General features: G+C 43.3%; 4 protein-coding genes across 11 annotated transcripts; 3 read left to right on the forward strand and 1 right to left on the reverse strand.

Moving 5' to 3' along the window:
* Positions 1-51,086: 51,086 nt before the first annotated feature.
* Positions 51,087-69,251, forward strand: CIBAR1 (CBY1 interacting BAR domain containing 1). Its single transcript, XM_081116600.1, is given in 9 exon segments — positions 51,087-51,236; positions 51,500-51,734; positions 53,855-53,923; positions 54,886-54,999; positions 55,002-55,028; positions 59,019-59,123; positions 62,694-62,807; positions 66,613-66,732; positions 68,406-69,251. Coding segments are annotated over 9 exon segments (888 nt in total). The 5' UTR covers positions 51,087-51,210; the 3' UTR covers positions 68,484-69,251.
* Positions 69,252-70,777: 1,526 nt separating this feature from the next.
* On the reverse strand, positions 70,778-79,877 carry RBM12B (RNA binding motif protein 12B). 3 transcript variants are annotated; one of them, XM_081116598.1, is made up of 3 exons: positions 79,789-79,877; positions 76,328-76,375; positions 70,778-75,724 (listed from the first exon to the last, which is right to left on the reverse strand). In XM_081116598.1, the coding sequence occupies exon 3, from the start codon at positions 75,694-75,696 to the stop codon at positions 72,868-72,870; it is 2,829 nt and encodes a 942-aa protein (XP_080972724.1). In that variant the 5' UTR covers positions 75,697-75,724; positions 76,328-76,375; positions 79,789-79,877; the 3' UTR covers positions 70,778-72,867. The 3 variants fall into 3 exon arrangements, with proteins under 3 accessions (XP_080972724.1, XP_080972723.1, XP_080972725.1); XM_081116597.1 differs by lacking the exon at positions 79,789-79,877 and adding an exon at positions 79,407-79,497 and having other exon boundaries at positions 70,784-75,724; XM_081116599.1 differs by lacking the exon at positions 79,789-79,877 and adding an exon at positions 78,728-79,489 and having other exon boundaries at positions 70,784-75,724.
* Positions 79,878-80,203: 326 nt separating this feature from the next.
* TMEM67 (transmembrane protein 67) lies at positions 80,204-112,615 on the forward strand. 4 transcript variants are annotated; one of them, XM_081116445.1, is made up of 28 exons: positions 80,204-80,224; positions 83,817-83,905; positions 85,497-85,590; positions 86,992-87,091; positions 88,111-88,180; positions 88,273-88,347; positions 89,093-89,155; positions 89,439-89,590; positions 89,707-89,815; positions 90,506-90,592; positions 90,904-90,969; positions 92,675-92,831; positions 93,410-93,533; positions 94,002-94,107; positions 97,015-97,071; positions 98,334-98,432; positions 100,550-100,648; positions 100,903-100,989; positions 101,348-101,447; positions 101,534-101,673; positions 103,195-103,335; positions 104,875-104,955; positions 105,415-105,531; positions 108,517-108,633; positions 108,738-108,842; positions 109,377-109,479; positions 110,816-110,958; positions 111,361-112,615. In XM_081116445.1, the coding sequence occupies exons 2-28, from the start codon at positions 83,849-83,851 to the stop codon at positions 111,439-111,441; spliced, it is 2,730 nt and encodes a 909-aa protein (XP_080972571.1). In that variant the 5' UTR covers positions 80,204-80,224; positions 83,817-83,848; the 3' UTR covers positions 111,442-112,615. The 4 variants fall into 4 exon arrangements, with proteins under 4 accessions (XP_080972571.1, XP_080972568.1, XP_080972569.1 ...); XM_081116442.1 differs by lacking the exon at positions 80,204-80,224 and adding an exon at positions 82,011-82,251; XM_081116444.1 differs by lacking the exon at positions 80,204-80,224 and adding an exon at positions 82,342-82,406.
* Positions 112,616-131,032: 18,417 nt separating this feature from the next.
* PDP1 (pyruvate dehydrogenase phosphatase catalytic subunit 1) lies at positions 131,033-140,459 on the forward strand. Of its 3 annotated transcripts, XM_081116867.1 has the most exons (3): positions 131,033-131,149; positions 131,861-131,895; positions 135,671-140,459. In XM_081116867.1, exons 2-3 carry the CDS (start codon positions 131,865-131,867, stop codon positions 137,329-137,331), a joined length of 1,692 nt encoding a protein of 563 aa, XP_080972993.1. In that variant the 5' UTR covers positions 131,033-131,149; positions 131,861-131,864; the 3' UTR covers positions 137,332-140,459. The 3 variants fall into 3 exon arrangements, with proteins under 3 accessions (XP_080972993.1, XP_080972994.1, XP_080972992.1); XM_081116868.1 differs by lacking the exon at positions 131,861-131,895; XM_081116866.1 differs by lacking the exon at positions 131,033-131,149 and having other exon boundaries at positions 131,817-131,895.
* Positions 140,460-144,179: the final 3,720 nt, after the last annotated feature.

Below are 144,179 nucleotides of genomic sequence, written 5' to 3' on the forward strand. Positions count from 1 at the left end.
CTAAAATCATAACATTTGTATGAGTAACTAAAGGCTTTTGAAGAAGTATACACACACCTGTCACATCTGTGTGCGCGTGTGTGTGTCCTATCAGTGTTCTCCCAGGAATGCTAAGGAGGATAACATTATTAGAACTTGCATCAAGCATCTGTACACTAAAACAAGACCGCCCTGAGACAGCTGGCCCTCTGTACAGCGCAGAGTGGGCAGGCTCCATCGCCCAGGGCCCATCGTCTCTCACACCCTATCCGTTAGCAGTGCTGTATCACAATCTGCTGCCATTCGGCAGGCAATATATCGGGAATTATTTCACACTTCACAGGCAATACTGTTCTTTGTTAATTCATTAAACTCTACATTCAGAGATACCAGGTTACATTGCCAGCCTACTGGGGGCTTTTTGGTTCCTGTTTCTTTATATTTCACATCCCAAAATCTATATTCCCAATCAGTCATATAGATTATCAGATGTGTTGTCCTAGTCACAGGATCATTTAAGAAGATTAATAAGAATTATCATAACTTTGTGTTAGGGCACTTGTTCTAGGTGCCAGGTATGAGTTGAGGTTGGGCAGACTCATAATGAACACAAGATACTAAATCATAAAACATAAGCAAAATATAAGATTTGGCCAGTGATAACAGAGAAATGAAACAGACATTACAGGACTAATGGTCAGTGATCAAAGCAGATGCTCAAGTGCTGAGTTTGGAATCAATGACATCACTGGTCTCCGTCTGTTGTTCCCTCAGCCTTCAGGACAGCCGTGCCGTAGCTCCTGGAACATGTGCTCCTCTTCCACCACCTACACTGCCTTTCTCCAGACCCCTAAGAAGGTTTTTCCTCAGCGCTGCAAGGGAAAGGAAGAATCCTAAGAATCTGATGAAATAAGAAATGTACGGGACCTGGGAAACTGTGAGCAAGGGAATAGATCATTTAAACTATTAGAAATCTCTATTTTCAAACAATTTTTAACACGAAAAGCTACCTTTAGGTGAATTAGGGAAACCAGTCATTCTGATCCCTCCTACTTTGTTCTTCTTTCTCAAGATTGCTGCAGCTATTTGGGATCTTTTTTGGTCCCATATAAATTTTTGGAGTATTTGTTCTAGATCTGTGAAATATGCTGTTGGTACTTTCATAGGGATGGCATTGAATCTATAGATTGCTTTGGGTAGTGTGGACATTATAATGATGTTAGTTCCCCTCTCCATGAACATGGTATATGCTTCCACTTGTTTGTATCGTCCCCTATTTCTTTTCTCAATGTCCTGTAGTTTTCTGAGTACAGGTCTTTTACCTCCTTGGTTAAGTTTATTCCTAGGTATAGGTATCTTAATTTTTTTGTTGCAGTGGTTAAGGGGATTGTTTTTTGTGTTGTTTTTTTGTTTTTTAGTTTCTCTTTCTGAGAGTTCATTATTGTTGTATAAAAATGCCATCAATTTCTGGGTGTTAACTTTGTATCCTGCTACTTTGCCAAATTCATTTATTAACTCTAGCAGTTTTTTGGTGGGGTCAATATCCTGTCATCTGCGAATAATGACAGTTTCACTTCCTCCTTGCAATTTGGATGCCTTTTATGTTTTCTTCTTGTCTGATCACTATGGCTAGGACTTCCAGTACTATGTTGAATACGAGTGGTGAAAGCAGACATCCCTGTCTTGTTCCTGTTCTTAAGGGAAACGCTTTTAGTTTTTGCCCATTGAGTATGATGTCAGCTGTAGGTTTGTCACATATGGCCTTTAGTATGTTGAAGTATGTTCCCTCTGTTCCCACTTTCATTCTAATTGCAAGTACTTTTAAAGAGAAAGCTTTCTGCATCCATGTAATTGACTACCAACTTTTCTAGCTACAGTCCCATCACAGGCCAACAGAACCTAGGGGAATTTTTCAAATACATAGACAAGGTCCTTTGGCCTCTCAGCCTCTTGCTGATGAAGACTGAAGCATTCCTCCCTCCATTCTTCCTTCCTTCCTTTCTCACTTTTCTCTTCCTCTTACCCAGTTTTCTATAGTGTATGATTTTAAGGACTAGAACCATTATACCAAATTTAGAAGAAATAAAATAAAATATGGTTTGGTACCTAAAAAGTCTCTCAAATGAAGCAGTGCTGCCTTAGATTCATCTCCCACATTGTTTTCAAGTAGCCAGCCTCTCTATTATAGATCCTTGGGAAAGCCAATAAGATTTGCTGATAGGGAATCATATAAATCTAAGCTTAGCATTGATTGGAATCTGCATTCTAGCATTTCTCATTTAAAGAGTGTCTTAAATATGCATACCTGGGCCTTCCCCACCCTCCTGTCAATCAGCAGTCAGACAAATCTTCTAGCCTCAGACTACCTAATAAAATAAGTTCCTTCTAAAATAAAGTAACTCTTCTATAATTTCCTCGGGCACATTTATTGTTATCCTCACCCCCATCAACAGAATTATCATCACCAACATCTCCATATGTCCATATCCCTAGCGACAAGTGATGCAGAGAGCTGAGAGAAGAAAACTGGATAAAAATTGCCAATCCTGAGTTTTAGTTCACTATTCAGCGTCCTGATACTATAGGAGTCATTTAAACACTCTGAGCCTTGTTTTCACATTTCTAAGATGGATAAGCTCTCTTGTCTCCCTTCTAGATCATTTTCTTTAACTTTTACTCTAATTTAAACCATTATCCTTGGGCAAAACCTACACAGTTGGACAGAGCTGGTCATGGAAAAATTTATCCAAACACTAACTCTAAAAGGATAAAGGAATGTTGCTACTCTTGCATTAAAGATAAAGAAACTGGAGGGTTTGGTGTTGTTTTTTAAAGGGGAGTGTTAAAATAGTTAAATTACTTGCCCGAGGTAAGTTTATGAGTGGTGGGGTCAATAAAAAAATTCTGATATTGTTGAACAGAGCCTATGGAGTCAGATCTGGATTTTAATTTTGGTTCTACAACTTACTGGGTGACCTCAGGCAAGTCGCATAAGCTCTCTGAGCATTGATTTTCTCATTAAAACAAATGGGAATAACATATCACCTATATCTCAGGATTGTTATGACTGAACACATGTGAAAAATACCTAGTGAGTCCTTGACACATAGTAGGAGTGCAGAAAGTGTTAGTTTCTTTTCTTAGCTACACGATGCTGCCCACGGTGTGCCAGAGGGAAGGTTAAGTGTTTGGTCTAACACTGAGTAGTTGTCAGCAGCCATTGTTGTGGTGTCTGGTTGACAGGGATTTAATCTCTGTGTCCTGCTGCCCTCTTCTGGATATCAAACATTAGATCTGCTTGTGAATTCAGCTTATTGGTCCTTTCTAATTGAACAAGTTCTGGACGTGACTCAATAACGCCTACTCCACAGGCCCAATGGAAGCAATTCCTGGATACAGCAAGTGTGTATTTCCACAGAACCAGGAGCTAGAAATGACAAAGCGATTACCTATTACTACACTTGGTAGGTTTAAGCCACGATGAAGCAGCTCAAAGTACAGTTCCTTTAACTGTGCTTTCATGTGTGTGCCAGGTAGTCTAACCCTGTTTGAGAGTTCCAAGTAGTCACAAACACTGACCAAACTGTGGATAAGCAGATATGAGTAACCCCAAAAACACTTGGAGGTAGACTTGGAAGGGAATCCTAACGTGTCTGAGGTTACTCACGCCTCCTAGACTATGTGTTCAAGCCATTTGGTTTTAGAGCATATTTTTCTCGAAGCTTTTAAACTTTTAATTGTATTTATTCACAGAAGTATAAACCATCTGTTTCTAATTCATCTATATTTTTTGTAACAAACTGCTGTTTTATACCAACCTGATGTCCAAAAAGGCAAAGACACTCAAGTGTTCAGATATTTAGAAGTTTTTCTTAGGTAAACATGGTAAAATGTATCAAACAAATTACAAAATATGTGAGGTCCTGGGCATATCAAAGGATAATTTACAGAGATCTGAAATATCAGGGAAAAACAATTATTTCAGGCAAATAGTGAAATTCACATTTCAACCTAAAAATGAACTGAAAAGAAATTATCTAATTATCTGTTATCTGATCTTTTACCAAAGGTATAAGTATATGGATGACCCCAATTTTATTTTTGAGAAAAACATAGAAACAACTAGAATGATCTTCTAGCTGTAATTATTGTTATAAATATGCCTCTGGAACTCACACGTGGCTGTATGGTCCTTAGTTTTATTTGAGAACATTCTTGGCTTGTTTTCTATTTAACAGCAAGGCAGGCAGAGAGCATAGTAAATGAAGAGCTATTTCTAGCCAGGTTCTCAGCGAGATTTACTTTTCAGTAAAGAAAATACCCCTGGGAATAAACTGCTCATCCTTGGAGATATTATTACTACAGTTTCTATTAGATCTGTCAATTCAGGAAAAGAAACAATTTTTTAATATGTATTTATTGATTTCAGAGAGAGGAAGGGAGAAAGGGAGAGAGAGATAGAAACATCAATGATGAGAGAGAGTCATTGATGGGCTGCCTCCTGCACGCCCCCGACTGGGGATTAAGCCCGCAACCCGGGCCTGTGCCCTGACCCGGGAATAGATCCTAGGTCCAGGATGTTCAACTGCTGAACCACACCAGCCGGCAGGAAAAGAAACGATTTGCTAAGTGTCCTGTTTCCCTGGAAATTGATGCTTATGGGAACTGCTCCGAGCACGTTGCCCTTTCCCTCCTAGATCAAATATAGATTCTAAGCCTCCTCTGCAGAGCCCCCACCAGCCCGGGTTCTCTGTCAGGGTTTCCCTCACCGGCTATTTTGAGCCAGAACTCGCCCGTGCCTACTGGTACTTTGGTCAGCAAGGTGTTTAAAATTACTTAAATTAACGCAAGTGCAGGCACGAGTTAGCTCACGACCAGTCAGCAACGTTCCAACACGGAAACACGTGCGTTTACTCGTGACCGGCCAGCAAGGTGTTACTAATGTCCCAGGATGACTCAAGGGGAGAGGGGCCACCACCCCCTCCCTACACTGGGCGCTTCCACGTAAGCATTTGGACCCAACAGACACCCTCTGTGCACTGACTTATCCACTATCTCCCTCCTCACATAAAAAAGTTTAAGTCTGAGCTATGACTTATCTAGTTCTATTGTAAAGTTAGGCAAGCACTTTTGAGGAATAATTAGTACTATAGAGAGAAAAAAACAAAAACACTCACAGTATGTTAAGTAAAAGGGTCAGAAACTCATACACACAGTGTGATTTCAGTCCTGGGAGCAGAGTTGTTAGACGGGCCAGGTACAGAAACCTGGGTATGGAGACTCACCAGGGCAGGAAGCCCCAGGGCCTAGCTGGGGGGAAACTGGGAAAACAAGAAGCTTGTCCCCAGGGTAACCTGTCCTCCCCTGGCTTATCTCTGGTCATGCGGTTTAGACCCCTGAGCGTTTCCTCCCTACAGATAACATCTAGGCCTCAGCTGTATTTCAGCGGCAGGCCCAGAAAAGCAGCAAAACCAGACCAGTGGCACCTGGCTGCCTCAGACCAGCTGCCTTGACTAAGGAGCCCCTGTCCTGGCACCGGCCAGTCAGCGGAGACCAGGACCCTGAAAGGGCACCTGGAGAGCTGACGCCTCTCCTATTGAGACCCTCCCCTGAGACTTTCACCTGCAAGAAAGAGAGAAATACGCTCAGGACCAAAAAGGCTGGTGCTCACACTCTCCCCGCCAGGCGAGCGTATCAGTGCTAACCCCTTCCTCCCTCCTGGGGCCCCCAAGAGACTCGAAACCAAGTGAGCAATGGACAGCGGCAGCTCGTCCTGGGCTTGTCCCTGAGCCTGTCCCCTTCTCTCTCCGACTTCTCGGGGAGCCAGAGCAGCCCAGCCTGGACTCCCCTGTTGCCTCTTCTCTGATCTTCTTGTCTCACTGTCCCAATGGACCCAGTACCTTCGGCTCAGTGCTGTGGGGCCCTTCCCTTTGGGTATCCCACCCCTTTTTGACAAACCTAATTGGTCTTTGTCCACCGCCTGAGATGGCTATTTAGCTGCCTTCCCACCACCTACCTTCACCTTTCAAGAGTTACCTTTGTTGATCAATTTTTAAGGTGGTTTAGGTTTTACCTCTATTATCCTGTCTTTTCAAAGGCTCAATTATTTAAGAATAAAAGACATTATGTTCTTCGTTTCCTTTCCAAGGATCATCCAAACCCTTCAAGCTGATCTCCCCTTGTGTAGCTTCCCCTAGTTCTGATTCTCCTGAACCCGCATCCTATCCTGAATTCACCTAAAAACAGCCTCTGACAAGAGCCACTGTAAGTGACACACTGTGACTCCAAAGGCTGCCAGACTCGTCCGGACGTGAGGCCTTGGAAGAGAGAGAGGCCCTTAGTCGCTTTGTCCTTGCCGGTGACTGGCTTTATTGTTCAGCCAAGTTACCTAATCATTAACACGGGTCAACCAATTAGGCTGACATCAGTGTCACCTGGCGCTTGCCTGAGTCCTAGCTTTTCTGTTCAGTGCAAATTAAAGCCTACTAATTAAATAAATTTGAATGCCAATAGATAAAGCACAGCAAGAATTGATTCAAAAAAGTGCCGCGTTCAGTGGGTGTTAATGTGTCCTTCCTAAATTGATACTGTGGACAAAAAGGAGCCTCGGGCTAACCCAACTAGCTCAGGGGAGGCCTGCGTGGCCTCGCAAACTCGGAGGCCTAGAGTAACCGCGAAGGATGGTCCGAAATGAACACTTTCTACACCAACAGTCTAGGTGGTGAGGAGTCGGGTCCTAAGGTTCGTCTTCACCGTAACTGAGCCTGCGTGTTCCTTTCTGCATCTAGGACAACACCTGATTAACGTGCCTTTGCAAAAACAAAACACAGGCACCCTCTGCAGAGACCACAAAATCCCCCCCGTGTTCATCGTTGACTTAACTTCCTGCACCCACCCCAGTAAGAGAAGTTGTGTGTCCATCACTTTACTTTCTGTCCGACCCCCGAGGCTTCCCGCTGTGCTTTCTCCGCCGCCCTCGTCGACCACCCACGGATTTCACACAACCCACTTAGGACATCTCCTCTGACTTTGCATAAAACGGGGTGCAAACCTGCCCTCCTCCGGTACAGCCTCCGTCCGTTGAGATCTGCTTCCCAGGTTGTGGCGACAGTTTGGCTCCAATAAACTCACAAAAATTCACGGGTCTGAATGTTTCTTACGTTGACAAGAGGAGCTCAGAAGGAAGGGGAGGGCGTCGGTTAGAACGTGCAGAGCCGAGGAGGCCTCTCGGTGAGACCCCGGGAGCAGCACCAGGAGCCCGCCTTCGGTTTCCCCTCCGGGCCCTGCTCGGGGCCTCGGGCGAGGCAGGCGAGGGCAGGGAAGGGTTAGGTGGCAGAAGTGGAGCCCCAGGCCTCCCTGGGGCCACCTTCCCAGACCCTCAAGGGCCCTCAGGCGGCTCCGACGAAGCCTGGTGGCTTCGGGGGCCGCGGAGGCTGTCAAAACTAACCTGCGAAGGGGGGTCTGGGCCAAGCACCCCATCGCCCCATCTGGGGTGTTCCCCATTTGGGGAACACGGGGCCCTCATTCTTAAGCGGAGAGGTGCCTGCTGTGTGGCTGGCCGGCGGCGAGGGGGTGGCGCTGGGCACCTGAGGCGGGGGCACCTGACTGAAAGCGAGGCCCCATCTGCGGGGCTGCGACGATCGTGCTGTTTGGAGGCAGAGGTTTGCCCGGAGCAGCTGCTCTCTCTCCCAGTGACCTCTTAGCATCTCTGCGCCTGCCTTCTGACAGATGCGTCACCCCAGTAATTCCAAAGCCCCCGAGTAAATAACCAGTTGCGAGCGAGGACGGCCCAGAGGGATGACAGAGCGGCCGCCCGCTGCGAGGGAGCCGGGGACCTTGTCGGGAACGCATTCCAGCCTTGATCTGCGACTCGGTGGCTTTGCCACCCGCACACCAGTCGCTCTGAGGAGGTGGGGGGGACGCCAGCGCTCCGCGGTGGCTCTGCCCGGGAAGACTCGCATTAGCTGGGTGCGGGTGGCAGGCGGCCTCGGGTTCTCAAAACGGGGCCAATGGAAACCCACCTGCCCAAGCCTTCCCTCAGGACCCCCCACACACAATTCCCCTCCTTTGCCTTACAACTTTCCTGGGATGTTTTCTTTTTGCTCCTGTGTCTCACTTTGGCTCCCAGTCATGACGTACCACCAGGCGTTTCTCCTTGGCCCTTGGCCGTGAGGACGCCTTGTCTGTAGAGCGGCATCTTCGTGTGACATAAGCCGGCCTTCGCCTTCCCCGGGCCGGCAGCGCTCTCTGAACACGGCGAGTGCCCCAGGCGGCGATTTTCCACGCTGCACGCGGACTCTCCGGCGGGGCTTGTACGAGACGCTGCCCCCAGGCCTGGCCCTGAGATGCTGACGTGTTGGTTTGTTGTTTTAAAGTTTCCGTATAGTTACAACCTGCTCAGCCCAGAATCCCTAAATAATGCAAAGTAATTATTAGTACCTCTTACATTTCGGTTGTGTGTCAACCTTGGTACCCTGTGGACTATGGTCTCTAGAACTCTCCAGCTGACCATGAACTTGTTAAGAATAGAGGTCCTGTAGCAAGGTCCCCACCTATCGCGACGTCTGCCACCAGGCAGGCCTTGCACATGTATGTAAGGTCGCTGCTTCCCTGTCTGTTTCTGTCCCTCCTGTCCCACCAGCCTGGCTGGGAAAACTTCCACATCTCAACCTGGATGAGACCAAAGCAAGAGTGTTGTTGTTAAAACTATGTTTTTAATAATAAAACAAAAAATGGGTAAGCCGACTGCTTCATGAGGATGATGAAAGAAAGCGGGACAAGTCGTCTCTGGTTTGCTCCCGTCTTTCCTCCAGGAAGGAGAGGCATTCGGGCGGCAGCGAAGGACACAGATCGTAGGAGAGGCGGTGAGGGCAAGTCCAGGGGCTTTAAAGTGTGTCCAAGTCCAGATGCACTGCATCTAAGACAATTAAAACAATTTACAGCTGTTACCGCAGCTGCTCGGGTCCTGGGGGGAAATCGGTGGCAATGGGAAAATTGCCAAAGGATCAGAGCTTAAGAAATGCCTCAGATTTCAAAAGGGGGGGTTTTGTAGCCTAAAGTGAGATGAGTTGGACTTTCATGCCCAGCAGCACTTCAAGGCGTGTTCTTAGATAACTTGTATGCACTCGGTAAGGAAAGGGGATCGGCAGAGGCCAGCAGGAAGTCCCCAGAAACTATTCAGGCGCAAACTACATGGTCATTACGTGAGAAGGGGAGTCGATGGAAAGAACGTCGCGTGCAGGGTTCGTTCAAACACAGTCAGAATTGGTTCCAGAAAATTCCTGAGTCTCCCTCCTCCATTCGGAACACCAGGTAAGCCCCAGGGGGTAAAATGCCCAACACAACAGCCGTTTCCAGCCTAACGGGAGAGAGGGAAAGAAAACGGGGTGAGTCTTCACGGGGCTAAACGCGGGTGCAATGGCAAGGAAGGTGCTAGATAAGAAAACTCGGTTAGAGAGACTGGCGTTTCGGTGAGGGTGGGAAGGACAAGAGAAGTAAGTCGGGTCGTCTTTAAAGAGCTGGGGGTGAGGGACCAAGAATGGGCCCGAGGAAGAAAACCAACGGCGAGGGGCTTCAAGTTCCTGGAGAGCGCGACGGCTTAGGAGCTGGAACGGAGCTCAAAGTGGCGGTGACAACGGACTCGTGAGCGAGGCCGGGAGGCCGGCAGCAGTGAGGCCTGAGCCTGCTGGGGGTTTGGGCCTGATTCTGCGAGTGCGGGGAACCTTTGCGAGACTTTAAGCCACAAAATGCACGTTGATTTCACTAAGACATTTGACAGTCTCCCGAAATATTGTGTGTACAGTGGGGAGCTATGGGCTGGGTAGTAATGAAGTAGGTACATTAGTAACTATCTGGGAAATTGTCCTATAAAATGTCGATGCACCAAGAGGTCACCGGTTCCATTCCGCTCAGGGCACACGCCCGGGTTGCTGGCTCGATCCCCAGTCGGGGGCGTGCAGGAGGCAACCGATATTTCAATCTGTCTCTCCCTCTCCCTTCCTTTCTCTCTAAAAATCAATAAAAACATATTTTTAGAAAACTTCTTCTAATGCTTCTGTAAACACAGGTGTGAATTTATTGTCAGAAGCACTCTCCTTCCTTTGACGAGTGAGGCTAAAGGCTTCACTGGAAAGGTCAGCATCTTTTCTCTGCTGTCCTCGGAGGCTGCCATCATGAAAACGAAGCCCGACGAAGGAAATCCCAGCCCGAGACTCATATGCCAGCGTGTCGCGCACTCGGCATGAGCACCAGCGCCAGCCGCGTAGCCCACGCCTGGGCCAGGCCGGCGCAGACTTTAGAAAAAACAGAAATAGTTATTCTGACAAACCAGCATGATTGGTTGGCATGCAGTGAATCTGCTTGAAATCCTAACAACTTCCCTGCATAAAGCATGTTATGTGGGTGGATATTCCAGATGAAATTGTATAACAGCACACTTGTAATTACATTTTCTATTTTCATTCTTCCACAAGAAACACTCTTGGCCTCCTCTGTGTGGGAACTGCAGTGCATCTGTCTCCATTAGTGCTTTCACACTGGTTTTATAAAGTCATATCGCAAACTGTGGGTCAGTGATCACCGAGTCGTGTAACCTATCGAGACAATACCCAGATGCACTGTTTGACATTAATTTTGCGGGGATGCAATCTACTGGTATAAACAACTCTGCCATGCCTACAATTCTTCATAAGCGAAGGCCACTTACAACCCAGGGGCGGGGCGGGGGAGCCACATCCAGGGTTCTGCTATCGAATACTCAACGTCCCAACGCCTGATAAGACAATATATCAGTAAAAGCTGACAGGGTACCTCCATTTGATAATTCATCACCTCCTCAGCTTGACCTGCTAATTATGTCTCCAAATTCAGAGTTTAAGAACCAAAAAGGACTTTGTCTTTTAGCCCAGTCCCCTGATTTTTGCCAAGGACACTCAAGTACTTAGTACATTATTGAAGGGCAGCCAGCTGTGTGGTGATAATATCTAGAACTAAAGTTTTGCTGAACATAAATTCAGTAAATACCAAGTTCAATTATTTTTTAATTTTATGTATTGTCTATTTCCATGCAATGTTTCTGACGTAATCACAGTACAATTTTTACAAAACGGACCAAAAGACTAGCCTGCTCTTTGGAGAAAACGTGGGGAGCAGCGTTCTGTCTTTTCTACTCCCCGACGATCTCCAGAGTATCCTTTGAAAAGTCGGTAGCACCTGCCCCTCCCGTGCGCCCGCAGGAAGGACGCAGCGCCTCCGAGGGAGCCCTTCTGCCGTGGACTCTACTGCGCTCCACTTCTTCTAGTAGAGAAAATGGTTAAAAATAATGCGGGTCGTGTGCCATTTATCACTCTTTCGTCAGCCTTTGACTTCATAAACAGAAACCATTTATGAGCCAAGTTGCTTGATCTCAATATTGATCCCTGCCTTTTAATGGTCCTTCAGCGCCTTTACTGTAATATCAAAAAGGGATCAAAATGGATGGAAAATGGGCTCTTAACAGAGCAGGTTACAGCCCCAAATGGTACAAATGTCCTATCCCACCTACTCTCTAATTGTAACCCCAAACCATTTGATACATTTTTGATAACCTGAATACATAAACTCCTGCCTTCCACCCTTTCGCAGCTGATGACATAATCCTATTATCATTCCGAGAGTGGCCTCTAGGAGCCACTCAGCGTCTTGGGCAATTACTACCAGGAGGGACAGCTCAATATCAATTAGACCAACGAGGATTACTGCTTTTTGGCAAACACTCTTCAGCATTTTGATAGCAAATACAGAACGACCCTATAAAAAGATTAACTCATTTCATTATTTAATGGCATGTTTTGCAACTAACTCGTCCAGACGGGCTCATTGGAATGCAGGCCAACACAAAATTATTCTACAAATTCTATGCTAGAGATAAACTCCTAAGGAGGTCAGTTTTCAAGCCTCCTGTCAGGACCTACTATCAAAATTGGAGATTGGCACCAAGGCCGGACGCTGAAGATGCTGGTGAGGGAACCATTTATTGCCCCACCCAGATCCCACCGTTGCGGAGCACCCCTTCTCTAGCTCCTGTGCGCTCACTCCCAACACTCAGCACTGACGTGTGTTCAGTCCTCACGGTATTAGTCTTTGCCCCACATGGGCAGAGAACCAGAAGGGCCTAGAAGTTTACATCCCAGCTCCCACCCAGAGAGCCAATGTCAATCAATTTGAATACTTGGTGCAAAGGTATAAAGGCCCAACTCTTCTGCCTCGGGTAGGAAAATTCTTAGGTATAAGTCACACTGAAATATAAGCTGTCTTGGGGATCAGGCAAAGCTACCCGATTAGTCAGGGTCCCGTGGACCCAGGAGTAGATGAATGAATGAGAGGAGCAGCCGCTCTTTCATCGATGATAATGGTGACACTGACGGTGCTTGGAGGCTTAAGGATTATTTACTTGTTTCTCAGGCACATCTCGTCCATCTTTCTGTACCTACTGATCCCTTTTTGATATTACTGTAAAGGCGCCGAAGGACCATTAAAAGGCAGGGATCGATATTGAGATCTGAAGAAAGACCAGGAGTAAAACGGCACAACACCTCCCTCCGTCTCATAAAAGGACCGCTTGTTAGGCACATGCAGTTAACAATAGCACTTCAACGTATTTGACACTTAAAGATTGTTGGTCACACAATTTTAATTTTTCTGTTATTACAGGGACTTTAAAAGTAGATTAAGTACATTGCAATTACCCCGGCCTAGTGCCCTTGATGTTGTTTGTATCACTAGAAAACCCCAGAATATTGAAAGATTTTGACCCATGTTGTATCAGATTCCAGGCAATTCCGCGGCAACAATAAATTAAAGACACCAAAAACGGGATGGAATTTTCTTGCTGGTGAGGGGGAGGAAAGGGACTTCTTTTTTCCTGTTTCTATTAAATTTTTAAAAATTAATAAAAACCTATTAATATAAAGGGACACATTTCAGTGCAAACACTGCGGGCGGTGCAGAGCGAGGGGTTCGCACTGTACCAGAGCCCCGTGTTCACAGATGGAGCCCCTCATCTGCCTCGTGAACGTTGGGAGCGGCGCATGCGGCCTCCGCCCGGTGGGTGAACACTCGGTAAACACTGTAACTGAGGCCTCTGAGCGCACGTGATCCCCGGGCCTGGGGTGGCGACGCTTGCGGCCTCACTGTACCCAGAGTGGAGATTTGTCACTGAATTCATGCATCCCCACAACCGGGGCACATTCTCGGCGGTGGTTCTCAGCCCAGGGTTAGTCGTTCGCTTTCATTTCTCCTCCATTTTTTTTCTTTTTTGTTTTAATTTCGAGAAAAACTAATGAGTTTCCAGAAGCAGGGTGAGTGCTTTAGGGCTGAATGTGATTTAAAAGCAGCAGTAAAAGAAAAGACGGGGAAGGTAGCTGGTTAATTGACCTTTTATTGTGCCTTCTGGTTCATTTAGAAATGGAAATTAAATTAACATGATAATTCAGTCCTACTGTGTTAAGGCTGCTATAAGCCCATTAAATTTTATGGCCATTGATTTAGCACTTTTTTCTATTAACTGGGTTTAATTTTCAAAAATTGTCATGCAGGTTCTGAGAAGTGGCTCATCCGCGCGGGTTCTTTACGTTACTAATGGGTAGCCTTTTAGCACTCAATTATTCAGGCGTGGAGGGCCCAACTGCCCTCCGACGCCTGGGCTAATTTAGAAACGAAACCATTTGAAAGTCTTTATGAGAAGCAAGGAGAGTTCAGGGATGGGGAAAAGTCAGTGAAACTTCCCAGGGCATGTGTCAACTTTCTTAAAGATTGTGCCCTAACACTAAGCCTGACAAGAGGAGGTATTTCGGACGTGGTGTGCGCGTGAGATCAGGAGAGCCATGGGGAAACTCTGTCGGTGCTTCTCTTTTTACACCTTCTTGGGAACATGAAAAAATTTAAAAATGTAACCATTCTTTATAGTTCAGGTTTCCAAACATCTTTTCGGCTCCTAATTTGGATTGTAACCAGTCAAAATTTTTATTTTTGAACTAGTAAAAGGTATCTTTAAAAGCTATTGTGTTGATTCTCTAGAAGATGGGGTCCCACAGTCTGTAGTTTTTCACACAGCTGTGAGCACGTATTTAATTGCAAACTCATTAAAGTTTTCTTTTAAAACCAATTGACATGAGATCTGAGAGTTTCGAAAAATTCTCTAATTTAACTTCGTACTATTTCTGAAATGTAGGAACCTGACAGTGTTACCTTTTTGATCCTTACCACGAAAGAAAGAGGGGTTCATGATGGGCCCGCAGACCACCCCGGCTAGAAAATGTGTTTTTATGTGTGATTCCGATAATCTTACTTAATAATTGGCAATCGTAATGGAAGACCCTTGGAGCATCTGACGACGTTGCTATCAGAAAATGGCATATAAATGCTTGGTTTTCTCTGGGCAAAGTAAACCAGGTGGTTCTTTCTCCAAACACTGTTTCCTCAGCTGTTTCCACTCCAAGGCAAAGTTTCCAGTTTCACGTATCTCCTAGTTTATTGAAGTCAGATGTGATCATAGGAATGGTAGCCTCCGGGAAGAAGCACACAGAGAAAAGACAGAATGGACAGCGAAAGACGGACAACGAAAGCGTGTGGGGGCGGAGGGCGGAGGGCTGAGGGCCGCTCGCTGACCAAGCCTGCGGCCGGCACGGGACCTGGAAGACCTGCAGCTTCTCACGTCCAGTGAAGCATCTTTGTATCTTGTGTAGATACAAACCGAACAGTGGCCAACACTTAACCGAGCAGCACTTAACTATACAGCACTGACTTCTGTAGGCTGGGAAGAAAGGGCAGAAGGCACCCTGAGGGTGGAGGGGGCGTCAGGGTGGGAAGAGGCGGGCAGTGGGCAGCGGGCAGTGGGCGTCGGGCCCCGAGAGCAGCCGTGAGCTGCGGGTGTCAGGAGGCCGGTGCTTGGAGGAGCTGCACGCAGTTCAGCAGGACGACCTGGGGGTACCGTCCGAGGAAGGAAGGGGCAAGGGCGGGCCAGAGGGACACAGAGAGGCTCGGGTTTGAGTTGTAGCCGAAAGATAATGAAGGGCTACAGAAAACGGTTACGTTCTGACAATTTTTTTCTATCAACGAGTATAAATGATACACATTTTTAAATGTCACACACACACACACCCTCTGCACCCCTCTACCTGCAGCTCACTCAGCCACATGCTCTTTCCCAAGTTCAGTCTCGACTGGCTCTCGGCTCAGAGTTCAAGCTGATGGCCCAGGACTCGGGCAGGGATCAAGGCAAACACGGCCCCGGGGGTAGCAGATAAACTGTTCATGGACGGCAGAGCCGATGTTCCTTTCTGCACATCTGATCAGCACAGATTAACCTTTGGATCAGCCCCCACTTTAAATCCCCAGTAACAATCTCTGTGCCAGTGTCCCTTAGACTGAGACAGGTACTCACCACTGTCTCTCTCCCATGGAAAAGGTTCACGACGTAAGGGCATGAACAACATGCTGGTTCGTGAAGTTCAATGAGAATCTACTAACAAGACTTGTGGCATCTGAGGACCAATTTTTCAAAAATGTAGATCTGGTTCAATCCAGCAAATGCCCATTAAGTCCCTACCCTGTGAAAGCTACTAACTGTTCTCGAGGCTCTAGGGGTACACGCTGAATTCCCCGCGCAAAAGCTAATTTCCTCAATCACGCGATGAGGGGTTCTTTTTATATCAAAGTTGGCAGGAAATAGAGGGCTAAAATTGTTTCAAACTGTTGTTGGCAGGAAGCTTCTGTCTGTGTTAATTACACTCTGTGTTTGATGCCACCACTCAGTCAACAGTCAACGCTTTGCGGCCTTTCTGTGACTAAATACCAAATTACTGTGTGCAGTTCTTCGGGTTTCCGAGTATATCTGATTCATATCATTCCCCTATCTGACGATCTAATAGTTTGGAGGTTTTTCCAACTCTCCTTTTGATAAACAACTAATTGATGAAAATCTTGGGTACAGATTCAGACGCTGATGAGGAAGGAAGGGCTTAGAAATTTAGAATCCTTTAGAAATACGGATTGCACCCTGGCCAGTTTGCTCAGTGGTTGGAGCATCAGCCTGCAGACTGAAGGGTCCCGGGTTTGATCCCAGTCAAGGGCGTGGACCTCAGCTGCGGGCTTGGTTGGGACGCGTGCAGGAGACAACCGATCTATGTGCCTCTCTCACGTCAATGTTTCTCTCTCCACTCTCTCTGAAAAGCGATGGAAAAAATATCCTCGGGTGAGGGTTTAAAAAAAAAAAAAAAAAGTGCACCATATTTTCGTATCATCAAGCCATCCATGATTATATAACACACGAGACGCCATCCAAAAAATGCAACGTAATGCGGGTATACGTGCCTAGACGTTCTTACCTCTGCACATATTTAGTGTGAGGGTTAGCAAGTGAGCTGGTAAAAATAATTCAAGGGAAAGACTAGAGTAAATAGAAGACACACATTTTGTATTAGTCTTAGGTTCGGTTTTCAGTTCTCAAAATACATGACATAATAGGTATTTTAACATGAGAGCACTTACCCCTAGGCTGCTGATGGTCAGAGGTGTGCAGGAGCCAGCCTGCCCCAGCTGGCAGGAGCCAATTTTATGCACCTTTTCTCGGCTTCACATTCAGCAACTTGCCCTGGGTACTTGAGTTTGCTTATGGTAGAAGCAGCTACACCACAGAAACTGGCAACTCTTACACCTCAGGGATGCACAGGGGTTTTTTCAGAATGGTTGATCGGTAAACACTTTCCAGAATACAAGTGTGTATATGTGAACACCCACACTATAATATATATATACACACACACATATAATATATAACATATATAATATATATACACACACATATATAATATATATTATATATATACACACACATATATATAGTCTTAGGCAATAGAAGTCTAGACCAAAATATAAGGTAGGGGTTGTACTTTTTTGGTGCCATCACATTGGACATTGGCCAGCTTTTCTCAGCAGTTGTAACAGGTACACACATAGATGGTAAATAGATGATAGACAGTGAGGGGTGCGAATGACTAAATAATAAATTATTACTATAAAGGAAAATAAGGAAATTAAAATAAAACGGCATAATTGTTAATAAATGTAGAAAAGTTGTCATGGTTTTACTGAAGAGAGAAATTTTAAAGCATTTCATAACCTTATTAGAGCAGGACGGTCATTTAGTTCACGTGCAATCTAATCGCCCATTTCACCTCTGAAAGGACTGGAGCCGGGACATTGAGCGTCTTGGCCGTAGTTATAAAACTCCGCCAGAATGAGACTCGTCTTCTCACTCCAGATTTCAGTGGGTCCTTGAGACCTACTGTGTTCCCTTCTGGGGTATCTCAACAGACTGAAATTGCGAAAAACAGGCATCAGCTTTTCCAGCAAATGTTTTTCATTATTAAAACAAAACGCTGGTTTTAAGAGAGTAAGCAGAAATCTACCACAGACGTGCCTCTACACGGACCCCTTGCAGGCCCTCCTGAGCCTAACCGGACTCGCCAGTATCTTCTCGATGGAAAGGTCAGACCTCACCTGAGCTAAGACACCGCCTCATCTGTTTCTTTGGTCAGAACCTTGTTAGCTCTGCCTCACCGAGATCTATTGTTACTGTCAACGAGGACTGTGGCGTGGAGCTCCCGTCGATTCTGCCGGGACCCCGTGCCAGCCGTGGCCGCCATCGGTAGACCGCTCCACCAATTCCCAAGTGACCCAACCTCAGCCACCCCCAAGCCCCTGCCTCCCTCGGCGGACACGTGTCTGACTGAAGGAGGGAGTGTGTCCCAGCAAGACACCCACCCTCCCCTTGGATCCTGGATCACAGTCGCCTCCAGCATCCTGTCCTGCCTATTGGCCACCACAGGAGACGACAAACTTCAGCTGCACTCCCACCGAACGCCACGTGTGGACCCGATGCTACTAAAGGCCCTGGTGCCGACTGAGTGCTTGTATGACAGGCCTGGCTGGCTCTGCTATTTGCCCAGGAGCCGTGCCCCTGAGCCTGCCCGGGGTCCTGACATCGCCCCCTGGCCGAGCACTCTGTGCAGCCTTCCTCCTCTCTCGTCGGGTCATTTCCCACGTGGCCTTTCCTGCAGGTCAGCCCCTCGGTATGCCAGCCGGGAAAATGGAAGTGGAAGCACGGCTTCAAATTAAAAGGGAAACGAAGAGAAGAGAGAGACTTCCCTTCGCCCTGAACGAGGCCCGGGTTTCTCGGCCCGTCACCACCCTCCCAGACCCTGCACACTCTTCAGGAGCTGTCCCTATTTTTGCCAACTGTGACAGAGAGAAGCGGAGAGGGAAGGGGAGGGGGAGGGACATCCAACGCATTAGATGGACTTGGCTACGCTGACGTCACTGCTCACTAAGAAAGCAGGCAGCCGACTTCTCGCTCTCATTGGAGAAAATCAATCTGCTCAGGGCCCAGCCAAATAATGTGCCGCAAATGATCAATGTCCGCGCGGGGAGATGGCTGATCCTTTATTTCTCACACCCGCTCATGCATAATGCATGAACCCAGGACGTCCTCGGCCTGCCGCAGGGCCCAGCAGTGACGGGCCGCGCACCACACGGAACACTCGTCCTGCGTTCCTGGTGACAGTCTCTAGATCCCTGAGCGGCGGGAGCCAGGAGGCCCTCAGAACTCCAGAGCCGCCGGTAGCGGAGGGATGGGGTTTGAATTCCTTCCAGGCCTTTGACAGACACACGCATGGCTCGGGGAAAGGCTCAGAGAGACTTCAGGCCTCAGTGTCCCCTAATGCAAAACAGAACTGGCAATACTGGCTTTTTTCAGAATATCACATATAATGTTAGAAAAATGGGAATCTTTTTGCAGAACCAAAAATGAGGGAGATGCCTAAAGATGAAAACAAACTGCTTATTCTTCACAGTAATGAGAACCGAGGCGATCATCGGTGGCTTTGGAGGAAGCTGGCTCCTCAAATGCTATATCTTACGTCGAGGTTATTTTGCCTCTATTTTTCTAGACTCGTTAAATAATGACGGTGATGGTGTATGGTACTAGTATTTCTCACTTGTTACTGTGTGTTAAAGTGTAAATATAATGGGAGAGACTTTTTTTCTTGTTATAATGGCAAATTCACCCAAAGGCCCTATTGCAGTGAGCCCATCTAAAAACACACGACAGACACACTCACACATCTAGGAAATCCTGAGTCCTTGGGACATGAGTAATCTGACCAACCTGGTGACCCAATTCACAGTGGAAGGCAGAGGGGTAAACCGCAGAGAAAAAACGGTGACCCTTCTCCCTTGTCATGTTTCATTCTAAATAAATGCCCTTGGCAGCACCTACGCAGTATCACACCCAGCGGACGCCTAATAAATACCGAGTGCCTCTGATAACGGCGACATAACACAAAGGCACTGCAATGGATAGTGGGCGATACAAATACATATAGGAAATGGTTTAGTAGTGGTTGTGTCTTTCAACAGCAGTTCAGAACAATAAAGCCTGCTATTACCTTGTAGACAGGGAGCATTAGATGTGAAAACCAAACTCCCTTGTCCTGTGTCACCCAAGGAAAACGGAACCAGGATGAGAGCACAAGCTTCCTTTCCGTAGCATAAAAGAAGTCACTGCTCGTTTGGGGGCTTTACTCAAGAATCCACATCCTCTGAATTTGGAAACGAGATAAACAACCACCCATCGAACAATTGTTAACACTTGGTATAAATTCTTTGGTCTATTTTATGTGAAGATTATGCTTTAGATTATCATCACCATCAAATACATATATTTTATATATGTGTGTGCATCTATATGTATATTCTCAAAACTGGATTTATATTATATGTAGTGTTTATAACCTGCTTTTTTTTTTTTTATTGAACACACTTGAATATTTGAATTAAAATGGTACCATGTTTTAGATCTATCATCACTATCCAAAGTAGTATTAGGTACCAATATTCATAGCATATAAAGTTAAAAAAACACCTTGCTATAGGATCAAGCAATTTCCTGACATATAAGATATGTATACCTAATCCTAGCTTTTCAATATCCTGTGGTGTGTCACGAATTGTCGGGGGGAAACGTAAGTTGCAAAAACTTCCGTTCCCTCACCTATAAGCTGCCATAAGAAACTGCAGGCTTCTTATACTGCATAACCCAATACTCAAATTAGTTATACAAGCAAGAATGTCAGTTAAAAGGGGAGTCCTAAATGATACACCTTAAATATTTTAGTCACTTAAAACATATAAATGAATATTTATCAAGGTTATGAAATAGTAACAAGGCCTTTTTTTCCTTGACTGCATAAGCCATACCCATAATATACCTATAACTTCCAGCTTTACTTTCTATAAGACAAACAGAACATACAGATACTTGTAAAACAGTCTATGTGCAAAATTCTAGATATTTTCCCCCACACTAAATTGAATAGTAATGTGTTTAGTGAATCTCAGTTGAGAGTTAACCCATGACCGAGAGGTCACCATTCTGTTCCCTGTCAGGGCACATGCCCAGGTTTCGGGCTCGATCCCCAATGGGGGGCTTGCAGGAGGCAGCCAATCGATGTTTTTCTCTCACATCAATGTTTCTCCCTCTTTCTTCCTCTCTCGAAAATCAACAAAAACACTTTTTTAAAAAGTTGATGCTGATATCTTTCGCAAGTAATGGATGTTGAAATGATTGTAGATGATCCCAGACAAGGGATCGAGCCCTCAACCCAGTGATATGCTCCGACCAGGAATCCAACCGGCAACCTTTTGGTGCAGGGGATGGCGCCCAACCAACTGAGCCACACCGGCCAGGGCAAATAACTTATTTTTTAAAAGTCTATGGACACTCTCCCCCTCAAAAAAATCATTATACTAGTATATACACAATTTTAGCAATCTCATGGATTCCAAAGCCCATTCATGGATCTCTTAAAGGGTATGTGCCCCCCTGACCAGACGCCCTGCTCTAAAAATTGGATGCCTGCACCAGTGGAGAAAGTGGGGTTGAGGGACTTATTGAAATATATTCTGTAATCACTCTGGGCTGTATTTGCTATGACCCTCAGCCACCCTCAAATGATAAATACTCATTTCTTTGTTTCTTTGGAAGTGACTAGATGTGGAACTCTGAATTGCAACTTTAGGAACCGCACCAAGGGTGATCATAGCAAACGGGAAGGAATAAATTAACATACAAATAACTTATTACTGCGAGTACTTAGAACAACATGAGGAAGTAGAATGGTTCTTCTAGCGTTTGTTTACTGGCCATTTTCCTGGCAATATGCTGGCGCTGGAAATAAGGCAGTGAAAACAGGCTTGCTTCCTACCTAGAAACTATGCGGGCCTACAGGCACAGGAATGTTTTCAGCCTGCTTCATGCAAAACGTCTCATCTTGTTGAAAAATCTCCAGTATATGAACAACACGTATAAAGGATATAGAAGAATTGTGGAATCAAAGTGAAAATATTTTATATCAGTCCCTAAAGAAATATGAAGAAATGCCTAGTATATGCAGACAGATTGAGAGAGAGAGAGAACTGGGTATTAAGCAGCTATGCTCACCGGGAACCCTTTCAGACAATGGTTTCGACCTTTTGACTCAAAGGACTCAAACATGGCAGAAAAAGAAAACTGATGCAATAATCCAGACAAATGACATCTTGATTTGGGGAGAGTTGTTTTTTTACCAAATGGAAGGCTTGATAGAAAACTGCAATAGCACATTAGCAAGAATAGGACTGATAGAAAGACACATGAAATAGTAAATGTTGAAGTTTAGAAGCATCACGCACAGAACACGTGTGACTAATCACACACATCCTGCAGCCAGACCTCCTGGGCTGGAATCCCATAGCTACCCCTTAATAGCTCTGGGATGGAGTTGCCTGACTCCCTGGGCCTCAGTTTCCTTATCTGTAGAATTGGGTGCATGATAGAGTTGTAATGAGGACCGAATGCATTAGAATGCCATACACGTGTTTGTCAAATACACTTTTCAGCAAACATTTAGTGAACTGAAACCAAATGTTATGAGTGTTCAGAGGGGAAAAAAATTCCTGGGAGAGGAATTATTCAAACAGGTAGGAACCTACCAGGTGGTGACATTGATACCGTTGTAATTTAACCTGGTTATTAGTAAGAGGAAAGGAGCAAAGGGAAGGCCAAATACAGGCAGCCATGTGTGCGGCTTGCCAGGAAGCGGCAGTTCAGACGCGTGCCCAGGAAGGCCTGGGTGAAACGGGGAAGGCCCTTGCCCGCCAGTCACGCCTGGGGACAGGTCATTGGCCGGGACAGGCATGGCCCCTGCAAGCACCAGAGGATTTAATATTTCACCTCCTGAACAAAGGAGGCCTTGCTTGCTCGAGCGTGGCCCCAGCCGTGGCTCGCCTGCACGCCTGCACTGGCCGCATGGCCTGGCCGCCAGGAACATGTTCGACAGGTGTCTGCAGAGTCTGAGGGCGGAAAGGGGCCGGAGAATGGAATTCAGAAGCTTTGTGGGAGCCTTGTAATGATCAGTGAAGTCACCGAAGCGAATAATCGATAAGATTATTTATCATTATTAACTGCACGGGGTGTGCTGAGATGGAGTCACGGTGGTCTGAAGGGCCCACGCAGCAGTGTCAAGGGGCCTGCGAATGGCAGAGCCGCTGCTCCCCTGAAGCAGTGTCTCAGCGGCGAGACCCGTGCCCCGGCTGTGGGCCCCGCAGCAAGCAGGTGAACGGCCTTCAGTGTCACTTCCCCCGCTCGGAAGGGAGGGCTGCCCCCACCCGCAGATACCGGCGGGCAGGTGCTGGTGCTGATCTGGGCATCAAGGCTGCCCCGCGAAACAAGATCCCAAAGCACCGCGCCTGCATAAATCTTACACTTTTACAAATCGCTGCCACTATGGCAACCATGCAGTGAAAATTAGTGTCTTAGGATGTGACTGGATCTTTCTAGATAGCTGAACTCTAGACTCGGACCCCTCAGCATTTATATCTGTCCATGTACCCTTATCCCGGGGGGCTTGGCTTCCTAGGTTGCTCGAGTGGCAGCCAGTAGGTGCCCTGTGTGGCTGACGCTGGAAAATATAGTTTAATTGTAACCCAGAGTCGCAAAATCCTTCTGCAGCCTCTGTTGCTATGTTGTCAACACCCGACCACAGATTCAACATTAATTTTTCCATTTCTCATCAACAGCAGTTTTCTAGAGCCGACAAATATATTCTACCATACAATTTTATGCTTTGTAAAAGGTGACCTATACCTTCTTTTCAAATGCAGTTTCTTTAATGAAAATATTGTAATGTCAGTCCATGCAAAGCAAATGCATATTAATATGCGTTTACATCTGTCTCATATTAATATTCATGCCTGAATCCACATCCCTACACAAAGCCAATTTTCTGACCATCTGTGTGATGGCTGGTGGATGCAATGAATAAATTTTATTTGTGAGGGGAGTGATAAATCATGTATCTTCAGTTTTTTACCGACAATCTTTCCTCTTAGGTGCAAAAATGTTTTCATCGTGGTTTGGAATATTTAAGTAAATGAAAAGGGTTAACCCTTGAATATTCCTACATGCTGGCAGTTTTATAAAGGCCACAAAAATGCAATCTCAACACCTCTAATCAAAAACAGGGAGAAGGAGCCATAGGTTTTTTGGTTAGGTTTAACATCTGCTTCCTATGTGAGTTCCAGTCTTTAATAATACTCTTTTGTGTTATTTAAAATGTACTCTGTTTTTGAAAAGTTTCTCAGAGGAAGACAAGGCCTCTGCAAAAAGAGTGTGTTTCTGAAGAAAGTCCTTCCAACCACCAAGTATCTTAAAAGTCGCATGAAGTGTGCCCAGCTGGTGTGGCTCAGTGGTTGACCATCAGCTCATGAACTAAGAGGTCACCGGTTAGATTCCCGGTCAGGGCACATGCCCAGGTTGTGGGCTTGATCTCCAGTTGGGGGCGTGCAGGAAGCAGCCGATCAATGACTCTCTCATCATTGATGTTTCTCTCTCCCTCTCCCTTCCTCTCTCTGAAATCAATAAAAAAAATTTTTTTAAGATGTTTAAAAAAGTCACATGAAGTGTAAGCATATATAATGGAAAGACTACAGAGAAAGCTTAATATTTATACATTGATCTCGGTCCTTTCCATTTTACTCAAGTGAAATACCAAGATTTTGGCGATAACAATTTGTTTGTAAATTTGGTGATCTGTTGGGGGATGTTGAATCCAAATCTTAGAAACAATTACCTTTTAGGATAGGAGGCAAATGCCATTCATTAAACTGACAAACAACCCAAACAGGGTTGAATTGGAAAGCAATCCTATCATGGTGGGAGAGCCTGGAAATATCATACACTAAAGAAAGAAGTTTGATCTGGCGGCCTGAGTACAAAAACCTTGTCAGGTTAAGGTGGTTTCCTCGCCTCTTTCCAGGGATGCTTCCTCTGAATTCTAGGTCATCGGTCCACTAGATTGAATCCAAATCCAAAGTTTCTGATTTGATTTCCCTTCTCTGAGTTAGACAGGGCTCTTCAGAGGTCCCCAAGAATGTCACATAGAGCACAAACTGTAACTTCCAGGTCAAAGCAGGAATAAATTGAAACTTGGTGTTTTCACGGGCTGCCAAACATTTCTATTTCTGTTTTAATGACACTGAACAGAGTGGCAAGGTCAAACGGGACCCCTCCGAGCTATCAATCTACTGGACATACAGCCCCAGTTAGCAAATGGACATTTCAACAATAAATGGAGCAGTCAGAGAAATTTTGTCTCAAGTAAGCAAGTTACCGAGTAGGCACCTGCTACTGGCGAGGCACACCGCGCCAAGACGGAGGTGAAGATGCCCTGCCCTCCCAAAGCTTGCCGCCTAGCTGGTCATGAAGGCAGGTCCACCAGAAGGTTCTCAACGATTAAGTTAGAGTATGATCCGTAAGACTGAGCTTAGCACGTTGCCTGGCAGACAGGTGCCAAATATTTGGGAGTGATTAATATTATTTATAAGGCAGACAATGTAGTAACATTAAATGTGTGTTGGAAATAGGGTCATCAAAGTAGGAAAGAAGGGAAGCCTTTTTTCTCAAGTCTCCTGTCTTATTTCTGAGGTCATTCTTTTGAATTGGAAGGCTTTTTGACTGGGCAACTTAGGTTTGAAAAAATTCAAGATTTCCAGTCGTGCACCCCTCACATCTCTGTTTGAGTTGTTATATGATAAACATTATTACTTTTTGCAGAAATTTGGGGCAAAAGGGTAAGAAGGCCTGAAAATCCAGGTTGACCCAAAAACACACTATTAGAACAATGACCCAGGCTAGAGGTCAACTAGCCCTTTAAGGCCCGGCTGTCCAAAAAACAGGCATTGCAGGCCAGCCGTTAATGGGTTACCAGTGTGTCCAAATAGTGAATGTAGCTGGAGGGCTAGTCAGCACCTTCTCTTTAGGACTCTTGCGGTTGTGTTGTCAGGTCTAGAATCCCCCCTACCACCTCCGTGTTACTCCCCACCCCCCATCAGTGAATGCCTTTGCTCCTTGCTGAAGTTAAAGGACACTTAGGTTCTGCTCTATCACATCAGATCACAGCATTTTTATTTCAACTGAGTGGGTTAAGTAATAAGTTCAGATAATTATGCTCAGCCCTTATAGCAACATTAGAGTCACTTATTAATGCAGGGACATTAACCTGCTCTGTTATAAATACAGGATAATTACCCGGATAATGTGTGAAGCTCTTTCTAAACCTCTCTTCTTTATTGAGTCCAACATAAGAACTAACATGGGCCCATGTGGATAAGGTCAGCTATGAAACAAGCAGACGCTGATTGACAAGTGGGTGTGGTTTCCAGAATCGATCAGTCCATAAGGACCTGAGGCCTTCTTCTGTGACAAGGACTACGTATTGGGGGCACAGGGGCAAAAATAGTAAGAATCATGGGCATGTGCCCCAAAGGGTTTCTAATCCAGCAGGGGAAGGAAGGCTATACTCTGAGTCAGTGAGGGGATCTTTGGAAGTGGGGCCCTCCAAGGTGGAGTTGCTTGGACATGTCAACCACATACTGGAGGAAGGCGCGTACAGAGGCAATAGTTCATATCTCTGATTTGTATATTTTTAGGGTTGGGAGTTCTTTTTAAAAATAAAGGGTTCCATCGCATGTAGGGTAGGTGATTGTGGGGGCAATCCTTTGGAGAAACAAGAAAAGCAGCGAGAAAGGCAAATCTTTGACGAGCTGAGCTTTGACACCATCCGAGAAAGAGAGTCAGAGTGATAGGTCTAAGAACCACGCTAAGAAATCTAGAATATTTCTCACCCTTTAAACATCCTGTGTTGTTTTTTTAAGCTTCTTTTTTTTCCTCCGTGGCGATTCTCACTGTGTGTGTTGAGGGAGGAAAGCTCCTTCCAGGAGAGTGGAGCTGGTGGGCTGTGAGTGAAAGGAGTTGCGACGGTTAGCGTTTGGCTGTTGACTGTGCTGACTGTAAGGAAGTTCCTCTGTCCCCCCCAAAGCTCAGCCTTACACCTTTGTGCAGTGGTGATCGGTGGGAGAGGGCAAAGGAAAAAGCAGACACGTCTGACGCTGGTGTGGATGTGGGCTGGGGAGAAGAGAGACCGAAGGAGTGAAAGACACAGCGGGGTAGAGAGAGCTCAGAAAGCAGACACCCAAAGCAAGGGGAGACTTGGGAAATAGAGAGCATGTGTCCTAACCAGCTGATAAGTCTGCATTTTTAGCTTACAGCCTAATTTTCCTCTCCATCAACAGAGACCCATGTTTGAAAATGTATGAGCAGTTATTGCTGTTATGAGAATGACTATTATTATTATTACCCTAATTTTATAGTGTATATTTTCTTTAAGAGCTGAAAAGACTTAAGAAATACTGTATCACTAATCCTTACAATATCACTGTGAAATAGGTAGGTGGCAAATATAAACACATATCAATATTACACTAAATCATACTTAAGTACATGGTGTGCAATCCTGAGCAATCTACTGAAAGCAGTATCCTTTGCTTTGGTGAAGTAGCTTATGTTTGTATCTCACATTAAGTCTCTGAGGGTAGAGCTTGGTGAGCTCTTATGTTTTTCTCCATCTCTCATCTAGATAATGTTTTTGTATTTATATGAAAAAATATTTAGGTGTACTTTTTAAAAATTCTAGGCCTGAAAGAGATTTTTATAAACACAACCTCGGCAATGCCCATATATAAGGAAAACCAAGAAACTTAGAATTACCAAATGGAATTAAAATTAGCCCTGGTGGGATGGCTCAGTTGGATGGAGCATAGTCCTGTACACCGAAAGGTTGCGGGTTTGATCCCCTGTTGACGTGTGTCCTGGAGGCAACAGACTGATGTTTCTCTCTCACATCGATGTTTCTCTCTCGCCCGCTCTCTTTATGCACAGGAAAGGCAAAACAATTTATTTTTCAATAAACGACCCTACGCTACAGTAACCACTTGATCGATGTGTTTTATTGTGGTTCTGCCAACTTTTTCTACCAGTGGCGTCTCTTTATCCCCTTTGTGTATCTTTGGCTTTAGACGTAGGTAAAAAATATTTCTCTTGGTTTCTCCCTAAGTTACATCAAGCTAGTAGAAAGGGAACTACCTTAGCTTGCTTTCTTCTGGTCCATCAGATTAAAAGAAAACATTGAATTACCATCACACACACACACAGCATAAAGTAAAAATGATGGTAATTAACACCCTCTTCCTAAAGCTACATATATGTCTCCTTGCCTGGCTGACCCAAGCAAAGAGGTTTGGAGAAATGAGCTGAAAGAAAGTGAAACCAACTGTGTTTTTAAAAGATTCTTGGCAGTCTTCAGGTTTTGCCTTGTTTGCAACCAATTAGGCCAACGCCGATATCCTTTAACCACTGATTTTACTGAAGCATTTACAACGGTTAACATAACTGCACCGGCAAGATTTCCTACAGGTGCCACCTCTGCTGCTTCCCCAGCCTGAGATAAATTCTCAGCTGACCTAGTCTCTGGAAGCCCTGGGTAGGTTAGCCACTGGCTTTAATGGCACGGTCTACACCTACCTCACTGCAAGGCGCAGACAGGATGTGCACCGTCAGGATTACAAGCTTGTCTAGTTATGAAGACGTGTGGGCCTAGTTATGTTCTCAGAGATCCCACATAAATAATCCTTGGCCGTGGAAGAGGCCATTGAATCATCTCTTATGTTTTACCCCCCTCGGAACTTTATGGCAAGCCCATCTTTGCCTCTCTTGCTCTCGCTGCATCTCGTAAGCCTCGAACGGTGCCTCGCCCATAAACAGCGCTCAACAGATATTTACTGACGAAATGAATGACCGTGTGGATAAGTGAACAAACTATACCAAGAGCTAGAAGATCAAAATACCCTTGGATGCAGATGCAAAATATAAAATGCTGCCGTTTTATTTTTCTGTGGAATTAGCCCTTCAATACATTGTTCCTTGTTTGTTTGGCTCTCCAAAAGGGTCAAGAGAAAAGGTTTCCTTCCCTTACCAATAAAATAAAATTATTCACCACCTGAGCCCTGTAAATATTCAGGAGCTTTCTTTCCAGCTTTTAGTTAGTGTTATGAGGCAGCGTTTCCCGATGGAGGTGCTCCTGGCATCTGTATACTGTTCCATGCACTGCAGGACACTTAGCATCGCTCCTGTCCCCCATGAAATGCCAGAGGCTCTGCCCAGTCGATGTGACCTCCCAAAACATCCCCACGTGCAGCTCAACCCTCTCCAGAAGAACCTATTCTAAATTTTTACTGGATGGGAGCTATAGCCAAGGCTTCCTCGTTTCCTTAAGGACAAAGCTCAAACTTGCAATCAAACCGGATCGAGTCCCCAGAGCACCCACGTGTGCCCCCAGCACGGCAGCCTCGGGGCAGCGGGGTTTCTTTCCACGGTGGCCGGCTTCTCCCAGAGTGAGCATCGCAGGAGAGCAGAGGGGACAGTGAATCGCGTGGCATCTCTCACCGCCTCCTGTGGCTCAGCAGCCGCAGGCCTGCCCAGGGCCGAAGGGAAGGAACCTGCGCCTGCCTCTTAATGGAAGGAGCGTCATAGGAGTTGAGCATAGTTTTCAGCTGACACATGTCCTGTTTCGATCCTTAATGTGCACCCACAAACTGTCTTTTTCTCTAGACGTCCTTTACAACTCTAAGGTTTTGACAAGGGCCAGAGCGAGGCTATAGGTAACCGGGTTCTTGAAACCCAGTGATGCCTGTAACTGCTTAGAGAATATTCCGCTTTGTAAAGTTGGTTCCTAAAGCCTTCCCTTCAGAAGGAATTTGTTCACTTTGTCCTTAAATTCATCGCCACAGCCCATCCTCTCTTTGGACCTCTTCAAAAAGGTCTAAAAACACTAATTAATAAGGTTTTATTCATCTTTTAGGTTCACATAAAAAATGATTAAAATCCTTGAGGTACACAGATTATAATTATGCCTTTTTTCCCTTGATAGTTCCTATAAAGTATTCAGTCTTAAAATATTGTGATGCAAAGTGAGAAGAGATTTAGGATGCATTTTCATCCTAATCCGTGAGTCACACACACAGTCCCCTTGGCTGGTATCTCCCTTGTTTGTACATTTGAACATGTTTTATTAATGTCCCCATATACAATTGTACACCCATGTCCCACGATCCATTCAAACGCCTAAACATAAACACACACATAATTTTATACTCCTTGGGATTACATACAAATTAGATGTGTCAGATTTTTGTGTATTTTGATGATATGACACTAAAAACGTTGAGTCCATACTTTCGGAATTTAAGCATAGTAATCACTTTGTCACAGTAAAATGCGCAGATGCAGGGGGATAGCAGCAGCCTGTGTGGTCGCTCTAGCAATGTGTGTACTTTCCCCTAGAGCATCTTCATTTTTTTTCCTTCCATGTAAAATTGATTCTGGCAGTGGAGGGGGGCAGAATTCAAATCCATATTGGAGTTTTTAAGAAATCACACTAATACGAGCCATCTTATCACATTAGTAATTATACGCAGACCGTTGTTGTTGGACCTGTGAAATTGCCACCCGGCTCAGTGGCTGTAGAACTCAATCAGGGCGCTGCTGCTAACATCGCCTTGCAAGCCCAACCGCACAGGAATAACCTTCCCGTGCCACTCCTGCGATTTGATATTCCTACCTGTTCTAAATTACCATTGCGTTTTAAAGAACATTACCTATTTGCTTCGAATACACAATGTATTTCCTTCTAATTACATTCTGATCACATTTTGCAGAGGAAAATACATCTGGCCCATCAATGGCATAAAATGGGTATTTCCTCAGGGGTGTGTAAAGTGTGTATAAATTCCGGCTCCTGCCTGAGGTTTGCAGAGATGCTCATGCGCGGGTCACTTGTGCGCTCATTTCTCTTTGTGGTCAGGGAGCAATCCTTGCAAGCTCTGTGCGGTGTAACGAGACCATGGGCAGTTTGTTTTACATGCATAAAGATCTAACTCTTTTGCAAGCAGTCCCTCTGCCCCTGAACATTAGGTTCCTGCGTGGCTTTAATGTACCAGCCTCCCATCTACATTTATTTGGGGGAGAAAAAAAATAAAAAGCAGCGTTTCCTTTCGTTTATTCGGACTAAAAGAAAAAGCTCCTGTTTACGCATACAGTTGTCTGCTACACGGATGATATTAAATAAATACATTAGTTGCAGCTCTCATTTTTAATGGCTTGATTTTTTCCCTTTGATTGCCTTAACCAATAAAAGTGTAGCCTGTAGAAAAGCACCCTTCTGGGTAATCCATTGTCTCATTTTAACTCGCTTTCCTCCGGCAATTCCCCCTGCAGCCATCTCCACAGCCAGCCATTAGCTGTGCACATCTGCCCGCAGTAATGACCACTCCTGTCTACATACCTGACTGCCATCCAATTTGGGCCTTGCCCATAGGACACTAACGCAGTGTCTCGGGAGCCAGCTAAATTTTATACTGTTGGAGCACTACAGTTGCTTCACGTGGTCTTTGGAAGTGAATTAAGAGCATCTGAGCTTGAAGATAAGCCAAGCGCTCGTGCCTGGGGCCTCCTCTCACCCACGTCCAGTCTCATGTGTGTTCTGATAGGATGCACGTCACCTCGTGGCCCTCAAAACTTTATTCGGTTGTGGCCAAAATAAAAGACTGTTGGTCCAGCCCCTTTCTCTACACAAGCACGAAATATGAATGTGTTAAGCGTGATCACAAGCATATATTTTGTATCAATAAATCAACCATATATTAAAATTTGTTCTATCTGAATTATTTCCTTTGGTCTGTTTTCTTCTGTGAACATATCCCAATTTAAAGAGTTAATTTATTTAAAACAAGAGAAATATTAATTTCAAAGTTCTTATAAAATGCGTCTACCCCCTTGTCTCCAGACCCCGACACCCTGGTCCATCCTACTGGATTGTCAGGGCCTAGAGGGCAGGAGCCACAGGAGGACACTGTATTCTGTGCCAAAGTGGAGGGGTCATCTTAAGAACACCCTAGGATCAATCGTGTTCCTTTTCTAGAGCGTTTTTCCTCCATTTTTAATACATCAGTCTGCGGCGGATTTTTTTTTTTTTTTTAGTAGCCATAAAAAAGGAACTCAGCCACCAAACACCTGAATTTTCTCATGTAGTTTCTGAAAGGACCTCACCACCCGCAGGGACCTCGGGGCCCTTCCCGTTGTTGACACTCACACCCGCCTACCTTGGAAAACGCCTTTCGATCTTCAAGCGTCTGGCTTCCACCCAGCAGCATTTGCCCATTTTACAAATATATTCCAGCTTCCTCCCCAGGCGGGGCTCCTTGACTTGGCAAATTCATGAACAGCTTTTAGAGAGTCCCATCCCCCTCGCTGAAGCCCCTTCTCCCAGTGTCCCCTTCCTGTGGGTCAGGCCTAGTGGCGAGTCCCACTGTCTGTCCTGGGCTTGCAGACCAGCCCTGGAGGTTCTGTGCTGGTCCAAGGCAGCCCTGCATTGCTGGTTAGGCTTCGCTGTCACCTCCCTTGCTGTCAGCTGTCATTTCACTCTTTCATCAGTGTGACTTGGACTTGCAACCTCCTCTGCCCTCTTCTAGTTTGCTGCTGCTTAGCTGCTCTGGGATGGGAAGGAAAAAAGACAACTGACAATGTTGAGACTGGAATACTAACCGGGAATCGAGAACAGACGTGCTAAGGAGCCCGGCTCTCACGCAGGGACAGGGTCTCCTGCATCCTGTTTCCTTGGGCCTTTTCTAGTTGCTCTTTCAGATCATAGCTGTGTCCCCGACGGACTCTACGTACGAGACATATCACCGCGCACATCTGGACTTCTCTTAAAGCAAAATAAACAACGGCCTTCCTTTTGGCTCTCGCATCATAATCAAGCTACAGTAAAAGAAACATTTCATAGCCCCCTAAGAACTGGATAGAGGAGAGTTGTTTGAACATATAAAGTATTTTTTATCATGTTTTAGCAAAGTGGGTTCCTAAAGTTAGTAGAAATTGTCACAGCTAATATACTTGGGTTTCTCGTCCTTCCCTTTCCACATTGTGCAAGAGAAACCCATCCACAGATCCATGACCACCTTCCAGGCGACCCCAACTTGGTGCAGTAGAGGAGAGCCGAGGAGGCGAGTGCCCACCTAGCCGATGCCAAGGAAGCGAGTGCCCACCTAGCTGATCCCAAGGAAGTGAGTGCCCACCTAGCTGATGCCAAGGAAGTGAGTGCCCACCTAGCTGATGCCAAGGAAGCAAGTGCCCACCTAGCTGATCCCGAGGAAGTGAGTGCCCACCTAGCTGATGCCAAGGAAGCGATTGCCCACCTAGCTGATCCCGAGGAAGCTGTCTCCCTCCCTCCCTCCCTCCCTTCCCCTCTCTCTGAAAAGCAATGGAAACTATATCCTCAGGTGCGGATTCTAGGAAAATGTGACAGAACCTACAACGCTGGGTGTATACATCTCCTAGGACACCCTGCATGTCTGAGCAGAACCTGAACGTAAGCCAGCACCACGCCCTAGAGCCTGTCGATTGCCTGCACCATTTGGTGACAAGTAGGCCCTGGGCACACGGATCCTGTCATTCCTCATCTGTAGAATGGGAAGAAGAACAGCACCCACCTCAGGGCTGCTGGGGGGTAAAGGAGGCGCGTAGAATACACAGCAAATCCCGGGCTATAAATGTCACCCATTAAGTTTCAAGAAGACGAGAGTATGGGGGCCGCAGGACACTCTGAGCTCGTGTCGTCCCCCCCGCCACCCAGGACCTGTTGAGAAACCAAAAGCAAGTGAACAGACGCTTAAAATACCAAATGTCTTACTACCTGTTTAACGAATGCAATTAAAATGAAAATCCAAGGACTTTTCCCTTCAATGTGACAGGCTCTAGGGAAACTCTTAAAATAGAAAATACGAAGCAAATCCTCATAAAGGTTCTATGAGAAAAAATAAAAAACTGAAGGGAAAGTTGGAGGTTGGAGGAAAAAATAACCCTGAGGGAACAACAGTGAGATTTTAGAAAGGCTGTAAGTTAGGAGAAAGGCTATTTGGAAAATCGTGTTTACTTCTTCACACAACAGCTACTGAGGACCCACTCTGGGTCTCGAGCGCTGGGCGAGGAGCCCTTATAGAGCCGTCGGACAGAGGGAGACGTCCTGCGACAGGTGAGGCGCCTGGCTCTGCGGCCTGAGAAGATAAACACAGGACAAGTGGCGACTAGAAAGGGAGACCGAGCTGTGCCCCTGCCCTGGGGCAGCCGCGGGCTGACATCTGGAGCAGGCCGCTCCTCTCTGCTCCTCGGTTCTGCCGTCCACACAAGAAGGTTCTGGGGCTGCGCGATCTGCCCAAGAATCCTACAAATATCATAAGCAGAAGGTCACCCTAGTTCTTCTCATTCGCACACCCCGAAATGCTTATCAGTGCCACCTTCAGAAATCATGCAGGATCCAGGGCCTGGCCTCCTCTCCACCTCCACCCCTGGCTGCTCCTGCGCGAGTCCACGCCGCCTCCTGCTGGGTCAAGGCTCCGGCTCCGGCTCCGGCAGGCCTGTTTCTATAAGCCGGTGCCAAGGGCAGTGGCGGGAGCCTGTTCCCTGGGAGCGGGCACCCCTCCGCTCAGGCCGCGCAGGGCTCGGCACTGCCCCTGGGCTCGCGGAGCAGTGCATGGTCCCCCATCTCACCTCCTGCTCTGCCCACGCCTTGCCCCCTCTCAGCCACACTGTCCTGCCTGCGATTCCTCCAGCACTCAGCGTGGTCTGCGGCCCAGCAGTTCTCTCTGCCAGAAAGGCTCTTGCCCGGGTTCCACTATGCCGGTGTCCTTAGCTCCTTCAAGGCTTTGCTCACATTTTACCTTCTTGGTGAGTCCTATCCTGACCACCCTTGGAAACCCTACAACCTCCCCCTCCATTCCCGATCCCCCCCTCCCCGATTACCTGATAGTTTACTTATTTACTTTGTGGGTTGTTGACTGTCTCTCTCCTGCCCTCTGGAGCGTAAGATTCAAAGGGGCAGGGATCTTTCTCAGCTTTACTTACCATTAGCCACTGTGTCTTAATACAGTACCTAGTACATACAGGCACCTAATAAATATTTGTTGAGTGAACAAATACATCATTCTAAAGATGGCACAAAAGCAAATAAATCACAGGATCTACTGGTAAGGCCTCTGGTCCCTCCTTTCACTCAGCCGACTGTGCAGTTTGGTAGGTGGCAGAGGGGAGAAGGCTGGGCGCTCACACAGCCAGTTGACCTGTTTTATCTGTTGACTTCTACACGTGTCTTTTATTTTAAAAGGGATCTGTGGGCTTTAAAAGTTTGAAAACCACTGAACTCAATCTATGTGTTCACAAAACTATCGTCTTCTTTCCTTGAATCCTAACACTCTAAAATCGAGTTTAGCAAGCGCTGCTCTAAAGACAAAAGCTAGTAAAATTGCACCCTGAGTCGCTCCAAAAGACATCCTTGCAGGGCTCACCCCCACTGCAGGAAACGGAGAGGACTCGCTGCTTCTCAAAGAAAGGACAACTGAAAAATCAATTTTTACCTTTAGTCCATTGCACTTGCCCAAAAATATAAGAAAGAAATTGATTCAAAGGGACTCAGAATCTAATGGAACTTTTAAGTGCTTCACTTACTGCAAAAGCTTGAGGATGAGATGGAAAGGTGCAGGGTACATGCAGGATCTCAGAGATTGGATCGGAAACTGGTGGGACCATGGAGCAGAGCGTGATTTCACTCCAGACACCAGGGCCGCTGCGCCTGGCCTGGCCCGGACCCTCCCTTAAGTCCCAGCATGGAAGCACATGTTTTCCAACACACAGACATCAGTAAGTCCGGCCAAGGGTCATCTCCAGGCCATTCATTAAACTCTGTGTACAGGCATGCACACGACTTCATCACACATGGCATACGGAGCCATAAACACTACATGGAAGCAGCCACTATAAATTATAAGCATATAATTCCCTTGAGTTTCATAAACCATAAAAATGGAGCTCAAGTGGTTTGTGTAGTCATTTGAATCCCAGAAGGAAATACAGCACCGCGATTCCAAAGTTGCTTATTGTTTATTTTTATATAATGGATGGATCCTACTTCTCAATTCACACATGCCCTCCTCCCACCGGGGCCATCCATCCTGTCCTGCCTCTCCCTGGCAGCCGAACCCCACCAGCCTGGCTCCCTCCCCAAACTCTCCCCTCTTCCCAGAAAAGGCCCCTCCGTGGCAGCGGCCTGATGGGAGTGTGGGGTTGCATCTCATCTCATTAACAAATTTTAATAATTCACGAGAATAGCGGAGCTCTTGTGAATAATCAATGGCTTTTCCCCCCATGGGATGCAGCATATGTGGCACTGAATTCCATGTATTATGACATAGTTATAGATTACAGAAATGCAAAAGAAAAACAACAGTTATTGAGCACTAATTTCTAAACGTGTGGTTTTAAATGATTTCTTCCCATTCCCCTGTCCTCAAACTTCTCAAGTCTCCACTCAAAACTATTGTGTTCGCTCCTTGAATCTTCTAGTACATTCATCTGCTTATTGACCTGACAACAAGAAATCAAATATTTATTGATCACTGACACTACATGCTTGGAAATGTCCAGTAATTAGAAGGATGCTTTCTTCTCTCAAGAATGTGTAATCTGGTTAAAAATAAATAAATATAAAATACAATACAATACAATACACTGCAGTGGAGAGAGCATGGAAATTGGAGTCGGGTAAACCAGGGTTGCTCTCGAACTCTGCTGCCTCCACACTGTGTGATACTAAGTGTGTCCCTTAATTTATCAGGACAATGTTCTCATCTGAATAAATAAAGATGATAATATCTGCCTTTCTGAGTTGCTGTGAGAGTTCATAATAAATACCTCTTATTTTCCATACGCCCTTGGGTAAGTTACATACCTGCTCAGTGCCTTCATTGTCCCATCTGTAAAGTACATATAAGTGCCCTGCTTATGAGGTTATTCTGAGGATTAAATGTGTTGCTACAGCCCAGCCAGGGTGGCTCAGTGATTGAGCATCGACCCACGAACCAAGAGGTCACCGGTTCAATCAGGGCACATGCCCGGGCTCTAGGCTCGATCCCCAGTAGGGGGCGTGCAGGAGGCAGCCAATTGATGTTTCCATCGCGCTATCCCTCTCCCTTCCCCTCTCTCTAAAATCAATAAAAACATATTTTTAAAAAATGTGTTGGTACCTGGAGAGCATGCAGAAGAGTGCTTGGGACAGTGCTCAATAACTGTTCACGGCTATGGCTGTTGCTACATGAAGACCCATTCTATACCACTTTCATGGGTGTCCAGATTGTTACAAAATAATATCAGCAACAAATGAGACGACAAACCATTTCATATCAAAGTGTGTAACACAGGGTAAAATAACCTTTTAAAAGTAGAGAAGCACCATTGAGAAAGGGAGCACAAGGACTGAAACGGGTATTTGTAGACCCACGTGCATAGCAGCAGCATTCACTGGAGCTGTGACCCAAGCTAAGGTTTTCAGCCCAGCCTACGCCTAGGTCAATGCCAGTGGCTAACGATGGAAATCACGGTTTCCACACGGGGTCTATTTTCTTCCGAAAGTTTGTTCTTGTGTTTTGAAAAGTCAGATAACCATTGACTGTAGTGCCTAAAAGCATCAAAAGAACAATAAATTTAAATAAATAAACATTCTCTAAAAATAAAGCATCAAAAAGATTGAATGAAGTAAATGTTATAAGAGGCCATAGAGGAAAAAGTGATTTCTTTGTCCAGAAAATGCGACATAGTTGGAAAACGGCTTGTTATATTTAATGCCCTTTACGTATGCTCTATAGGACCAACCCACCTTTTCCTTGTGGGGTTCCTGGGGTGGGGGAAATACTTTCATCCGAGCTGCCCAGCCCCTGCCCAACCTTCCCCCTTCCCCCACACCCTATACAACATCTGTCAACTTGCCAGTGAAGGGAACCAGAGGCCCAATGCCCATCTGGCTTGAATGTACACCCCTACTGTGCACCTGGTCTGACGTGTCCCCTCTGGTAGGAGCCCAGGGCATGTACACAAACTGCTGGTCTTCCTTCCAATCCAACTTCCCACCACTCTGAACAGCCTTAAACCAGGATGCTGGTGGGACAGTAAACAGAGGCACCTCCCTGGTGGCCCAGAGGAGTCCTCAGTGCCATGATTCCTGACTGGACCTCTGAATCCACAGCTGTTCCAGCCTCCGATAACCTCGGGAGCTGAAAGCTACCTTGCAACCTGCCTCGCTCCTCCAGGCTGTTGCCAGGCTTAAGAATCAGGCAGTAGACAGATGGAAGTAAAGGGAATAAAACAAACAGAAGGGAAAGGACCTGAACAAAATAGGACAGGACAGGACAGGATAGGACATTATAGGACAGGATGGGATGGGACAGGGTAGGATAGAATATGACAGGATAAACCCTTCATTCTTCCATGGGACACAAGCCTCTCTGGTTAAGTAGAGGTAAAATCTGTTAAAACAGTGCCTCATAATTGCACCACATAGACTCGGTTTTTTACTTGTCACTCGGCATGGATACCTTCAGCCTGACATGACATGTGACTTGAGAGTAGGTAAAAGGCTACACACTTCTCCCTAAGATAAATATTGTGAAAATAGGTAGCTGTGGACGCAAAGAAAATGTCATTTTCTCCCTTTAAAAGAGAGAAAGAGAAACAAAGAAACGTTACCAGAGTCCTCAGTGACCAACACATATCAAATTATATAGGATGGGGTAATATGATTGCCCATCACAAATCAGCCGGCAGATGTGCCCCCGCATTGTGGGCGAAAGCAAGTGATGGAGACGCCCTGCTGGAGGCCCTACGGAGAGAGAATTACAATCAGCAAGCCTCGCTCCGCCGGGATGTGTTACTGCGGCAAAATTAAACACAGAGGCACAGCCTGCCCGAGGCCTCGAAAGCAGCAGCCGTTGCCCTCACCTGCCAAACACAGATCACTGGAAGAGGGAGTGTGGTTTTTAAAAACTGGGACTGAGCACAGCGTGTGACGTGGTCTGATTTGTTTATACACAGCACTGGATCATTGACTCAGCTCGTCTTTGCTTTCTTTCTCCTGGCGGCCTTGGCCCGCGGTGGCCTTTTCCCTTGGTGATGTTGTCCCCTTGATCTTGACTTTCAACCATGAGCTTCCAATCATAAGATTGAAAGTCAGGGACTTAGAAATTATTTCCTCCAAAGAACACTTTACATAAAACCTGTGTGTGTGCCCAGCTGGTGTTGCTCGGTGGTCACGGTTCGATTCCAGGTCAGGGCGCATGCCGGGGTTGTGGGCTCGATCCCCAGTAGGGGGCGTGCAGGAGGCAGCTGATGGATGTTTCTGTCTCTCCCTCTCCCTTCCTCTCTCTCTAAGATCAATAAAGACATTTAAAAGTGTGGTAAACAATTGTATAGACCTCAATAAAATACGCGCATCATCAAAAACTGTCTTGTAACTCTTGAATACAACTAACTAGAATCTTAGCTTTAGAACTATAGATCCAACCACTAGCTAACCTGGTAGGTTCTGGCAAATAACTGTTACGTGTCTGAAAATGTCAGTCAAACTCATTTTTTACACCGTGCGGATTAGCGATTTTCAGACGGTGTCCCCAGAGCCACTGGGCTCCAGAGGACAAGCCGAGAGCGGCTCCCACACCCCAGGCCCGGCTGCCTCTGCTGAGCCGTCGGCCCTGTTCCACCCCCACTGCTCACCTGTCACCACCAGACGCAGGCTACTGTCCTCTCGCCCAGACCGGAGCAGGAGCCTCTTTCCAGCCCTGCCTGCTCCCTCTCCTGCCCACCTCCCAGGGTCTTCGCGCAGCAGGCCTGTTTCTAAAACACAGGCTACTTCGGATTTCTCCCCTGCCTACCCTTTAATGGTTTTGCATTTCATTTCAAAGAAAACCCATGCTCCTTGCCTCACCTTAAAAACTGCAGAGCCCGGCTTGCACCGTCCCTCCTCCCAGGCGCACCCTCTGCTCCCTTGCTCACCAAGTCCCAGCTGCACGGGAAAACAGTAGGTGCCTTTCTGGTTCTTTCTTGACAATACCAAGTTCCTTCGCGCCTCGGGGAATGCAGACTTCGAGGCCCTGGCGTATTCTGTTCCCTCTGCTTGGACTGTCCCCCCGCTTCTTCGCATGGCGGACCCCTCACGCGGCCTCCACGCCCTCTGCTCGGCGACACTGTCCCTGAGGGCCCTGTGCAGGTGCCCGGCTCAGCGTGGCGCGCTCTGGGCCCGGCTCGTTCCTTCCCCAGCAGCCGTCACCATGCTCGTTCCTTCCCCAGCAGCCGGCCCGTTCCCTTCCTCCTAATCAGATTATTCATTCCATCCACTAATTTACTGTCTCCCCAACTGGGCTGAATTCCGTGGGCGCTGGACGTTCTCGCCCGTTTCCAGGCTCACTGTGGCCTGCGCCCTGCCTTCTTTACCATCAGCTCCCCATCGAAATGATAATGTAATTGTCTGGCAGCTAAATGAAGTGGGGGGGGGGGATGAGGGCCTAAGGAACGAGCCAGCCCATTTGTATAAGCGACGGAAAGGGGAGCACATGCCATCGGTAGGCTTGGTCCTGTCACGACGGCCTGAGTGTGACCTCAGGCGAGCTCTGCACAACCTGACCTGCTTCCTTACACGCCCTTTCCTCCAGGTCCTGGCCAGGGAAGGGGCGAGGGGGAGAACTAGAGGCAGGCTTGGACCCGGTCCTCCCCACCCAACGGGCCTTGCCTCCCGCTTGCCGGGGCAGAGTAAGGGAGGTGCCGGTGCTCCTGGGCTCCCCGCACAGCAGCAGCCTCTCCTCATTGGCCCCCGGCCCTCCCCGTGCGTGGCTCAGGCAGCAAAGTCCGCACGTCCTCCCCAGTTCCCTGAGGTTCCCTGGAGCACCCGGCACATCTGGAGCACCCTGAAGTCACACGTCTGGATGCTGCAGAGGTGTCTCCCTATGTCACCTCCCTGCTCCGCAGGGGGAAACGTTATCTTTGGTGCAAATCACGTTCTCATTTATCCCAGGTCAAAGGAAGTTCACTCTCCCCATTGTTCAGTTTTCCTGAGTCAAATTCTTAAATGTTGTCTCACTTTAAAATAAACTACTTTAAAATGTACTGTTTTATATAGATATATAGCTGAAAGCAAAGGCATGAGATCGAGTCTAATTTATAAGAGTGAATATATACATGAAAATTAAGCCTTATTTTAAATTGTAACTCATCACGCAATGTCAATGATTTCTACCCAACCATTAATCACATGATTTATCAATACATTTACCATTTTTTTCAAATTCAAAAAGACTGTTCATTCAAATCTGCCTTTATACTGAGATCACCTACCAGAAAGTTTTAACTCGGTACTGAAAAGAGAAAAGAAATTGATTTACTGTAAAAGTCCTAGAAGCCAGTGATTTAACAGCTTTCACAAATGATGTTCATTTTAAAGCGAAATGTCTAAGTTCAGAGTTTTCAGACAAAATTATAAAGCACTCTGTCACCTCTAATTACTAGCCAAATTATAAAGTAATGCTCACACCATTTGGAAGAAATCCATGTTTTTCCATTTCTGTGAATGATGGGGAGATTTATAATAGATTAAAAGATTCATCAAAAATTGGCTGATAGCTTTTCCTCAACAATAGCCACACTACTGAAGGATGTTCTAATACATTCAATATTTTAAAATATTGTTGTGTTGAAGACCAACCAATAAGGAAACGACTGAAAATGGATACAAAGTTTCTTTTAGAAGTGATGAAAAATATTCTAAAGTTAGATTGTGGTGGAGGTTACACGACTCTGTAAATAAATTAAAATTCATTGGTTTGTACACTTAAAACAGGTGCACCTTATGGTACATAAATTATATCTCAATGAAGCTGTTTTTTAAAGCCAATAAGTAGAGGCTGTGCTTCAGTCACACACCAGTTCTCTCTCTCCCTGGAAAGGGGAGAGGTCTCCAAATGAACAACCGGCTTGTGAAGGTCGCCTGGAGGAGCCATCAGAGCCCTGAAGGAGACAAAAAATGCCATCGGCAACCACAGCGAAGCTTGGCGGGTGACTTGAAAAAGACAATCAACGTTCTCAACCTGGGGAGTCTGAAATACTCAGGGATGGAGCCGTGGTCACAGTGAGAACACAAGGAAAGGCACAGGGCGCACATTCCAAGTCCCCGCGAGGAGCGACGCCTGGCAAGGACGGGCCCGTGGGCGCTTTTGGGGAAGCTGGGGGGCCCCTGGGAGCCGCTCCGTGGCTTTGAGTGGAGAATATGAACTTGAGCAGGTGAAGCGAAGCCGGGCAGTGATGGCAGGAACAGGGGCCAAGACGGGGGACCATGGGGGAAAGTGGTAGAGAGGGAAGGAGGGGTGGTGTCCCGGGAACGTGCTGGCATCGTGGGGAGACTATAAGGAGGTGGTGTCCCGGGAACGTGCTGGCATCGTGGGGAGACTATAAGGAGGTGGTGTCCCGGGAACGTGCTGGCATCGTGGGGAGACTATAAGGAGCACACCAGTTGGGTCAGATTTTTTAAAAATCTAACAGCAAATTCTGTACTTGCTCTTACCAGCAATAGAGTTCTGGGGAAGATGGGGGGGGGGATTAAAAAGCAATGTTGAAAATAGACTAATTTAAATTTTGACCCATCAAGTCAGACGGGAAGAGGAGAGTAAAAGCATTTCTTTAATAACCCTAAAAAGGAATTGTTTCAGAGGGAGAACTCAGTGACCACAAGGGTTTAGGGAAGGAACGAAGGAGAGAGAAGATTCCAACAGCCACTGTTTTTTTAACCTGAAGGAAGAGACATAAATCTGGGGATTAAAAATACGGCAGTTTAGAAGAGAGAAAGATTGGTGTATGTCTGGGATATTGAACTTGAACACGGAACGTCTGAGGGAAACTGCTTTATCAAGTCACCTGGTTATGAGAAACATGAAGGCGAAGCGAGAAAGAAAAGATTTCCTGCGTGATCTCACTCTCAGGTATAAAGTAACGGGGCTGGGCCCCACAAAATTCTCTCTGCGTCTTCAGAACTTCAGAATTTAAAGATATTTGGTTTCCTCGAGTATATTCAGTTATGAAAGAAAGTATGAATTAACAAGAATTCCGATGTCTTGAAAATATAATTCAACAGCTATATATTATTGCTAGTTGGAGCAATTTTCCAAGGCATGCACTGTGCTTGTTTTATAAGAACATCTGCTTCGTGTGTTTTTCTTCTAGAAAATTAATAATTTTGGCAACGTGTGCGTGATGTTCTTTCTAACATGCATTGTAGACAATATTGTTGCAACTGCTGCTTTGTTTACTCTGGCTCTCGAAGGTGGTTTCTCACCTACTAAGCTTGAATTTTAAATTGTGGGTTTGGCTGTGGTGGTTGCCAGACGGCAATATTGCAGAGTTAGGATAAAGTTAAGAAATTTTTCTTGTCATTTTGGATTTTTAATTTTATTCAGAAGAAAAAAAACACACCTACATAATCTCTGAATTGCAGGCATGTGAGGTCTAGACTAATGTTTTCCTTCAGGTGAATGGGTTTTGCTCCTCCGAGAGATCTGCGGGGCACGTGCTGTTGAAGCAGCTCATTCCCAGACCCATCGAGGCACAGGGGTGCTGTGTTCATGTGCGGCATTCGGGCAATTGAAGGACAGGAGGGCAACAGTGCAATGACTGGACCCAATGTTGGGAGAAACATCAGGTCTTTTTTAGATTTTCATCTGTTCAAAATCACCAGATTTCAGAGTATATGGGAGATCTTTAAGTGTTTTTAATGCTAATCACAGAGCTCATCAAAAATTAAGCTTAGCTCCTAAAATACGTTTAGATTACCCTCCTAAACAATAGCATCAGGAATTATTTTTTTAACTAAAAAGAGATTTTCCAGAAAAGCTAATATACTCAGGATTTTGTGAAAACCTATGAGGTTTAAAGACTTTTTCAGGGAAGTTAAAAACCCTCTTTATTTTAGTTTATACCTTCAGGTTTTGGGTTTTATGTAGCATTTGGTTAAATACTACGGGGGAAAAAAGAAGAGAGAACTTTTAAGACATACATTCAATGAAATGATGGAACTGTATGCTGTGAACATCGGCCACTAGAGATGCAAACATTATTAACGCATTAATGATAAGATAAAGTTCTTCAGATTCTACATAATTTTGTTTTTCATGAAAACTCTTAAAACACTTCCCATGAAGGCATCTTTGAAATTCTTACAAAAGGTAGGCAGATCTTTCCCGTGGCAACGGGCTCTGCTTGTCTACCGTGGAGATGTATACACCTGCCCCATAACACTCCCTTTGGCTTATCCGCACAGCATCAGGGAGAAAACGGAAAACTGTTTCCAGAAAACTGATTCTCAGCTGCATTCTTTAAGACTAAAGAATGTCTTTTGGCCCTGGCCCGTGTGGCTCAGTTGGTTGAGTGCCATCCCATGCACCAGAAGGTGGCTCGCTGGACGATATTGTCAATTATACAAAAATTTTTTTTTTTAATTCTTTACCAAAAGGCGCCATCTCCATACCTCAGGGGTGTGACGTGATTGAACCACGTTCTCTAAGGCAGGGAGCAGGCTTTGCTCACCCGCCGGCATCTCCATGAGAAAATAACCCTCCTGCAGAAGTGTCTAAAGCGGGGAAGCACTGTTTGCGTATTTTACATAAATGTGTGAAATTACTGCCTAGAAGAGATGATTGCAAACAAATGAAAATCAGACCTTTCTAACTCCAAGGCGGTTCAACACAGAACTTGCCCTGGAAGGCCTGGGGACACAGGTGACCACCAGGAAGACCTTTTCAGCAGCTGAGCAGCGCCACCTACTGCCTGGAGCCGGCAGGGGCCTTCTTGCAGGCCAGGTGCAGGGCCCTGGGGAGGGCACGGCTGCTGTCGCAGGTGCCGCTGATCCTGGGAGCCAGCGGGAGCCTTGGCCGGTGACAGGCTGACTTTCCTGCAGAGGGCCAGGAGGGGCAGAGGGGAGAGCAGAAGGAGGCGGCTTCCTTGGCATGTGGGCCAACCCCGTAGCAATATCCGGCCAACAGGAGCCTTTATGCAACTTTCTGCCTTAACGATGCTACTTATTATAAAATGGAACGTCATAGAGTGTCGGGACATAATCTTTATTTTTATTGTAAACCAAGTAGCTTCGGGTGACCTGGGTGTTTACCTTTATGGTAAAGTTTCTAACTGGTAAATCTGATTAATCGATGTTTTAAAGAAGATTTATTATGTCCTGTAACCCTCATTCACCATCAGCTAGGCAATGCTTCTGCCAGTCAGCTACCATCCGAATCAGAAAAGTCCCATCTTTTAATATGTACTTTATTTGCCAGACTAAAGTTCCAAAAATACCTTTTTCTTTTAGTGAGATGTTTTATATATTCACCTTTTATTTATTTATTTTCAGGAACACCTGGGGAGGAAATCTCCAATGTTAAAATTTTTTTTTTTTTAATTACCAACCATCATTGTAATTCTTCTATAAAGAAGACAGTGTTTTCCAAATTCATTCTAGGTATCGGAGCTGACGTGTTGAACTTTACCTGAGAAAACAGTGGCAGGCTGAAGGAATTGTCTCATCCTGTTGGGTCTGGAAAACGGCTTGCTTACTACAGAGAACCGCCCTTCTCCTGCGCACTGGGGAAACTCGTGAACGCTTCTCTTGCTTACCTGTGACAGGGCCAGCCTTTGCCTCAAAAATGACTAGCTGAGCCCCGTGTCCCTTTGTTCAATCAGAACAAAATGCTCGTTACCCAAACTTTGGTTAAGCTTATCTCCTTTCTTTAGGTCCCTGAACTGGAGCCTCTTCTCGGCCTGAAACAGCCTACAGACCCTACTTATGGATCCCCCCTGGAATACAGGCTGGTGTCAGAGTAAAACATTCTCTAATCTACTGCTTTGTAAACCATCCTTTCTCTCATCCCACCTCCCCACACCCAGGTCTTGCCAGCCTTGCTCACTCCTCCTGTAAAAGAAATGCCCTTCTTGCCTAACTCTTGACATCTCTGTACATCTCGCTGTCAGTGGTCTCCCTAATGCAATGGCCCCTTACAACACTGCAATAGTCTTTTTCCCACCTGGCAATAATCCTTTCAAATAAAGTCTCTCCTTACTAAGTCTGCACTTGTTTTTTGTTTGACAAAACCAAAATTCTAATTAAAACTGGAGTCAATCGACTAAATAAAACAGATCAGGATTATAAGATAAAGTCGTCTTGCTCTAGAAGCAAAACCATATAATGAGTATCCATATTTTCCACTCCTAGATCACATTTCAAAACTGTTCAAGGGCCATGCTTTCTGGAAAATACTTGCATTCAAATGAATAGTGATTTTTTTTTCTTTAACCATTTCTAGTAAAAGTCCCAGTATTTTCCAGATTTCATCCTGGACTATCAAGTTTCCCAAATTTGCCCAGATCCAAGCTTACCTTCAGTGAGTGAAAGGACTGCTTATTTACAATTAGCTCATTAAATCTTCTTGCAACCCACTATTTTACAGTAGGGCGAGAAATCTAAATATCTTTATTCAGAACTCCTGTCGATATGCTCAGCACTCACTTGTTTATCAAAATAGAAACTTTATCTAATTTTTCAAGGACAAAATCACTCATCATAAGGCCCAGTGCTCCCTCAAATCCTCAGGACATTCCTATGGTCAGAACTGACCGATACCATATGCCATATTATGTAAACAAATAGGTACCAATGGGCTCGACTGTATAAACCACAGGGGGAAGCAAATATGAGCCGAGCAGATGTCTTAGAGGCATAATCACTCTGACGATCCAGAAGACAAAGGCCTATGTTCCCCTTTTGGCTGTGTAAATAAATAGGTTGGAAACCTTCATATGCACACTCTTTATTAAATATATATATAGTAAACATTCATGAAGCAATTAGTTGGCTTTTCCTAAACTTAACAGATCCAGGTAAAAGTGAGTTAATTTAGCTAGCCTGCCCTTTTACACATGTTGGAAAGAATCATTTCCCTTGACATTAGTTGTAGGCTCAGATCCAATGCCTATATAACCCGTTCATTTCCATGTTTATTTAATGCTGATAGTTATGTATTTCTTTATTTGTTAACTATGTATTGGACACCTACTATGTGCTAAGCACTTGGGCTACAGTTCTGAACAAAATAGACAAAAATCTCTGTCCTCGTGGAACTTGTAATTTAGACAGAAAATGAACCAGATAAATGAATAAAATATATAGGATGCTGTGGAATTTGTAATTCACAGAAAACTAAACAAATAAGTCAAAATGTAGAATGCTAAATGCACTGAAAATAAAAGAATAAAGCAGGAAAGGGAACTACAAAGATGCTGTGAGACAGAAGGACTTTAGGCACTGACAAGTGGTTTTTGAGTCAAGACTTTAAAGAAGCGAAGGAGCTAATCCTGCAGGTATCTGGGAAGAACACTGGCAGGAAGGGAACAGCACGTGCGAAGGCCTAGGGGCAGGAGCACCAAGCGCTCAGCCCTGCAGAGGCGTCAAGATAACTCAAAGAGCTGGAAACCTAGTGAGAAAGCCTAGAATACAATGGACTGAGACTGGGATCAAGTAGACTTGATGCCTAAGTCTTGATGAGAGGTGGATGAGAGATACCTGCGCGATTCCGTAGCTGTTCAGATTCTAGTGTAATATAGTTAAAGCTCAACAGGCAGGGCGAGGGGGGTTGGAGTGTGTGTGTGTGTGTGGCAGGTGGGGGGTCCATGGACAAGCTCCAATCTGAGAAGAGTTGGTGCAAAGCACATAGGCCAATAAAGCAGCACCCATGGTGCCAACTAGAGTTAGGACCAAAAAATAAATATTAAATATTATGTAGATCAATATCATGTAAATTTATACAATATTTATGCTATATGGAAATTATGTTTGGACATATACTAAATCTATCACACTTCCCTGTGCATAGGACTTTTCCTCAAGTAAGTTCTTCATATGCATATATGACTAGGGCCCTCCTTATATGTATTATTTGAGACAAGGAACTGGGAAGTTCTTGGTCAAATATAAAGCCCTTTCAGTGGAGATGAGAAGAGGGTAGGAAATGGCATCCAGCTCCTAATTTAGAACCCAGAAGAGTCCAGATGATTATTTTCTATCGCCTTAGCAAAAGACAACCACTTAGCAAATACCATGAAATTTATACTTTTCTCAGGCTCCCTGCCCTCCAAATGCAGGCCTTTGACTTGACCATGATCGCGCCTTCTTACTGCTGGAGTCTATGTCCTGGCTCCCTCAGCAGGTGACCTTGCTGCGGGATCTCTCTCCCTCCCCGGCCCCAGCCCCAGCCCCACTTACGCTCCGGTGAGGACTGAAAGTAACCCCAAGTCTTCATTTACAGTATCTAGCAAATATACTCTTTCACAACTCAGGAAACCTCAACTAATACTTACGTTGGTGGTCATTTTCCACTCCTTTCTCCCTTCCTTTTTGAATCTTTAAAAAATATTTTATATACATGAATTTTAAATTCCATTTCTAGTTAAGAATGTGTAAGCATAAATACCCATTTTATTCCATTCTCTACTTTTGAAAACTGCAAATAAAACATTTGTAAAGAATACACACATTCTGGCATCTTAAAATATAAAGTCAAAGTGGAAAAATATTTGGGATGCTATTTCGATCAATTCAGATCATGATGATGGCATTCTTTCTGTAAATTTATGAAAGTAATAATTTAAATGTTACTTTTAGCATAACAGTAATTTTAATCTAAAATAAAGAAAAGCCCTGGGACGAGTGCCATTTGCTTATTTGGGACCTTATTAACTACAATTAAAGTTTAAAAAGCAATAGTTTGCTGCCCCCTGGCTGTATAGGGATTTCTTGTGTTTCAATAAAACTACTGTTATTAAAAGAATTAATGTATATTGAAAAAGTGAGGTGGAGAATTTAGGAAATGCATTGCCTTCTATAGATGCCAGGGTACTAACTAATACTGGTAAAAAACATGGGCTTTTAGATCAGACTGCCTGGGTTCAAATTCCAGCTTTGCTGACCTTACTGTAGCTCCTGAATCTCTTATTTCCTAATTCGCATTAATAAAATCATAGAATAATAACGCCTGCCTTAGCTGGGTAGTATGAGAATTAAATGAGCTCATAAAGTGCTGCAGCTGTTGAGCTCAAGTGTTAGCTATCAGTTGGTGCCATACTTAAAAACACAAAAATTTTATTTTTATAAAATTGTCTTCATGCCTACTACAAATACTATAAATGTGTGTGTATGCTCTACCTCTACCTATTAGTAGACAGATCAGAAGAGGCCGATTAAGCTAGAAAAACATTCGTCTAATATTAACATAACATTTTATCATATAGCATTGGCATTTTTTATTATACTCAAGTTTTAATGAAACTTCTAACAATGAATACGTATCATTTTTTTTTCTAAAAGTCAAAAAGCTCTGCTTTCCTTTTTTCCCCTATTTTACTCAGATCCCCTTAGTTTTGACCTGTGTCTACTTCATGGTCCGGGACTCCATCGGGCAGGATACCCACCACATTACATTCAGTTGTCCTGTTTCCTTAAGCTCCTCTTGCCTGTGACAGTTTCTTAGGCTTTCCTTATTTTTGATGACTTTTGACAGTTTTGAGGAGTACTGGTCAGGTATTTAGTCAGATGTTCCTGTCCTGGGATTTACCTAATGTGTTTCTATTCATTATACTGGGCTTACGGATCCTGAAGAGGAAGACCCTGGGTGTAAGGTACCATTTTCACTGCATCACACAAAGGGTACCCAGTAGCAACATGACTTATCGCTGAATATTGACCGCAATCGCCTGGCCGAGGTGGCCTCTGGGATGCTTCTCCGCTGGACAGCTGCTCTTTTTCGCCCTTTCTTTGGAAGGAAGTCAGGAGTGCTGCCCACACTTAGGGAGTGAATAGCTGTGCTCCACCCCCTTTGAAGGCAGAGTATCTGCATAAATTATTTGGAATTCTCTGCACGGGAGATTTACCTCTCTTTATGTATTCATTCATTCACTTATCTCAGCATGGCCTCGGGGATATTTATTTTTTACTTTGGGCTATAATCCAATACTACTTTTTCTGGCTCAAATTGTTCCAGCTTTGGCCATTGGGAGCTCTGTCAGTTGGCCCTGTGTCTCTTTGACATACTCCCTTCAGCGTGGGGTCTCATTTGTTTGTTTTTGTTCATGTCAATTTTTGAAAGCAATATGCAGAAAATTAGTGTATTAATGAGACAGAGGCCAGTAGTGCTTAGTACAGGACCAAGCACAAGACTTTAATTCTAAGTAAAGTTGCTGATATAACTTAGCTAACAGTGTTAACTCAACAACAATATTATTTTAAAGTTCTACCTTATTTTTTGAATTTTTAAGATTAGAAAACACCGACAGACCTATGGTATTAACAGGAGCTAACTTCTGCGGAGCACTGCGTTAGGCACCGTGGCAAACGCGTTCCCAGCCCGCCACTAGAGGGCGCCCCGGGGCTCCTCGAGCGCCGGCGCTGAAGAGCGAAAACCGAGCAAAGCCAAATAAACAGAAACGAAACCTTTGCTGGAAACAGGCTTTATTTCTGTTAAGACAATTTGCTACTTAACGTGGAACAGCTGCATTTGAAGGTTTTATATATATATATGTATAAATTTTTTTAGGAACACTCAATACAAATAAATACAGTCTATCATGGTTCTTCATTCCCAAAATGAGACAAACGGGGAGGAGAGGAGAAAACTGAGATTGACAAAATAACAACATAAACAAAATAATTTAAATACCCCATTACCGCCAATAAGACTGAGCAAAATTTCAAAAAAAAAAAAAAAAAATGATCCAGTCGTGTCTTACAGCTTTCTGCTTCCACCTTTCCCGGGGCACCAATAGGTCGTGGGTTCGATTCCCAGCCGGGCGCACACCCAGGTTACAGGTCCCACGGGGGGGGGGGGACACTTAGAGGAGGCAGACGATCTCTGCCACACCGACGTCCCTCCCTCTCTGTCTCTCTGAAAATCAGTTTCTTTAAAATATATATATATCCTCAGGCGAGGGTTTTAAAAGCTGCATTTCCTCCGCCTCCAGGGGCTCAGCACAGTATCGGCAGAACACTCCGCAGAGGCGATGCGGGACTTGTCAGGGCGCCTTCTTGAGGAAGACAAAGGTTGAGCAGTGCGACTGACGGTGCGCACTTGGGGAAGCAGCTCGGCCGGGGCCGCGGGGGCCGAAGGTGGAGAAGAGCCTCGGGTCCGGCGTGTACTGAGCTTGGCTGGGTCACGGTCCCGTCTCCTGGGGGTGGAGGGGGCGTCTCGGTGTCTCTGAACTGCTCCCCGGGCCCAGCACCATTTTCCACGGAACAGGAGCGCGGTGAACACTCGCCGAATGAGTGAGATCAGAGAGCAGGCGGGAGGCAGCGCTCCTCCCGAGGCGGGCCCGCGAGTGCCCACGGAGCGCGGAGGCCGAGCCGGCCTGGAGACCCCCGCGAGGGCCGAGGCGGGCCGGCCCGGGTCCCGTTTCGCGCTCCTGTCCGCGGGCTCCGGCGTTTCCTCCTCGGCTCCCTGTCGGGCCGCAGTGACCGGAGGCCGGCGCGGGGCCCGCCCAGCCCCCCGGACGGACTCCCTGGCCGCGCTCCCGGCAGCCCCGGCGTCGGCCTCGGAGACGCGCGCCGCGTTGCCGTGGAAACGCCGTGATGACGCGCTACGCCGGGGGCGGGCTCTGCGGTCGGGGACGCGCGCCGCGTTGCCGTAGAAACGCCGGGATGCGCGCGAGGCGGGCTCTCGGGCTCCGGCGCGGCCTCCCGCGCACGCCCGGGCCCTTCGCGTCCGCGTCGTTGGGCCCGGGCCCGGGGTCTCGGCGGAGCGCGCGGCAGGATGCTGAGGCGCAGCTTGGAAAACCGGTAACAGCCCCGGGCCCCCGCCGCCCCGGGGGGTGGGGGGCCACTCGCGGAGGCCCTGCCCGTGGGGCCTCTGCGCCGAATTCGATCCCGGGCCGGCGGCCGGGCCTCCGCGCGGCGCTGCGGGGCCTACCCGCCCGGGCGGCGGGCCGGGCCTCTCCCCGCGCCGGCGGGACGTGGAGGCCGGGCCGCGGGGGCCGGGGCCGGGCGGGGGTCCCCGGGGCGTGCGCCCCCTGAGGGTGGCTCGCCCGCCCGCCCGCCCGCAGGGACGCGCAGACCCGGCAGCTGCAGGACGCCGTGGCCAACGTGGAGAAGCACTTCGGGGAGCTCTGCCAGATCTTCGCCGCCTACGTGCGGAAGACGGCGCGGCTGCGCGACAAGGCGGACCTGCTGGTGAACGAGGTCAACGTCTACGCCGCCACCGAGACCCCGCACCTCAGGCAGGGCCTCAAGAACTTCGCCGACGAGTTCGCCAAACTTCAGGACTATCGGCAGGCGGAGGTGGGGAGCGCGCGGGGCGGGGCGGGGCGGGCACCCGCTCCCGGTGGGCACCCGCTCCCGGTGGGCACCCCGCTCCCGGTGGGCACCCGCTCCCGGTGGGCACCCCGCTCCCGGTGGGCACCCGCTCCCGGTGGGCACCCGCTCCCGGTGGGCACCCCGCTCCCGGTGGGCACCCGCTCCCGGTGGGCACCCGCTCCCGGTGGGCACCCGCTCCCGGTGGGCACCCCGCTCCCGGTGGGCACCCGCTCCCGGTGGGCACCCGCTCCCGGTGGGCACCCCGCTCCCGGTGGGCACCCGCTCCCGGTGGGCACCCCGCTCCCGGTGGGCACCCGCTCCCGGTGGGCACCCGCTCCCGGTGGGCACCCCGCTCCCGGTGGGCACCCACTCCCGGTGGGCCGCGCCCCGCGGGCCCGTGGGAGGGAAGCGCCTGCGGTTTTACCCTTTTCAGACCGAGCTTCAGGGCGTCAATTCCTGACTTTCCCCGTCTCCTCTTCCAACTTTGGGCCACGGGGGGCTACTTCCCGGGGCCTTACACGCAGCGCCCGGGGGGGGGGGGGGGGGGGACTTGGTGGGGTGCAGCCGTCTTCGTTCCGAAAGACCATTTTTTCCCCTTAATGCCTTGTAGACACTTTCGCTTATGTTTGTTGAGGTTTCAAGACCCAGGTTAACTTGTCAGAAATTGCCTCATTAGAGCTGCGTTGCTTCTTTGGGCACTTTTCTCATCAGTGCTTTTGGCCTTCTTTTTTCCCTAAAACCTAAAACAGAAATTTCAATTATTTACAAAAAGCAAAAAAAAAAAAAAAAAAGATAATGCTTTTTGAACCTCTCTAATTGCTTTTCATGCAGGAATTTGAGTAGTTACGTTTGGGTGTGCTTTTTGGAAAACGGTTTTGTACATATTTCTCCCGAACTAAACAAGCAGCTCTCAGTTATGTGTAACTGGTGACTTCCCACTCCAGAAATAAGTTACACGCACCGATAACCCTGAAGTCCCACGTCAGCCGGCCCCTTCGACGTCCCTTCGTAGAAAACCTTTATGCCATTTACCAAATAGCAGCGTGAGCTGGTGGGCGTGCGCTCCCTGTATTCCCTTGCTTACCACGCGGGGAGCAGAGGGGCTCGGACCCCCTCGCACCGGGTGGCTCAGGACGCGTGGATGAACCCGCCTGAGTGCTCCTCGTTCTGATTTTATTTAAATGCTCAATGAGAACTTGATTTTGTTTTCATAAAATCTTTTAAAATGAAACATTCAGATACATTTTATTTATAGAAGCTAAAGAAAAATCAATATGGAATGCACTCACTGGTTATCTAAACATGTATCATCAAAAGAAAAAAGCCCTTTTCCTGCTACAAAGATAATACATGCTCTTAAACAGTTAAATACATGTCATCTTGTATTACCTATCCTGAAAAAGAAAATTTTAATGCCCAAGAGTTAAAGAATTACCCAATATGTGATAAAAATTGCAATGTTTAAGAACTGTTTACCACATAGTCTGACAGCTCAGGAACACTTGAGACATTTTATCTTCTTCTCTGAGCTTTGATAATTCATGAATGGCTTCCCAGAAAAAAACTGCAGCTAATACAGCGGTCTCTAAGCTTTCTTGATTTTTGAGGATTGTATGGCTCTAAATGTTTCCAATATGCTGCATCCTTCAGCTTTGCTTTTCTTACCTACATTTTGGAGAATATATAGAGTATCCAACACTGTGCTAAACACACTCAAACTGATTAACTGTATTAAAAATTTGAGATGTCTTAAAACTTACCCAAAAGCTACTTACTTTAAGGTACAAAAGTGATACAGAGATGGTGGTATGGCAAGGATGAGCTCCTTGGAAAACTGAGACGTTTTCTTGTCATATTGCACACCAGGTGCTTTTTGGCTTTGTTACTATACAGCTTAACAGTTTTTAATGTGTTTAAGTTTAGATTCCAAGTCTTATCAATTCTGGTGATTACTGAAGATAAGTTGAACTATGACATTTTAATTTGAAATTTTTTTTAATTAGTCTGTGTGGTAATTATTTTTAGGTTAAACACAGCTTTTATTTCAGAATTGAAATTTTGATCTATGTTTCTTTTCAGTTATATTTTATAATAATTTTTAATAGGTTGAAAGACTTGAAGCCAAAGTAGTTGAACCATTGAAAGCTTATGGAACTATTGTAAAAATGAAACGAGTAAGTAAATTCATTATTTTTCTACTATTATTAGGTATTCTAGCAAAGAGTATAAGGTTTCCAATAATTGTTCTTTTAATAAAAAGTACAAAGTAGTGTTAGATATTTTAACATACTCTGAAGAGTCATTTTTTAGATCTTTGAGAATAAAGAGAGATTTTTAGTGAGCTGACTAAGTATACTACTGTAGCAACATAAAGCAACATTTTGTTTATTATGGACACATAATATTTATAATCATGAAGAATATATGAACAGAAATTATTTTACTAATTACATTTGAGTTTATACTTTTTAGAGCAGGTAATAAATGTAGACTGAGTGTGACAAAGTCTGTCTTTTAATTGAGGTATAAGTGACTTTACATTAGTTTCAAGTGTACAGCATAATGATTTTATAATTGTCTATATTGTGAAATAGTCACCACAATAAGTCTAGTTAACATCTGTCACTAAAATTACAATTTGTGTGTGTGTGTGAATAGAGCTTTAAGATCTGCTCTAGGCAGCTTTCAAATATGCAATACAGTGCTATTAACTGTAGTCACCATACCGTGTTACACCCTCAAAGTTCTATTTTTAAAATAAACTTCATTGAGGTGTAATTTACATGTAATAAAATTCTCCCATTTTAATCATTGAATTTTGACAAATGTATATATACATGTAACTACCACCATCAAAATTATATATATATATAAATACATATGTATGTTGATATGTGTTTACGTGGTTGTAGTTTTGCATTGAAATTACCTTGTCTTTGTTATTATTTTGAGGGGACATTAAAGAAACGCATGTGTGCACTGTCACATGCAAAGACGCACACTAATTATACAGTAATAATTCCTGTGGTCATGAGATGCCTGGATCAAACCAGATCATTCTCTTGTTCTTAAATCAGAATGTGTGCATTTATCTCTAAAATCACAGATTATTATTAACAAAAATGTCTATTTGCAGGACGACCTCAAGGCAACATTAACAGCCAGGAATCGAGAAGCTAAACAGTTAACTCAGTTAGAAAGAACTCGGCAGCGAAACCCATCTGACCGACATGTTATTGTATCCTTTGAATCTTGATCTTTAAAAACACATTTTGTAAGGTATGCAGTACAAAAGCAAATGTGTGTGGAAATTATGCATTTCAACTTCTAAATGTGCTGAGAATTTGAACATAATGGTTGAAAAAATAGGCATTTATGGATTTTCACTGTAGAAATTAGATAATTTTAAAGAGAATACACTACCTAATCCAGTCCCCTTGTACTGTTTTTCACAATAGATACTCAAAAAAGAAACACTCAGAAGTGTAGATGTTTTTATAAAGAGTAAGTTCAGGGTTCTGAGATTTTTTTTTGTAGGAAAATGACTAAGTGTTAATTATAAAATTAAAGACCTATGATTAATTATAATTTAGCAATGCCATCTTCCCTGTTTTTAAGAAAAGGAAAATCTTTTTTTCGCCAATGCAATTCCCTTTATCTTAAAAAAACAAAACAAAACCACTATATGAAACCAAAATTATGACTTCCAGTCAAAACCCTGAGGCGATTCAGAGTACACTTGATGTCCCCAGCTGGGCACAGACTGATCTGGACAGGAGTGTCCACTGTAGCCAAGTTCTTCTGTTAAGAATGTTTCTTAAACTGGATTGTGTGCCTTGTTCGTGACTAAACCGAAGAACAGAAAATAGTGCCTAGCGAACTGCCAGCATCTGGGATAGGTGCAATTGTATAGAAAGTACTAACTTATCCCACTGCCTTTTTCCCATTTCTTATGTCTCCTTCCTGCTTCCTTAAGGTTTTTACTGCCCAGCTCAGCCAGAAACCACATGAGGAGTGGCTCTTTGGGGGCACTTGAGGTTCCAGACACCTCCATTCCTGAGGGGAAGCCCTTGAGCAGTGATTTGGGGCTACGCCAATTGCCTGGTCCTCCTTCCTTTGGACCAAAGGTACATATGCCCAACCTTGTAATAAACAAAAACGGGCAGCCACAGGGCTGGGACTACCCGTTGGAGGCTGGGACAGGAACATCTAGACAGTACTGGAGGCTTCAGATCTACAAACTAGAGATGAGAGTCTGGGTTTTAAGTCAGTCAGAAAAACCAGAGAATGCTGGAAAATTTATGGCTGACCAGTAGGGACCAAGGCAGAGGCCAGGGGATGTCACTAGTTTTTAAGAATTAAGCCAGAGGTCAAAATTTTGCTGTTTTGTTTTGACTAAATAAGGCATAAAAAAAGTCACATCTGGAATCCTGAGTGGTTGGCAAGGTTGAGTGAGGGCTGTTAGTACTGACAACACAAATGAACCTATTCCTAAACACAGATGTTACTGATGTAGATGCTGTTCTTTGAACACTGCTATGGAGGAAGTACTCTTGGACCGTAGATGAAGCAGGTCTGCAGATTCACATGGGCAGAAAAATGTGGCAACTGAATAGCTTATTGCTGTAGGTGAATTGCTGTGCTCACTGGGAAAGAGCTGTGAATCCAGGGTATTTTGACAACCCCAGGCAAGAACATAAAGGACAATCTACATACAAATGTTTGATATAAGTATAAATGTAAATATATTCAATCATAGCACCATAGACAGTTATTCAGGATGGGCCCTTAAAATTCATCCGACTATTCAAAAGAAGCACATGAAAGTTCAGTATATAAAATAAAACGGAGGCCTGGCCGGCATGGCCCAGGGGTTGTGCTTCGACCTACGATCCAGGAGGTCTCGGTTTGATTCCTGGTCAGGGCACATGCCCCCATTTTGGGCTCCATCCCCAGTAGGGGGCATGCAGGAGGCAGCCAATCAATGATTCATCATTGATGTTTCTCTCTCTCCCCCTTCCCCTTCCTCTCTCTGAAATCAATAAAAAAAAAAAAAAAAAATTTAAAAAAACATGGAGTTGTTCTGGTACAAGAGGCTAAGGTGAAGAAGACTCCCCGGGCTCCGCCTGCTCACGCCCCAAGGCCCGGGTGGCTTCTGGACAAGCTGCCTGGAACTCAATCTGAAAAACCCCAATCTGGCTCACCCCTTTATAAGCCATTTTGCACTCGTACTTTCAGTAAATATACTGGTATTCATAAAGTCATAACATATTTTAATCAAAACCATTTCCTACTCAAATGGTATATTTTAGGATTTTGAAGAATTCTCAACAAAAGGAAGAACAGAAATCTATATCCTCTGTGATAAAAATAGCTGTGTGACTCTGGGCAAGATGCCATGCTGGATTCCAGGGATTTGAGACTAAGAAGTGAATAGTTGCTAGAGGGTGGTAGGTGCAGACACTGATGTCCCAGCTATAGCTTCTGCTTCCCAGTTCCTTGTTTAGCCAAATTTATCTACCCTTCCAGAATTTAAAATGAAACTATCAGCAAATGGGAAGGGGAAAGATGTGAATCAAAAGAAAGTATTCACAAGTAAGGAACTGAAGAAAAGAAAAAAAAAAGATTTGATGAAACACTCATTAGTAAAAGGTTAACATGCATCGAATAACTGGAAGAAATTTTTTCATACTAATGAACCTTCAAAGGAGCTCTATTTTACTTTTGAATTTCCTATGATGAAGTTACATTTTTTTAAATCCCAAATCCAGTAACATAGAGAATTGTTTTTGATTACTAGCTATGATTAAAGTTAAGTTTGTATGGTTTTAAAAAACTTAACACTGTATATGGCAAGATACACGCACGAATACAGAGGTACAAATGAATGTATTTTTAAATGCTTAGTATCTTGAAATTGTGTTTAACCTAATCATGAGAGTATATAATTGATAGTTATAATTAATGTATAATCTAATTGTAAGAGTACATAATTCTTTAAGACTATATGGTTTTAAATTATTGAAAAAGAAATTGTTCCCTTTGAAATGTATTTTTTCCTTTATGAAAAACTTCAGTCACAGGTGGGTAATAAAGTGGTGTGTCGAGATGGATCCTTAGAGTAAACCATTTTCCTTATTTCAATATATACATTTTTTTGGAAAAGAAAGCAAGAGCTAACTGTCAGAATGTTATGTGTGAAAAATGGTGACAGATGCAAATTTTTCCCATGGATTAACTATTAAATGATGATATGTGATACTTTTGAGCAAATATAATACTAGCATAGGAAATAAAACTTTATTAGAAAGAACTGAATCAGAAAATTGGTCTTTTAATATATCTATGTTACTGTTTAACAAAAACATCTTAAATATTTTTGGATAACTATTGTCCTAAAGGAAGAGTTGCTTTTTTAAGAGAAACACATGAGATTGGAAATATTCTGCACTTTACAGAACTGTAGCCACAAGCTGTATATACATGGCTATTGAGCTCTTGAAATGTGACTAGAGTAACTGAGAAACCAGATTTTAAGTTTTCATTTAATTAAGTGTAAATAGTGGCATGTGGCTAGTGCCACCACTGACTGGATGGTGTGAACACTTACTAGCATATGTGAAGTAAAGCATTAGACTTGTCTGATTTCTTAGTTACTGATATATATAGTATTTCTTGTAGTAAGCATTAATTAAATAGTAACAGTGTGATATGTTGGCCTATAAGAACATACAAATAGAAACTCAATGCTGAAATAAATATAAGTAGTATATGTTCTGATTAGAATATTACAGAATTAGAAACATTTAATGTATTAGAAGAACTAGAAATTTGAAAATACTTCAGTCAGAGGCCCTTTGTTTTTCGGGAGACAGGGTTAAAGGGGAGAGAAATGATGAGAACAAAAGTATTACGATAAATGGCACAGAAGTGAAATGGGTGAAAACAGTAGAAAAATACAGACAGTTGTTTTATAGTAAATCATCCAAGGGTGATATAGAGAAAAAATGATTTTTGTAGAAAGGGAGGAGTTTTGTTTTCATTTGTTTGAGATCATGAATCATGTCACTTAATAGATTTAACTTTCTTTATTCTGCATGTGCTTATATAGATCATTTTATTTTGTGTGGCAAAAAATATTAGATATTTACATTGTTAAGCAAAAAAAAAAAAAAGGCAACACTGCAATGGTAGCGTTTACAAATAGACTCAAGTGAATGGATTCTGACTTAGTGTTTTTCATATCTTTTGGGGGCAATACCTTTGTAGGCAGAAACCGAATTACAGAGAGCTACAATGGATGCTACCCGAACAACTCGTCAGCTAGAGGAAACTATTGACAATTTTGAAAAGCAGAAAATAAAGGATATAAAGGTAATAAAGTAACTATTAAGGTTCAAAACATGTTTTCTAGCCTTTATGTTTTATTTAAATTTATGAAAAATTTAAATTACTGATTATTTTTTACTTTTTAATTATAGTTGGCATTCAGTGGCATTTTATATTAGTTTCAGGTATACAGCATAGTGGTTAGACATTTATACAACTTACAAAGTGATCCCCCCCCATATGTCTTCCACCTGGCATCAGGTATTGTTATTACAATATTATTGACTGCATTTCCTAAGTTTAAACTCCCATGACTTTTGTAATTACCAATTTGTACTTCTTAAACCGTCACCTTTTTTACCCAGTCCTCACCGTGTGGGATTGCAAGTTGGTGCAGCCACTATGGAAAACATTATAGAGGTTCCTCAAAAAATTAAAAATAAAACTACCTCAGCCCTAAGTAACCACCTCTACTCTCATGTCTCTATGAATGTGGCTATTCTGGACATTTCATATGAAGGGAACCCTAAAATGCATGATTTTTGTAACTGGTTTCCTTCACTTAGCATAATGCTCTCAAGGCCCGTCCGTATTTGGAGCGTGTGTCGGTACTTCATGCCTTTTCACAGCTGAACGTTCCATTGTATGGACACTGCCACGTTTTCCTTCTTCATCAGAGGATGGACATTTGGGTTGTCTCTACCTGTTGGCTATTATGGTAAATGATATTCATGTACAAGCTTTTGCATGGACATGTATTTTCATTTCCCTTAGGTACATACCTAGTTGAATTGCTGGCTATATGGTAAACTCTTTCATCATGTGAAAACTGCCGGACTGTCTTCCCGAGTAACTGCACCACAGCTGTGAGGGTCCCAGCTCTGCACCCTCACTGATATTTACTGTTCATCCATTTTCATGTTAAGTCACCCAGGCGGGAAGTAGCAATTCGCTGTAGTTTTGATTTACGTTTCCCTGCTGAGGTTTATTGGCCATTTATCTTCCTTGAAGAGATGTCTGTTCAGACTCCTCACCCACATTTTAGTTGGGTTGTCTTCATATTATGTCGAGTTGTGAAAGTACTTTGTATATTCAGATTCAAGTCCCTTATCAGATGTATGATTTGCATTATTTCCTCCCATTCTGTGGGTTCTTTTCACTCTCTTCATGGTGTTCCTTGAAGCATAATTTATTTTTATCAGTTTTATTTCTACATCATTGCAATAGGATTTATACACTAATGTTTTAACTTAATGTGAATTAAGAGAGTAGTATCTCTAAACAGATCAAAGTAGAATTCTACTAGCAAAAGGCAGCTCAGAACTTCATTCCTCACTGGAGGCTATTTTATTTCATCAGGCGCTTTTATAGAGTAAGACAAATGCCTCTTCTCTCCCCATGTAAGGAGAGGCAGACCTTGGAGATGCAGTGGGCTCTTTGCCGACCACCACAGTGCAGCCAGTGTCACAGCAAAGCCACTCGCCCTTACTTTGATTTCCCAGCGCATATAAGTTATGTTTATACTATATTGTATTCTAGTGTACAAGAGTATTGTCTTAAAAAACCCCACAATGTACATACTTTAATTAAACAATATTTTATTGCTAAAAAATGCTGATCATCACCTGAACCCTGGTGGAGGGTCTTACCTTCAGTTGTAAAAAAATACAGTATCTGTGAAGCACAGTAAAGCAAAGTGCAGTGAAACATGTTGTGCCTGTAAGCGGGTCCATGTCAGCAAGCTGATGGGCTTTGAATCCTCTGTGCAGGGAAAGCGAGAACAGAGTCTGCCCCTAACCTGTGTCCTTCACCTCCCTCTCCTCCCGTAGACACGTCTCACGGCTTATTCTGCAATTCTCGTTTTAAGCCTAAATAATTAAAAAACAAATTTCTGTTCTAGCCTTGAGTAAAAATAAAGTCAAACTATGTCTATATTATCTTTATATAGTTCTTTATTTACTAATTGTAGAGAGAATCTTTAAATTTAAGATTCAGAAGGAAAGATGTAAGCCTGTGCTTGTTTTTATCACCTAAAGCAAGCTCAGACCAAGAACAAGTAGCATCCTAATGCTTTGGCTTTTCACTGACTCCTGGCCCTGCAGTTTTCCCACTAGGAGTTCCCATGCTCCTAAAGGGCCCCTGGCTCCCTTCTAGCTAGACAGCTATCTAGGAAGACTGACAACTAAAAGAGTCCCAGCCCTAGTCAAAAGCCACTTCACCTCTAATTTATTCCTGGATAACTCAGGGATTCTTGATGTGAAATCCAAAATTGTGTCTTGGTATAATACAGTTTATTGTCAGTTGCCAGTCCAGTGTGCCAGAGCCCTCGGTGACCTATATGAACTGATAGTAAGGGTCATTGTTAAAGTTATGTGTCTTATCCCAGAGCCCAGTCTTTGCAGCCAGACCCCACATATGTGCTTGGCAGCTCAGAAGGGATACTTTCAACTCCAGATGTTTCCACTGAGTAGTGATAGAAGCCTGTTAGTACTCCCTTAAATATTTTCCTAGTCTTTAAGGAAAAAATGGAGATGGCGAAAAAAAAATCATAGGACACTGAGGAATATCTGTGACTGTCTTCCAAACTGCAGGAACACTCCTTCTCTGAGGGGAACAGGAGAGCGGGAGTGAAGGGAAGTAGGTATCCAACTTACTTTCTAGCCTAACCCATCTCTTCTGTCTTTACCCTTTAAGTACAGTGCTTGAGTATTTCCTACCTTCTTCTTACCCTGCCCACTTATCCCTACATTAATGCTGTGATTTTTCATTTGATAAGGGGCAAGATAATTAAAAATGGTATGATCCTTTTTTATATTGAACTTGTCTGGTTTGTATCCTTTCTCTGCCTATGGATTATCTCACCTCTGTTCAGATCAGCGTGTGCATCTTCATGCTCTTTGCTCGTGACCTTCCGTGTCATAGTTGTCATGTTCATAGAGGTTACCCGCACATTTTTCTGTAAAGGAAATTATTGTTTCCAGCAAGAACAACACAGTGCGATGAGCCAGAGCTGCAACTTCCGAAGAATCGCATTGAAGCATCAACGTTCCATCCGAGCAACACTGGACGAGTCCTGTGTTTGTGAGCTGGGAAGCTGCATGGGAGTGTGTTGCTCTCAGCGGTGGCAGGAATAGCACTGCTACCAAGTAATTCCTTTGTGGTTAGAGAATATAAGTGACGTGTAGTCAAAACTATGATGGGATATAATTCCTGTCCAAAAAAACATTCTTTTGTTTAAACATCAGTTGTAGTTGCTAACATATCAGCTTCAGAACTGAACTGCTTTATCTAATACTTCTAGGCATGTGGTTACAGTACATAATGGTATACATTTAAGTAAGAACTTTTTTTATCACAAATGTCAATTACCAAGGTATAAATAGAACTGTGACAAAAAATAAGAGGGGTCAGCAAATGGTGAAATAAGAAATATTTTGCATAATTTGAAAGTTTTGCTGCAAAAGATCTTGCAGCTATTTTTTATTTGCCCTGTAGAAAAAAAAGATACCTCTGTAGTTCATAAAATGGCAAGATTATATAGGGTAAGGAGTAGCTTTACTACATTCACAATGCAATTTTTATGATTGTTTAAATTCAAATCTTTGTGTCTTTTAGACTATATTTTCAGAATTTATCACTATTGAAATGCTATTTCATGGCAAAGCTTTAGAGGTCTTCACTGCTGCCTACCAAAACATACAAAAGATTGACGAAGAAGAAGACTTAGAGGTAGGACTGTGTCTGTCTAAGCTTAATTCTTCTATTAATATAGAAATGTTTAAGAAAGCATTAGTTTATTTGGGTAAAAAATATCTTAAATTAGGATACTACAATGGTTAATTTGTTATTGTGTGCAGTCCCAAATAGCTGAACTCATATGATTTCCTTTTTATTTGTTTTTAACTTTTCAAATTAACCATGGTAAAGTTCCAATAAGATATAATCTAAGTGAAGCCATTACGTGAAATAATGTATCGTTTAGACTGGTAACATAAGTCACTTAAGTGTGCTAAAAATAAAAACATTCATTGATTTGAGGAACATCCGATTGTTCACACCATGCACAGTACCCAAAGCTTTACGTGCATTTTCTCACTCGCCCCTCAGTCCTGAGGTAGGTGGTGTTATTAGAAAGACGTGAATCAGAAAATTGGTCTGTTTATTGAGCTGCTGTTATATGCCAGGCATAATTTTAAGTGCTGAGGATTTAGCATTATAAGATGGAAATGGTCCAACTTGTCAAAGCAGAAACTTAAAAACCTACCATGGAGTTCAGACAATAAAAAAATATACTGCGTAACTATTTAAGTTTTATAATGTGACCAGTCTCAGAGAGAAAATACACAATGTGCTGTGAGTGTAATGTGATGGAGGATTCTAAATAGTCTGAAGTATCAAAAGAATGATTTCATTAGAAGCTTGAGGGATGAGTAGGAGAATGCCTGGCAACAACTTTCAGGCAGAGGGTAGAGAGAGATATACAAAAGTTCTGAGGCATAATGAATTATACGTGAAAACTATTACTATTATGCCAAACAGGAATTGAGGAAAAGAGAAGAAAGCCTGGGAGAGTTGCAGGGCCAGGGGAAGTAAACATATCAAACAGGTACCAAGAAGAGAAAGAATCCTTTAAATGCAAGGTTTCTTGGGAACATGGAGAGGAAATATACAGAGAGGGACAGAGAAATCACTTGATATTTTCCTTAGGTAGTCTGTGCTTTATGAGAACTACCAAGGCTTATTCTAGCAGCACCGAATTTTTCTCAGGCATCTAGGTATATCAAACCATCTTACCTTATTTGTTCTTCACATAAAAAGTATTGTCAGGCCCATTTTCTCTGTGCAGTCACTTCAGAGCTTACTCAGATCTTGAGACTCACTCCTAGAAGAGATCTTGGACCATTTTGGAAAATGCATTATTGCCAGTAAATATGTTGTTTTGCATTAAGAGATTAATTTTAATATTTAACTGGTTTAAAATTTTATCCCAAGGGTATATATGGTCTACTTTTACTTCATTTTGCTAGAAAAGTTTAAAAAATGTTGTTCTAACAAAAATGTATCCCTTCCAAATATGCCTGAATTGCCCTAAAACACAAGTGTTGCCTCTTAAGTTTCATCCCTTGATTCCTTCTGTGTTCTGTACTTTAAGGTTTAAAGAAATGCATAGATATCCTCTAGTTTGGTCTCCTTTTTCCCCCCCAAAACATCAGAATTAAGATCATGTTAGCATCCTTCATTTACGAGGTCACTATCTTAAGCTAGGAAAATCTGAAAAGATAAAGCAGGTCTCCTTGCTTTAGAGGAACCTAAAACTAGTGGAGACATATGTAATTACGAAACAGTGAGATAAAAGCTGTACTGAGGGTGTGAACAGTAGGAGCTACTGACTAGAAGAGAATGGGGGAAGACGGAATTTGAGTTGGCTTTTGAAGGATGAGTGAATTTGCTGGAATTCCAGGATGAGAAACCAGCACAGCAAAGTCAGAGTACACATGTCCTAGCATGTAGGTACATGTATAGGCTAGAAGTGAAGATCCTAAGCAGATGTCACCTGAGACATCTGAACTCTGGGTAGTCAGGAGTCGCAAAATTTTCTGGTATAGGAAACCATATTTTGGTCTTTGGTAAGATAATTTTAAGTAAGCCATTAAGAAAACTGTGTAGTCAAAAACTAAAACAGAAGTACCTCAGGTAAGAAATTTAGGGAGAATGCCCAGGCTTCTAGCTCAGTCTACTAAATAAATGGTAATTTCTTTCATTACAAAGGTGAATCTAGAGGTACACTGTCCAGTATAGTAGCCAGTAGGCGTGTGTGGCTATTTAAGGTTAAATTAAAAGTTCCTGCCCAGCCGGCGTAGCTCGGCGGTTGAGCATCAACCTATGATCCAGGAGATCGGGGTTTGATTCCTGGTCAGGGCACATGCCTGGGTTTTGGGCTCAATCCCCAGTAGGGGGCGTGCAGGAGGCAGCCAATCAATGACTCTCATCACTGATGTTTCTACCTCTTTCCCTCTCCCTTCCTCTCTCTGAAATGGAGATATATTAAAAACAAAAAACAAAAAAAAAAAACCCACCACTTAAAAAAAAAATTAGTTCCTCAGTCACAGGAACCACATTTCAAAGGCTCAGAAGCCACATGTGGCCTTTCTGGGCAGCCTAGAACAGTAAGCATGTCCATCATTTCAGAACGTTCTAGTGGGCAGTGCAGGTCTAGGAGAACAGAGGGTAGCTAGCACAAATACAGCTATCAGAAGAGAGTCTGTAGAGAACTGGTTGAAGGGTAGCCGTTCAACACTAGGTAACTTCTTTCAGAGAAAGGTATCAAAAAAGGAAAAGTGGCCTAAGGGAAACCCTTTAAAACTATTTACAGTTCAGCCCAGCCGGTGTCCTCAGTGGTTTCGTGTAGACCCATGAACCAAGAGGTCACTGGTCCGTTTCCCATACAGGGCACGTGCCCGGGAGGCAGCTCATCCAAATGTTTCTCTACCCACCTCCCTTCCCCTCTCTAACGTCAATAAAAACATATTAAATGTTTATTTAATATAAACATTAACTACATATTTATGGTGCAAGCAATAAAAAAGGAGATGTGAAGAAACAGGGCCGCTGGCACATGAAGAGTGTAGCGATGGCGTGCATGGAAAGTAAGTTTCAGTACAAGGTCCATGAAGGTGACAAAAAGGTGGCTGGTGATTTTTGTCAAGAGCAGTTTCAGTGGAGGGTGGAAGCCTAATTATAGTTTACTGACGAATGGAGAAGTAGAATAGTTGAGAAGTTTCTTAAGGAGTAAAGTTGTATCTTAAAGTAGCTTAAAAAGGGGGGGCTCATCTTGAGTTTGTTTGCTGGGGGAGGGAACCTGTGGAGAAAAAAAGCTTTTGTTTGTTGGTTTGGTTTGAAATTTTGGAGAAAGGAAAAATCCACCTTGGGAAGAACCAGAATATTTACTTTAAAAAAAAGATGGGGTGAAGAGTTAAGGAAAAAGGGAGGGAAATTGAAGGAATTCATATCTGCCAACCTTACCTATTAGGCCACATGTCAGAGAAATGGGGGAAGAGAGAAGATACAGGTAAGGAGGCTTAAGAAAGCGGCAAGATTTAGAACCACAGCTTTAAGGAAAAAGGACTGGAAGTAATGGCAGTCCAGGTCCTAGAATCCCTAAGTTACAACAGCTCCAACTTACTCCCCTGATGTGACAGTGAAGGCAAATTGCGAAGAGCAGAGGATGGGCAGAACAGAAGGAAGCAGGGAGGCAGGAACTTTCACATTTCCCCAGCAGAATCTCAAGTGATTGTCCCAGGCCCCATCATCATATATGGTTCAAATAGAATTTTTTTAGTCTTCATCTTTACAATGTAAAATATTTTGGGTATTTTTGTTTTAAATTTACAATAAATTGACATTTTTTACCAGGGAATGGGGCGGGGGGGGGGGGGGAGGTTGCTCTTAAAAAAATAACTAAGAGGAATTTAACATGGCTTTCTAGATTTCCATTGTTTCGTATCCACTTCATGATGTTTTATCATTGCAACAGGTTTTCCGAAATTCTCTGTATCCACCGGATTATTCATCTCGTTTAGATATTGTAAGAGCAAATTCAAAGTCGCCTCTTCAGAGATCACTGTCAGCTAAGTGTGTGTCTGGAACAGGACAGGTGAGCTGGAAACCATAATTTAAAAGAATTTGAGCTGCTGCCTTTGGAATTGTTCAACGCTAAAAATACTTCCCTTAAGTCATATGACCTCATATAACTTACCCTTTCTTGTCCTCTCAGGTAAAATGATGTCAGATTGCACTAAGTGCAGCTCTGTTATTCCTTGTATTGTTTTGTAAACTATCACACACCTACTCTCTAAAGCAGAACACTTCAGAACAAAGGTGGAAAGGACAGAATCATCTAGATGTGTTCTCTGGTGCAAGAATGGCACTGGTTCTGAAGTAAAACTGCTTAGGGTTTAAGCCCCACTATGATTTATTGGAAAGTATACCTAAAAAGGGCTTTTCCTGAACATCAGCACAGATCCAGAAGCACAGATCTTTAGAGAGCCAGTTTTCTCATGTCTTCTATTGCCAGAAAGCCTGAAGTGCCTGGTATGTAGAACGGAGAGGTCAGCCACCTTTTTCTCTAAAGGACCACAGAGAGAAATAATAGATTTTGTGGGCTATAGGGTCTCTGTCCCAACTAAGAGCAGCTATAAACAATACATTAAAAAAATCAGACGGCTGTGCTGTAATAAAACTTTATTTTTTTTAAAAACAGGCAAACTGGGCCATAGCTTGCCAACTTCTCACCTAGAGAGCTGTTTTTCATATCTTGCCTTCAGAATTTAAAATTGAGCAAAATATTTTCAAAATATAAACTTTTAGGTAAATTTGACCCAGTACCTTCTATTTTCATCTGACTCGCCTCTAAGCATTTATTTACTGCTTTATATTCATGCATCGCTCCCCTTAACTTTTTTGACTCCAGTATTAAGTGCCATACACATAAATTACACAAATTTAGTATTATAGTACATATAAAGTTTTGTTTGACTAGTTGGAGCTAATGATGTTACCTAAGTTAGCTAACATCTGTATAGCACTTTAAGATATCCCAGGTTTTCTCAACCTCAGCACTGTAGACTTGGGGCCTGATAACTTGGTTGTGGAGGAGGTAGTACTGCCCTGTGCATTATAAATATGTTGAGCAGCATCACTAGTCACTACTGACAAGATGCTGCTAACACACAAACACGCACCCAGTGTGACAGTTAACAGTGTTGCCAAGCATTGCCAAACATCCCCTAGGAGGTATAATCACTCTCAGAAAGGTTTGAAACAAGATGACCCAAGTGATTAACATAAGGACTTAAAGCTAAGTGGTGAATTCAGTTTACCAACTCATTCCATTTAAATCGCACTATTTTTAAAATTTAGTATTTCCGTTGCCTAGCTGAAATATGCTTGGTTTTGCTTGCTATCCCTTTGATCATTCTCAAGTACCTGTTTTGAGACCCAAGAATAGTTTAACCTGAAATTTTTTTGACATTCATAATATACTAAGACTATACTTTTTTTGGAAAGTATTTTATGTTGTTGAAGTACTGGTGTCCAACGGGAATGATTCACATTTTTATTCAAAAAAATAACGAGTGAAAAACCTTTTGACTGTTTTACACCTTAAAATACAATTAATTCATGGAGAATTTTCACTACTAAAAATCATTACTTACGGACATTTTTCTAAAATATTTGTTCTATGTACCCTTCTCTCTAAGGGCATATTTAAGACACCAAACATGTAAAAATATTTTTAAGTTAGAATTTTTAAAAATGTGTTAACAGGTATGTCGGCTAAGAAAGGACCAGCAGGCAGATGATGATGATGATGAAGACTTGGATATAACAGAAGAAGAAAATTGATTTTTCTTAAACTTCACATTCCCATTTTTATCTTAAATGACTTGGAGTCCAGAATTACTAAGTTGTAAAGCTTTATACTGGCTTGATACATTAACCTTCAAATGAAACCCTACTGGAAATGGAAATAAAGGAAATTTATGCTGACAAAAAAATGAAGGCTTTGGAAACATTACACACCAGCCATTCCAATGTCCTGTGTAGCCGCATGTGATCTTTTTGAATAGGTTCCATTTTTTAAAAGATGATGTATTTTAAAAGTATTTCATACTAGTGCACTATCTATACCTAGTTGAGGTTGCAATAGTAAATAGATGACAAAAAAGAAAATATGTAACAGTTCCACTGGCTTCTTTTAGGTAAGACCAGGCTTTCATTTCCAGAAAAGGATCCTGGTCACTCTGATTAGCTCCAAATTCCACTTCATAAAGCCCCTAATTGAAAAGGGGTCTTTTTTTCCTTTTTCACTTACTACAACCTGAAAATCCTTCATTTAATACACAGATTTATTTTTGGGACACTGTACTCTGTTATCTCATGGATCCCAGTCAGGCATGTAAAAATTATGAAATTTATAAAGTCATTTGGGAAAACTACAAAAAGCAGTTATTCGTAACAGAAAAATACTTCATAGAAAGCCTTTTTGACTGTTACTCCTGGTTCTGTTCCTAACAAAGCACGGATGTCCTATGTGATAAAATTACTTCAGTACTTTAAAATATTCGACACATTTTAAAATCCTAAATAAATTGGTATTCTTAAGAAACAGGGTATCATTGCATTTTTACTTCCCACTATTTAAATTTGATGTTGCACTGGAGAAAAAAACAGGGTTATAGTATTTCTTTTGCTGCTTACCATAGCAACTCACACCTCTTGAGTATCAGTTGCATTCTGTAAAATCAAAACAGTGTCTGATACATAAAACAATTAGTAAATAAAATTCTGACATAAAATGTATGCTCTGCCCACCGCAAAGAAATATTCTGAGGACAAAAAGAATACTATAGATGGTAATACCTTTCATCAATGTAAAATTAAGTTTCTTTTAGACCATAGGTTGGCAAACTTTAAAAGATAGATGCTAAATTTTTTTATATATCTTTATTGATTTCAGAGAGAGGGGGGAGGGAGAGAAACATCAATGAGAGAGTCATTGATCACCTGCCTCCTGCACGCCCCCTACTGGAGATTAAGGCAAAAACCCCAGGGCATGTGCCCTGACTGGGAATCAAACCGCGATCTCCTGGATCCTAGGGTGATGCTCATCCACTGAGCCACGACAGCTGGGCAGTAAATATTTTTTTACATTAGTGGGCCAAGAGACATAAAGCAACCATTGAAAATGTAAATGCCTTTAATAATGTAAAAACCTTTTAGCTTGTAAAAAGGAAAAAACACCACCTCACCAGTTATGTAGTCTATAGGCCTCTATTTCTTATCTCCAAAATAGGTTTAAGGTTATTGGGGTTAAGTGATACAGTTAATTCATATATAATTACAGACCATAAATATATAGTCTCTAGTACAGCTCAATAAATGATAGCTAACATTTAATACAAATATGGAGGTGACACGGTCACTACTTAATAGATGATATATCAACCAAGAGCCACTGCTCTTGACCATGTTCTAAGTGATAAAAGTGCACTCCTAATGATTCTTACCCACTTCTAGGTTATGGGATTGTTTACTTTCTCCACATGATCTATATTTTTCACATACCTTCTAGACAAAAATGTTTAAGATAACTAAAATGGCACTGGTATTAAAGAACCAGTACGCTCTAGTGAACCTGATCTATCTGGGAGTAACGGAAAGTAAACAAAAGTGGCTATGAGATGATTATTGAAGCTGGATGATGGTTATGTGAGGATTTAGTACACTTCATGTGTTTGAAATTGGTGGTTTACTGGTTAAGCTGGCTCTCTAGAATGGATAGCACTGAATTTGTCGCATTTGCCAGTTTCCATAGTGTAACACTCCTACCATGGCCAATTTTGGTCACGAACATTATCGCTGAAGGCAGAGCTGGGAAGAGATGTGAAGAAATGGCTCCCAACCAGTAGAAGCCAGATGTGTATAATAAACTTTTTACTTAAAAAAGTTTTAAAATGTATCAAACTGATTACAGAGTAAAATTATTCATATCAATTCATTAATTTTACATTTATAAGCAAAATACAAAGGTTTATGTTTACACCTGGCTGGGTGCCTCAGTTGTTTGGAGCATACTCCCAATACACCAATAAGGTTATAGGTTTGATCCTGGGTCCCCTGAGGATTTTTTTTTTTTTAAATCTTATTTACTATTGTTGGCCTCTTATCTACCACCATCACACCACCCCAGCCTATTTTCAGCGGTTCCACATTGTGACGTCTTACTTTTAAGCTGCATTTTAGCTTTTATTGGTATGTATGTGAGAAGCGTTTTTATCTTCCATACATTCCTCATGAATGCTGATCAAACGAACCATCTGTATAATCTTTTAGGACTTAAAAGTATTTCTTCCTATTTGCTCTTTGTGTTTGGTTTGGGTATTAGTTTATCATTTTCCTAGCTATTTATAAGCTTACTAGTTTAAGGAGCCATACTGATGTGCTTTTTTTGAACCAAATTTACCAGTTTACTCATTCTAGCAAGCAGGATATTCACTATCAATAAAAACAAACTAAGGCTGGCTTCTCTTAGACTTTAAGTTATGGAAGGTTAATCCAAAATACATGTAGTACTAACTGGCTAAGTACTGACAAAGTATTCTACTTCTGCAATATCCTATTATTAAATGACAACTACTGTATATAAACTCAAATTTTATATTTGCTCAATGTGGGAAATCTCTGGATCACAGAATTGAAAGAAATTGGTTTTATCTAACTATAAAAGGCCAAAGTCAAATCTAGTTTGATAAAATGAACAATGTTTTAAATTAGAAGCCAATATATAATGTTAGTATCCAAGAGAAACCTGGATAAATGTCTAATACTAATTCTGTTTTTGATGCTATTTTTAAAACAATGGAAGAAAATATGGTTCCCTCTTGAAAATACTTTTAGCATGATCTTACTAAAATTTAAAGTACCATTTAACAAAGTTAGTAGGCAGAAGTGTTAAGAGCATGAACTGAAGTCAGTGGTGAGTCTGCGTTGACACTAGCTCCATGATTTAAGGTAAATTATTTAACCTCTCTAAACTTCATTATCTCATTTGTGAAAGAGGTAAATACTATATGGTTCTTATCATACTGAGATCATGCATGTAAAGCACTTTATACTTCCTAGCACATAGTAAGTGCTCAGTATTTGTTAGCCGTTATTAGTATGGGTATAGAAAAATCAAATCCAGCACTTACAAAATATTTATACTGAATACTGAGTATCAAAGTCAAAATTCTATCTCAAAAAAGTCTTATTTAGTTATTGAGTCTTTAGATACAAAGTTTTGAAATTAAAGAAAAAGAGAACCTAAGAATAAAGCTACATGAATCATCAGAAAATTCTTCCTAGAAACACAAACTATACCCATTTATCAGGAGTTCCCAGCCTAAGCCTGAGTTTCCTTATACTTACTTTATTTTTTGTCTTTTAAGTAGTTTGAGTTAATATTACCAGTTTGGTTGATGAGATGTTGAAGAAACCATAGAACTATACATAACACTCTACGCTAGTATTACAGAATGTTTGGTCCCTCCTATCATATTGTTTAATGTAGCTGTTGGAAAACTTCACAAAAGCAGCTGTAATTCTTTTTACCTTTTATACAAATACAAGTTAATTAGTTGGTCTATTCAGTTGTAATTTTTTTTATTTTTATAAAACTTTTCAAATTGAAAGTAAGAATCTCCTAACTTTTTACATAATTTCAACTTCACAGTATGTTCATGTTGAAGTATTTATAATTAATGGGAAGCGTCACACAGTAACATCAGACAAGGAGGAGGGCATTAATTCTGCAGGCAGGCAGCAGAGAAAATGCTAACCCTGAACAAACAGTTACTGACCATTTCCTTATACATTTTGAGTAGAAGGTGTAGACTACAGAATGCAAACAGAAGCGAATATAAGAGGTATCTTCTCCAAACACAGCTCTACTTATACAGGTCTTGAGGTCTGCCCGTGACATCAACACAAAGTTAACGCGCCGGGGCTATTCCTCTTCCCCACTGTCAAACGAGAAGACCACAGAGCTTTCATTAGAAGTAAACAATCTGCAAGCAAAAGAAAGCTAGACTTACATTCTACTACTAACATTTGTTCTAGTCACAGGTCAAATTTAAAACGTTCCTTTTTATTAGATAATTAAAATAAACACTTTTTTAAAAAACATAAATGCATTTTACTGCGTCAGTACTGGGGGAGGGGGTGAACGCTGAATGCGAAGCCCCCTCTAGAGCAGAACTAGCCGCACTTTGCGCGGGCCCACCGGCCTGTCGTTCAGGTCCCGGATGGCGGCCACGGCCTCGGCGTAGCTGGCCATGGCGACGACGGCCTCCCCCGTGGGCAGGCCCTGCTCGCTGTACTGCATCGTCACCGAGCCGGGCAGGACTCTGTATCCGTGGAAGAAGTCCAGAATTTCGTTCACATTAGCTTTGAATGGGAGATTCATGACCTTAATGGGTGTTATTCTACCTGAACTACAGTTTAACTTTGGGTCGGGCAGGAACCTCTCCTCAGGAGCGCTCCCTACGTTACGCTTTCCAAAATCAAACTTGCCACCTTCTGGGCGACCGAAATCCACAAAAGGGCGATGGCCTCTGAACTCCTCGGATGCGCCCCTGAACGCCTCGCCGGGCGGCCCCAGGTCGGCCGGGGCCCTCGAGTCCTCCGCAGCCTCCCCGAGCTCCTCCGGGAGCCGCCTGAGGTCCTCGTCGGAAGGGCATCGGAAGCCTTCCTCCCGCGGGCTCCGGAAGTCCTCGTCCGGAAGGCGCCTGAACTCCTCCTCCGGCGGGCGCCTGAGCTCCTCCTCTCGGGGCTGCCGGAAGTGCTCCAGGGGCGGCCTCCGGAAGTGCTCCTGGGGGGGCCGACGGAAGTGCTCGTGGGGCGGCCGCCGGTAGTGTTCCGAGGGCGGCCGCCGGAAGTCCTCCTCAGAATACCCAAAGTCCTCCTCCGGAGTCCGTCGGAAGTCATCCTCCGGTGGCCGCCTGAAGTCCCGCTCGGGAAGTTGCCTGAAGTCTTCCTCTGCAATTCGCCGGAAGTCCTCCTCAGGGTACCGCCGGAAGTCCTCCTTAGGTCGTCGCCTCCATTCCGCCTGGGGGAGCCGCCTAAAGTCATCCTCTGGGGGTCGTCTCCAGTCATCCTCAGGCGGCCGTCTGAACTCTCCCTCGGGAAGTCGCCGCCAGTCGTCCTCGGGAGGCCGCCTCCAGTCCTCAGGGGATCGCCGGAAGCCCTTCTTGGGAGGCTGCCGGAAGTCCTCCTCAGGGGGCCGCCTCCAGTCCTCTTCCGGATGGCACCTAAAATCCTCCCAGGGGCACCCGAAGTCGTCCTCGGGAGGCCTCCGGAAGTGCCCCTCCCGAGGGTGCCCGAAGCCGTCCGGGGACTGCCGGAAGTCTTCCGGAGGGCACCGGCCAGGCGGCGGGAAATCGCCCTGCGGGTGCCTGAAGTGGCCCGGCTGCCTCGAGTCTTCTTGCCGACGCCTCAAGTGTTCAGAAAGGCCCACAGCGTACACGGGCGGGTCACTCGGGTCCAGTGAGTGGGACGGGTCATCTCGGTCACGTGACTGCGAGTGGTCTTGCCTTCTCTTACTGGACGGCGAGGAAAAATTTACACCAAACTCCTGCATTTGTGCCTCAGATATGAGTCTTAACAGCACCTCTGTCCCCAAGAATCTTCGACGGTTGAGACGTTCAGCTTTCATGGCCTGTTCTTCTGATCTGAACTTCACCAATGCTTCTCCCAGACCAACTCCTTTGTCGTCATAAAGCAGGTAAATGTCATCCTCAGCAAGAGGAAAGTCTGCGAAGAACTTCTGCACTTCAACTTTTGTAACATCAAATGGAAAATTTCTTATATATATGCACAGTTTCTGGCCGGAGTAGCCTTCTTGAGAGTGTTTTTGCGAAACATGTCCAAGCCTCTCTCTCTCTATTGATGCCGGTCTCTTCTTTTCATAACATTCGATGAACTTCAGCATCTGTTTTCTAGAAATCGGATCAACAAGAACCGGACGATACTGTAAAACAGTCTTATGTAAGCCCAGGGCACTGTTATAGTCTTTCAGAGTCTTGAACATCACAAAGGCGTATCTTGTTCTTCTTTCATCTTTATATAAGAACCTAATCTGTTCATTACTCAGATCAGTATCTCTAAAGAAATTCCTTAAATCTCTTTTGTTAATACTCAGGGACAGATTTTTTAAGTGAACATAAAATCCAAGAGGGGAACGAGAACGTGTTCTTCTGGGAGATTTTGAATGAGATCGTTTTCGAAAATGTCTATCGTTTACTCCTCTCGGTGGAGAATGTTCTTCAGTTCTCACAGGAGCGTCGCCCTCCTTACCTGTACTACCACCAAACTCAATCCACTGTTGTTCTGAGCCTTGCATTACTTCTATAAATCTGGAGCCCATAAAACTTCTATGACATTTAAGACCTCCTGAAGCATCAATACATGAAGCAAATTTTACTATGGCATCACCATTATTCCGGCCATCATGATGTTTTAAGAAAATTACTCCATCCACACACAAACCAGAAAAAAACACATGTACATCATCTTCATTTACTAAGTAAGGCAAACCTCGCAGAAACAAGTAAGGATTCTCTGCCTTCAATGGCCGTGTCTTTCTTGGCCTTAAATCACCATGTCCTGTACCATTAGTATGAAACCCAGCATCTTGATTAATCGGAGAGCCATATCCAGAATTACTTGCTTCTTCTTTAATACCCTCAACAAAATTAGGTAAGCAGCCAACCCTTGATGCCCCAGATCCTGGCCGCTCTCTTCCTAAGTGATCAGTTCTTTTCATTTCTATGGTCTTCTGCATTTCTGCCTTACTGCTAAGAAAGAGCTCTACAGATGAATCCTTGATAAACCCTCCTGAACGACTTATGGCACGTCTTGCATCTTCATCTGTTGCAAAAATAATAAAAGCCTCCCCAATTTCCCCTCCAATTATATGCACTCCTCCATCAGGAATAGTCAATCCCGTGAAAAAGTGGCGAATATCCACAGGCCCAGCAATAAAAGGAAGCCCCAGTAAACGGATGACTACTGCCATGCTGAGCTCAAATCACAGCAATAATGACCTGCAGACAAAAAGGTACACATAATAGCAAGTCTTACTTTTGAAGTACCTTATCCCACACTAAGCTTAATAATTACTTGGTTCCTACCTTCATTAGCATTTATAAATGAAAACAAAATACAAGTTCACAAAAATACTGATATACTGATGGTATCTAATTCTTTAAAAGAAAAAAACACAACAACAAGGAATAAACTCCCTCCTATCTAAACATACAAATAAACCAACTACTTTGAAGATACATTTTCATATCACCTATCCTATATAGTAGGAACATCAAGAATATCAAATCTTTGTAAGTCTGCCAAGTGCTGCTTCACAACAAGACCAAACTATTTTCAGACTCACTAAGAAACGTATCTTCTACTGACACATGAGAGGGAACTCTGTGGATTAAAGAATTTTACCAGGAGGAATTTTACATATTTATAAAAGCTGTCTATGGTCAGTATGTAATTATTGTTCAAGATAATAAATTGCTTACTACTAGTGCATCACTGGCCAGACACAAAGTACAGAAGGCAGGTACCTAAGATGTATTATTCTACTTTTACATTTTTTTTGTCAAGCCTCTCTGAAAAGCCTTAAGCTCTGAATATCTTACCTTTTTATTATTTCTTGGAGACCTGTTAATTCTGTAAAAGCAACTTAACTGTGGAAAGAAAATGAAATATAATTAATCCCAGGACCCTGTAATTGATCTTAACGCCAGATTAGGATATTCACTTCAGAATGACCTATTTAAAAAGTGAAGTAATATAAGGAACCACAACTACGGGCATTACAAGATGGTCTTCTTTATTCCAAGAGGAAATGAATCATCCTCTAGCAAAAAGGAGGTACAAATTCCAAGCAGACATCTGCAAAGTATTTAAAAACAAAAAAACTTCTATAAACTAAACTTGATTGGAAATGGTACAAGGAAAGGAGATGATGGAAATGTTATATATTTTACTTGGAGCGTTGGTTACATGGGTGTATAAATTTATTAAGGCTAAATGAATTCTATCTTTAAGGTCTGTGCATTTCACTTTATATAAATTTTACATACACTTAAAAAAAAAAAAAAAAGACAACTGTTCCACAAGTTAAACGGCAATTTAAAAATACCAAAAAATTCCCTAAAACTCTCTATTTCTTCCAACCATGGAAAGACCAAACACCTAACTCATTATTATATCCAACTCTCTAGCAATTCTCCCTTTCAAAACATAAAACCAAATCAAATTTAAAGAGCAACCATTCAAATGATAAAATAAACACTAACGTTTCAAATTCAAACACTAATTTTTAAAACAAAATCCAAACAATGGCTATCATTTGGATATAATGTTAAGTTCTACATATACAGCTCACACTTCCAAACATGGAACCAAATATAATTAAGGCAAATACTAAAATATCCCTAACATAAAAAAATCTCAATTACTACTATTCCATATCTTAAACTCAATTACTCCTTAAACTCCTAAAAGAATTACTATTAAAATTCCTCTCAAGGCAAACGGAAAATGTTCAGATAAATACCAAATCTTCTTAAGCTAATAAGTTTATTCCATTTCAAACAAGTGTTCTGAGTTTTAATGAAGAAACACAAATGACAATGTAGAAAAGTAAAAATATAATAAAAATACATTAATTTGGGATGTCTGGGGACTATCAATATTAACTACTGAAAAATCTCAACTTAGTGTTTAAGGAAATTCACATCTAATACTTTCAGAGATACCCAAACAATATTTAATGTAGTCTTTCCAAATAAGTTTTTAAGAACTGCTAAATTAATCATCATGAATTTGTTTTTAATGTGCAAATAAAGGTTGCTTTAATTTGGTACTTACATCTAAGTACCACTCTTCCACAAAGTGGGGTCTGAACACATATTCTTTGAGGTCTGCAAAGTCTATTTTCCTTTGAAAAGGGTCCACAGATAAAAGTTTTTAAACTATAAGCTAAACTAAAAAAAACAATAAATTACTTGGCACATTCTACATCTTAATTATCAATCTCAAACTGGTATTAAAACTATTGAAATTTACTATTAAAATACTTGCATGGTAGGTATATGAGAAATCTCTGTAATTTCTGCTCAATATTGCTATAAACCTAAAAAACTGCTCTTAAAAAATCATCTATTTAAAAGAAAAATCTGCATAGTACAAAAAAAATCGAGTACAAGTCTAGTTTCTTCAATAAACCAACATCCACACCAGCGTTTTAACAAAAACTATAAATGGATTCTGGAATAGTTGTCCCCATTCAAGTTCTAAGACTCCTACTTAGGCAAACTGACTTAGCTCCTTTTATACTTTTAAAATATTTTAGAAAGCAGCGTAAGTGCACATCATTTGTCCCATCCAATTTTTTTTTTTTAAAGGGATTTACCCTGAGAACATAATAAATCTACAAGAAAAGTTAGCGATGTTTCAAGGAACACGTCAAACTCAAAAGATTCCTAGTAACTGACACTCCCTAACTTTAAAAAGTATTTTCGCTAAGCAGTTCATGAGCACAAACCTCGTGAATTCAATTCAAGCAAACTATATAAAAAAAAATTTTTAATTTGTCACAGTTAAATATATCTAATGCTTAAACTTTCTTGCCCTTGAGACACTAGGGTAATGCACCATGGATCTCTCTACAATACCACACAAGAAGACCACCTATAAGAGATCAGTTCTCAAAATGAGCACTTTTCCTGTGGTTGCCATGTAATTTCCTTAAGCAAATTCTGCAGAAATTCTATCCTTAGAACATTACACAATAAACAAAACAGAGAATACTCTAAAGCACTTAAAATTTTTCGACTTCTGAATGCAACAAAAGTATTTTTTGTAACTGTTGATTTAAAGACAGAGATCGGTGAGTCTAACCTGTGAAAGGAAATGGATCCTTAAAAGCTCATTTACGGGCAAGTCAGTGAAATAAGTAAACTCATTTTGCTATTTTTATCCAACAATTCATCCCCCTTGATCACCATTATCACTGAACAAGAAATGCGCACCTTCTAATCAAGCCCGAGAGGGACACTGGAGGGAGGCTACGTTTAAACAGGCATCATTTCAGATCCATTTGATTTTAACTAGCGAGGAACAAGTCATTTCCCAAACTTGGTGAGGGAGCGAAAATTCCTTAAAACCCAGCTATGATAAAGCACATTCCAACTCTAAACGCATGAATTTCCCCTGCATAAAATAATCGAGCCCCAGTCCACAATTACTCCTCATGATGACCTGCCTCTTATCCTCTGACAACGTGGATGGTTAAAAGGAAACCCAAAGGCACGAAGACAGAGCCACGGTCCCCCACAGGCACTGCACATGAAGGCGACTCCGCACGGCACGGGACCGCCCCAACATCCATCAATCCTCGGACGGGGATCAGCCGAAGGCACCGCTGCTAGAGCCCAAAGCCTTTGTCCAGACTCCCGGGGTCAGCGCTTCCTTTTTTCACGCCAGGCCGAGTAGCTGTGCGCGCTCCGCCGCCGCCGCGCCTTCGGACGGGACCGGCTTCCACATTCACTTGGACCGCCCCGCGCCGCGCCTCTCCGCTCCCGGGTCCCAAGGGCACGGCTTCCAGGGCTCCCCGCTCTACCTAGCGCGTCGGCCCCTCTCGAGCCTGAGGACGGGGCCCTCTCTCCTGCCACCACGCACCACGATGACACAGCAAAGAGGGGGAAATACCTATGCGATCCCTCGGTGGCTTCACTCTCCAGGGAGCCGGGGAGCGCGCACAGCCGCACCCGGAGGCTGACCGGCCTCGGCGCGGAAGGAGGGGGCCCCGAGGGCACGAGCTACGCTAGAGGCGGGCGCGGCGGCCGCCCCGCCTTTCCGCTCCTCCCGTCCCGGCGGCCAGCCCCTGCCCCCTCCCCCGACGCCCCCGAGGTAACGGCTTCGCACTTGGCAGCCAACACGCACGGCTGCCGCCGAGTCGGACGCGCGGGCCGGGGCCGGGGCCGGGGCCGGGGCCCGGGCGGGGGCGGGGGCGGGGGAGGGGCACTCGGCGTCGCAGCAGCCTCCCCAGAAGGGCCCTCGGTGAGCCTAGAGGAAGATGGCGCCCACTCACCCCTCCGCTCCGGACAAACGGACGCACAGTTTGCCCATGCGCGCTCCAGGCGTCCCCGCCGCCCGGGCGCTGCGGCCGGCTTTGCGCACGCTCCCTGGCGCTCGCCCGCTTCCGGTTGTCCGGGGGCAGGGGCGGTGCCGGCCGAGCCCGCGGGCGGGGCTGAGCTGAGCTGCTGCGCATGCTCAGCTCCCAGCTAACGGGGAGGCCTGAGCTTCTGCGCATGCTCGGCTCCCAGCTAACGGGGAGGCCTGAGCTTCTGCGCATGCTCAGTTCCCAGCTAACGGGGAGGCCCCGCTGGGAAGGGGGCGTCCTACCCGAAACTCTGAGACTAATCGTAGCTGTGACGTGAAGCTTCGATAAGGAGCTGCTTCCGGACGCTGCGGGAACGTTCGTGACGTCGAGGAGTTAAGGAAAGGGATGTAAAAGCAGAGAAAAGGTGGCGGTTTCTTTTTTTTTTTTTTTTTTTTTACAGCACTGCGCAGTTGTGTGGTGTAAACAGCTTCTAAAAGGATCTTCGTAAACAAAGTGTTAGCTTTACTACCCTTAGATATTCCCCAAATACAACGCCAGCCCCCAGGGGGCTTAAATGCACGCTATGTTCAATTTTATAGGCATCAATAACTCTCCGCCTGCGTTTGTTGTTCCTGTCTCGGGGTGTTTTGAAACGTGAGACCCGAGAGGCCGGTGGTGAAAACTGAGACGCGGAGAGCGCGCTGCAGGCCTGCTCGGTGGGAGCTGGTGAGCCGCCTCGCGTCTGATTTTATGGTCCTATTCACGAATAACAGCAGCCCACCATCTTCATAGAGAAAACATTTGCTTTCCTGATTAAAGAGACAGGAAACATCGCTGGTTCCGTTCCTTTCCTTCTTGCAATTTTAAATCTGAATGTTGATATCTGGTACAAGGCAATCACACTGCAACTGCAGATACAGCTTTCGGACATCGTTGAATAAACTCCAAGAGCCACCTGCCTCCAGGCTTCTTGTGTTTGTTTTGGTTGCAGGCACTGTGAGCTGGCTGGAACGATCTGATCTATTGCCTGCAGCAAAAGTGTCCCTGATATGGTCCCAATTTATGCTTAACAGCTTTAGCTAACATTTTTTCTGCTATCCTTGTGGGCACTTCATACACTGAACCCACAGTACCTACAGTTACCTTAAATTTATCTATTTTGAATCCTTCTGCTACAAATAAGCTCTCTATTTAGCTCTTTGGGAGCAGTTTTGTTAGGTGCAGTGCCCAACATAGTTCCATTGTCTGTGGTATATAATGGCAGTATCATCTTGTTAAATAAAAACAACAGGTTTGTCCCATTGTAGAATACGCCAAATTATTCCACACAAAAAATGCTTAATAGATTGAAAAGATAACTGGGTTCAGAGATAACAAATGGAGCTAAATTCTAGTTTCACCACTTCGGAAATAATGTAACTTTTTTAATCTTCAGTTTCCTTTTTTGTAAAAGGATTCAAAAGAAATAGTATTCCCTTAAAGAGTTGACCTGTAAACTGGCTCTGAAGGTAACTTTGAAATGTTTTGGGGGGGCTAACAGCCTCCATGGGTGTCTACTTTGAAAGACAACATCCATGTCTATAAATTTGATTTAAAAGTATTAGGTTCCTTCTTTATTCACAAGAGGGGCGAATATTATCGCATTTTATATACACGGTTTTTTTGTGCTCAAAATAAGGAAAGTAGAAACGCAAAGAAAGGTCTGGCAGGAAATACCTTTCTTTGGTTTCTGAGCCAGTCTCCCAGCGCTGCCTATCAGCGTTCTGCCTACTTTTCCGACAGACGTATTTCGACAAATACTTTTTGGACTGTTAATCCTTTAACACGAAATGACCTAATCTGGATGAATTCTGACGTATATATCATTTAACAGTTTAATGAAATACTTTTAATTTGTGCGATGCAATCTGGTATTTTTCTTTCCGGTGCTATTTTATCTCCCGACCTCCAAATCGAGTTCCCGTCCCGCAGACGGTTCCCGTCCCAGCGTTTGAAACAAAGGTTTTCAAAGACAGGGTGGGACCTCCCAGGCCCCAAGGTGGGCTCACCCCGCATTCTTTCTTTTTACGACCAACCAGCTTCCCGCGGCTTTGGTAACCTAGCAACCAAGCAGCTTTCCGTAGACACTTCCGGAGCCTCAGGCCGAAGTTGACCAATCGGCTCTGCAGAGTCGCCGCAAGGGCTGACGGGGCGCTGGAAACTGCGCAGCCGCGGGCGTCGGCACCATGGCGACGGGCGGCCGCGGCGCAGGGGCGGCCATGGCGGTCCCGGCCGCCTTCCCCGCGGCTGTGGTGACTGTGCTCCTCCAGTGGGTCCTCCCTGGCGTCTCCCAGGCCCAGAGCTTCTCCCTCCCTTTCCGGCAGCCGGAGACCTGCGGCCACAACCAGTACTTCGATATCTCCGCGCTCGCCTGCGCCCGCTGCGGCGCCGACCAGAGGCGGGCCGCCCACGGTGAGGGGGAGGGGCGGGCCCGGGCCGGTCCCCGACGTCGCCCGAACACCTGTCTGGGGACCCCCAGGTCGCCACCCGCGCTCGAGCGGGCGCTAGTTCCCCCGCCCCCCCCAGCCTAGGGCCTTCAGGGAGCCCCTGGAAAGCTGCCTGTCGAGGTAGAAACAATGGAGAAGTCATCTGAGCTGCAGGGGATAGGGCAGGCTGCGGGGAGCAGGGGACAGGACAGGCCGCGGGGAGCAGGGGACAGGACAGGCTGCGGGAAGCAGGGGACAGGACAGGCTGGGGAAGGGATGCACATTGGCCCTCGGACTTTGATAACCGTTTATCTTACTTTTCAAATCCCAGAAATTTAGAGCTGGAAGGGGCCTTAACCTTGAGCAGGTGCAGTGTTCTCATTTTTACAGATAAGCAAAATGAAGCCCAGGTGAGGCTGTGACGTCCCCTCTGTCGCCTCAGTTGGGAACAGGAAGAACACGCGTCTCTCCGCCCTGAGCCTGGAACTATGTGTTTCCACGATAGGATGTGTCCATGATATTACGGATTTCCTTAGGACTTGTCACTTTTATTATTGAATGTTACTAATTGCCCTTAAAGTCTCTTCAAATTAAGTTTAATTTTTATTTTATTTTATTATTTTATTTTATTTTATTTTTGCTTGAAATATCCATCATATTTGGCCCTGGTTCCCCTCACGGAAACCGCTTAGAATAAGACTTCTCCTATATTCTAAAGTCTAAGATGTTTTCAGTCTCAATTTTGTCACACCCATGGTGTTAAATTTCTGCCATCGTCAAATCTGACATATCCCCATTTAAGTCATCGTGTAGGACGGGTCAGGCTCCTCAGGTGATGAGAAAGAATTTCGCAGGCTCTGAAGTGTATGGTGTGAGTTTCATAATTATGAACCCAGGTATATGCGTTCTACTGCGAAGGTTTCTGTGGGTGCTGTTTCCACTTCAGGCTTCCTTAGAAAATGACATCCGCACCTACTCAGCACACTGAGCGGCGATTATCTCATAATGTTTACTATCTGTGCAAACAGAGGAATATGGTAATTTATTGGGATGAATGTAACTTTTCTAATAAGGTTTTGTTTTGACAAAGTAAATTTAAATTTATCGAACATGTGTGTGTGTTTGGGTGAAATAGAAGTGAGAAATTTACATATCAGTTAATCAGTAATGTGTTAGTTCAATAATTTATTATGCTTGCACTAAAAATAGTGGCAAGCACAATACCAACCATGTACCTAACACATCCTAAGACCTTTACATATAATGTTCATACCAACTATGAGGGAAGAATTGGTTTTTTCCATTTTACCAAAGCGGAAGCCAGAGCACAAGAAAGTTCAGTAACTTGCTCAAGGTCACACAGCTAAGTAGCAGAATCAAAATTAGAACCCAAGGAGTATGTTTCTGGATTTGAACCTAGGCAGTACTAGTTCCAGAGTCTTTCTCTTAACTACCGTACTTTTTCTCTAGATCTTAAGGATTATTAAAAGTTTCCTGTCTTGGAATTTTATTTTTATTTACCAAGGTCTAAATTGGCTCTCTTCTTTTTAGGAACTTCATGTGTGTGTCTACCAGGATTTCAGATGATCTCTAATAATGGAGGAGCTGATATTATTTGTAAAAAGTGCCCAGAAGACATGGTATGAAGCAGTTATCTTTAAATAATTTTACTGTAAAAAGTAGTAAATTAAATTTATTTTTTAAACTACCACTTAATACTGTACACTACTATTTTCCCACAGCCATTAACATTATAAAGCTAACTTTTTTTTTTCCTACAGTAAGTTTTGGGAGGTTAGTGAAATTTTATGCACACTTGGAATAAACAGGAATATTGCTTTTTAAATTCTGAAATTAAAAAACCCACAAAGCTGTGAAAATGTGTGTTTTTACTTTTCCTCATAGAGTAACTCAGTTAGTTATAAAGAAAAATAGATGAATGATACATATATAGAGCAATTTGGAATATGTGTATCCTTCGCCTGGTACAAATTGAGTTCCGAGTCTTAGACCTCTGTGTCAGCATTTTATATAATTCATGTTCATAATGATATTAAGTTGATAAGTTCTTGAAATGTCAATTGCATTATTAAGTAGGTTAAATAATATCTGTTGCTGTTCTCTTAGTCATTTCATTATGTCATTTTTGGAAAATTAGGAAGCTAATAGTTATTATATATGGTGATTCTTAACAGAAATATATTTTCAGTCATTTTGGATAATTAAGCGTGTGCCACTTCTGACTTTTATAGTAATATTTCTTCTCATTGTCTGTGTTCAAAGAAGCATTGAATCTGGGAATTTAATATAAAGTTACCAGTTGTCCTACTTTATGGCTGGTGCTTACATATTTGATGATCATTTTGATACTTTTGTATTTTTGGAAATAATGACCTTATAAGTAGCCACTATTATGAAGTGATGCCAAAGGAGACTTGTTTTTCAGTGGCATTGCTAAGAAGTCCTAATTTTTAAATAGTCTTATGTAAATGTGCTACCAAATATAGGAGCATTTATTGAAATACCCAGTTTTTCAACCAAAATGTAAAGTAATTTGTGGCATTGTTTTTTATTACCACTGTTCTCTATTAATTTTGGCTACATTCATGTTTGTAATATAATTGCTGTATTTTTATCTCAGGTTTTTCCTAAATCATATAATAAGCCCAATTTTGAATGATGTCATATTTTACTGGTACAAACTATTAATGGATAGAAGGGAATAGCCTCATAATTTAACTTTAACAACTTTGTTTACACATCAGTTATATACCATAACTATTTTGAATCATAACTTAATTTTTAAAAGCTAATGTCCTTGAAGTATTAAAAATTAGAATAATTACTTTAAGACAAGTAAGACTAAACTATTAATTGACTGTTTACTGAATTCTGTTGAATTTTGTTGTTTTATCTTTGTAAATGGAAAAACTGAATGATGGTGTTAATTATGAAAGCAAGGACGCATTTGAACTGAAAATCATGAAGAAGAGAGAACTATTGCCCAGAGTTAATAGCAGTCAATACATAGTTATAAGTGTATATCTTAATTTTGGAATATAAGCACAAATTGGCTACCCAGGAAATTTCTATGTGGCCCATTTGTGTATTATGTATGTGAATAAAAACTGCAGATTATACCGCATTGTGGCTTTTTGGACTTACACGATTAATTAAGGAGGAAAAAGTTGATTAAGAGGGAGAAAATTTTTTTTTTTTTTTTAAATTTAGAAAGGTGTTACCAAAGATGGCTGGAACTGCATTTCTTGCCCTGGTGGTTTAACTGCAGAAGGAAAGTGCCACTGCCCCACTGGCCATATTTTAGGTAAGAAGTAGATTCTTACAGAGCCGTGTAGATGCCTGGACATTCTAGGCAGAAGGAATCGCAAGTGCAAAGGTCCTAAGACGGGCACGTACTTGGCATAGTCGGGTCAGCAATGTACTGATGTGGCTGTAGCAGAGGAGGAAAGTGGAAGCAGAGGGTCTGAGAGGTTGGGGTGACGGGGTGCAGATCATGTAAGGCCCTGTGGGCTGTGATCGTGACCTTGGAAATTAATCTGTGTGAGATGGAAGATCATCGGAAGGTTTTCAGAGAAGTGAAATGATCACATTTAGTTTTTAAATGAGCTTCTTCCTGGGGAATTCATTAGGAATCCGTCGCAGAAGTCCAGGGTACAGATGATAGCGTCAGTCCAGGTAACAGTTATGGAAGTAGAGAGAATAATCCAGCTTCTGGATAGACTCTGAACAGAGAGCTGGCAGGACGTGCAGATTTACTTTCTAGTTTTAATTTTTTAAATATAGGTACTGAGAAAATGGTCAAATGGAGTCACCATTTACTGAGCCAGGATGATTGGGAGGAATAAGTTGTTCACCTTTACTTTTGCTACAGTTGTTTTTACCACCTTGCAAAATCTTAACACCTCAAAACCTCCTGGATAACATTATGATCGGGACTGATGGTCTCTGACCATTTTTCACAAAGTCTCTATTACTCCTTCTGCCCCAAAGTAATTGTTATCGTATTGTGTGTGTGTGCTTCTAGAATTTTTTTTTCCTGTTTTTAACATACAGATATACATTGTAGTCACAGGAAATGTAAGTGGTGTCTTTATATAAATATTTCATAACAAAATACTGTTTCACAGCACACTTTTTTCACTTAGCACTGTGAGCTGTTAGACCTATCTCATTCTTTTTAACCCACCCTGTAGCATTTCATAGTGTAGATAAACCACCATTTTGCTATTTTAAATATTAAGGTTGTTTTCTAACAAATAATGCTTTGATGAGTATCCTTATACATGTGTACATGTGTTTCAATAGGTTAGGTATCTAAAAATGAAATTGTAGTGGTGTAGGGTATGAATTTAAAATTTTAATAGATACTATCAAAAGCCCTCTAAGTGGCAGAAACTTAACAGCAGTCTGTAAAAATGCTTGTTTTCCTCATTCCCAGTGTAACAGGAGCATACAGGTAAGAGGTAAGGAAATTTTTCAAGAAAAAATACTAATTTTCGTTGTGAGGATTTGGAAATTTAGTTTCTGTATTTTTCTCTGTGAATGGGGAGGGTTTCACTTTTCTGTGTTATTGAGGTGCTTAACATTTTTTTAATGCAAATAACATTTTGAGAATTATTAGAATTACGAGTGAGTTTTCCTAAGTATATAAAAGCTTAGATGTTAATTATGAGTTACATCTTAATTCTGTTTTTAAATTGTTTAGTGGAAAGAGATGCAAATGGAGCATTGTTGTCTCAAGCAACTTGTAAGCTCTGTGATGGGAATGAAAACTCTTTTACAGTAGCCAATGCTTTAGGAAACAGGTAAGCAGTGTGCTGCCTGATGGCTTCATTAATATCATTTTATATTTACGCAGAATCTGTACCTTTTTAAAGTACTGTCCTATAGCATTTGCTCCTCACATAACCCAAGGAAGGATAGAAGTGGACACTAACAGCTAAAGAAGCCATGGCCTAGAGAATGAGACAGAATAGCGTTCATATGTTGTCTCTTATCAGTTGTTTGACCTTGGATAGCTCAATAGGTCAATCTCCTTGTCTTTAGAGTAGGATATACCACCCACTTCATCATCTGTTATCACAGCTTAGAAATAAATGTTAAATTCTTAGCGTAGCGCTACAGAGTAAGTGCTTCAGAAGCTATTTTTGTTTGTTATGTAATTTGCATACACTCTGTAACATAATATATAATGCATCCTGCTTACTGTGGTTAGAGTTCAGTGCCATGCCCTAGCTCTGTCTTGCAAGTAACGAACACCCATCTACACCATCAGTGTCCCCACTAGTTCAGTGCCCTCTGTTCTTTGTGTTACTCATTAATGAAAAATGTTTTCCCAAAATAAACTGTGACGACCAATGGACTTTAAAAGTGTTGGTTGTAGGTTTGATAAGGAGTAGATACATGTTTCTTTTCAGCATGTTACCTTTTTGCTTTGTGGCAGATAAAATAAGGAAAGTATATTTGATATAAGTACTTATAAAAATGGATTGGATTTCATTTATATGCATTTGTTGGGCTCATTTGTTAATTGAGCGATTTACTCATCTTTGCTGTTCAGTATTATTTATTTTTTACATCCCATGTGGTTTCAAAAGAATACTCCCCTATTATTAATTGTATTTATTTATAATTTGCCTTATAATACTAAGAGTGATATAAAACTATTCAAATCAGTATTAATATTTTTAATTTGTTTACTTCTTACAAGAAATTGCTTAGCTGAATAAATCTAATCTAGTGTTTTGGAAGATAAGTTCTTGATTAAATTTAGGCTTAGTATAACTCATTAACATTTAAAATATTATTTTTGTTATATTGACAGGTGTGTCCGATGCGAGCCAACATTCATTAAAACCAGCAGGTCCTGTGCGTGTTTAGAACCTAACATTTTAGTAAGGCTAATCAAATTGATAACATATATATTTTGAAATTAAATTGTTCATACTGTTCCATAAACTGTTTTATTTGTTCATTCATTTTTTAGACGGGGGGCTTATGTTTCAGCAACACAGGAAATTTTCCTCCACTTATCATTTCAGCTGCACGTTATGGAGAGCTTGTGAGTATGTTTAAATTTTTTGTTTCATTGTTAAGAATATTTCCGCGCTTCTTTGGTAATTAATTTGGGACTAAAATGAGCAACATTTGTGTGTAATCACTTTAAAAGAGAAACTATCCGTTTAAGGAACATTAGACTGACAACTCAGCATTATAATTCATAAGTTCAGTTATTGTCTTCTCCACCTTAGCTCACTCCTTTTTCAGTGCATCTCAGAATGTTCAAGCTGAAAGATCCAATATAGATCCTGCAAAGAATGCAGCATAATTTAGTTAGGAGCACCAGAGAATAGAACTCAATCCTGCATTTACCAGACATCCGCTTTGTATCTTTGGACTTAGTTGACATTTCTAAACTTCAGTTTTATTGTCTGGAAATTGGGCATAATAATAATACATTCCTCACAGTGCCTATACATGGCAGCCGCTGGGGAAATGAGGACTATCCCTATCCAGCCAGGTGCCTCATTTAAGAGGAGAGCATGGTGGCGAAGAGTTAGAGCTTTTGCAACAGATCCTGGTGATGACAGCATCTGGGATGTAAAACGGGAAGTGTGAATGAATTGGACCTGAAGAGGTCACAAATCCAAGAGAGTAGGAGTAGACGACTGAGGAGTAGTTAGTTGATAAGCAGTGAGGACCCTATGCCGGCAGAGCTTGGGGCGGAGCAGGCTAGGATCTGGTTGCTGTAGTATTAAGGAACTTTTATTTGAACTTAAAACTAAAATTCCTCTTTTTGTTTGCAGGGCATGTCTTTCACTTCAGAATGGTTTACAAAGTATTTGCAATCATCAGCAGCTGCTTGTTGGGTTTGAATTTTTTTTAAATAGTTTTATATAATTTTGAAGAATTGTACCTTTCCCCCTCCCAGACCATAAAAGTTTTCTCTCTAAGTAGATATATCTCTTTAGTCTTATTCTATGAGAAGAATAAACCCTTTCTAGGGGATTGAAAGAGAATATGTAAAGAAAATGTTCAGGAAAGGTATCGAAAGGCAAAGGGAATAGGTAAAATTAAAACCAAGCATAATCTATTACATCAGCTTTTCTTAGGACATTAAGCTCCGTGTTCTGTTTCCTTGTTGTCTGGTAGGTATATGCCAATCTGACATCCTGCCAAGCTCTTGGGAATATGTGTGTGATGAACATGAATTCTTACTCTGCCACTTACGATGCCTGTCGACTGTTTCAGTTAGTCTTTGACAATACTGCTGGCCTGGGCACTGTTCATTCTGTTTCATTTTGGTAAGGATATTCTGATGGATGAACTGTCATTTTGACCAACTTAAGTGCAGTTACTTTCACAAATATTAGTATAAATATTGCTTCCCCGTTGTTAAAACAATTGTAATTGTTTATAGGAGACAGAATCTTCCGTGGCTGTTCTATGGAGATCAGCTTGGACTAGCACCTCAGGTCCTCAGTACTATACCTCTTCCTACAAATTTCAGTTTTAAAGGGCAAAACCAGGTACAAGCATAACTACATTTTGACTTTCAACTTGAAAAGTAGTAAGAACGTTACTAGTCGTAATTATTGCATTTTTAGGTTGTTTTTAAATTTTTAAGTATCAGCTATTCATAAGAACTAAACAATATAGAGTTTAGCTGTCTTATTTGAGTGCATATATGCATATGTCTGGATTATGTGGTGATGGCAGCACATATACTTGTAGGGTTGGGAAGGGAAGGGCAGTTCTCATCAGCAGATGCAAAACAATCTGCCCCTCTATATCTCTACACATTTAAGAAGTGCTTCCAGACACAGACTAGGGCTCTATCCTATTTCCCCAGCACTGCACAGGTCCAAATTCTCACCTCCAATCTTTTGACTCTCTAGAATGAAGTGATAGATTATTCCCTCCCCTACCCACCTGTGTAACAGGTTTGAATGGAGGTTATCTGTCACTAGCACTGCCCCTCAATTCTGAAACAATAGTTTCCATGCCAAAAACAAACAAACAAAAACCGTCCATTTATTTTAGGTGTGTTCAGTTGTAGAGATTTATAGATTAATTTTGCTTCAAAATAAAGATAATTGAATTTAATATTTGATCTCTGGAAACAGAAAGGGTCAGTCATCAATGAAAATTTCTTTGTAGAACAGTATGTTGCTTTTAGAGTATGTGACATTATTTTATTCCAATCTTTCTTTAATCAGAATACAAAAATGAAGTTTGTTGCTGCTTCCTATGATGTAAGAGGAAATTTTCTCAAGTGGCAAACTTTAGAAGGTGGTGTTTTACAGGTGAGCATGATTCTAGCTAAAGAATCACTAATGTGCCTTACTTTTGCCTGAGGAAAGATTAGTTTATTGCTTGAATGGAGCATCAGTTACATGCTATGGTTGATTTTTTTCTTGTACTTTAAATTGGAATTTCTTGAAACCACCTTAAGTTATGACTTTAATTTAAATAAAGATGTTCTCTTTTCCTACCTTTAATACATTAAATAAGTGTTCTATAAAGTGTGTATCCATGTTGGGACTTGAGAATTCTTGACTATAAGCCAGGAAAACATTTGTGAGAGAAATTTATCAATTGTATCCTTCTGCTGTAGCTCTGTCCAGACACAGAAACTAGATTAAATGCTGCTTACTCTTTTGGAACAACCTACCAACAAAACGTAAGTTAAAGTTTGAACTGTATCCAATAGTCTGTATTTTAGTTTCATTTTCAAAACATTAGCATAATTGGAATAATCTTTGAATGTTTGAAACTGGAGATGTTTTGAGTAGTAATGAAGAATTTCACTGATTGATGTAATTTTTTATTAGCCTGGGTACAGAAAATCTTAATTGAATTAGCATGAAGAGAGCACCGTGTCTGCCTTAGAGTTTTATACATCATGTGATGTTAGATTTTCATAATCGGTTGTTGACTCACCTTAGGCATACAGGTCTTAAAAGCAGGGTCTACTTCTGAGAATTTTGGAATACAGTAAAAATGTTATTTTATTTTTAGTGACTTAATAAAAATGTTACTCCCCCTCCGTCTACCCGCCCTACTCCCAGTAACAAGTAATAGTGCTGTCTTTTCCCTCCCTCCACACTTTCCTTCCTCTTCCCTCCTGACCGCCCTCCTTCCGGTGACCATTTTGAAATTACAGTATGGTTCAACAGAGTAGTATGAGCCATTAAACATTCACTAGTTTACAAAAATACTTCTTGATTAAATGCATATACACTCACCATAGAACAAAACTGTGATTACAGTTTCGTTAAAGCCACGATGAAAAATAGTATCATGGAAAACACTGGAAGAAAATAAACATTTTTAACGTGGTTATATCTGGATGGTGGGATTACGTGTGATTTTCTTTTTTATATCACAAACATGAATTCACTTTTATTATCAGAAATGACATATATTATTTCCCAAAAAAAAGGAAAACAGAATGTTATATGTCTGCCATGGCCAGAAGAATCAACACTTGTTAAGTGCCTGCTGCTGTGTGTTCAGCATTTTATCATTGTTATCTGGGCCGTGAAATACTATGTGAAATGCATATTATCTGTACTTCACAGAGGAGGAAGTGTGGTGCTCGGTGAAATTAGGTAATTTACTCAAAGGTCTTGCATCAGGTAAATTGTGCAGCCAATATTCTGTTAAGTTAAAAAAATCATGTTTTTTCCTTTGAACTTGGCTGCCTATCAAGTGCTTCACAGTGTAGTAAACAGCTATATAGACAAAATGTTGCAAAGAGTACATTAAGTGTTAGTCTGTAGGTATGGACAAGGTACCATATTGGCACACACCAGGGGTCAGTTCCTGAGGAAGCAGAGAAGGACTTCATGGTGGGAGTGATACTTGGTTTTCTAGGATGAATATGAGTTTGCCAGGAGAACATAGTGGGAAAGGGACTGTCAGGCAGGAGCAACATTTGTAGCATTTGAGAGACATGGAAGAGCACATAGCACATTTAGGTGCTGCACGCTGATTAGTATGAATGGACTTTAAACTGGTAGGGAGCAGTGAGAAATAAGCCTGGCTTTGTTAGGGGGCCAAGTCATAGACAGCATTGTACATCAGGAGGAAGAATTAGGGCCACATCCCGTCTCACTGCTGTACCGTGATGTTGAGAGTGAAGGCATGCCCTCTTCAGCTGGGTTGTAGGACAAGAGCCAGGCAGTTCTTTACTGTTAGGTTTTTTTGGTCCTTATTTAAAAAAAAAAATCATCTATAGCCTCATGTATTAGAAAGCACAAGGAAATGCATATCAACAAGGTAATTTAAACATTTTATGAAATTTTTTTAAAAATAGCCTTTGAAAGATAATATGTGTTGTAATATTCAGTTGGGATGCTTTTATTTTTAATTTTATCTTCCAGTGTTTGATTCCTGTTTCTAAGATCTTGACAGACTTTCCCACTCCTATATTTTATGATCTATACCTTGAATATACCGATGACAATCAACACCAATATATTTGGGCTCTGCCTGTTTTAAATCTAAATCTTCAACACAATAAGAAATTTGTGAACCAAGGTAAGACATCCATGCACACCATTCTTTCCCTGAGCTGAACCCAACAAATAGACCAAACAACCTGATAACTGAATAAACCATGGATTGTAAGAAAGGTCATAGATTCCCTCTTATTGTATGGTTTTATATAGCATGTTAAAAAGTAAAACAATAAGATTGCCGGTATATTTAGAAACTTTTACAAAGTGTGTCAGGCTTATTGTTAAGAAATCATATTATTGCTAAAAGAGTGTCCTGAGAAAATTAATAGAACTGTAACCTGGGGCTTCTTCAAGTTGTTCAGGAGCTGCTTTCTGGACAAATTCGTTTCTTTCATTGTTTCCCATATTATAAAACTCTGCTTATTCAGGAAATGTGCAGGGATCACTTTTCCAAAGTGATGAAAAGTCCAATCAGTCAGAAAACATTCATAAAGTAGGGAAATCTAGTGGGAAGTTCTTACAGCAATAGTGTTTTCTGCAATCGTCTTACAAAATGCACTAATTTTGTGTGTTAAATTTATCCAGTCAGCTTCTCGAGAGCCACCTTGAACAATTTGAAGGTATTTTTAATGCCATTTTTTCTTTTTATGATTAAAGACAGTAACTCTGGCAAGTGGCTTCTAACTCGGCGCATTTTCCTAGTGGATGCACTAAGTGGGCGAGAAAATGACCTAGAAAGTCAGCCAAGATTCATTCGAATTGCTACACAGATATCACTGAGGTAAACAAATGTCTTTCACGCTAAATTAGGCTTAAAGCATAAAGCAGAATATCATAAAAGAGCGCGTTTACCAATAATCAAAGGGAAACAATGAAGACAACTCAACGGAAACAAAGCCTAAGGTTGTTTTAGATATCTGTGTGGCAGATGAGGTTACACCGATAGAGGCGAGACACCAAGAAGACAATTACAACGAGCTTGTGGAGTTTCGTCAGAATTCACGTTACAGGCCTCACTCACTCTAGACCTGCTGAATTAGAGCCGGTTGAGGGGTGGAGAGTAGGGCGAGTGTCAGTGGGCTGAAATGGGTACATGGGAAGGAGCCTGCCAGATGGTTGCAATAGGCAGGCCTCCTCTGTCTTCACCTCCATGTTAAGTCCAGATTAAGTTCAAAAGAAACCATAAGTTAAGTATATGTTTAAGGGCCTACATGTACTTATAACGAGAAGTGTATTTTCTTTCAAACAGCATCCGCCTTGTACCCAACACAAAAAATGGAAACATCTACCCTCCCTTAATCACCATTGGCTACAGTGACATTGATGTCAAAGATCCCAGCAGCCAGTTTGTGAAGGTGAGTTCTTGACTAACCTGTGCCTCTGTGTGCGTTAAATATGGGATACAGTTACCTTGCGGTCAAAAGGCAATTCGTCCTTTCTCAAGTTCTACATAAACACTGTTCTTTATATAGTCAAATCTTAATTATTTTTCTCTAATAATGGTAAGAGGTGAGTTCTTATGGAGCCTGAGTATTAAAAAGGCAAGAATAAGTTTTTTGTAGACAGTGTCACCAACAGTCGGGCATCCCTTTCAGGATGCTGGGGGATGCGGAGAGGGAGCATCTCTCTGCTGCTCTTCTCTTTGGCCACCCTGCTTCTGTTAAGATTTTGTCTTCTCCTTGCCCTGGCCTACAAAAATCAACCAATGAATGCATAAATATGTGGAACAACAAATTGATCTTTCTGTCTCTCTCAAAATAAAATAATTAATTTAAAAAGAAAAAAAGATTTTGTCTGCTTGCCTAATTAAACCAGGAACTCAGACTTTCCAGTGGGCAGTCTTGCCCACTTCAAGACACACTTCAACTGGCAGAAAGATGAAACGGATGAGCTTTATAACTAGTCGTGCTAAAATGAACTAGAGAATGCAGTTTGGACTTACAGCTGAGTGGGCTTTCTACTCTTTCCCCATCTCAGTTAAGCTTAGCCACAGAACTAAAGGCCTCTCCTGCCGGGCAGGGTCTGTAGGGGGAGAGGCCGTGTGCACCCTGAGGACAGGCTGCACCCCGGAGAACGGCCTGGGAAAGGCGGGGCCGTACGGGCTCAGCTCCTGCTCAGCCTCGCCAGTGGGTCAAACGTTTCTGCTCGGAAGACAGATGGAGACAAACCAGAAGGGGCCCCGCTGTTCTTTTTCCTCGGAGATTAAGCAGTTGTCCCCTTCCCTCTCTGAAAACAGGAAAAACGGGGATAAGCATCCCTCACCCAGCAGACTCACTAATAGCTTCTAATTTCCACTCTTGGAGTTTGCTGAGTTTTAATGTTCTCGTTTCTTCAGCGAGTGCTTTTGGCCTCCCTGCTGTGCTTGTGCTTGTAGCCTGGTGCTATTGGAGCTAGGCTTTCATTGAGCAAGAAGACTGCACGCAGCATAACTTTCCTCTGAAAGACTGATGTCCTCACTGTTCTGCCTGACCCTCTGTTAAAGTTAGTTTCCATTGCCATGGCTTTTGCACACTGCACTAGGATGACACCCAGAAGTATGCTCTGACGAAAGACTGCCTGGGTCAAAATTTCCTGGTGGGATCACTCTCGGGTAACCAAGAGTATAAGTATATTTATTTTATATAAAATAATTCTGGATCTTTTCTTTAAGTACTTTTATTGTCCAAAATATTCCAAACTAAGTCTTGACAAATTGGAAAATAAGAGAATGAGTTGAGAGAATCATGAAACTGTACTCACAAGGTCCACCTTAAATTCATTCTAATGTAGAACGTACAGTTCATTTCTTGATTCCTCTTGGCAGCTGCTGCAGAAACTATGTGTTAGTTTTAGGCATTCGCCACTTCTCCGCGCTCCCACCAACAGCAGATGACCTTCCCTCGTGTTTTACGAGGATTGAGACTACCCTGTGCGAATTTCCTCAGGTTTCCTCTCTGACACTGCAGCACCTGTTTCATCATCCTTGTCTCCCGCCCCTAATTCTAAGGGGGGAAGCCCTTTCTCCTTTCTTTAGCTAGTCATCTACTTTTACTTGTTTGCAGACTTTCCCAGTGCCCTGTTTCACCCTCACCCGTCTCAGCCGGCTTCTCTGTTAATCCCATTCCTTTGCTTTAACACCTTCAGGTTGCCCCTTCTTAAAAGCAGACTAAAATAACTAAACGATAAAATGCTTCCTCAATCCTGTTAGCTTTTCAGCTTGCTATTGTGTATCTTTCCTTGATTTTCCAACCACTTATTCCTCCACCATTTGCAATCTGGCCCAAGCCACTGTGATCAGAACAGCCTGGTACTGGCACAAGAACAGGCATAGAGATCAGGGGAACAGAACAGAGAATCCAGAAATCAACCCACGTCATTACGCTCAACTAGTATTTGACAAAGGAGGCGAGAGCATACAATGGAGTAAAGACCGTCTCTTCAATAAATGGTGCTGGGAAAATTGGACAGGTACATGCGAAAAAAAGAAACCAGACCACCAACTTACACCATACACAAAAATAAACTCAAAATCGGTAAAAAACTTAGACATGAAACCATAAAAGTCCTAGAGGAAACATAGGCAGCAAAATACTGGACCTCTCGTGTAGAATTTTCACCGATACGTCGCCTAGGGCAAGAGAAATGAAGGGAAAAAATAAACAAAGGGGCCATTTTGCTTCTTTGAAAAAACTCCGTGAAGGTCAGCAATGAATTTCACATACACTGGCTTTATTTCTTAACACATTCGACACTGAACTCTTGACCTTGAAACCCTGTGCTCTGACCCTGGTCCGACCCAGGACCTTGCCTCTCCTGCCTCTCCCAGCCCTGTTTCTCACTTTTTACTGGTGGTGGTGGTTCTCGTCTTGTCTTTTAATGTAGCGGTGTCCCTAGGTTCTCATTCAGCCCTTCGATTAATCTGCGTCTTAGGGTGTGATTGTTTCACCAGTTGCTAAATTCTTGATACGTAAGTTCTGTCATATTCCTAGTTCCGTAAACCTATCAGAAAATGAACTGATTAGTTTGGATTGACGGCTGTTAATGAACCTAACCTAGCTCCTAATGAACCCCTCTTTCCTTAATGTGTGTTCAAAGGGGATATTTAAGCAGCGTGAATAATTCCCAAAGCATATCCATTTATGTGTAAGGGTCAACTAGTAAGATTGATACTTCAAAAATGTGGCATTTATGGTAAAATCCAGCTACAAATGTATTTTTATAGTAAAAGTAGGTTTGTATTATATATTTTCGGTATGACTAATTTGCTTTCTTTTAAATATCAGATTTCTTTCTCAGTCAAATATGAAATGAATCAAGGAGACGCGCATATCCAGACAGATGTGAGTTTATTTTAAACTGTTAAAATATTTACAGTATGTTTTTTAAATAAAAAAATTTAGATGGACAGGAAAGTGGTCCAAATAAAGAGATCTGCATCATATTTTTCACCCAGCCTCCTGTGATTTTAACATCTCATGTAATTATAGTGCAGTGATCATTGTCAGGAAATTAATACTGATACAGTCCTATTAACTCATCTTTGAATTTCACACTTTTTTTACTAGTCTTTTTTGTTCTAGGATGTAATCCAGGGTTGCACATTGCTTTGAGCCGTCACATCTCCTTTGATCTGTGACAGTTTCTTAGTCGTTCGTTGTCGTTCATGACTGACCCTAACACTTGTGAGAGAACTGGTGGATTATTGTGGTTTATCTGATATTTTCCCACGATTAAATGTAGTTTTAGAACAGATACCACAGATGATGTTATGCCCTTCTCAGGGAATCATGTCAGAAGATACTGCATGTCAGTATGTCATTACTGATACTAACTTTGACCACATGGCTAAGATGATTATCTGCAGAGTTCTCTACTGTATGTGCCATTTATAATTGATAAATATCTTAGGAAGAGATACTTTGGGGTTATGCAGATATCACACTTACTATCCTTTTGCCCTCTAATTTTGGCATCTATTGACAATTCTTTCCTGTAAAAAGTATTAACTGTGATATTTGTGTGGTGGTAATTTTCTGTTTCCATCATTTCTTCTATATTTCTGCATTGGAATTCTACTTCAAAGAAGAGCTGTTCTTTTGCCCACATTGATTTATTTGTCAGTTAGTTATTTAAATCAGTATGGACTAGTGGATACTTATTTATTCTAGTGATTATATTCCATTACTATCTATTGTCTTGCTCAAATTGTTCCAGATTTGGCCCCTGGGAGGGTCCCTTCAGTTTGGCTCCTATATTCTTTTTTTTAAACTTTTTTTTTTTTTTTTTTTTAATCTTTATTGATTTCAGAGAGAGGAAGGGAGAGGGAAAGAGAGAGATAGAAACATCAATGATGAGAGAGTCATTGATCGGCTGCAGCCCGCAACCCGGGCATGTGCCCCGACCGGGAATCGAACCCTCATCGCCTGGATTCTAGGTCGACACTTTAACCACTGAGCCACACCCGGCCAGGCGGCTCCTATATTCTTTGAGCATACCATCCACTCCCATTTTTTGAGTACTTTTATACTTTCTATTTATAGTACTTTTGAACATTGATGAGGGAAATTACATAAATTCCTAAATTTTTTTTGTTTTTTTTTAGATTGCTTTGGGTGTGTTGGGTGGGCTAGCTGTTTTAGCATCCCTTTTGAAGACAGCGGGATGGAAGAGGCGCATTGGAAGTCCAGTGATTGATTCACAGGTATGGTCTCAGGAGCTTTTAAGTGTATTTTTATCTTTGACTATTTTATGTCCTAATAAGACACAGCTAGCGGATGAGTAAAAAGTCACTCTGGGGTTTCTCAGGGGTATATGACTAGAGAGGTACATGCACACCTCCTTTCCCTCCCACATTGCTGCACTCCAGTCTGCCTCCCACCGGCAGTGCTGGTCTTGCCTCCTCACAGCCTCGCCAACACTTGGTATTTTTCCAGCCTTTCCATTTTTGCCAGTTTGTGGTGTAAGTGGTGTGTCATTGTTGGTTCAATCTTTATTTCTCTGATTACTCTTCATAGGCTTCATTACTCGTTGGATTTTCCCTTCTGTTTATCTATTGCCCATTTTTCTCTTAGACTTCCAATTGTTCTTACTTATTTAAAATGGTGTCGTGTGTTTTGTTTTGTTTTGTATTTTCTACATATGAGTCCCCTTTTGGTTTTTGGTATTGAAACTTCTTCTCCAAGTGTGACCCATCTGTTGTTTTATCTCTGTGTTCCTGTGTTTAACAGAAAGTCTTAATTTTGATACTGTCACACCTGAATAGTTTTTTGTTTGTTGGTTGGTTGGTTGGTTTTTTTTTTAATATATCTTTATTGATTTCAGAGAGAGGAAGGGAGAGGGAGAGAGAGAGAGAAACATCAGTGATGAGTGAGAGTCATTGATCGGCTGCCTGCTGCATGCCCCTCACTGGGGATCAAGTCTGCAACCCGGGCCTGTGCCCTGACCAGGAATCGAACCATGATCTCCTGGATCCTAGGCCGATGCTCATCTGCTGAGCCACACCGGCCAGGCCTGAATAATTTTCATACTACAGTATATGATGTGCTTTTAGGACCTTGCTTAAGAAAGCCTTTCCTATCTCAAGTTTGAAAAATACTCTCCCATGTTTTATTCTCTTAACTTTTCAGTTTTACTTCTCGTTTAATTTTTTTTTTTTTTATTATCTATCATTTATTGAATATTTAGTATGTGCCAGGCATTTTAAAACTTTACATGTATAATTCATTCAGTCCTTGCAATAGCCGTATGAAGTTGGGTATTATTATTCCCACTTTCCACAGGTGAAATTTTGGCAGACATTAAGTAAATGTTATGCTCGTTTAATTTTTATAGCAACTCAGTAATAATATTTCCATTTAGCTGGTTAAGAAAAACGAAAAAACAACATCTACCATGTTTGTGGTGGGATATCTTCGTGACTACAAAGCCAGTATGCCAGGCAATCTGGGAGTGGGCTTTGATTCACTGTTTATTTACTATTTAGGGTAGTTGTGGAAGGCTTTCTAGAGAAGTGGACTGTAACCGGTGTATTTTTATCTGTGCATTCCACACATAGTCATCGAGGGCCCACAGTCTGAGTGCCTGGCACTTTACCAGGTGCCGGGGCGTGTGACAGAGAGGCCTGGCCTCTACCAGGTGCTAGGGCCTGTGACAGACAGGCCTGGCCTCTACCAGGTGCCGGGGCATGTGACAGTGAGAGAGACCTGGCCTCTACCAGGTGCTGGGGCGTGTGACAGTGAGAGAGACAGGCTTTGCCTCTACCCTCAGAGCTCAAGAGTTCACAGAGAGAGTCAGGGAAGAGTATCTGATGAAACAATACCCATTTCATTCCACAGAGTATTTGAGGTGAAAGTGTGGAGTGGTAAATCATTAAATGGTTGGAATTGGCAGACGAAGCTGAAAAGGTCATTTTGGCCTAGGTTGTGAAGGACCCTGTAGGTCAGGAATTTGTATTTTGTCTTAGGGAGGAGTCACTGAGGAAGAGTAGCACAGCCTACCCATCCGTCCACTTTATGTGTCAGAAGCTAACTGGCGGCGTGGAGGCTAGACTGAGGAGAGGCGCTCCGACCGGGAGACGGTTAGGAAGCAGCTCTAGCTTTCTCAGGTGGCGACAGGCGGGGAAGGCTGCATAGGACACAGGCCGCGGGAGTGGACCAAAGGTGAGGGCCCACGAGGCATCTAGGAGCGGCTGCAGTTGGTCTTTCTAATCGATCCAGGAAATAAGGCTGCAAGCTTGAGAAACTGGTAGCAATGTGTTATTAAAAGTGCTGGTAGAAATACATTGAGTCTGTAACAACTGTAATTCTTTTTAAATTGCAGACAGTTATGAAATTCTTGGTATACTATGCTGGTGATCTGGCCAACGTATTTGTTACCATCACTGTGGGAACAGGTCTTTATTGGCTTATTTTCTTCAAAGTAAGTGAGTTTTTTAATTTAACCTGAATGCCAATGCATGAATAACTGGTAAGTGCTCTTTACAAAGGAGCTACTTTTATTTGGGAGTGTTTCTGATCAAGAGTATTGAGGCAAGTGCTAAGCTCACCATTCCCTGAGTGTGCTGGGTTTATTGAGAGCATTACTACCTTCCTCTGTGTGTTTTCTGTGGGTTAAAAGTTATGCTTAGTAAAAAGCTTACATGATTATGTTTAATGGTGGAATTTTTGTTACAGGCACAGAAGTCTGTCTCTGTTTTGCTACCAGTGCCGGCTCAGGAAGAGCGCTTTGTCACTTACGTGGGGTGTGCTTTTGCTCTGAAGGTAGGTTTCAAAGGACAGGTTAAAAAATGTAAAGGGCCTGCTAATAAACTTCTAAGTCCTTAAAATTAAAGTACATACTTTTAAAATCTTTGGTGTAGAATTTAGTTTGATTTTGAGAGAAAGCACAAATTACTGTATTTTACATAGGAAGTTTACTTTTATGTATAATAGCTCATTTTGAAAATCTGGCTTGAATAACTTTTTCTAAGAAGCCATAAATATGTTTGAATTAACATCTAAAAAAATTAATGGAAAAAATATCCTCCGGTGAGGATTACCAACAACGACGAAAAGGAATTAGTCTTGTTCCATAAGTCAGTTTGAGCAGAAGCTCCTAGGTGTCTGTTGTCGTCCTCAGGCTCTGCAGTTTTTGCATAAGCTCGCGGCCCAGGTCACCGTGGACGTGTTCTTCATCGACTGGGAGCGGCCGAAGGGCAAGGTGCTTAGGGCTGTGGAAGGTGAGCGAGGTGGCCGCGCGTGCCAGGCTCTTTTGCTCCCTTGCGGAGGGAGGTGAGAAACCCTCTGATGCGTTTGTCTCCCACAGGCGAGGGTGGCGTGCGGAGTGCCACCGTCCCTGTGAGCATATGGAGAACGTATTTCGTAGCAAATGAATGGAATGAAATTCAGACTGTGAGAAAGACTAACCCCGTCTTCCAAGTGCTTGTGGTCCTCTTCCTGCTGGAGGTAACAGCTGTTTGACGTGTGCAACTATTTGCAATGTATGGGTGCCACCTAAACGTTAATTTAATTTAATTCCAGCTAAGTTTTCATGTGAGCAGAAGAGTTTTCTAGAGGTTGAACTATTGCTCAAGCTGTTAAAAAAAGGAACGGCTTTTTAAAAATCATGGTCATATACACATACCATGAAATTTACCATCTTAACCATTTTTAAGTATACAGTTCAGTAATGAACTATACATTCACAGTGTTGTGCAATTTCTAGAACTCTCTTCATCTTGCAAAACTGAAACTTTGTACCCTTTTAAACAGCCCCCCATCCACCCTCTCCAGCCCCTGGAAACCCCCACTCTCTTTTCTGTCTCTTTGGATTTGATTTCTCTAGGCAAGGGGTGGCTTTTAAACCCCTGGCTTGCAGCAGAATCCCCTGGGGAGGCTTTTACAGAACACCCGTGCCTCACCTCCCCCAGAGTCTGCTTGATTCATGGCTCTGAGGTGTGCCCTGGTGTCTGTATTTTGAAAAATCCCCTTTGCTCCATGATTCATATTCTCACTCCTGTATTATGACCACTGTTCTAGGGTTGCAATTTTGCACGTTGTTACTGAACCCCTGCTATGAACTGTGTTCCGTGTTAAGAGCTGAACAGGACACATGAATGAGGAAATGCCCTCACAGTTAGTTATCCGTGGGTCTGGGTGCCTTATTAAAGAGTATTCGGTCCTGAACGTGGGACTGGACTATGGAAGCTGTACGGCCACAGGTTTTCTCAGCAATTAGCCTTAGGTCTGTCTGCCTCCCCGATCCCCTCCCTTCCCTCCTTTCCCCCTTTTCCCCCCTTTCCCCCTGCCCCCCTCCTTCCCCCCTTCCCCCCTCCTTCCCCCCTTCCCCCCTCCTTCCCCCTTTCCCCCCTCCTTCCCCTTCCCCTTCCCCCCTTCCCTCCTTCTCTCCTCCCCCTCCTTCCTCTCCTTCCCCCCCTCCTTTCTTTCCTCTTTTAAACCAGAGTGTGTGCGCCAAGGACAGTGGACACTACCTCAGACTTTTATCTGTAATGGTGTTTTTTAAAGCTCTAGAAAGCATTGCATGAGAAAGAAGTTTATATTCAAGGAAGTTTAGAAAACACTGGATGTGATAAAGTCACTCACATAGATTTCTTTACCATAAAAAGTATTTTGCATAGTGTCTGGCATATCTTAAAATCTCATGAAATGTTAGTTTTTTCGTCGGTAGTTTTCTGAAGAAAGTTTTATTCTTCTGACAAACTTTTGAGCTTTCTCAGTGTGTGATGAGGCTGTATTTGCCTTTATTCATAATGAAGAAAATGCCAAATGAACTAGCTAAATATTTTTGTTAAGTGCTCTGTAATTAAAAATACTGGATAAGTGTTTTTATCTAGATTTTCCACTGTTGTATGAACTTGAATATTTTCATTTTTTAAGGGAAGGAGTAGGGAGGAGTATCTCATGTTTAAACTAGAGAAGTCTTCATTCTTGTCTGTGTAAGTTACTTTTTTTTTTTTCTAACTGCAGGTTGTGGGATTCAAGAACTTAGCGTTAATGGATTCGTCCTCTAGTCTTTCCAGAGACCCATCCAGCTACATTCCTCCTTATAGTCGCATTTTGAGATACGCAGTGTCTGCGGCCCTCTGGCTAGTGATTGGAATTGTACAGGTACCAGGAGATTATACTTTAAGCAACGTTGCCTCTATTTTTATAACTATTTACATATAATTATCCTCAAACATTGACCACATTCTGATTTCTGACAACAAAACAACAACAATACCTAATTCTAGAACAAGAACTAATAACTGATTCTTGCATAATGTTATAATCCAGGCGCTGGGTTAGTTGGTTGCATTGTACAATTGCCAAGACTTGTTAAAACTTGACGCTACAGAGCCTTTTCAGAAGTGCCAGCACCTCCTTGGTCAGAACCTAGGCACATGGCCACACCTCACTGCGTTGGCATCTTGCGCCCGGGCAGCAGTGTGCCCGCTCAGAGAAGGGGTCTGTCACTGAGGGGTAAGGAGAAGGGGAGGAGCAGCCTCGGGCACCAGCACCTCACCCCGTCTCACTGCCCTTGCTCCCCGCGCCGTGTCCTTCCAGTGGGAAGGTGGTCCGCCCCTGGGCCACTCTGAGGTGGCCGGCGTTGTTCCTCAGGCGTCCTGCAGGGCCCGCAGCAGCCTGTTGCGGTCCCGTGTGTTTGCCTGCACAGACTTCCCTTGAGTCTCATCAGGGGCTTCAGTGTTCGTGCCTTTTAGTTCCCTGAACTCAGCTTCTTCAACTTTTAAGTGGTATCCTTTAATTTTTAAACTTTTAATGTTGCTATTTTTCATGATCTTTAAAGGGGTTTAAAAAAATATCTACATAGAGTATTTAGGAACATAATCAGCTGCCATTTTATTTATTTGTTCACGTATCTGAGTGCATTTTATGTCCTAGATACCGTGCTGAGCTCAGAGATACGCTGTAACATGACCAAGTTACACATGTGACAGGTGCTGCAAAGGGCATCAGCAGGGAGGTGAGAGAGTGAGTGAGGCGAGGGGAGTGGAAGTTAGGAATGGAGGCGGCAGAGACAGCGGGGACAGTTCTAAATTGGATAGTTAGGTAGTGTTACCTTTCTCTGAAGCACATCTAGGAAGGACTACAGTGTGAACTTTTTTGATTTATAAAATTTCCCTTTATATATTATTAAATCTGGAAAACACCTGAAACCATTCCATTTGAATATTTAACACATTATCTGTAGTTGAAGTAGAATGTTTGATATATGCTTTTTATGTGCTTCTCTGTCTGAGAAGGTTAATTTGCAAAACAGCAACTTTTCTAATGGCTCTTGGAATTTAGGAGATGGGCAGAATCACAGAACAAGATGTAATTCTGGCCATTGATACGGTGGTTTATACTAAATTGTAAAAACCCTTTCTTCCTTCTCTCATGTTTTTCATGTCTTGTTTTAATGACACAGAAAAAGTTTTTAAAATTCAAAATACATTGCCATCAATAAATCTTAACACAGTTCCCAAACCTTTCTTTCTTTGACAGAGAATCAGAAATGATAAGTAGGATTTTATCCCATAGGAACTGTTAGAGGCCACTGTGTTCTTGGTTGGAATTTCTTTTGTCTTAAGATACTACACTGTGGCTATAAAAGAAAATTAAATCTTAAGAGCTAATAAGCATGAACTTGGCTTAATGTTTCAGATCGTGTTCTTTGCTGTCTTTTATGAGAGATTTATAGAAGATAAAATTCGACAGTTTGTTGATTTATGCTGTATGAGCAATGTAAGTACTTTCTGACTTTATCCTGCAACTGTTACTTTCCCTGTTTAAAGGTCATGAGTACATTAAAAGAGGCTCTAAAAGTGATTTGGTATAATTGGATTATAGTCTAATTTCCACTGGTGGTTAACTCCAGAGATTAAGTTATAATGAGCTACAAGTTAATATTTACTGTCTTTGTTTTTTTCATTTTTATTTGCAGTTTCTTAACTGTGAATTCCTTATGCTACCAAATAGTTCGCCCAGCCGAGGAGAGTTTTCATATGTCAACCCTCTTCCTTCCTTTCCCTTCCACCTGCTTTTTAAAATCCCCTCACTACCCTTATTACTTTATTACCTTCTTTATATCTTTTCCAAGAATTCAACCCTTATTATTTGGAAATGAAGCAATTTCAAGAAAAAGTTAATTTTCACCATTTTGCAGACGAGCTGCCAGTCGCTCCCCGTTGTTTTCTCTTCTAGATATCCGTGTTTCTGTTGTCCCACCAATGCTTCGGGTATTACATCCACGGTAGATCGGTACACGGGCACGCAGATACTAACATGGACGAGATGAACATGAATCTTAAAAGAGAAGCGGTATGAATGCATTTCACACCTTTTTAAGTTGAAAGATAGGTTCTCTGTTCTTAACCTAGGATTTGTAATAATATATATTTTTTAATCCTCATTGATTACTTTGAAGGCTGCTAGGATACTAGCTCATTACCCTGAACACTGATAAAGGGAAAGAACCAATTTCATCCCGCGGTTCCTATATGAACTGTATTTCAGAGAACCTGAATAATTCATGTGGAAAGTTCTTCCTTTATAAGGAAGTAAAGGGAATTCTGAGTTAGAAAGTCACCATTTTGTAATGACTAACGGATCAGTGCCTACAGGCTGCAGTCATCAACGGATGCTGAAACAGTTAAAGGAGAGTGTGCAGGGAACTTCATAATGAGGAACCAGGCTGTCATAATCTGAATGCACTGGCTCAGTCTTACTACAAGTAAAAATTAGAAAAACTGACAATATGTTCTTCCTGTTATGGCACAGTATGAAGTACATAATATCACCCATGAAATGTTCTTGCCTAAGAAAATTGAACCTGAATATAGTGAAGCCTCTAGATCTAACCACTAGTTTACAGGAAATAGAGGGGATAGAGAGGAAATTAAATAATATCACAGGAAGTTGTTAATCAAATTCAGAATGTGAGATGTCTCACAGGACAAATGACCAGTGTCTCCAACAAGTGAAAGACATGAAAATGAAAGAAGGGGGGTGGTGGTAGTGATGGAAGAACTGTTAGATAGTAAGATGGTTAAGAAACAAAACCATTGAATACAATGTGTTGACTTTGGATCTTGATCAAACAAATCAACTATAAAAAAACTTTGGAAAAAATCTGGGAGATTTAATGGACTATATATTAAATTACATTAAGGGAGATTAATCTTATTAGGTATGAAAATGCCATGATGGCTCTTTTTAAAGACCTTATTAGATACACTTAAAACTAATACAAAATAATATTGAATGTAAACTGTAATTGAAAAATAAACTTATTTTTTAAAAAGACCTTATTAGAGATACATACGGAAGTATTTACAAGTGAAATGACATGATATCTGGGGTTTGCTTTTAAAAAAAAGAAATTGGAAGGATAGGTGAAGCAAAACTGGTAAATAAATACCTAAGAGGAAAATACAAGAGGATTTATTGAAAAAGGGACTATACCTATGGCTTGTAAGAATTTAATGCATGCCAATGACACATCTCAAAGATGATTTTCTTAATACATTTAACTGGATAAGTTGGTTAACTACTAGAAATTACACCTGGATTTAAAAGTGAAATGTAAACTGTGAAACTGTAAAGACCTAGGAGAGAATTTCAGACTGGGAGATAACATGCTAAGCACAAAGAATAAAGAGCCCCAAAGGGAAATGTCCACTGACTTGACTTTATTGCTGTAGGACATTTATGTACCCAACAGTCATATAAGTGAGAGGTGTGGCAGACTAGGGTAAAACTCAGAGTAAGCAAACAGTGAGTTAAAACCTCAGTGGAAAAATGGCAAAAACATTTTTTAAACTACATAAACAAGAAACAGAAGAGACAAACCTCTAAAAAATATTTAGCTCATAAATAATCAAAGAAATTAATGTACAAATAACATTCTTGTCCTGGCTGGTTTGGCTCAGTGGTGAGAGTGTCGGCCTGAGGACTGAAGGGTCCCGGGTTTGATTCCAGCCAAGGGCACGTACCTCGGTCGCAGGCTCCATCCCCATGCGGGCAGCAGCCGATGGATGTGTCTCTCTCACATCGATGTTTCTCTCTCTCCCTTCCACTCTCTCTGAAAAGCAATGGAAAAATATCCTCAGGTGAGGATTAAAAAATAATAATAAAAAATAACATTTTTGCCCCCTTCAAATTAGCATTCTTTTTTCTTAATTTTTTTTTAAAGCTTTTACTTCATATCATCACAGATATGGTGAAATGGGCACCTATAAAACTACTGGTCTTGAGATAAATTTTTATAAACCTTTTAGAAAGCATTTGGTGGTATATACCAAGGACTTTTATTTAAAAGTTTACTATTTTTGGCTCGCTGATTCTTTGAATCTAACTCAAAGAAATAATTAGCAGTGTGAATAGCTAACTGGGTTCAGGATCTTCGTCATGGGTTATAAGGGCAAAAACATGTAAAAATGAGAGAATATTAAATAAGTTGGTTTACCTGTACAGTAAAATCTTAGGTAGACATTTAAAATCATGTTTTGTAGAATATTTAATGATATGGAGAGTTGCTCAAGATAAAATGTTTAATGAAAAAGAAATTGGGGCCCTGGCCGGTGTGGCTCAGTTGGTCGGGCATCACCCCTGCACCGAAAGGTTTCTGGTTTGATTCCCCGTCAGGGCACATGCCTGGGTGCAGCCTCCATCCCCAACAGGGGGCATGCAGGAGGCAGCTGATCATTGTTCTACTCTCACATCGATGTTTCTCTCTCTCCCCCTCTTCTCCTCTCTCTAAAAATCAATAAAAATATTTTTAAAAATTGGTATGATCCCAATTTTATGCCATATATATGGGCAAAATGAATGCATATCTGGTCCATGCGTTACCTGGTGGGTCACATATCACTACCTTATTTTGGAATTAACTAAAGTGTTTTAAAAGTATTTAGAAAAAAAAAGGACCATTTGTGTTTATAAAAATAGTCAATTCTAAGATTTGACTGTTTGACATGCATTGAAGAGCAATAAAGTTAATCATAAAGAAAGCCACGAGTATCAGTATACGATGAACTCTATGGATTTTTACAGAGTGGGGCAGAGTAAAGGAGATGGTGGAGTCCTTCAGGGAGTCTGACAAACAGAAATCAGTGAGGCCTAGAGGACACGGGGGACCCTGGGTAATGTGGGAGCCTCTGTCTCAAGTACAGTTTCAGTAAAATTTCACTTGGCTTCTGAATTTTGTAATATGTGATACCAACTAAAAGAAAAATGTTTGCTGTTTTTTATTAACAGGAGAAAATTTCATAATCTTGACTTAATTTAAATCCTTTAACTTTTCAGGAAAATTTGTGTAGCCAGAGAGGCTTGGTACCCAACACAGAGGGTCAGACCTTTCAGATTGCAATTTCTAGCCAGATGAGACAGCACTATGACAGAATTCATGAGACTCTAACAAGGGTTTGTATGCACTGTAATTAAGATATATTTTGCCAGTATTTCATTTGTTTAAATACCAAAAATGTAAGACATTTGCATTTATTCTTGTCTCTTTTTCACATTAGAAAAATGGCCCTGCTAGACTCTTGAGTTCATCAGCAAGTACTTTTGAGCAGAGTATAAAAGCATATCATGCTATGAATAAATTTCTTGGCTCTTTCATCGATCATGTATGTATGTCAGCATTTATTTTTAAGCTAGAATTAAAATGCAGTTTTTAAAAAGTTAACCAGGAATATCAGTTATTTCTTTAGTTAAGCAAGGTGGTGGACTAAGGATAGGAAATCCCCCCCCCCTTTTTTTTTTGCTGTCAAAATTAATACTGTGGCCTAAGGATAGATGTAGGTTATATAAAAGTAAAATGAGATTTTACAGCCCTATTAGCATATTGGCAATTACCTTAAAATATGTCTATACTGGAATTTTGTTAGCCAGTTACCAAAATCTTAGTATTATTCATTATAAAATATGTTATGCTATGGTTGTATTCCCAGTATATCTAGCCCTAAATACTACTAAGGGGATTTAAAATTTTAAATATTTTTAAAAGGAATTTTATGATAAAGCCCAGTGGAGTAAATTGTCTTTCTGAAAAACATTTTCTTTCTGTACCACTAATTATTTGTTTTCTTTCATTTTTAAAAAAAATGGTAAATATTTATTTTAATGTGATTTTTTTTTAATGACTGTAGTTTTTTTATTAGGTTCATAAGGAAATGGACTACTTTATAAAAGATAAATTGCTTCTTGAAAGAATTCTTGGAATGGAATTCATGGAGCCAATGGAAAAAAGCATCTTTTACAACGGTACCTCCAGCTGCCTTTGCTGGACTTGATTACTGTTTTCAAATTTGAAGAAAAAGTGTTCGTAGTTATTAAAAAAGAAACATAATGAATTCAGTTAACTTCATGGAATTACAGTAGTTTTCTGTTTTCTATTTTATCATGTCATGTAGCAAGAAAAAAATACATAAAAGATAGTTATTCTACAAGAAAGTAAAAAGGCTGAATTTCAAAAGCAGTGGCACACAGAGAAGAGAGAGCAAACAAATTCCAATTTTACTGGAATGTTCATTCAGTAGCAAACTACGAAACACTGCCCCACCGGCGTGGCTCAGCGGTTGAGCATCAACCTAGGATCCAGGAGATCTCGGTTCGATTCCCGGTCGGGACACATGCCCTGGTTGCGGGCTCCATCCCCAGTGGGGCGTGTGCAGGAGGCAGCTGGTCAATGACTCTCTCAGCATTGATGTTTCTCTCCTTCTCCCTTCCCCTTCCTCTCTGAAATCAGAAAGATATATTTGAAAAACACTTGAAGAATAACATTCGTGATTAATTTTTAACATCTAATTTTCATTTTTTGCAAATTCTTCAAAATTGCAGATATCTGTAATGGGAATAGTGATTAAACATGATTTCTTATCATTAAGAAATGTCTGTGCCACTTCTAATGTGACTGATAAGCTCTTGCTTGGCTTGGTAAGGACGGGACATCACCAGCACGCCAGATGTCTCTTGTATGAAAGAGCTCCTAATGGGTGTCCCTGGCAGTTTCAGTGGTTCTCTGGACCTCCCTGATATTGTGGGCAAGATTTGTGTATGTGTACTTGTTTTTTCTCCTGGTGAAAGGGTCTGTAGCTTCCATCAGGATCTTAAAAGGGCATTCAGATCCCCAAAAGTAAAAAAAACCTCTCCTTGTGAAGTGAGAGGAGATCTCAGAACCTTGGAGGACTATTTGAAACACAGGTTATAGCGCACTATGAACTGTTCTAGTCCTTGTTGGTCTTGTTTTACTTTTTTAACTCTAAGAATCTTTCTAAGATTCTTTAGCCTTTAGTTATATAAACAGAGGATATTCATTACTTGGTCTTTGATATACTTACAGCGCTAGCAATTACCAACCCTTGGTGCGAATGTTAAAACTGGGTTTTATGAGCAGAGTTCCTTGACTCACCTTTCAGATTAGCAAATTTTAATATCCTTTGTTTATTTTTTTTGTAAGCCATGAAGTATTATAAGTAGTAACTAGTTTCTATTATGCCGTTTTTAAATATCCAACCTTTGTCACCAGAAATTTATCACAGGTTTAGTTTATTACTCAATTTCTAATTTGTATCTTATGCATTGCTTTTTTTTTTAACAGATGAAGGTTATTCTTTCAGCAGTGTTCTGTACTACGGAAACGAAGCCACTCTCCTTATTTACGACCTGCTGTTCTTCTGTGTCGTGGACCTGGCTTGCCAGAGTTTTGTTTCAGCAGCCTTCCTTACGTACCTGCAGCAAGAGGTAGTGTTCTCTCGGGTTCTTTTTAAGGGGGAAGTGTTGGAAGTAGATGTTTATTTTTATAGCAGAAAGTAAATGTCAACTCTCACTAGGAATTTGTGAAGGTTTAGAATGTGGTTAACCCTATCCAAAAGAGTAGCATTTCTGCCACTGTCATTCTGCACTCTGTCAGGGTCAGTGAAATGCTGGAGTCTTTCGAGGACATGAGTTGCTTGAGCAAGTGTGAAAGGAAGCCAGTAGGGAGACACTTAAAATTTCTATCTCCTGGATGCCAGGTGTGAGCAGCACTTAGAGCCCCATTCACTGGAGGTCTAGCTCGAGGCCAGTTTAATTTAGAGACTTGATTCGTGTCTTTCATTTTCCTTATATTTTTTATAATTCTGAATTGTTTTCATTTTTTTCCAGATTTTTAGATTTATTCGGAATACAGTAGGACAGAAGAATTTAGCATCCAAAACATTGGTGGATCAGAGATTTTTGATTTAATTTATTGAATAGATAACTTACAGACTCTATAATCATGGCCAAAAGAAGTCGTGATTATCAGGATAGTTTGCCATATTTTTTAAAACTTGTAATACAAATTATTATATTTTTATTTGTTTTTAACCTACAGAAAGATTTATTTTTATAATTTTGGATAAATAACTTGCTTTGAAAGTATATATAATGTGACATAGTGGAAAATACTGTTTTCTGTTATGTATGGTATTTAATTCATCAACTCATAGATTAGACAGCACTGACATTAGGGCAAAAAAACCTAAATGCTGCTTTCAGTATAACACTTTTAGTGCTAATCAAAACAGTCCCCATCATCTGTCTCTGTACATTATTTTTAAACTGGCATTTGCCTGCATTTTCTCACATTGAAAAAATTGATTCCAAGTTCAAGCCTAGTTTTTAGTTCAGCATTTTGTTTTGCATATCTTATGGTTAAATAAATGTTGAAAAATAAATAAATAAATAAATAAATGTTGAAAAGTGTTTTCACGTTTACTTAGAAATTTAAAATTGTATATTGCTGACCCAGTTTGCCTCATCTAATTGCTCACCCTGTTTGGCAGTGGAGTTTGACTGTTGGATTAATAGGCATCTCGAGACTTGGTACATAGTCCTCCTTTGTTTACCTGTATTATTGGGAAATGTCATTTGCCTTTATTAAGATATAATGTGTGACATTTTCCCCAATATATTTCTTTAATACATTTTAAATTACTTAACATTTTAAAAGCACTATCAAAGTTTTGCTCTCCTGTTATGTTTAAAGATTGTAAATAACAGACACACTGTAAATTCATCATGTTATGTTGACAAGGTGATTTATTGAAAGCAAACTTAGGCTTCATAAGACAGTAGGCATGTATTTTTTTTTAATAAGGAAAAACTAGTAGGATCCAAAATATACTTAATGTAAGTTCTGAGTTATGTAGCTAATAATTTTTTATTACATAATTTTTTCATTAAGCTTTTGAATTATCTTTTTCATTTATACTACATAGTTGAAAGGCACCTTATATTTCAAGTTTAATGATCATTAACCTGCAAACCAACATTTCTTACTGCCTCTATGTTAATGCTATGTAAATACTTAAATGTGAGTGATGCGATATAAATGTTGTTTACATTTTTGAATTAAAAATATAGAATGAAACATTTGATGTTTCTGTTTCCTGTTTAATTAATGTGTCTTCCATGAAATAGCATTTAAGAATAAATACAGCATATAGGGGCAGAGGTCCCCAGCCATTGCCAAAGTTGAATCTTACACATTTCCCTGAACCTTGAGAATTGCTGAGGAGAAAGAAGGCAGGCTAATAAGTCAGGTATTTGAAACTCTGGTTTCTGAAGGGACACATTGCAGGAATCCCTTTGTAAAGGCTGCAGAGATAAATAAATATACCAGCAGGATTTTTAAAAACCACCTGTACAGAAGCCTATAAAAGAAATTCAACTCTTACTCCACATTTAAGAAGTTAATATTAGTGTGATATTTTTAAATGGAAATTTCAAAAAAATAGGATCAGTTGACTCACCTGCTGGTAAATTTAAACAGAGAAGACACTTAAAAAATCATTCTGCACTAGTTTTATACAGAATTACTTTTCACGTTGGTTAGATACAGAAAAACGTGTTAGGATTTTCATGCACGTTTTACAGATGTCCCCCATTTGCCCCCCATTAGTTCCCCTCCACCCAGACCCCACCCTCCCCTCTCCCTGGCCCTGACCACATTGTTGTCTGTGTAGTGGGGTATGTATATATATGTTCTTTGGCTAATCCCTTCACCGTCTTTCATCCCATCTGTACCACCTACCCCCACCACCACCTCCCATCTGACATCTGTCGGTCTGTTCCATGTATCCATGACTGGTTCTGTTTCGTTTGTGACTTCATTTTTTTCATTAGATTCCACATACAAGTGAGATCATATGGTATTTGTCTTTCTCTGGCTGGCTTATTTCGCTTAGCATTATAATTTCCAGATCCATCCATGCTGTCGCAAAAGGTAAGAGTTCCTTCCTTTTTACAGCTGCATAGTGTTCCATTGTGTAAATGTACAATGGCTTCTGTATGTGTGTTTTTTGTTAATCCGCACCCAAGGATATTTTTTCCATTGATTTTTAGAGAGAGTAGAGGGGAAGGAGGGACAACGGGAAGAGAGAGAAAGCGAGAAACATCGACGTGAAAGAGACTACTGGGTATTTTTTCATATGTCTTTTGGCATCTGTGTGTCCTCTTTGGAGAAGTGTCTATTCAGGTCCTTTGCCCATTTTTTAATTGGATTGTTTGTCTTCCTTTTGTTGAGTTGTATGAGTTCTTTATATATTTTGGAGATTAACCCCTTATCAGATGTATCATTGGTGAATATGCTCTCCCATACAGTGGGTTTCCTTTTCATTTTGTTTATGGTTTCTTTTGCTGTGCAGAAGCTTTTTAATTTGATGTGGTCCCATTTGTTTATTTTTTCCTTTGTTTCCCTTCACTAGGAGATATATCGGCAAAAATACTGCTAGATCTTCCCGGATTTTTATGGTTTTGTGTCTTCCATTTAAGTCTTTTATCCATTTTGAGCTTGTGTGTGGTGTAAGTTGGTGGTCTAGTTTCATTTTTTTGCATGTATCTCTCCAATTTTCCCAATACCATTTATTGAAGAGACTGTCTTTACTCCATTGTATGTTCTTGCCTCCTTTGTCAAATACTAATTGATCGTAATGGTTGGGTTGATTTCTGGGGTCTCTGTTCTGTCCCATTGATCTGTATGCCTGTTCTTGGGCCAGTACCAGGCTGTTTTGATTACAGTGGCTTTGTAGTATAACTTGGTATCCAGTATTGTGATCCCTCCAACTTTGTTCTTCTTAAGATTGCTGAGGCAATTTGAGGCCTTTTTGGTTCCATATATATTTTTGTAATACTTGTTCTAGATCTGTGAAAGATGCCATTGGTATTTTAATAGGGATCATGTTGAAGCTATAGATTGCTTTTGGGTAGTATGGACATTTTAATGATGTTAATTCTTCTGCTCCATGAACGTGGTGTATTCTTCCATTTGTTTATATCTTTCTCTCTTTCTTCAATGTCCTATAGTTTTCCAAGTACAAGTCTTTTACCGCCATGGTTAACTTTATTCCTAGGTGCCTTATTTTTTTGTTGCAGTAGTGAATAGGATTGTTTTCTTAGTTTCTCTTTCTGATAGTTCATTATTGGTGTATAGAAATGCCATCGATTTCTGGATATTGATTTTGTATCCTGCTACTTTGCCAAATTTATTTATTAGCTCTAATAGCTTTTTGGTAGAGTCTTCACAGTATTCTATGTACATCATGTCATCTGCAAATGGCAGTTTTACTCCCTCCTTTCCAATTTGGATGCCTTTTATGTTTTCTTCCTGTCTGATGGCTGTGGCTAAGACTTCCAGTACTATGTTGAATAGGAGTGGTGAAAGTGGACATCCCTATCTTGTTCCTGTTCTTAGGGGAAATGGTTTTTGCCCATCAAGCATGATGTTGGCTGTAGGTGTGTCATACATGGCCTTTATTACATTGCGAGAGGCTCCCTCTATTCCCACTTTACTGAGAGTTTTAATCATAAGTGGGTGCTGGATTTATTCAAATGCTTTTTCTGCATCTATTGATAACCATTATAAGAATGAAAGGCTAGCCTCAATATGAGAAAGAAATATTTTGAAATATGTACCTGACAAAGCACTTCGATTCAGAATAAATAATTCATCGAATCAGTAAGGAAAAGATAACCTAACGGAAAAACAGGCATGAGACTGAAGATATATCTCTCAAAACAGGGTTTCCAGATGACAAATAAGTATATATAAGTGCTCAGCCTTAGTATCATGAGAATGCAAAATAAAATAAAGATACCCCTCATTACCAAACTAGCAAAACAGCTAAAGTTTAAAAACTTAGACTACCAAGTGTTGACAAGGACGTGGGTGGAGCAAATGAACTTTCATAGTACGTTCATTATATCAAGTGAGGTGTTGAGTCTTCATCTGTAACTTCCAACGGGACTGTTTTGTAAGTATCTTAAAGACGGGAAGTCTTTTGCTCTGTTTGATGGGAGCCAGGGTGACAGCAGGTGGCAGTAGTGCACACTAAGCTTTCAGAAGGTTTTCCTGGGGCGGTGAGCTCCCAGGACCTCGGCGCCCAGAGAACACAGTGCTCCCTCTCCCCTCACTTCACTGCCTGTCACCACTCCTCACGCTGTCCCTCCCCTTGCTCGCCAGAGCACTGGGCAGCTCCGATGATAAGGCGAACTGCTCTGCGTGTGGTGCTGAGGTGTTTCAGTTCAGGTTTGGGGACTGAATGCTAAGGACAGAAACATCCTGGGACAGGGACAGGATTACAAAATTGGTCACGTCTCAGGAAAAAACAAAAAGGCTAATTATGGAATCCCTTCCTCCATCTGGATGCAATGAAAACTTGTACATTACAACTTTTTAAAAAGCAGACCGCTGTCCAGAGTATGTAATGCCTCTTTTGCAAATACAATCTCCCCAAATGGGACTGTGTGTGACATTTTTCTAACATACCATGACACACATTACATCATATAGGACATACTGGACTATGTATTATACATTTATTTTAATGTGGCAACTTTAAACCCCGCCAAAGGCAATGTGGTTTCAAAGACCATGAAGCCCACTTCTCCTCAGGCTCTCTTACAGCTTGTTTTATTCTAAACGAGGCTTCTATATTAAGCAGCAGATGTTTTTCATATGGCTAAGTTTGTATTGTGTGTTTTTTACCCGTTTTTGTTTTACAATATTTGTACTTTTGAACACTATTATTACTTTTCTAACCTCCATCTAAATGACTGATTGCATATGGGAAGGGAAAAGAAGGGGGTCAGGATAACTCCATTTTCTGTTGCGTAATCAGGTGGACGGTGATGTCATTCATGCTGGAAGAAAGGTGGGCAGGATAATGCCTCTGTTTCGGAATTCCATGCGGAGGTGGCCCTGAAGCATCCAGCTGGTGGAGATGGAGAGATGAGTGGGAGTGAGGGCGGAGGGCTCCGAAGAGAGGTGTGCTGTAGATTCAGATTTGGATACTTTGGGAATATGTGTGACTAAAACTATGAGAGTAAATGTAATGCAAAGAGATGGTCTGTAACCCGTCAAAGTCAAGGCGCCTTCCCCACCCACACAGAGGTACATGGCTGATGCAGAAACCCGCTTGTAAAACAGGTCAAAAGAGAGCGTTTCTGGTCGAATCTGGAATGAGTTGCCTGGAGCCCACTTTTGAGACAGCCCCTGAAGGGGATTCACAGAGTCCAGTTGGAGAGCTATCAGTCAGAAAGACCTACTCACATGATAAAGAAAGACATAGGAGCTAGGAAATGAGAGCAGGAGACAGAACAGAGGACAATTGGTGACATATTAGTAGCTACCATTAAAAACAACCACAAAAATGGAAATCTCCAAAATCTTAGTGATTTAACACAATGTAAGTTTATCTCGCAATCAAAGTTCGACATTGTGGATGTTTATGATTGGTGCGTTCATCTCGTCACTGGGCCTCAGTGTTTTTGCCTGGATCCTTTTGGCACTTGGTTGGACTGGGGAGCAGAGAGATTCTATGGGCCAGGAGTGAAGGTGAGTGCATCACTTTTGAATGTTTTCTCTGGGCCAGAACTAGTCCCAAGGCCCCTGCAATCTGCCTGAGGGGCTGGGATATGTGTCTTGCTGTGTGCTCAGAAGGTGGAAGTGGGTCTCCTATCCTGAGCAGCTCGCCAGTCTCTGCTACAGATTAAATAGAAAGTGCCTGTGTTCAGGTTTTGTGAAAATTAGGAAAAATAAATTCCTTGCATATAAAAAATATCAAACCGATTCATCTTCTACTATGGAAGTGTTCATCTAAAGGACAGAGAGTCCCAGCCAGCGTGGCTCAGCGGTTGAGTGTCGGCTAGGATCCAGGAGATCTCTGTTCGATTCTCGTTCCAGGCACATGCCGGGTTGTGGGCTCGGTCCCCAGTTGGGGATGTGTGGGAGGCAGCTGATCGATGATTCTCTCATCATTGATATCTCTCTCTCGCCCTCTCCCTCTCCCTGAAATCAATAAAGACATATTTTCAAAAAATAAATAAAAATAAAGGACAGAGAGAAGTGAATGTTGAATACCCTCAACCCTGCCATAGATGTCAGTTAATTCTTTATTTTTTTCAATTAAAAAATTTTGATGTTATAATTGCAGGTGTCCCCCTTTGCCCTGCCCTTTGCCCATCTCCACCCTCCTTGACCCCCCCTTGGCCTTCACCAAACTATTGCCTGTGTCCATGGGTTGTGCATGTATGTTCTTTAGCTAATCCCTTCACCTTCTTTATCCAATCACCCCCACCCGCTCCCACTTTGGCACTGGCCAGTCTGATTCACGTATCCATGCTTCTGGTTCCATTTTGTTCATGAGTTTATTTTGTTCCTTAGATTCTACAAACTAGTGATGAGATCATATGATATTTGTTTTTCTCTGACTGGCTTATTTCACTTAGCATAATACTCTCCTGGTCCATCCTGCTTCCACAAAAAGTAAAGATTCTTTTTTTTTCTTCCCTTTTTTATAGCTGAGTAGTATTCCATTATCAGTTAGTTATTAAGCAGAAGTGAATTACCGTGTTTTCAAATGCACCAAAAAAAATATATTTATCACTTTTATACATAAGGCTCAATTCAGAACATTATTTTTAAAACACTGTATTGCAAATAATGAAATGAAATGTATTTGATGCAGCTCAGCATTATTATATAAATGTTTCCATTACAGACTTTTCAAAAAAACTTCTCATTCTTCCCCAAAAAAAGAATTTTTGAAAAGCTAGACATATATACCCACTGAATCATAGAATAATTGGAATTCTGACAGGAAGGTAACTGTAAAGCAGCTTTTTTAAAAAGAACACCATTCCGCTTTATTTAAACACCACAAAGTAGGTGCCCGTTTTACAGGTCGAGGGTTCCTACAGGGCGTTACGCAACTGAGAATAGTCTCCTTTGTTCCTTGCTGAGAATAGTCTCCTTTGTTCCTTGCACACCATGTACATGCCACTTGGGGACATCCTGAAAGAAAAGGTTATTCTACATCATGTATCAGAAAAAGCTTTGATGATTCATAAAATTAAAGCCTTTTGGTTCCTCCCAGGAGAGATATCCCAGCTGATGTGTTGAAAGGAAAGTGACTGTATTATAACTTGCCCCCTGGTAGATCCAAACACCCCAGCTGGCTTTTTGCAGGAAGGACCAAGCACTAAGCCAACTTTGATTAGACAACTTTTTAAGCAGCACAAAGAAGACAAAGACATTTTCAACCTACAAAAATGAAACTGATGAGGGACCAATAAGTTTGCATGTTATAGAAAGTATAGGGATCGTTCCAGCAAACGTTTCCTTTAGAAGAAACCTACATCAGGCTTGTGTCCCTAATAATATGTCGTATACCACTGGTCCATGCCGCTGAGGTATGTCTGCTGAGATAAATCTTGCCTCAGCAAATAAAAATTTGCATTAGAAAATGTGATCTCTACCTGACTTCAAATTATACTACAAAGTTATGATAAAACCGCATAGTATTGGTAGAAAAACAGACAGACCAAGGGAACAGAATTGAGAGCCCAGAAATAAAACCACATGGATATGGGCAAATAATTTTTGACAAAGGAGCCAAAAACACACAATGGAGTGAAGAAAGCCCCTTCAATAAGTGGTGCTGGGAAAACTGGGAAGCAACGTGCAGAAGAAGACAACTAGATTACAGTTTGTCCCCATGTACAAAAGTTAATTCGAAATAGATCAAAGACCTAAATATAAGATCTGAAACAATAAATTACATAGAAGAAAACATAGGCACTAAACTTATGGACCCGGTGACTTAACCGCCTGTAGACGGCTTTAAGCTCCAGAGAAGTCCTGCCCTGGCCGGTGTGGCTCAGTTCGCTGGAGCCCCGGCCCGTCCTGTACACCGGAAAAGCGGCTCGGCGCTCTGCGCTCCCAGGGCTCCGACAGTTTTCTCTCTGAAGCACAGGGACGTGCGGGAGAGCGGGGACTGTCCTCATCTCCGTCGCCGCTGCCCCCCGCCGGGGCCTCAGCGGACTCCTCCGGGCACCCAGAGCTGGCCCGCAGGGGGGCGGCCCCTGAGAGGGCTCGGCCGCCCCGTTGTCTCAGGCCACCCTCCCCGCCGCACCCTGGCCTCCTGGCCTGCCTGCTTTTGGCAGAGAAGAGTCCTGACTGTCATTAACCTGCTCCAGCGGCGGCCCGGCCACCTTCTGAAGTCACCCGTGATATGATCATTTTTCTTTAATGCCAGCACCTTATTTTATGTAATTTCATGGGCCACAGGATGGGAATGTCCCGTTACCTGTACAATTAAAAACTTCGGCCAACGATCCTTGAGACACATAAAAACAAGGGCAAAGAGAAGAGCCGTGATAAGCAAAATAAACCGCCTGTGAGGCCAAGAGTGGGCGCCTCTCCTGCTTCGTAAGGACCTGGGACTCCCCCCCCCACACTCCCTCGGTGTCCCTCCCCGGCTAACATCCCAGCTGAGGACCGTGGGCGCACAGCCTCAGGCTCCCAGAGCAGAGGGGCCTCGGGCTTCACTTTTTTTCATCAGCTCCACTGCATCCTCTGAGATTTTTCTCTCTAACCCTCACCCGAGGGTGTTTTTTCCCCACTGCTTTTCAGAGAGAGTGGAAGGGAGACAGAGAGAGAGAAACATGGATGTGAGAGAGACACATCGATGGGCTGCCTCCCACACGAGCCCGGACCAGGGCCGGGGATCGAGCCTGCAACCGAGGTACATGCCCTTGGCCAGAATCAAACCCGGGACCCCTCTGTCCTCGGGCTGACACTCTAACCACTGAGCCACACCGGCCGGGGCTGCATCCCTGCCCTCGTTTGGGAGCTGGAGAAACATGGATGGAGAGTGTTACGAGTTGGATTGTGTCCCCCAAAAAGATATGTCAAAGCCTTAACGCCTAGTATTTTTAAGTATAACCTTATTTAAAAATAGGGTCTTAGCTGATGTAATCGAGCTTAAATGAGGTCGCTGGGCTGAAGTCCTAGTCCAACAGGACCGCCGCCTTCGCCAGAGGAGAGATGCTGGGACGGGCGCAGGCGGGGGAACGCTGTGTGACCCCAGAGGAAGACGCTGAGCGGCCGCAGCTGCGAGCGAGCCAGGGGCCGCTGGCAAATCCCCAGCAACGAGGGGGAGCTGAGGAGGGATCTTCTCCCTGCAGGTCTCGGAGGGAGCGGGCCAGCCGATGGCACCTGGATTTCGCCCTCCGGCAGCCAGACGGTGGGGCAATGCATTTCTGTTGTTTCCAGCCACCTAGTTCGTTACGGGAGCCCTAGGACATGAGGCAGAGAGAGAGCTCCGGCTGGTGGTGACAGAGGCCGCACCAGAAAGAAAACCCTCGTGAGTCCCACCGCGAAGTTCCATCCATCATCCCCGGTTTCTTCCTCGGAGGTGTGGCAACTCAACTGCGCGCCTGTGTGTGTTTTCTCACATCTTTGGCTTTTGCAAAATAGTAAACGGAGCCGGAGCTGCCACGCCAGAGGAAACTGCCTTTCCCATCGTATGCCTCAAGCCCTTGGAACGTTTAAAGCAGGGCAAGGTAACCCAGGCGACACCGTGTCCCAAAGAAGCTCGCAGGAAAAACAAGCAGATGCTGTGTCTACCGAGGCCTAGCAGAGGTAAAGGCATCTTTAGACTAAACATCGCTACGTTACCTGCACCAATAGAAACGCCTTCCTTCCACTGAAGTAATGGTTCCCCTCCCCGTCCTCATAAATACCCGTGGCTTTTGTCTCCTAATCGGAACTTCACTTGGGCTTCTGCGTGAATCAGTGCACTCCAGATAGTTCTTCCATGGCCTCAAATGCTTGTTGCCTTTCACTTTGAAAGGCCTGTTATTGTTAGGTTCACATTTTCATTCTAGATTTCTGTTATAATTACCCTCAAATAGACTTTCCTTATCTCCCCCCCCTTTTATTTAAAAAATTTTAAACCTACAGATAAGTTGAAAGAATGATACAATCAACACACACATTCCCTTCACCTAGATTAGCAATTACTATTTTGCCATGTCTTCTCTCTCCATATATGTTTACTTTGTTTTGAACCATTTGAAAGTTGCAGGTCTCATCGCGTCGCACCTATTTCAGCACGTATCTCCTAAAAGCAAAGACATTCTCCTTCATGACAACCAGACTCAAGGAACTTAATACCAGTACAAAAGGGTTATCTAGTAAAAAGATTATATTCGAATTTCTCCAATTTCCACCCAAATATCAGTTTAAAAAAATTATTGCTTTTTAGAGAGAAAGGAAGGGGGGGGGGAGAGAAACATTCATGTGAGAGCAAAACATTGATCGGCTGCCTCCTGCTCGCCCCCTACTAAGGATCCAGCCCGAACCCGGGCCTGTGCCCTGACCGGGAATCGAACCGGCAACCGGTCTGTGCATCGGACGACACCCAACCAACTGAGCCGCACCATCCGGGCCCAAACAGCCTTTAATCGATGTTTCTTCCTTGCTCCTCTCCTTTCCCCTCTGCTCGCCTTTTCTTCACTTTTGGACTTAGCACCCCCATCACTCAGCTGCCACATCTCCAGAATTCACACCCTTTTTCTCTCTCTCCTGTTTTTTGTCTTTCGCAGCATTAATAGTTTTGAAGAGTCCAAGCCAATTGCCTAAGGGAAGGTCCCACCATCTGGGTGGGGCTGCTGTTTTCCTCCCGATTAGGTTCCGGTTACACACCCTTTGGCAAGAGTATCACGGAGGTGACCCTGCGTATTTCCCTCTCACAGAGGACCTACTGTCCGTCAGTCATCACCGTCACTGATGAGGGCATGAGATCAGCTCAACTGGAAGTGACTACTTTTAATTCGTGTAAGAACAGGAAATCACCATTATTGCTGATGGTGGCATCTGCAGGTATCTCCATTGTAAAGATACTACTTTTCCGGTTGTAATTAATGGGTGATCTTTGCGGGTTGGTTGAGACAAAACTCATTCTACTTAATGCAGTGGGTCCAGAGGTGAACACGGGTTGACTGGATACTAGATACCACTCCGTAGCTGACATGCAGCACCTCGTGTGCCCTGCTTAATTTACTGCGTGTTTTTTTCAAGGGTGCAGCGGAGGGGGGGGGGGTGAAGGTTAAAGCTAACCCTCCCCCTTTCCAAACCACCAGCCTGCAGAAGCCTGAAGGTCATTCTCGGCTTTCCCAGCACGTAAATAGTACCCAGGTTTTGGCCTCAGCCAAGATTTTCTGGCTCATTAAAATCTACACTGAAACATAAGAAGGCATACCGAAAAAAAGTTAAATGTGCCAAAGAGTAAAGCCCTCAGCAGGTAAACCCCGTCCGTGCTCAAAGCACATTCCATTCTCTGAATCAAAGGCTGGCTTCTCAGCACGTCGGAGTCACGGGTCGCTCAAGTATCGCAGACAGTGCGGGGCTCGCACGGAGGTGGCCGGGTGCTGGGTTCCTTGTTGGCCACCAAGAAGGACATGAACCTGAGACTGCAGGACAAAAATACATCTCCAGAGCCATGCCAGTCACCTCCGAGGGGCCAGAAACCCTCATGGCTTTCACTGGAAGTTGCTGCTTCTAATCAGTGTGACGGCAGGAGAAGACCCCGAGTCTCTGAACGAGCGCTAAGCGTGGTGACAAAGGGGCAAAGCCACGAGGCCCACCCCAGGGGCGCCCCCAGCCGGGAAAGCGGTGGCCCTGCTATGAGTGCCTGTGGGCGTTTTCTGCACTCTCTTCCCCTCGAGTTTGTAAGTTCCAGGAGAACAGGGGCTCCGTCCTGTTTGATCTTCGGTGTTCAGAACAGGGTCTGGCACACAGTAGGTGTCCAGAAATTGGCTGAATGAATGAATGACTCACAAGTGTGTTCTTCAAGGTTGGGTCAGTTCAACATTTCTGAGGAAGAGATAGAACCTTGTGACCTCTTCACCCCCGTTTAATTTTTTTTTTAATATGTCTTTATTGATTTCAGGGAGGGAGAGACAGAAACATCAATAATGAGGGTCATTGATCGGCTGCCTCCTGCACGCCCCTGTCTGGGGATTGAGCCTGCAACCCAGGGCATGTGCCCTGACCGGGAATCGAACACAGACCTCCTGGTCCCTGAGTCAATGCTCAACCACTGAGCCACCCAGGCTGGGTGACCCCCTTTTAATTTAATTACAAAATGTGTTGCTCAGGAGTGTGGGCGTAAAGGGGCCCTCATAGTGTCTCCGTCTCAATCTCCAACAGCTCAGCTGGTCGTGCAAGATAGACAGGTGTCAAGCACACCCGTGTGCCAGATCATGTCATGGTCCTACCCCTAGAGGTCACGGATCTCTCTCTCTTTTTGTTTGTTTGTTTTTTGCAAAGCAGGAAACAGAAAGGATATGTAGTGTTCCATTGTCCCATCATCACTAGTGTGTTACCTCCTTCCAATATTTCTATTGCTGAGTTGCTGAAGGTTGTGGGGAAGGAAGTCTGTGGGTTGTTAATAGAATGTATAATTTCCTTAAATACTTAACATTTTTCTCCACATGATTTTGTCTAGGAATAAATATTCTGATCTAAAATGTTGGTTAATTTGCTTAAATATATGACAGTTAACCAAAGTAAATGACCTGCCCTATATACATTATTTTTTTTGTTGTTCATGTACAGATGCTTTTGTTTCAAGGAAAGAGTCAACTAGTACACATGTTCTCTTTTTTTTAATATGTTTTTATTGATTTCAGAGAGATGGAGAGAGGGATAGAAACATCAATGATGAGAGTCATCGATTGGCTGCCTCCTGCACACCCCCTCCTGGGGATCGAGCCCACAGCTCAGCCCAGGCATGTGCCCCGACCAGGAATTGAACTGTGACCTCTTGGCTCACGGGTCAGTGCTCAACCACTGAGCCACCCTGGCCAGGCCACATGTTCTCTCTTAAATCGGGACCCTCCAGACTCAAAGATGGTAGACAGTGCACACAGAGGAGGAGAGAAGGGGCAGGAGAGAGGCTTTACTCCCAGAAGGAAATAGCAATAATAAAAAACTAAAATATAAGAATGAGTAGTTTGTGCTTGTTGCATGCTTATTACTTTGTTTAGAGCAGCCCGACAGAGTAAGAACTGTTGTTCCCATTGTAAAGAGGAGAAAACTGAGGATTAGCAAGGTTGTAAGTAACAGGAGTAAGGTGTCAAGCAAGGATCTGAAGGGAGCACACCTGACCTCCGAGCGCCCTTCCCTTTTTATACACAGGGAGCGCTTCCAAGCCCACTGTAGCTTGAGAACCTGATATTTGCAAGTGCCGTCTGGCAAGTTTTCAAGGAATTCTTTGATCATTTCTTAAAGTACTTATGCTAGGAAAAATTCAGGACAGAGCAGCTGTAAGATCAGGGCCCCCGAGTTCAGAGGGAGGAATCCCTATATGCCTGTCAAACACCTATTGATATTACTCAGTGCTCTTATCATCTGTCACTCGGCTTGCATCCCTCAATTTTTGGGTACGGTTCAATTCCTGAGGGGTATCCCTCTGCAAGTAGATAAAAAGCTTTGCTAGTGTAGGTGAAACGAAGCCGACTCCCGGAGCAGCCAGCTTTCAGCCTGGTGGCATTAAAGATTTTATCATCGCTGCCCTGCTCGGACGCACAGACCTGGTGGCCCAGTGTTGCTTCCATCCCCTTGCAAAAAATTAGAGGGGAAAGGGGCCTATACATACAAAGGTTCTTACTTTTTAACCTAACACTTAGAAGTAGGTTTAATCAAGCCTAATTATATCTAAACTTCATACGATGTTATGGGGGGAAATCCTTCTAAAACCAGTCTTCCTGTTGGCAGCAGCAGCTTTCCAAAGCTCCGGTTCAGATTCTGTACCCCTGTGGGCACAGGTTTTCTCTCTTCAACCCGCCTTCCCAACTCCACACTCCCCCAAATACACTCAAGGAAAATACTCCAAACCAGTTGTAATTTTTTTAAGTCAATGTGGTTAAACTGCTGGCGGGCAGATAGCAGGGACCCCTTTACACAGGAGCATCTCTGGCCCAACCGCAGCTCAAATGTAACTACAACAGCGATTTTCAACCCTTTTCATTTCATGGCATATAAATTACTAAAATTCTGCAGCACACCCAAAATCATATTTTTTGCAGATCTGACAAAGAAATTGGTATAATTTTGATTCACTCACACCGGATGGCTATTGTTGTGTTGGCTGTTGTGATTTTTTTATTTGACAATCTAAGGGAAAAGATGTCAGTGCCCCTGACTAAAGGGTCTGGTTCTGCATGTTTTAAAAACTCTCGCGGCGCAATGATTGAAAGCTGCTGATTTCTAACAAGGGCTCCTAACCTTTTAGATTTCAAGGATCCTTAAAGGAATGAATGCAAGAAAATACAGACTGCTTTGAGACTGACAAGTTTTATTTTGCAATTTAAGAAAATACTAATACATATTTCATAAAATAAAGGGCAATGTAACAGAAAAAGACATGTAAGTACATAATTTCAGGCTAGACTTTTTAAAAATTTATCTTTACTGTTGAAAATATTAGAGATGTCCCCTTAGAGAATTGTTTTAAATTCTCTAAGGTAGATTACGGAATTCAGTTTATTCACAGAAAAAAAAAAAATCAACACTAGCATATCTCCTCTACCACCAGGAAAAACGAAATCCCTTCTTTCTCAAGTATTTTGTGAATACTTGTTACATCACATGGTTTCATTATTATTCCTGTTAATGTTTATCTAGCAGCAAGACCACAAGTTCTTAAAGGCACAAAGATTGTGTCTTAACCCTTTTATGCTTTGACAGAACGTAGCACAAAGCCTAGAACAGTCAGCATCCTAAGTGTTTATTAATTTGTACATAAGTCTGTCAATGGAAAGAGGAAGCTCTCTCTTTAGATGAAATTGATGATATTTGCAAACTGGCATAACACGAGACCCTACGTAAATAAAGTCATAGGAACATTCTAGTGCCACTGGCACACAGCCGTGACTTGCAAATTTAAACTTAAGTTGAAATAATTAATCAACACCATTGTTCTAAGAAAACAATCTCAGCTGAGAAATTATTTTTTAGCCAAGGTGTGTTTAAACATTGATAGGGACATTGATTTATACAGACACCAAATGGAAATGGAACTTTCAGATGCAAAGCAGAGTGGGCTCATCGGAAGGCAGGGTACTAGCCAGTGGCAAATGAGATCCCGTGTCATTTATCCCGGCGCTTTCCTGGTGTCACGGATCTGTGATCTGAAGACTGAATGCTGGGCCGGCAGCTCCCTGAACCCAGGAAAACATGTCCTAACTTATTTCCCTGACAAAAGGTGGCTACAGTTCAGCAATGCAGTAAAGATATGCAGTAAAGAACATAAAAAGTGAAAGGAGTTAAAGTTATAATCATTTCTTGCATTACCAAATTCAGAGACTGTCAGTATATACAATGTTAAGTATTATCTTAACTCCTTAGTGGTATTCAAAAGTTATCCAACAGTCAAATTTATTAAATTATCCCAAAGTTAGCACCTTAAGGATAAAATTTTATTTACCGTTGGTAGTGATTAAGTAGAGTTGTGAGGCTACACAAAGCTGTGTGGATGAAACTGTGACAGCATTGGCAGTTAGAAGGCAGGGCCCAGCCCGGCCTGTACGGATAGTGGATTGAGCATCCTCCCAAGAGCCAAGAGCCAAGAGGTCACGGGTTCAATTCCTGGTCGGGGCACATGCCTGGGTTTGGGGCTTGATCCCCTGTAGGGGCGTGCAGGAGGCAGTTGTTCATGTTTCTTTCTCATCAATGTTTCTATCTCTCCCTCTCCCTTCCTCTCTCTCTAAAAATCAATCAAAACTTTTTTTAAATAAAAGCAGAATCAGAGGAAGAAGCTGGGAGCCCAGAACCTCATTGCTTGCTGGTGCTTTCTCCTGGTCTCCAAGATGAAAGGAATAGAAACAGCTGTGGGGGCCGATTCTGAGCATGTCTGAAGTCAATGCCTTTGTAAGAGCATCGTCATGCAGGTGCATCTTCATCATTTACCCATCGCAGTTGGCAGCCTCCAAGGGGGCCCCCGATCGCCCCAGCCCTGGAACGCATGCCTTTCTTATAGATGATAGCCATTCTCAGTGCATAGCTTGAAATAGCCTAGTTTCAAAGAAGTGACTCTCAACATTGGGATGGTAATAAACCAGGTACCTGTCCCTGATGTGCTTCATAATTACTTGCTGATTCCCTACCCAAGGCCTGCAGCGAAGTCGGAGCTACAGAGGAGTGTGGCAGGCCAGCCTCTCCTCTCTTGCTGATTTTGGCAAAGGCCACAGCAGGTCACTAACCAGCAGCCTGACAACTCCTCAAACCCCCACGCAGGTCTTTTTTAAGCGTCCTGGCTGGCACCACCGAGACTCTGCTGGACCATCTCCATGTTATCACAGCTAACCTCCAGTACCCACAGGGTTTTATCACCCGCCCACAAGAACACCAGGCCAAACTGGTTGAGCCCCTGCTCATTTCCAGGTTTATTCTAGGGCAAGAAAACGGCTAGGTGTTAAGGGTCATTCAGGAACTGCCTGCATTTTTGTCGTCACAGGCAGCGTGTGTGCAGACAAACAGGTACTTTCACACAGTGCTTCCTCTGTACCGTACTATTTCTGAGGCCCCTTCCTCTCTCCTTGTCTGCCCTTCTCTACAATCCTGGGCTGCTTCAGTGCTACTTTCCTACACCTCCCCATGTTGAAGTGTCAACAGGTGTTCTGGTGGCTAAAAGAGTCCGTGGGGTCAGAGCACCAAACCCAAGGACCTGCCGCAACCCTGGCCAGATGGTCATGTGATGATGACAAACAGCAAGCCTACTGGATGGCCAAACAGAGCTCCGCCGAGACAGGAAGAAAGCCAGGCCAGAGCGGAGGCCAGGTTGAGATGCTTAAGAATCATGCCCCCCCCCCCCAGTGCTACCAGCAGTTACTTCCTCTGCAGAAGGGCTGGGACTTTATTATATACATATTACGAAGTAATACAACTTTGCAGCTAAAGGCAAAACTCACACCTCTGAGTATTTCAAAGCTATTACTTTGGGCAACCTTTGATTCCAGAAATATCTTGGCATTGCCTTCCTCACTCATGACAAATTCTTTTGACTATAATTAGTGGTGGCAAATACCAATTATTTGAGAGTGGGTATCATTTTCAGAAACAGCCAGGTCACTCAGAACTAAGAATCATAAGGTGAGGGAATCAATACTATTTTGGTATAAAAACCAAGATGCTGGTTATAGTAGAACAAGTTGGAGTTTCCTATGCAGACCCAAAAAACAACTTGAAAAGGTAATTTTAAAAGTGATCTGAATAATGGCAATGTAGGTGTCAAATAAGGTATATGCTACCAAGGTGACAACCTGGAAGAGGTCATTGATGTGGACGCATAGCCGGCTCTCCATACCCACGGGTTTCCTCTTCACCGTCAACCACGGGTTGGAAACAGTATTTTCGATCTGCAGTTGGGAATCTGGGTGCAGAGGGCCAACTGTATACATCACTCGATGCCATTCTGCGTAAGGGACTTGAGCATAGTGGATTTTGGTATCCATGGGGAGGGGGTACCTGGAACCAACCTGCTGGTAACGAGGGATGACATTCTGGAGTCTCACTATTTCTCACAATCATTAGAAAAAAGGTTACAGAAAACAGACAGACCTAGCATAAACCTTATTTCTGAGTCTCAGGCAGAAACTTTAAAAATTCAAATGAATTCTTAGCTTCAGTTAACTGGTCTCCACGTCGAGGAGGAGCTAAAAGGTAGTGACACCCCTTCCCTAAGACTCTCCAGTCTATTAACAATGTCTACTGATGCGCAACCTAACTAAGTCATATTGCACCTGGGGGTCTCCTCCTCTCCCGAGTCCTTAATCTGGCAGACAGACACACTGACCTGGACACACGTCTATCCCATTAATAACAGCTCTACTGAGACAACCCTTACTACTACCTACTTTGCACTTTCTTAGCATGATACACATTTATATCAATGCAATACTTTTGCTATTTTTACTTTATTCATATTACTGCTGCTATTCCTATCTTCCGCAGGAGCGCTGAGCCAGAAGGATGCTGCCGAGACCAAGCAGCGCGCGGGGGCTGGGGCCCCGCGTCGGGCTTCAGCTGCCTGACCGCAGACCCGCCACCCGAGCGGCCCCCGCGGGACACGAGGAAGCCGGACGCGGGAGCCCAACGCCCAGGCGGCGGCAGCGGGAGCCTCGCGGGGGGCGGGGAGACCGCGGACCCCGCGCACGGACGGAGCCGCGCGGGCCCCGGGCGGCCCGGGGGCGGGAAGGAGGCTTCGCGCCCCTTTATCTAGAGGAGGGAGGCGCAGCGGGGACGACCCGGGTTGGGAGGAGCCGGCTCCTGGCACTGTTTTCAGTACATAAAGTTCCTCCTTTACTACATAAAAACCAGATAATGCAAGATCCACGAAGGTCAGCTCCGCGGCGCGGTGCCCACGACGGTTCCCGGCCGCGCCCGCACCTGGGGACCCCCGCCCGCCAGTGCCCAGGCTCGGGCAGCCCAAGGGGCTCGCGGGGACGCCGGGCGAGGGGGCGCGCGGCCCGGCTGCCGCTGTGAGCCTCGCGACGCCTCGGCCCCTAACGCGGGGCGGGGATGCGGCGGGACCCCTCGAGACGCCGCCCCGTCTGCGGGCTGCCGGCGCCGCCCCAGACCCAGGCGCGCCCGCAGGGGCGGAAACCGCGCCTCACGAGGCGGAAATGACTGCGAGCCAGGTCCTGACTCGCCGGGCGTTCCTCCCGCTGCGGCAGCTGGTCCTGCCCCCTCCCCGGTGACCGCCCGGGGCCCTCCCCCTCCCCCTCCCCGTGACCGCCCGGGGCCCACGACGCGGTCCTAGTTTAAAGCCCTGAGGACACGTGAGCGCGCGCCCGCGGGCGGGACACGATTCCTGCGCCGCCGCCTCTCCCTGGGACCCGAGGGGTGTCCATTAAACACCCCCCGAGTGAACGCTCCCAAAGTCTGCAAAGTGCCAAAGGAGGGGGGCGACCGACCGGACGGGGCGGCGGGGCGTTGGTCTCCCGTCGGGCGGGGCGCCGCCCCCCGCGGCCGGCCCCCGGAGCCCCAGCCCACCCGCCAGGCCCGCGGCCGGGCCCCCGCCGAGGTGCCAGGGATTCGCGGAAGGCCGCCCGGCGGGAGCGGCGCGTCCCCGGAGCCCGCGCGCGTGGGGCCGCTGCGGCCGCCCAAGCCCCGCCTCCCTCCCGGCGCGCCGCCAGCCCCGCCCCGCCCCGCCCCGCCCCGCCCGCAGGGCGCCGGTCCCCGGGGAGGCACCGCCCCGCCGGGCGCGGTCACGTGAGGCGGGCTCGGCGCACCAATGGGCGGCCGGCGCCGAGTGGAAGGGCTCCTCTGACCCCCGCTACGTCACAAAGCCTCGGGGCGCGCACCGCCTTCCGCCCCGCCCCCCGCCGCCCGCGCTCCGCCCCGCCCCCCGCCGCCGCGCAGCCAATCGCGAGCCGGGCGGGGCCCGGGCGCAGGGGCGGGGCGAGCGCGGCGGGAGGGCGGCGGCCGGCGGGCGGGGGCGCGGCGCGGGGCGGGGGCGAGGACGGCCTCCGGGAGCGGCGCCGGGCTTTGTGGAGGCAGCGTCGGGTGGTGCCCGCGGCCGCCGCCTCGGGGAGAAGCAGCGGCTCGCGCCTGCCGTGCCCGGTTCGTATCCCCTCCTCCGGCCCGCGCCGCCCGCTGGAACCCTCCTCCGCCCGCGCGGCTGTGAGGGGCGCGTGGGGCGCGGCGGCCGCGAGCGCGCGGAGGGAGGACGGGCGGCCGCAGCGGGGCAGGGACAGGCCCCCGAGCGCCAGGTGTGCGCGGGCCGTGGGGGCGGCGCTGGGTCCCGCGGGGGGGCGAGCTCCCAGGAGGTGCGGCGTCTGTGCCCGAGGGTCGCCCCCGGACACACCCAGGGGCCCGGGTGACTCCGCGGGAAGCCCCCCGCCGGCCGCCCCCGGTCTGCACTGGAGCCGGGCGCAGTGGGCCCGGCGGGCGGGGGTTGCCGCGTGCCCGTGGGCGCGGCGCCCGGGCTGGATGGAGGGGCTGGTGCCCGGGCGCCTCTGCCCGCGTCCGGGCCCCCCCGCCGTGGGCCGCGCCTCTGCCTTTCCCGCGGGCTCGGCTGGTTGGTTCGGTCTCCTTGTCCCCCTCCCGGCCTCCCTTTCCCCCTCCGCAGCCCAGCCGCGTCCCCGGCCCGGACCGCGCCCCTCCCCCGCCCCCAGTCCCCCATCCCCCCCTCTCTCCCTCCCCCTCCCCCTCCCCCGCCCCGCCCGCTCCTCTAATGAGCATCTCTGCTTTGCTTTCAATGGGCCGCCGCTGCTGTCGCTGCTGCTGTCCGCGCGGGTTGTGGATGTTGTCGGCTCCGTGTTGTCATGACAGGAGAATGTGTGTGTGCCCCGGGCCCAGGCGCATTGGTAGGTATTCACTTACAGACCTGCCCGCGGGTCTTTTTTCTCTAAGAAGAAAGAAAAAAAAAAATCAGTAATAATTTTTAAAAAAAGACCTGCGTTGGGTACCCTGGAAGGATGGTGACTGACTCTGTGTGTGGATGGCTTTAGGCGGGTCGGGGTGGAATTAAGGGGCGAGGTAGATGGGAAAGAGGGCGAACCGGGGCAGCCTTGATGCCTCGCGGAGTGCAGTTTGCAGGTAGGACAAAGGGAACCGATCAAACAAGTGCTGGCTTGGGGCTCTGCGTCTTCCCCGGGAAACCGGTTTCTTCGTTCACGTAGGGATAACGGGAGCTGTGAAATGGCTAGTAGGCATGTTTAAGAAAATGCTGAAAGATCGCCGTCTTTATGCAGGGTGTTGAATGCAATAGGATTACATAAACTGAGGTTATGACATTTAATAACCAGTATAGATTTTTTTTTTTTAATTTTTGTCTTAAAGCTTTACAAGGCTAAAGAGCTCCAGGATCGGTGCGGTGACGGCATTGCCTAATTAATTTGTTCTGGGGGTTTATTGATGAAGTGGAATCATTTCTTGGCACAGACTCTGCTGAGCACATCAGTAAGAATGGGTCTCTTTCCAGTTTCTGGTTGCAGTGCATCTTTCCTTATTAGTCATTGGCGAAATTGGCAAAATCTGCCCAGGACAAAGATGCTGCATATAACATGGCTAGGTCAGGATCACGGGATGGAACTTTTCAGTGGAAACATGGTCAGAAATCACTTGAAAATTAGACACCAATAGCTGGACCTTGTTGCTGTTCAAGGGCTTTCTACTTCGTTTATTTAGCTAGTTCTTCAACAGAAGTTGTTTTCATGGGTTCTTTGTTGTTGAATCACCTAATATTTAGAAAATTAGAAAGATGCTCAGTGTTTGCTCATGTATGGTTTCTGAAAACGTTTGAAAGTACTTTGACTTCTAAGGGATATCTAATCTGTTGGAGAGAGACTATCACTTGTACTGGTGATGACAGGACACTCAATCACAGAGCAGGTTTTTGTGAATTTTCTCTTTCCTAAGAATGTGCCTTTTGAAGGCATGTTGGGAGTTGGGGGATTGGGATGCAAGCTCAGCTCATGTGCTAAACTGGATAAGTGAAAGGTACAGTTGATAAAATTCACTCTGGCTTTTGTTTTCAATCTCGAGAGCCTTTGATTGAAGGAAGGTTGTGTATTATTTGGGCATTTCGTGCTCGCTGTTTGAATGTACAGTGTTATTCCAGGCATTTACTGCACGACCCATTAGTTCTTTTGCCACAGTATTTCATTCATTTTGCAGTCAGCTACAAAAGCAGCAAATTTTTCAAAACAAAGCAATTTAAGGAAAGTACAGTTCCTGGACTTGTTATTCCTAATTAGACATGGTACAGGGTGAGAGCAAAAGTGAGTTTACAGTGTGAATACATGAAATACAGAGTTTGTTCTTGTGTTGTTATTTACTAATCATTATTATTTCCCATAAGAACTACTGTAAACCTACTTTTGCCCCACCCTGTATAATGAAATCCTGTTATATATCTATCAAACCCCTTTTCCAGAGACACACAGTATTTTGATTCAGTCTACATTCCATCAGAAACATACTTACTTCCTCTAGGATTAAGTTTTAAAGTAAGCACAAATACAAACTTAAAGTTATGGAGAAACTTTCTTTTCATTAAGATTAGCATCTGTTTACATTTTTAATAATAGAAAATCTTTATACAGAGCATGAAATGAGTTAATGTGCTTTCTGTGTGCAAACCTAACAAGAGATTTGGTTTATGTCTGGAAACCAGTATCTTGAGGCCCAGCATTTGAGCGTATCTCCTGGCTCAGTCATGTACACTTAATTTGGATGACTTTCAGGTATTCAGTTTGAAGTACTGTTATTTAATTGGTTGGATTGCTCTTCTGGAATTTCTATTTTTCATGCATTTTAGAATGCTTGCTTAGTTGTTGATCTTATTTCCAAAATTCTACTCATTACCTTTTATTGCTTGCTCTTGTCTTCAATTTTGTAAACAAATCCCTTCTTAAGTAGTGCAGTTAAAATAACAGTGCTTTCTATCACTTGCAAAAAGGGTTCTGTATGGCTGGCTTATGCACCGCTTATTACTGAAGCAAACAAGGATCAGCTATTATTCAGTGTTTGGTTTTCTCTGCTCCCCCCCTTACCACTTTTTCTCTAATTCCTCTTCAAAAGGGGGTATGCAAAAAATAATGTAATATATAGCTAACACTCTGTGATGTTTGTCAATTTTTTGTTCCTTAATGGGCTTAACCTTCGGAAGGAATAGGTGATATAAGATTCACTTGGTTTTATTTTCCTTATTTTTGTTTACTATATTTATTTTCTTATTTAAAGTATCTGTAAAGCTTATTTCTTTATAGGCCAAGTGAATACTTTGAGGCAGTACCTTAAGAATTCAGGGGAAATGTTATTGAGGAAGAAGGAAGACTTTTTTCTTGCATAAATTGTCTGGGTTAATGGTAAACGATTAAATTTTCTACATAAATGCCCCGCAAAATCTTTTCAGTGTCATATGCTGAGTGATATGATATAGATTATAATTCTGTACCTTTTTTATCTAAACCTTAGACTGTTAGGGTATTATTTTACTATTGTTTATTGCTTCCCAAGGACAAATACTTTTCTTTTTTAATGGAAAAGGAAATATTTTTCTAGTGGTGAATTCTATTTGGGATCCATAATTGATGAAAGTAGTATTTCTGTAGCTTTCCCTTATGGCTGATAAGCAGAAAAAATGCTAGCAAGTAAACTAAATTCCAGAACTGAGACTACGTTACTTCCAGTTTTGGAGCTACTAAAATACTTAAACTTTTTTTATGAAGGACACAGTAAAATTAATGAATAGATGAAACCTGCATTTGATTTCAGAGCCTTACTCCAACAAACACTTATTAAGGCATAGACTCCTGGAAGGGGCCTTAGATAGCATCTGTTTTGATGTGTTCCATTACATCTTAGGAAAGCGAGGCCCAAAGAAGTGAGCCAGCTTTTCCACCATAGGTTGGTGGAAGACCTGTGTCCCTAAGCTCACCAGATTGGTGCAGTGGTCTAGAAAGGGTTATTTGCAAGGCCATTCCCTGGGGTGTAGGAAGGGAACATTGGCATTTCTCTTCATTCATTATGTAAAAATGTTTGTGCATGTTATAATGAACATTATGTTGATACAGTAGTCTATGTGTATAACTTAAAAGTGGTGCATGAATATACTTATGTTGGGGGTGCATCCTAAGACATTTTTGGTGATAGCGATGTGTAATCTAATGCTGACAGTTGACCACAGGTCTAGAAATAGGATGTTCGTAAATGGGAGAGAGGTCCCTGAGCAGTGTGGAAGATCCAAGGCCTTTTTTAAGGATGGAGAGTGAGAAAGGTGATTGGCCAGGTAGACTGCCACTGCATAGTGTTATGTAACATTCATCTCCTCAGCTCTCCCAGCTAAATCTATTATGCATGGTGCACAGTTTGTGCTACACAAAGAAATACGATGAAAAGAGGAAAGTAAAGCTGGACTACCATTCAGTCCTGGCTCCATTAGTGATTGGGAACTGTGCTCAGCAGAATATACCTTGTAGAAATAATACGTGATGTGGGTATAAAAGACAGTGCCTCCTAGCACAGGGCTTAGTAAGTAGGTTCACCTGCTAAATATTCGCTGTAAAAGCAAAGCTAGATTAAGTAATCTGAAGTATAACTTTTTCTTTGTGTGTGCCTGTGTGATTTGTGTTGTAGGCATCCCAGTCAGAAGTGCCAGCCTGCCGCTGTTCTCTGATGCCATGCCAGCACCAACTCAGCTGCTGTTTCCTCTGATTCGGAACTGTGAACTGAGCAGAATCTATGGCACTGCATGCTACTGCCACCACAAACACCTCTGCTGCTCACCCCCCTACCTGCCTCAGAGTCACCTGAGGTATGCACCCCATCCAGCATATGCGACCTTTTGCAGGCCAAAGGAGAACTGGTGGCAGTACACCCATGGAAGGAGATATGCTTCCACACCTCAGAAATTTTACCTCACACCCCCACAAGTCAATAGCATCCTGAAAGCCAACGAATACAGTTTCAAAGTACCAGAATTTGATGGCAAAAATGTCAGTTCTATCCTTGGATTTGACAGCAATCAGCTACCTGCAAATGCACCCATTGAGGATCGGAGAAGTGCAGCCACCTGCTTGCAGACCAGAGGGATGCTCCTGGGGGTTTTTGATGGCCACGCAGGCTGTGCTTGCTCCCAAGCAGTCAGTGAAAGACTCTTTTATTATATTGCTGTCTCTTTGTTACCACACGAGACTTTGCTAGAGATTGAAAATGCAGTGGAGAGTGGGCGGGCACTGCTACCCATTCTACAGTGGCACAAGCACCCCAACGATTACTTCAGTAAGGAGGCCTCCAAATTGTACTTCAACAGCTTGAGGACTTACTGGCAAGAGCTTATAGACCTCAACACGGGGGAGTCGGCTGATGTTGATGTGAAGGAGGCTCTAATTAATGCTTTCAAGAGGCTCGATAATGACATCTCCTTGGAGGCTCAAGTCGGTGATCCCAATTCTTTCCTCAATTACCTGGTGCTTCGAGTAGCATTTTCTGGGGCCACCGCTTGTGTGGCCCATGTGGATGGTGTCAACCTTCATGTGGCCAATACTGGCGATAGCAGAGCCATGCTGGGTGTGCAGGAAGAGGACGGCTCTTGGTCAGCGGTCACTCTCTCTAATGACCACAATGCTCAGAATGAGAGGGAACTGGAACGGCTAAAATTGGAACACCCAAAGAATGAGGCCAAGAGTGTGGTGAAACAGGATCGGCTGCTTGGCTTGCTGATGCCTTTTAGGGCTTTTGGAGACGTAAAGTTCAAATGGAGCATTGACCTTCAAAAGAGAGTGATAGAATCTGGCCCAGACCAGTTGAATGACAACGAATATACCAAGTTCATCCCTCCTAATTATCATACACCTCCGTACCTCACTGCTGAGCCAGAGGTAACCTACCACCGATTAAGGCCACAGGATAAGTTCCTGGTGTTGGCTACTGATGGGTTGTGGGAGACAATGCATAGGCAGGATGTGGTTAGGATTGTTGGTGAGTACCTAACGGGCATGCACCACCAACAACCAATAGCTGTTGGTGGCTACAAGGTGACTCTGGGACAGATGCATGGCCTGTTAACAGAAAGGAGAGCCAAGATGTCCTCAGTATTTGAGGACCAGAATGCAGCCACCCATCTTATTCGCCACGCTGTGGGCAACAACGAGTTTGGGACTGTTGATCATGAGCGTCTTTCCAAAATGCTGAGTCTTCCTGAAGAGCTCGCTCGGATGTACAGAGATGACATCACAATCATTGTAGTTCAGTTCAATTCTCATGTGGTAGGGGCATATCAAAACCAGGAATCGTGAGAGCTTACCCTGGCGCTTCTCAAATAGATTTAAAGGACAGATAGATCTTTTAAAAGATACTAAAGTAATAAACATTTCCAGTGGGTGTTCTAAGCATTTACCCACTTGATCTTCTAGCTGGTCAAGAACTCCATGGCCTTGGCAGCAGGGTGGCAGGAAAACGAAAGCGTCTTTGGCTCAGACCTCAGCTCCTGCACTTGAAGCAGGTCAGTTCCTTCTTGCAGATTTCTTGTGACATTGGCTGCTGTATCAGTCTGAAAAAATTAGGATGACCTGGCAAGTAGGATCTTGATTAGGTCAAAAGCAAGAATCTTGGTGGGTGTCTTTTCTTGGTAAAAGAAACCGTACTGTTGACACCTGCAGGCTTCTTTTGTCCCTAAGATTCCAGTGTACGTGAGAACATTTATTTATTGCATGATTTCCTAAATATGCAATCTATGCATTACTTATAGAAATTTATTTTACCCTGAGGTGGTTTCCAAATGCAGTACTTTAAGCCATAAATGACCGAGAACCAAGCAATCTGAATTTGTGTTTGTGAATATTTGGAATGCCTTTGAAATGGAAAAACAAACTGCTCACTTCCCTACCCAGTTACCTAATGTCACTGACACACATTTTGCCACACACTTGAAGACAAAGGTTTTTAGTTTTATCTACTCTTATATTGATGTTAAATAAAGAAAAAATAATTTTTTTAGTTTGTATTAATGAAAAGCTTTATTTAGTTTGAAATAAAAGATCCAGAATAAAAAGAAGAGACTGGTAATGTTCAACCGTTGTCCTGTGTAGCCACCAGCACATCACTTCTATCGGGATTCCCAGAGGCCCGGCATGCTGTCATGTCTGGGAGGCAGACTGCTGCTGGTAGATCGTACTTCTAATTTCACAGGGATGAGGGTTTTCATCACTTGGAATGTTAAGGATGGCATAAAGTAAGTTTAAATATCAATTTGGGGAGTAAGTTACCTTTGGCTGTTGAGACAGGACGACAGTTTTTGGCTTTCCCCACTTAGACGTGTCAGTTAAAATATTTGGTTTAAAAATTACTAATTGCTTTTTATATATTGTAGCTTATAAATAGGAGTGTTGAGATATATACATGAGACATTTTAAAAGGTAATTATTTTGCATGCCTGATGCTTAATAGAACACAGCATCAAGTGTTATTTGCAGCAGTCTCCGTAATTATATGCAGTCCCTTCTGATGCTTTATTAAAGTAAATGAAAATAAACTATTCAAATTGGCTTTTGGGGGAACTTATTTGATGTACATCAAGTGGCATTTTGTTCCTGTGTTTAATGGTGATCTGTGTACAGCTGTACATACATTTTCTTCACTTATCCTAGCAACACTATTAAGAATGGCTATGGCTATGTTTGATATCCATATAGATTTTAATATAAAACATGATCAGCTTTCCCTTGTGTGATTAGTTGAAGGGTGTTTAGGAGTCCTTTCTGATTTCTGTAGAGTATGAATAGATGACCAAGGACTGACTGCCTGTGGACTGGACACTAAAGCATGGTAGACCCGACTGCAGTGCTTGTCCCAGCTGAAGGATAGACTCAGGAAGATTGCAGCTCAACATCGTGTAGTGTTTGTTTCCTGAGGTCTTTTCCCCCCTTGTTTTTTGTTTGTAGTGAGGGTTTTTCTTCCATGAGCTTGGAACTTTTTTTCTAGGCAGCACTTACGAAGAGGAAAAAGGCTGTACTATATATTTATTTCTAAATGTTCTGACAGAGACTTATTTCTTCTTTTAACGAAAAAACATTTCTTTTTCTAGTGAAATAAATGTAGAATTTCCCTTGAACACCGTCCCTGAAGAGTTCCATATTATATACTTAATAAAGTGCCATCTCTATATAGTACAGTGTATATAAATTTAGCTTACTGTGGTCATAATCAACATCGTAATTTTTTTTTTTCTTAATACTCACCCGAGGATATGTTTATTGATTTGAGAGAGAGAAACATGGATCAGTTGCCTCCCATACGTGCCCCAACCGGGAATCCAACTCGCAACCTAGCTATGTGCCCTGACCTGGAACTGAACCCACAACCTTTTGCTTGAGACAACGCTCCAACCAGCTGAGCCACCTGGCTAGGGCAACGTAGTAATTCCTACTATCACACAAGAAACTTGGTCTGCAGTCCAGAAGCCAGTCTACTCCAGAGTGAGAATGCAATGTGGAATTCAAATTGTTGAAATGAAAATAATTGGATGTTGGAAATCTGAGTGTACTATCATCTGAAAGCAGTTGTGATTTTATTGTAATTGGTTGTCACTATGATGTTACATAGAATTAAAGAAGACGTATAACCTTTCCTTGTATTTAGCCTTTCTTAAACTTTTATTATTTAAACTTTCTAACATAGGTATCGACTTCTTTATTTATATTTAATCAATGGCTCATGATATTTATAATATGCCCTTCACTAGTTAGATGGAATTGTGGTATAGTACACAGTACTTGGTGGAAAAACTGTCTTATAAAAGATTATCTGTGTGAACACAAAAATATATATGTAATATACAGAATGGTTAGAGAAATGCCCACAATGAATTAAAGTTTCATATCTGCTTTCTGAATGGCCTCTGTTGGTTTTTTAAAATTTATTGGGGTAACATTGGTTAATAACATTATATAATTTTCAGGTGTACAAGATTATAATTTGACATCTGTACTATTGTGTGCTTACCACCCGGAGTCTCATTTCCTTCTGTTACCGTATATTTGACCCCCTTTAACCACTTGTCCCCTTCTCACACCCATGCCCCTCTGGTAGCCATTTTATTGCCCCTCTCTGTTGGTTTTCAATAATGGTAAGGCTCATCAGATTCTTCCTGTGATGGTGCATTATACTTAACTTTAGGATCTAGTTAGACAACTAGTACTTTTTAAAAACAGGTATTTTAATTCAATAAAATGCACAGGTTTTACATGCATCATTTGAGATTTGGTGACAGTCCCAATAAAGATGTAAAACTTCCATTATTCCAGAAAATTTTCATGCCCTTCCTAGCTAATCCCTTCCCACATAAACTGTTGTTCTGATTTGTATCACCATAGATTAGTGTTGCTTGTTCTAGAAATTCGCATAAATAAAATCATATATGTACGTACTCTTTTGTGACTGTCTTATTCCATCTCTTGATACTCATTTGAGTATATTCATAGTCTCATGGTCAAGGAGCATTTCCGAGTATGAAGATCAGTTTATCCAGCGTTGATAGGCCTCGTTCCTCTCCTCCCCCTTTAAAGCTGTCTTTTAGATTAGCAGTTCTCAGGAATACCGTTTGGTTGAAGTGTAGCTTTAACTTCGCAAATACAATTACAGATGAGCTTTATCTTCTGGACCTTAGAGAGGACTTTTTTTAAACCCCCTTTAAACAAGTGATGAAAATTTTTCATGGTGGAAAGTTTGGAAGGGTTAGAGAGTGGTCCTTTGCTATGGACGTCTCTCTACCTTTCCCACTGAGAATTTTGTTGAGTTAATTAAATTCATTAAATGATTGAGCTAATGGCTTCCCATAAGAACAAGGCAAATTACGCCTTGTTTCTTGATGGCCTTGATTTATGACTCCGTCAGCCCTTGCTCTGCGATTACGGATGGGGAAGGAAGTGGCTTGATGCTGACTGTTAAGTTAGGACTGGGATGGCATGACTAACGAGGATTTCTGCTTTTATCCGAGAAGGAGCTTCCCTGTTCTCTAGCCACACGTGCCTAAATATAGGTCATTGTTCGCCTTGTCCTTGGGCATAGCAAGAGGCTTTAGGTAACTGTACCCTTAGTCTGTAGGTTAACATATCTTAATTCTGACCATTTTCATAAATAATAAAGTAATTGCTGTTTCTTAGAGAATTTTTCAGCTCTTCAAAAGCTTAGTCCTGGACAAGCTGTTAAGTGAAGATACCTTTTTAATGCTCACCTGAGGATATTTTTCCATTGCTTTTCAGAGTGTAGAAGGAGGGGGAGAGAAACATGGATGTCAGAGAGACACATTGATTGGTGGCCTCCCACATGAGCCCCAACCAGGGCCAGGGATGGAGCCTGCAACCGAGGTGCATGCCCTTGGCCAGAATCAAACCCGGGACCCTTCAGTCCTCGGGCTGATGCTCCAACCACTGAGAAAACTGACTCTGGCAAATGAAGGTACCTTGATGGCGTGTGAATTGACCTGTTACAGCATGAAGGTCATTTCCTTTGTTCCTTTCGGTATTTACTTTGAAAGTCAAGCTTTTTATTAAGCCCTGCCCACCCTATTCTCATGACAAAATTTATACCTTGGATCAAATCCTAATAATTGTTTCCTAAATAGCTGTCAAACTATAAGCCTTCAAAGTGAATATATTAAGAATGATAGAAGTCATGCATTTCATGTGCCATGACTGTTTCATCTTAGTTCACTTTACTACCCCAAGGGGTGGTGGGGAGAGTTTTCCATCTAAGACTTTGCGCTAGAGTCACTCTTTGCTTTTCTAAACCATCCCAAGTCGCTGACTTACCTTCTGCCTGCAGCACAGGCTCGACCAAACTGCACCATCAAGTTTGCCTACAGTACAAGGAGGCCAGTGACCACAGCCAGCTTTTAGAAACCTCAAACTTTGGGTGCTGAGCAGCAAACAAGCAGCCAAGAAGAGTCAAAGGACCAAAGGTTTCATCAGTTTAATCAGTGTGCCCCCGTGAAGGACAGGGACGGTTTGATTGGCGTGCAGTGTTAACTGAGAGGCCAGCCTTCTCGCTGGACGCTGTGAAGAATGGAATGGGGAAGGAGATGAGACCTGGGGGCGGCTAGGGAAGGATAGAGGGGTGTTGGCAATCTCAGTAATAATTAAAGGCAGTGATGGAGGCACGAGCATCAGATCCTCTGACACCCTGGGCCAGTGACGGATGAGAGCAAAGCGGAGGAAAGACGGCAGCACGCTGAAGGGTGGTGAGGTAAAGGATCCTGAGAAACATCAGTGAGCCCTATGAAATCGTGTATTTCACGTTAGGGCAGCAGCTGGAATGGCCGTTTTGCCCATTAGGTAAGAGGGAAAAGGGAAGTCTCTGAACCTGACCATACGGAGGGGGATCCGCGGTGCCTAGATGGACAGTTTTCTCAAAAGAACTACGCTTGGGAATTATTTTTTTCTTACTCCAAACCTGGGGACAGGGTAAACAATCTGGCTTGATGAAAACAGAGACTGCCTCACTAAAGCCCTGGTAAAAGAAACAGCAATGAGACTGAGCAGATCAGAGGAGAGAGAAACCCCCCAGCTGCCTCCTGCACGCCCCCTCCTAGGGGTCAAGCCCACAACCCGGGCACATGCCCTGGCCGGGAATCGAACCCGTGACTTCTTGGTCCATCCATGGCACGACACTCAACCGAGTCCCACTGGCCGGGCGGTATCATGGTTTCCTAAATGCCATTAAAAGAGCGAGCAGGTCGTTCTTACCTAAGCAGGCTACCTTCAGCGCTCGCCTGGATGACTGGCAGCAGCCTCTTGACTGTCCTCAATTATCACCACCCTCATTCCAGTCAATCCTCTATTCTTTACCCAGAGTGATTCTCCTAACATGGAACTCTGACCATATCATTTCTCTGCTTAAAAAACAAACCCTTCATACCCCGCAGAATGAGCCCTAAACATTCTATGGCTCATAAGGCTCTTCATGGAGCAGCTTCACCCTCCTCGTCGAGCGCCCAGCGCCCGGCCCGAGGAGCTGCGATGCCGGCTGGCGTGTGGCCTTAGGCAGCACCGCCCCCTAGAGGGCCTCCGTGTGCTCTGGGCCAGCCGGGTGGCTGATTCCAGGAGTAGTTTGGGAACTTTTCTCTCATAGAATATTCAGGAATCTTGATTCCAGCCATATCCCAGTTATTTCTCCAAATATTGCTTATTTTAAAATTTCCTGGTCTATTCAAAGCCTCTCAAACTGCCTGTGAGTCCACAGAGATCATCGCTGAGGGCGTCTTAGCCCCAGGTTCTGTTTCACTCGAAGTGTGGGGGCCGGGCTGGGCCGGGCTGGGCCCGGCCGGGTTGGATCGTGTTGGGTCGGGTCAGGCCGGGCCGGGTCAGGTAGGGCCGGGTAGGGCCGGGTTGGCCCGGGTTGGGCCGGGTGCTTTGGAAAGCTGGAAAGGTCTTCGAGCAGCTCTGAGCCCTCTCGCCGCGGGCACAGCTCAGAGACCTAGGAGTGGAGACAGCCCGTGAGGCTGCAGGCTTCTTTCAAGCGAGGAAGGAGAAAAACATTCCTTGAGTTTTGCTTTGCGCCAGGAAACAGGCTAGAAATCTTCCCTTGTGTTATCAGGCCTAAACCGGGCGCCCAGTCCACCACGGCTAAAGGTGGCTGCGAGCAGTTAAAGGAATGTCGTCCTTGTCGCTGGCACCTGCCTGCCGCGGACTAGCTGGGGCCGAGGGGCAGATTCCGCTCATCGCAGAGCAGGCACCGGGAGAATCACAGCAAAGAGCCCGGCGAACAGCAGGGAGGACATTCTAGAACTGTGGCAGGACACGCGGGCAGACTCCCGGCCAGGACTATCGGCCGTCGCCGCGGGAGGGCGTCACGAAGGGCTTTGTCGGGACAGGAGGGTGGGTCGGGTCAGGGGGAAGGACAACAGGCGTGACAACCAGCATCCAGAAGAGGCGGCGAAAGCCACAGGCAAGATGATGACTCAGTTTTCCCATCAGGAGCCTGAACCGCAGAGACATCTGGCCGCCTCTTTGCATGACCAGGAAACAATGGTGCCAGCAGCTTCCTTTCTGAATATGAAGCACGAACACGAAATTACACTGTCCCAGTGCAGCAGTTAGCCCCACGGGACTCAGTCCCCAACCGGCCCTGAAGTCAAAAGGCCGCAGGG

Source organism: Miniopterus schreibersii, assembly GCF_964146895.1.
Source record: "Miniopterus schreibersii genome assembly, chromosome: 17".
Lineage (NCBI taxonomy): Eukaryota > Metazoa > Chordata > Mammalia > Chiroptera > Miniopteridae > Miniopterus > Miniopterus schreibersii.

Bases quoted from the DNA above. Each gene is read 5' to 3' on its own strand.
- RBM12B (XM_081116598.1), bottom strand. From the start codon at position 75,696: ATGGCAGTAGTCATCCGTTTACTGGGGCTTCCTTTTATTGCTGGGCCT.
- PDP1 (XM_081116866.1), top strand. From the start codon at position 131,832: ATGTTGTCGGCTCCGTGTTGTCATGACAGGAGAATGTGTGTGTGCCCC. The intron at 131,896-135,670 runs GTAGGTATTCAC...TTTGTGTTGTAG, and splicing joins CCCCGGGCCCAGGCGCATTG to GCATCCCAGTCAGAAGTGCC.
- TMEM67 (XM_081116442.1), top strand. From the start codon at position 82,026: ATGGCGACGGGCGGCCGCGGCGCAGGGGCGGCCATGGCGGTCCCGGCC. The intron at 100,990-101,347 runs GTAGGTTTCAAA...TGTCGTCCTCAG, and splicing joins GGTGTGCTTTTGCTCTGAAG to GCTCTGCAGTTTTTGCATAA. The intron at 101,448-101,533 runs GTGAGCGAGGTG...TGTCTCCCACAG, and splicing joins GGTGCTTAGGGCTGTGGAAG to GCGAGGGTGGCGTGCGGAGT.